The 107,598-nt window shown below is 46.1% G+C and overlaps 3 protein-coding genes across 3 annotated transcripts; 1 reads left to right on the forward strand and 2 right to left on the reverse strand.

The window, feature by feature from the left end:
* Nucleotides 1–10,395: 10,395 nt before the first annotated feature.
* Nucleotides 10,396–15,736, reverse strand: TEX101 (testis expressed 101). The gene is made up of 5 exons (XM_075536630.1): nt 15,673–15,736; nt 15,375–15,518; nt 12,686–12,868; nt 10,769–10,897; nt 10,396–10,634 (listed from the first exon to the last, which is right to left on the reverse strand). Exons 1-5 carry the CDS (start codon nt 15,734–15,736, stop codon nt 10,396–10,398), a joined length of 759 nt encoding a protein of 252 aa, XP_075392745.1.
* Nucleotides 15,737–42,203: 26,467 nt separating this feature from the next.
* Nucleotides 42,204–97,674, forward strand: EDDM13 (epididymal protein 13). The gene is made up of 6 exons (XM_075536631.1): nt 42,204–42,288; nt 66,919–66,945; nt 71,578–71,636; nt 77,095–77,199; nt 77,560–77,616; nt 97,666–97,674. The coding sequence occupies exons 1-6, from the start codon at nt 42,204–42,206 to the stop codon at nt 97,672–97,674; spliced, it is 342 nt and encodes a 113-aa protein (XP_075392746.1).
* A 361-nt stretch (nt 97,675–98,035) lies between these two features.
* Nucleotides 98,036–105,633, reverse strand: LOC142431614 (CD177 antigen-like). Its single transcript, XM_075536633.1, has 10 exons — nt 105,582–105,633; nt 105,346–105,492; nt 104,915–105,100; nt 103,808–103,942; nt 103,471–103,590; nt 101,349–101,489; nt 99,100–99,291; nt 98,834–98,965; nt 98,235–98,381; nt 98,036–98,094 (listed from the first exon to the last, which is right to left on the reverse strand). The coding sequence occupies exons 1-10, from the start codon at nt 105,631–105,633 to the stop codon at nt 98,036–98,038; spliced, it is 1,311 nt and encodes a 436-aa protein (XP_075392748.1).
* Between the last annotated feature and the right edge of the window lie 1,965 nt (nt 105,634–107,598).

The following is a 107,598-nucleotide window of genomic DNA, read 5'->3' on the forward strand; positions in this document are numbered from 1 at the left end:
ACCGCAGGAAAGTTTGTGTACAGTAGCTTTTCCCCTAGGTCCCTTTTGCACTTTTAAGCTTATCTCAGTGGACTCATGTTGTACTTGTCCTTTTTTGCTTGGCTTATTTCACTTAGCATAATTTCCTCCAGTTCTTCCTATGAGGCGATGTGCTTTATGCATTCATCACTGCTTTTTAGAGATGTGTAATACTCCATTGTATGCATGTATCACAGCTTTTTAATCCATTTGTTGATGGTAATTTGGGTTGTTTCCAACTCCTTGCAATTGTGGACTATGTCACGATGAACATTGGAGCACAGATGTCTGGTCTTGGTTTGTTTCTTGCCTCTTCTGTGTATAGGCCCAGTAGGGGAATCACTGGGTCATATGGTAGCTCAATTTACATCTGTCTTAGATATTGCCAAATCTATTTCCATAGTGTCTGTACATACTTACAGGCCCACCAGCAGTGGATGAGAGTTTCTTTCTCCCCACAGCCCCTTCAATACCTGTTGCTTTCTGATTTTTTGAATTGGGCTATCTTTGAGGGTGTTAGGTGGTATCTCATTGTTGTTTTAATTTGCATTTCTCTTATGGCTAATGATCGGGAACATTTTCTCATATGTTTATTGGCCATTTGTATTTCTGCCCTTGTGGAACTTCAGTTCAGATCCTTTTCCCACCTCCTCAGTGGATGATTAGTTTTTTTCTTTTCTTTTTGGAAGCTAACAGAGTATTGTAGATTTTAGTAATAAGGCCTTTGTCTGATGTGTCATTGCTAAAGGTGTTTTCCCAGTCCATGGGCTCTCTTATTACTCTCTTGGTGAATTATTTCGATGTACTTAGGTGTTTTATCTTCAGTATATCCCACTTGTCAATTTGTGACTCATCTGTATTTGTGTCCGTCCCTATTTCTGATAGCCTATGTATTCCCTGTGCCAAAGTTTTCAGGTTTGTCCCAATTCCCTCATTGATGTCCCTAATAGTTTGGGGTTTACCTGGAGGTCTGTGATATACCTTGAGCTTATTCTTGTGCATGAAGTGAGATAAGGGTCTTGTTTCATTTTTTCTGCAGGTAGATATGAATTTTTTCCAGCATCACTTATTGAAGAGGGCATCTGCTTCCCATTGAATATTGTTTGGGCCTTTATCAAAGATCAGTTGTCTATGCTGATGATTTTATTTCTGGGTTTTTAGTTCTTTTCCATTGCTCTGAGTCTCTGTCATCATACCAATGCCATGCGGTTTTGACAACTGTGGCTGTATAATAGGTGCTAAAGTCATGTAAAGCAAGCCCTCCAACTGTGTCCTTCTTCTTGAGGAGTTCTCTGAGAAGTCTGGGCTTCGTCCCTCTCCATATGAAGTTGGCAATCAGGCTTTCCATTTCTTTGAAGAAAGATGATGGTAATTGTATCGGGATTGCATTAAACTTATAAAGTGCCTTGGGCAGAACTTACATCTGTACTATATTGAGTCTTCCAAGCGGTTACTCTTGGTTTCTTGTAATAGTGTTCTGTAGTTTTCCTCATACAAATCTTTTTTTTTTTATTAAATCAGGTATATCCCTAGATATTTCAGTTTGTGCTTGGTTATTGTGAAGGACACGACCTTTTTGATCTCCTTTTTTGTGGTCTTGTCTGATGTGTAGAGCACTCCGACAGACTTCTGTTTGTTGATCTTGTATCCTGCCACTCTGCCATACTTTTCTATTGCTTCCAGTACTCCCCTTGCAGTGTTTTCAGGATTTTCCATATATTAAATCATATCATCTGTGAATAATGATAGTTTCAGCTCTGTCTTCACCAAGTGAATACCTTTGATGTCCTTTCTTTGCCTTATGCTGTTAGCTAAAACCTCCAGTACGATGTTAAAGAAGAGTGGGGACAAGGGAATCCTTGTCTGGTCCCCTTTTTCTGTGGTATTGTTTTCATATTTTCTCCATTGACTACCACGTTGGCTGCTGGTTTTTTATATATAGCTTGTATTATCTTGAGGAATTTTCCTTCCATTCCTATCTTCTTGAGTGTCTTAAACAGGAATTGGTGTTAGATATTGTCGAATGCTTTTTCCGCATCTATCAATATTATCATGTGGTTCTGATAGTTTTTCATATCAATGTGGCGAATGATACTAATGGTCTTTTGTATATTGAACCATCCCTGAATCCCTGGTATGAATCCCACTTGGTCATGGTGAATTATTTGTTTTATGTACTTTTGTATTCTATTGGCCAGTATTTTGTTAAGGATTTTTGCATTAATGTTCATTGGGGATTGGTCTGTAGTTCTCAATTCTTGTGGGATCCTTGCCTGGTTTTGGTATCAGAGTTATACTAGTTTCATAGAAGGAGTTTTAGAGTTTGCTATATTTTTCTATGTTCTGGAAGAGTTTGTGTAGGATTGGTGTCAGTTTTTCCCTGAATGCTTGGTAGAATTCTCGCGTGAAGCCATCTGGTCCAGAGAATATTTTGTTGGTAATCTCTTGATAACCATGTCTATTTCTTCTATTGCCATGTGTCTGTTGAGATTCTTGACGTCCAATGGGGATAGTCTAGGGAGGGAATATTTTCCAAGAATTTGTCCATGTGTTCCAACGTGTTGAATTCATTGGAGTACAATCCTTCGTAGTACAGTGTAATTATCCTTTTGATTTCATTATGATCTGTTGTAATGCCCCCTTTTTAATTGCCCATCCTTGCTATTGAAATTTGTTTCCTCCTTTCTTTGATTAGGCTTGCCAGCGGCCTGTTAATTCTGTTTATCTTTTCAGAGAGCCAACTTTTGGCAGCATTATTTTCCCCCATAGTTCTTATTTTCCCTCTCCTGAATCTCATCCCTGATTTTTATAATTTCTTTTCTTTTGCTATTAGTAGGATTGTCCTTTTGACTCTGCTCTAGTTGCTGTAAATTTTGTACCATAGGTCTCTCTTCCTTTCTCAGGTGTACATGTATTGCTATGAAACTTCCTCTGATGAGTGCCTTTGCTGTGTCCCATAAGTTTTGATACATTGTGTTCTCACTCTTGTTGGTTTATAGAAATTTCCTAATTTCATCTCTGATCTGGGCCAGTGCCCACTCTTTTTGCAATAGAATGTTATTCATCCTCCAATTGTTTGCCCTTGTTTTCTTCATCTTCCTTTTGTAGATTTCCAGCCTTAAGGCATAGTGGTCAGAGAGAGAGGTCTGTATATCAATGTATTTAAATTTATGCAGATTTGACTTAATGCCTGCCCGTGGTCTATCTTTGAATATGTGTCACGTGGACTTGAAAATAATGTGATTTTTTTGTATTGGGTGGAGAGTTCTGTAAATATCTATCAGGTCAAATTGTCTAATTGTAGTGTTTACATCTCTAGCCTCCTTGTTGAGTTTCTTTCCCTGTGATCTATCTTTCTCAGAGAGCGGTGTATTGAAGTTCCCTACTATAATTGTTGACCCTGTGATTTCTTTTTTCTTCTTTTGTAGCATTTGATTGACGTATTCATCAGGTCTCTCATTTGGGGAATATATGTTTAAAATGCTTAGTGGTTCTTAGTCTACTGTTACTTGAGCATTATACCATGTCTCTCCTTATCTATTTTTGTGGTTTGTACTTTGAGGTCAATTTTATCCGAGGTTAGGATTGCAACCCCTTCTTTTTTTGAATTGCTGTTTGCGTGGTATGTTTTTCTCCAGCCTTTGATTCTCAGCCCATTTTTGTCTGTAGCCTTGAGATGTGTCTCCTGTAGGCAGCAGCTTGATGGGTTGTGTTTTCTAAGCCAGTCTGCTAGCCTTAGTCTTTTAATGCCTGAGTTCAGTCCATTGATATTCAGGGTATTACATCCATCTGTGGACTCTGTGTCATCGTATATCTTTTGTGTTGGGTGTTTCCCTACCTTCCTTTCTTATCAGTGTATTGTGCATGTGTGTGTATATATCATTCTTGACTTCTTTCCACCCTTAAGCCAATGCTTATCTCTGGGCACTTACAAACCACATGGGCTGGAATTTGCTAGTTCCTCCATAGAAGAAAACCCGAGTGCTAACCTTCACATTTAGAAATTGAAGCTTTGTGTGGGAGTATATAGAGAATAGGTTCGTTCTCTGAGGACATCAGCTCACTTTAAATGTGTGTGATTTGTGGTTATGTGCCTGTCACTCTCATGGTGTAAATGACAATGAATGCCTTAGCTTAGAAATCCCACTGTAGCAAAAATACCACAAGCCTGAGGTTTAATAAAACAGCAATTTGTTTTCTCCCAGTTTAAAAAGGCAAAAACAAATCCACTACCCTCAAGTTGTTTCCTTGGCCCTCTAAGACAGAGTAGAACCTCTCCTTAAGGTTGTTGAGACTGTAACTCTTTACGGCACCAGACAACCTCATGTTTTTCAGAAAGGCTGATGAGTTTGAACCACCAACCTTGCATTTAGTAGCTAAAACAATGATCCAACAACACCACAAGAAATACAAAAATATTTCTTTAAAAAATAATTTTCTTGATACACCATCTTTTCCATATTGATAACTATATTATTAAGAAAAGGGAATGGAAGGTAAAATCATTCCAGTCTTAGAGTCTTGTATTTTGTTCTTACAGCCTGATTGAGGTATACCTCATGTACACTACCCTGCACGTGGTTAAAGTGTACAATTTGAAGAGTATTGACATACATATGTATATTCTCAAGAAACTTCATTATTACCACACTCAAGAAAATGAACAGCTCCATCACTTCAAATATTTTCTCATGCTTGCTATCAACCCTTCCTCCTCTCTCTATTTTTAAGGCAATCATAGTTATGCTTTCTGTAACTCTACATTTATATTTTATATTTCACATAAATGGAGCCATAGTCTTTTTTAACCTCTTTTACACTGAGTAATTATTTTGAAATTCATCCATGTTCAATAGTTCATTCTGACTTTTGATAAAAGGCTAAAATACATTAAATGGAGAAGAGATAGTCTCTCTACCAGTGGGGGTGATAAAGTGGATCTCCACTTGCAGAAGAATGAAACAGGTCCCCCACCATATACAAAAATGAACTCAAGATGAATTAAAGAACAAAGTATAAACCCTAGATTACGTACAAAAACAAACTCTAGTGGATCAGTGATCTTCATATAAATCACACAATTATTAAGACCATCAATGAAAATATAGGGATAAACTTAAGGACCCGACTACAAGGCATAAACACACTACCAAACATGTTGAAAAACCATCCACACTACATGGGAAAACTGGGATGATCTTATGCTGAGTGAAGTGAGTCAATCCCATAAAGACAAATACTGTAGGAGATCACAATTATACAAGGGGAAAAAATCAAGAGAAAATGGTTTTCACACCCAAGAAGCAGATTTTTATGGTTGAGAGGGGAGGGAAAAATTAATTTTATAAAAGATTCTTAGATAATAATATACACAGATACATAAATAACACCATAGAGAGATATACAGGTAAACAAAGAGATAATAACCTTCATTCACAAAGGCAGAACCAAGCCTATCAGATTAATATATGAGGGAGTATCCCCCACCCCCAAATGGAAAAAGTTCTGCTGGGTGGAGATTTCATAGGACCCATTCGGGTATCCCCACTCCCGCCCCCGCCAAGAGGGCCCCTCTTCCCCCACTCGGTGAGCATCAAGCAACTTGCTTATAGTTAGTGCACCTGGTGGGGTCTCCAGGGAAGGTTCTCTGTGGTCATGGTGATGTGAGGGAGATAGCGCATTTGGGGTTCATTCCATCAGGTCAGACTGTTAATCAAACTTACTATTTAGAGATTCTGAAAAGATTGGGTAACAGTGTGTGACAAAAAAAGCCCTGATTTGTGGCAGGTGGAGGACTGGTTTTGCAACCATGCCAAGGCTCACACAGCCATTTCAGGGCACCGGTTTTTGGCCAAAACTGCATGCCTGTCTTGCACCACACACCTTACTCACCTGACCTCACTCTGTGTGACTTCTTTTTGTTTCTGAAAATGCAGAGGGACATGAAAGGACAGCGATTTGAGGATGTAGAAGAGGTGAAGAAAAAAATGAGGGAGGTGCTGTTAGCTATCCAAAGAGATGAGTTTGAAAAATGTTTCCAAGAATGGAATTGTGGATTTGACAAATGTACTAAGTGTAATGGAGAGTACTTTGAAAATGATAAGGCTGTTTTCTAAAAAAATTTTTTGAATACATAGATTTGAGAAAAAAAATCCCTTTTTTTGGAGTACTCCCTCATATGAGTCAGTCATAGTAAAGCAAGGAGGGCATTAAAATAGTAAATCTATGGTGGTTCTGGGCCACCCTTCATTGGGCACCCAAAAAGCAAGGGACCCAAACACATCCCACAGCCTTGGGGGAGCAGTCATCTGTTTCTTCTCACACCAGGGAGTTTCAGTCTTAAGCCCCAGGGCTAGAGTAATACCCAGTTTACAGTAAAACCCAGTTCATTCAGTGGGGTTTCCACATCGAGTCCTTCTGGCGTGGCCTATGAAGGGTGCTGTGGTACTCTAAAGGACAGTGTCTAAGGCCATTGTAGTTCATAGCACAAGGCTGGAGTCACCAAGGGCTGGATACAAATCTGATCAGAAATGTATAACCAGGAACATAATACCGCTTATTCTCCCCCTCGATTCTGTACATGTATTTTTGAGCATCTCTTTCTGATGTGTAGCTGCCCCTGCCAATTTGCCCACCAACAGAAGTGTAAATGCCTCCTTCGATAATGGAATCACAGACTTGACAAATGTATTACGTGTAATGGAGAGTACTTTGAAGGTGATAGATACTCCTCTCTCCCCAACTTGACTTTCCATTACGTTTGCCTTATCATTCCCATGGGAGTGTCTGTGGATTTGGCACGACCTCACGCTTATGATTTGGTTGCGATCTACATGGTGGGTAGATCAGAAACCACCAGCAGCAACGTGGCAGAAAGATTGGGCTTTCTACTCCTGTAAACGGTTGCAGTCTGGGACTCCCCCAGGGCGGTCCCTATGAGTCAGCCTTGGCACAAAGGCAGGGAGTGTGGTTTGGTTTTGGTATCCCAGTGTGACATGGCATCAAATGGATGGCCTTTCTCCCCTTCTTGAAGGAGTGACATCAGCTGAGGTGATGTGCTCTCTATCGAGGTGGTTCTTAAGCTGTGCACATAAGTGGGGTGATGAATGGGTTCATGGATGATAGGCAGGCTCTCTACTCCTCTCAGAAGTTTACACGGCCCGAGAGCAGAAGCCTGCCTACATCTTGATTTTTCTTATCGTAGTGGGCTCATACAGTATGTGTCCTTCTGTGATTAATAACTCTACTCAGCTTAGTGGTGCCTAGGTTCTTCCATGTCATGGGGTGTTTGCCATTGGGTTTTCTTAGCTGTAATCTTTATGGAAAGAAGCCCTACTGAAGCCGGGAGTTAGGCGTTGGCTCCTCAGAAACTGTGTATGGCCAATACAAGTTGGAATCTACTGGACAGCAATGGGTTTGATTTGGTTTGTTAATTTTTATGGAAACAGATCACCTGGCCTTTTTTTCTGTGGCAATGCTGGATGAGTTTGAACCACTAGCCCCTAGGTTAGTAGAGAAGTACAAACCAAATGTGTCCCTCAGCGATGTCTAAGCACTTTCAAACTGCTGAAGCATCCCAAAGGACTTGCGGTAGTTAGTTTATTGTGCCAACCTGGCCAACAAACACATGTGGGGTTCATTGAAGGGTAGAGAAATAAATGACTAAGTGAGTCTTGCCTTTCTAATTCTTGGGTCTCTTGCTTTCTGAAGGTCAGACCAGGGTGCAGCTGCCTTAGCCAGTTCCCCGCTTCAGCTGGAAAGGCTCGTTTCCTGCAAGACATCCCCAAGGAGAAGCTACATGGACCTACCCTGAGGCAGCCCTGGGTGCTGGAGCAGCCGTGTGGATATCCCTACTAGTGCTGAGATGCTCACACGTTCACTGACTCGGCTTTCCTCCTGCAGTCGGCACCATAGTGTGTGTTTTGTGAGATGGAGGAGGACTTTGTGGATTGGTGTCGGACATATGGGTTAATAGGTTAATGTTGGACTTGTGGGCTTGGGAAGCACTGGGCTGGGATGTTTTCTTGGTGCTCACTTAACTTTTATATAAAACTCTCTCTTACACACGAGTTTCTGTGGATTTGTTTCTCTAAAGTACCCAGACAAACACAGGACTCAAGAGCAGTTGGACGATAAGGGAGATTATGAGAGTAGAGGGGCAAAGTCCTGAATGGATTGATTTTAAACCTTAAAACGTGAATAAGAAAACCTCATGGCCACTAAGCTCCTTCAAATTGGTCAACTTTCTACCTACCACTAGGTAGACTAGGGGAGAGCAATTGACATTTTTTTAATAAAAAGTGAGCTTCCTGTCTGCACACTTGAGTTGTGGTCTGAGAAATTTGTGTGCTGCATATGATGGCTATAGCTGAAAAATAATACAAGATACAGACCAATAGTTTTAAAATTAGGTGCTTCTTCCATTCACTGAAGAAGCCTTGGTGGTGTAAGGTTACTTATTAGCTTACTAACCATGAGGTTAGCAGTTTGGAACCACCAACTGCTCCACATGGGGTAAGAGGAGGCTTTCTGCTTCTATAAAGATCTACAGTCTTGGAAACCCATATGGGCAGTTCCACTCTGTCCTATAGGTCATTATGGGCTGGAATTGACTTGAGAGCAGTAATTTTGTTTGTTTTCCATTCACTTGAAAACTATCCCCAGGAACTATCTTGAGAGCCATTGTAAAGCCCGTGTCCTTTGAGAAAAACCTCCTTTCAAAACAAAACAAAACAAAACAAAACAAAACTCCATATCATATGTTTTATAGCCGTGGCTCTGAATGCTTGTTATTTCCAAAGCTATTATACAAAAATGTAATTTTCTTTGCACTTCCTCTCCCTCTTCAGGGAGATTCAGCAAATGGATACGATGGGAGGCCTAATGACAAAGATAAAGAATGGGCTAGAATAGAACATTACAGACTACAGAGTTCGATAGAGCCAAACCTTTTTAGAAAAAAGGTTGATTCTAACTCACGGAGACCTCACGTGTGCCCAGTGGAAGTGTGTGCTATAAGGTTCCCAAACCATACTGTGCCTGAATCCCCACAGTCCTTAAGTGCCCCGCCCCCATTACACTTCTATATGTCAATTAAGCCTATAAAGCTGTTAAAAAACAAAACAACTCTTGTCCTCCTCTTACCCCTCCTTTACTCTGTTTTACATACCTTCTCTATCATTCGAGTCTCCTACAAGGTAACCAACCCCCCAAACCACACCTGTTGTCCCTGAGTGGATTTTGGCCATGTAAGAGTTGTCGTGGTGAGTTTGAGACTGTGAATGTTTATGGGAGCAGACATTCTCATCTTCAGATTTTAAATGTGCCTGAGCAATAGCAGATGATCTTGAGACTTGTCCTTGTCCCCTGAACCTCCAAATCAAATCAAACTCGCCGACTCATAACGACCTACGGGGCAGGGTAGAACTGTCCCTTAGGGGTTTCTGACACTGTCAAGCTCCACCAGAGCAGCAAGCCTCATCTTTACCCTTCAGGGTGTCTGGTGGGCTCACCTTGTCGTTAGCACTCAACTCATACCCTACTATATTACAAGGACTCCTTAGCCTCCAGGAAATCTAGGCACCGATTCATCATACATGGCTTAGGTCTGGCTCCCCCTCAAGGTCTTAAGAAGGGAAGGACATAATGTAAAGTGGGCCAGGGAGATGGGGCTCATTATAATCAGAGTTTGGACTCTGATTTTTCTCATTCTGCCACACGTCAAAGGAAATATCAGAAGCTCCAAACAGCTGGCTTCAACCTTAAGATCAGGCCAGGAGCACTCCAGAGAGGCTACCACCAGTCTTTGTTCTGGCAGGAAGAGAAGTCAGCACTTTGAATAACGTGAAAGGAAGACCAGGTTTTTAGGACAGTGTTCTCAACCTTCCTCATGCTGCCACCCCTTCATACAACTCCTCATGCTGTGGTGCCCCCCCCACCATAAGATTATTTTTGTTGCTACTTCATCACTGTAATTTTGCTAGTTATGAATTGGGCAACCATTCCCCCAAAGGGGTCGTGACCCACAGGTTGAGAACCACTGCTTTAGGGCAAAAGTATTGGCACTGGCCATAGCCACATGATTGTGAGAAGCTCACTAATGTTTTCTAGAGTTCAGTTTATCTTTCTTGAAAATGTGTGAATTGGAGAAATTATTCAAGGATCCTCTCCGGATTAAAACTCAATTTAGAGTCTCGGGGCATTCCATGTAGATTACACACACAAATCACAGTAGAAATTTTATTACAAATGTCAAATATGCCCCCACAGGTTCTCTCTTTGTCATCACAGGTCTGCCTGCTCAACTCACTGGCAGACAGCAGTCAGGAGACGCTCAGTCAAAAAGGTGCCCTAAGACCCAGGACCAGAAGCGCCTTCTCAGGAGCCGTGGATCAGAGGTTGCAGCAGCAGGAGCAGCGGTGGCAGCAGGCACTCTAAGCCCCAAGCTGAAACAAGCAGCCAGGTGGCCCCGTTTTCAGCCTTTCGGAGTTGAACGACAGTCTGCTGTGGACACACTTCCTTCACCTCCAAGACTCCAACGCCAAATAGCCTAGACATCAGCCTGCAACCATTCACTCCTATACAGCCCTGGACCTCCACAACGGAATCCATGCCTCCTGTGGACCAAGGAAGGAGGGGGAGACAGATGGATGTTTCATGAAATCACAGTGGAATCAGTCTTCCCTCCTCTCAGGTACCCCGAGTCTGAGAGCCTCCTAGGGCTCACACAGGTGGCTGGTGTTCACTTTACCTCCAGTGATCTTCAGTTGTCCTTGATAACATCGGCTTGAGCCATTGGGACAGGGAAGAGAAGGTGCCTTTGAACAGTTTCCCAAAGCCACACAGGTCGGGCAATACAGGTTTGTTGGTTTAGTGGAAACTGGTGGGAGAAAAAGAGAGTTCGTGACATGTGTTTCCTGCCTCTTGAGATCTTTCTCCCGGCTGCCTTCTATTTCCTGCAGATGCTACTCCAATCAAGGTCCACGACAGCAACACCTCTGCTCTTTTTCAATCTTCTTTGCTGAAAGAACCCCACCGCTGAAGGTGAAGAGGACTTGAAGCGCTTGCTGGTGAAGCTCAAGGATTGTAGCCTTCAGCATGCATGACAACTCAATGTCAAGAAGACCAAAATCCTCCTAACTAGACCAATAGGTAACATCATGATAAATGGAAAAAAGGTAGAAGTAGTCAAGGATTTTTGTCTTACATGGGTCCATAATCAATGCTCATGGAAGCAGCAGTCAAGAGCTCAAAAGATGTATTGCATTAGGTAAATCTGCTGCACAAGACTTCTCTAGAGTAGTGAAGAGCAAGGATGTTACTTTGAGGGCTTAGGTGCACCTGACCTAAGCCATGGTATTCTGCATTGCCTCATATGCGTGTGAAAGCTGGACAGTGACTAAAAAAGACCATAGAAGAAGTGATGCATTTGAATGGTGGTGTTGGAGAAGAATGTTGAAAGTACCATGGACTGGTCCAAGGACAAACTGATCTTTATCAGAAGTCAGGTCAGAGTGCTCTTTGAGGCAAGGATGGCAAGACTTTGTCTTACATACTTTGGAAATATTGTCAGAAGAGACCAGTCCCTGGAGAAGGACATCATGTTGGGTAGAGTGGAAGGGCAACGAAAAAAGAGGAAGGCCCTCAATCAGATGGATTGACACAGTGGTTGCAGCAATGGGCTCAGGCAGAGTAACAATTGTGAGAATGGCGCAAGGCTGTGCAGTATTTTATTCTGCTGTGCATAGTCGCTATGGGCCAGGGCTGACTTAATGGTATCTAATAACAAAAACAACAAAAGAACCCCACACAACATGGCTTCCAAACTCTGTGCTTAGGTGAGCAGAGAGATGGAAAGACACACTTTGTACCATCTAGGATCCCTGTCAAGATGTAGAGAGACATGTAAACAGTTACAATACAATTCTGTAAGTACTGTGCTTGAAGTGCAAAGGCAGAGTAAGGGAGGCATCACTAAGTGTACCTGGAATAATCTGATAAGTATTTCCAAAGAGCTGATATTTGAATTGAGAAGGATGGAAAGTAGGAGGTAGCTAGGTGAAAATGGGAGGGACAAATGTAACAAGGCAAAGACCAGGCAATGTGAACAAGCTTGGTAGAGTTTGGGACTGATGAGGCGCTGCAGGGTTGATATAGAGTTGGCAGGTACGGGTATGGATGACCTGGGTTTTGTGGCCAGCCTCTATTATGACTGACCAATACCATCTCCACCATATTTTCAATACCAACCTCAAGTAGAACACAATGAATTTAAGAGCAGGAAGAATGGTAAATTAAGCAAAATGGTAGCAAGGCCTAGCTGGAGAGTTGGGTTAGTGTCACCCAGAAATGGGGAACGAGCAAGTGTTTAGATTAACATTGGCACCACCCTGCCCAGAAACCTACACTGGCATCTCATTGTCTACTAAATATAAAACTCGTCTTATACTCTGTCACTGACATCTCTTTGCTCTGACCAGTGTTTTAGACTCTAATTGTTTTGGTAACAGTACAGCAAAAACAAGCAACTGGACTGTGAGGTTTTTTTGTATATCACCCACTGGGGCTTAAGCAAAAAAAAAAAAAAAAAAGAAAAGTAAACACATATATAATCTTTTTAACGGTGTACGGAAGTTCTCCTCACATCCACCTCTGTCTTCCCGTATACCTGCTAGCTCTCTTAGCATCCAAGATGGGTATATGCCCCTTTTGTCGTTGCAATAGGACTCCTCACAATAGTTAGCGAAGGAGACTGCCAGCAAGCCAGGGGTTGGGTTGTGTTGGATAAAGGTGGTCTGTGACATTGTTCCAGAGACGCAGCCCTTGGTAGCGATAACGGCAGACTTAGGCCCTGTTATGAGACAGAAGGAAAGGAAAGTGGATGGGGAGTTTAAGGTCCGAACAGGGCTGGAGTAAGTCATGCGAGAGCCCTAGACATTGATCAGCTGTAGTGCTCCCTTTTCCGTTTACTTTCACATTTTAATGGGATATATATTTGAATTAAATATATATGAATTGAATATATATGTATATCTTATATACACGGGGCACCCTACTCACTTATTGACTATTTTATTATCTAACATATTAGTATTTCAAACAAAAGAAAAAATAACAGATTATTTTGTGTATTAAAGAGGGTCTGGGGTAGAACGGGGAGGAGGGGGAGGAGAAAGAGAGTGAGGTTCGTGAGAGGGAGTAAGGCCACGGTGGTTGGTGTTATCTGGGTCAGGTAGAGAAGATGTGCCAGGCCTGTGGCCAGTGCGGGAGGGTCAGACCACAAGAGTAGGATTGAGGGGCACAAAGAGGCATTTCTGTCACCTCCACACCCTTTGATGGGCCCAAGAAGAGGCCAGGGATCATCTGCCTGCAACTTGTCAGTTTGGGTGAGGCTGGGAGCATGGCCAGGGGATGGTGGGTCTCCATGTTGAGAGATATGCATTGTATTTCTGCTATGGAATCATACCTGCCTACATGAGTACAATTTGTCTTTTCTGAAACTCTTAATTCTCAGTAAGAATAAAATTCTTGCACTTCTCCATAAAGGTCTTTATCTTAGTTATTGAAATCAGCCTGCACTTATTTCTTAGAAAGAAGCCCTGGTGGTGTAAGGAGCTATGCACTGAGGGGGCTAACCACAAGGTCAGTGGTTCAAATCTACCAGCTGTTCTGAGGGAGAGCGACGAGGCTGTCTGTTCCTGGAAAGATTTAAAGTCTTGGAAACCCAAAGGAGTAGTTCTGCTTTGTTCTATAGGATCACAAAGAGTCGAACTGATGGCAGTGAGTTTTGAGTTAATTTCTTGGATGCTCTCATGCATTCTGTATCAGGTATATCCACATTGCTTAAGAAGGTAAAACCATGTGAAATAACTTCACACAATTTCACCTTTCTTTTCATGCCAAATTCGTGTGTGTTAGCAATGGTCTAATATGAGATTCTACAAATTGACCAGACTCTGTGGTAGTTACACAATCTGGTGTTAATTTGGGACTTGAGAGGATTAAGAGTGAAGGGCTGGAGTCTAGTCTGTCAAGAGGGTCATAGTCAATGAGGCCTCTGTGTGGGCCTGGCTTTCTCCTAAGGCTTCTGGGAATTCCTGGATTTCCTCTTTGGAGGTGGGAGACACTGTCTCTCTTTGCTCACTCCCTTGGAGACTCTCTACTGAGAAGACACATGGCACTATGCTGAGAGACTCCATGCCCTGGGAACTGGAGGAGCCACATGGAGACCCTGCCTTTGCTGAGATGCTTCTACTGCCACTGGATCCACAAGACTTTGTACCCACTGGCCTGTGATCTTCCTGCATTCATCTCATTGCATGTGTTTTGTGAGTCTGAAACACATTGCATGTGTTTTGCATGTGTTTTGTGAGACTTTATAGATTGGTAAGGGACATATGGGCTAATACTGGATTTATGGACTTGATCTGGACTGGGCTGGGATGTTTTCTCAATTTTCAATTGCTCTTGTATATTTATAGACATTTGAGTGTCTATGAATTTATTTATCTAGTCTACCCTGACTAACACAGACTCCCAATAATGACTTCCAGAACACTTCTATAATTTACTCGTGTCTTTCTGAAGCTTCTGCAAAGGTGAACTGAAGCTGGAATCAGTTCCATTTATTTATTTTAACCCGTTTGGTTTTCTTGTCTTTAAAAAAATTATTGGGCTACAATCAACACAAATTTCTTATCTTTATTACACATCCTTTATAGTAAAATTCTGAGTGACAAAACAAGGAACATACTTATTTTACCCACTGCCATCAAGTCAATTTTGACTCATAGCATCACGATCTATACAACGTTTCTGAGCTGTAAATCTCCTCCCTTCTCATCAATTTCATTTAGTGTTTTGTTAGTGTTCTTCCGCTGTGGTGGTCCCTGTTCCTGTGTCTTGCCTGCTTGACATCTTGGGGTGGGGGGGTGGTGGACGGGGCGGGGGGCATGTGTCTCTTGCTTTGGACAACTGGTGCCTATTTTGTTGAGGCCATAGCACATCTTGACCTTATTGAGTAATCTGTCCCTGAGTGTGGGCTGGTAAAGAGGGAAAGGCACTCCATATGTGTTTAATCAAGGAGCCTTGGTGGCAAAGTAGTTACGTGTTGAGCTGCTAACTTCAAGGTCAGCAGTTCAAAACCATCGGCTTCTCCATGAGAGAAGACAAGGTATTCTACTCCTATAAAGAGTTGCAGTCTCATAAATCCAAGGGGGCAGCTCTACCCTGTCCTATGGTGGTTGTTATGGGTCAAAATTGTCTCGATGGCAGTGAGTTTGGCATGCATGTTTTTTTTTAATGTCCATAACACCACCCTCCAGAGTTCCCAACTCAATGGCCCATTCTCACTTTACCTGCTGTAATAACCAGAAGGGTTTCTTGACAATATTCTCCATCATCACAAGTCTCAACTTGCTCGGTAGTCCAGTTAAATGTACTAACTGGGTCCTCTTCTATATCCGTGTGAACGCCCTTGTAACAATCCAAACGAACGGCCACTTGAGAGAGAACAAGGTCAAGATGAGAGCCTGCTCTGCTCTGTGGGACTAAAGTCACCTCCTTTTCACCATATGCCACTCGCACCCCCACAGTCCCTGGCCCCTGGTCTGTGACCCTGCTGCTTCCTCATGGCCCCATGTTTCCCATACATACAGGTCAGGGAGGAGCTTCCTAGAAGGAAGAGGAACAGCAAAGTGTGGATTTGACAGGCTCCCATGGCTTCTCTTAGAGGCGTTGGGAGAAGTTGATTAGGATCTGTGGTTTAATGGAGAAGAGAAAAATGTTTAAACTAAAAGAACCATACTAAATCTTTGTCTGGCAAGCCTAACTCCCCCCACCCCCCCCAAAAAAAACCAAGCTTTTTTTACTGGAAGCTAATACAGGTATATCATTCCATAGTTCAATCACAGCAAGCAGTATTGTACAATTGTTACCACAATCAGTTTCAAAACATTCTCTTTCTTCTTGAACTCCTTGATATTATCTCCCGTTTATCCCCCCACCCACTTTACTCCCAACCCCACCCCTACTTGCTTTCCCTATAGGTTCATCAATCCTGGGTTTCATATACCGAAAACCAGAAAAACATGCAACAAAAGTTTCAGAGGGTACCCTCAATGACAAAATACTTCCGAGCTAAACTGCAATAGGCAGAGAAAAAGAAAAGAAACCCCCCCCCCTCCACAGAAAATGTTGAAAAGCAGATCAAGGCCCGTTTTTGGGGGTGAGTTTATTGTGTTTGAAGTCTGTGAATGGAAATAGTTAATGTGCTGGTTGTGAATGGAAATAGTTAAGGTGGCTGGTTGAGTCCACCCAGAGATGCTTTAAAAAAGACCCAGTGATTTTAAAACAAGCAAACAACCATCAGTCATTGGAAACCCCAGGGCACACAGTTCTACTCTGACCTATATACACCTGGACACCAGGAGTCAGTACAACGCCATATAACTCGTTTGGTTTTGATTTTATTAGGAGACAGTAGTAGCCTTTCATAGAGAACTACATTAGGGGGCACCACGGAATACTATGCATCGCTGAAGAATAAGAACGGAACACTGGATGGATTTGGAAGATACACTGAGCGAAGTTAGTCAGTCCCATAAGAGAAATAGTGTATATGACCATTGTAATAAAAGACAATAATTAAGGGGGGAGGGTTTTCGTATCAAAAGAAATGGATTTTGATGGCGACGGGTGGGCTGGGGTGGGTAGAAAGAAAGGGAGGGTGGTGGAAACAAAATGGAAAGCAAATCCAAAGCAAGGAAGGCAGGCAGGAAGGCATTGACTGAGACCTTTCATGTTGGCCTGCCCCTCACTTGGGACTTGGGGCACGTTAACGAAGTTCACTGTATCTCAGTTTCCATCGTTGGAGTTCTTACACCCAGAAGCCTGGGCGCCCAGTCCCTTAATTTCTTCAGGACCAAAGAGTTCTGGCCTGAAGAACCCTTCGCCCATAGACACGGGAGTCAGGTTCCAACTGTTTGTCCACAAGGCTCTGGCCGATGGCCCCCAGTTCCCACCTTCCATCAGAACCCAGGATTCTGAGTGCCCCTCCCCCCCCCTCACCCCCCCCCCCCAGGCCTGTGCCTCCCTGTCCTTTTCCCCAAGGGTGAGCGATCCTGGGGGGCTCCCCACTCCCTCCCTCCCGCCCACCTCCGAGGTCAGACCGAGCCCCCCAGTCCGAGGTTGGGTTTCTACACCCCTCTTTCCCTTTAAGACACAGAAGTTTCCCCCTAGCTTCTAGAAGACCTGACTAGAAGAATCTCGCGGTCCAGAACACACGGTCAGGAACGTCCTTCTATGGGAACCCAACCTTCTGTAACGGTTTTGGAGCCTCACGGAAGGCGGGGCCAGCCTTCGCGTGCGTGGCAGGCTTCTCGAGGCCCCATTGGTCAACGCGCAAGCATCCAGGGCTCTCATTGGATAAGCCGCGAACGACCCCATTGGTGCGGTGAAGCTGTCACGTGACAGGCCGAACGGCGCGCCTGCGTAATGGCAAGTGGGGAAAAACGCTCTGCGTCACTCTGCAGCCCCGCATGCGCAGTTCTGATCCAGCTGGGTCCTCCCCCAAAAGGCCTCACGTCACCCCTTTCTTTATCACTGTGGGGTTTCCGCTTTTCAAGCTACATTAGCCAAACAACTGGTTCTCACACGTTAAACGTATCTCCCAACCCAAAGGGCTTTTTGTGTTTCCAGCCTGGCACCTGTCCCAGGACCCACCCAGTGGTTCCATAGGAAGTCCGTGGGCTTCACCCCTGGCTGTCACCCTTGGTGGCCTCAGACACACTGCCATCGAATCCCTTTCAACGCCCTAGCAACTCTATAGGACAGGGTAGACCTGCCCCCGTGGGTTTCCCAGATGGCTACTCTTTACAGGAGTCGAAAATCTCATCTTTCTCCCTCGGGGTGGCATTCAACAGCTGACCTCGTGGTTGGCAGTGCAATGCTTAACCACTCCACCATTAGGGATTCTTATGGCCGCCTGGAAGGCTGAATATATGAAGGTCCCCTTCAGCTCATCCCAGCTCCCTGCACTGTATGGATGAGCAGTAATACATCGAAACAGTGTGTCTGTGTTAGTACTGTGAACAAGACACGCCATTCAGATTCTGTGGTCCATGGCTAAAAATTCACATACACGGAAACTTCCGATGTAACAAAGTAAGAATCACCTTTGTGTGCTGTCAGACTCAGTATTGTTTCTTGGAGTTAAGGGTCCAAATGAATATTTATTATCCAGAAGTGAAAATTCAAAAAATTAAGTTCTTATTATTTTCACTTGACAATTGTAATAGAAGCAAAACGATCACACAACCCAAACTGAATATTACTTATTGCATTATTTAAAAAACCCCACCTTTTTAGTTGTGAACCCGGTGAACGGAGCAAATCCGTTTTCCATATCTTAATGTGGGATGCACATATATAAAATGTCATTGAGTTGTGCGCTTCAGATTTGTGCTGTTACACGGAACAGACTAAACCCCAAACCAAATTCACTGCCATGTTGATTTTGACTCATAGCGACCCCTTTTTAGGACAGGGTAGAACAGTCCTGGTGAGTTTCCCAGACTGTCACTCTTTTTTTTTTTTTCCTAAACATTTTATTAGGGGCTCATACAACTCTTATCACAATCCATACATACATCAGTGTATAAAGCATATCTGTACATTCTTTGTCCTCATCATTTTCAAAGCATTTGCTCTCCACTTAAGCCCTTTGCATCAGGTTCTCTTTTTTCCCCCCTCCCTCCCTGTTCCCCCTTCCCTCATGAGCCCTTGATAATTTATAAATTATTATTTTGTCATATCTTGCCCTGTCCGACGTCTCCCATTCACTTCCTTTTCTGTTGTCCCTCCCCTAGGTAGGAAGTCACATGTAGATCCTTGTAATCGGTTCCCTCCCAGACTGTCACTCTTTACTGGAGTAGTAAGCCCTGTCTTTCTCCCTCTGAGTAACTGGTGATTCTGAATCACGACCCCTCCAGGGACTCCCTCTATACCGCACAAGGAAAGTTAAATTGGAAAATCCAAATAAAGACACTAGGATTAAGGACTAGTACATCCGTACTTTCAAGATGCACAGAATATCAGGATGTAGGACTGGCCGGGCCATCACGCAGACCGGGAGAGCTGGGCCCAGTTATTCTGATTCCCTTTCTTGCCACCAGGGGGCTATCTCCCCATCACAGGTGTCCTGGGCTCAGTTCTTGAGGGGATGGAAGTTGTGTCTGTTGCCCTTTCTTGGAAAGGGACAGACCATGATGGCCCACCAGGGTGAGTGACATTACTGCCACTGACTTGTGTCTGTAAACATGGCTGAAGATGGCTCATGCTCTGTTATACAGGCAGTCTCCTGATCTAGGATGCATCCGGGATGGTGATGACTTGCATTGATGACCTGTCAGGTTCCTTTCTGTTTATTCCATAGCTGTTTGTAATAAGGAGCCTTGGTGGTATCGTGGGGTGCCATTGGACTGCTAACCCAACACGGTCAGCAGTTTGAAACCACCAGCCGCTCCTTGGGAGAAAGACGGGGTTTTCCACTCCCCTAAAGAGTTACACACAGGGACAGTTCTACCTGCCCTATAGGGTTGCTGTGAGTTGAAATAGACTCCACAGCAATGAGTTTGACTCAGTTTTGGTTTATGTAATACTATGTGCTACATCCATACAATGTTACAGAGCATAATTTGCTGATATTATCATCTTCTAGTGTGGTTGGAGGGGGTGCCAGCCCCCGCCACTAATCACGGGTTCGATAGGTGAAATTGTACGGTTGAGATATATAAATATTATATTAAAATCAACGAGAGCGAAGAAAAGAGAAAAAAATGATTAGGGCAAAGACTGTACAGAGGTGCTTTATACAATTGATGTATGTATATGTATGAACTGTGAAAAGAATTGTATCAGCCCCAATAAATTGTTAAAATAAAAAAAAAAATTTCCAAAAAAATAAATAAATAAAATAAAATCAACGAGAGCATGAGAGATAAAAGAGAGACTGAAAGAATGGAGTCATAGACACGTTTCATGGTAGCAATGCTCACCTTAGCCTCACTTGGTGGTCCACGTGGAGAGAGAGGGAAGGGAAGGAGGACAAGGGGAAAGGGAACAGGGGAGTGAGGCCCCTAGATTCATGATGGTGGCCTAACCCTGGTCACCCTTGGGTGGGCTTGACCTCTCGGGGCTCTCCTACAAGGAAACAGACAACTACTATCCTTATCAGAAGGGCGTGAGTCCTATTTGTTGTGGGATAAACAGTGGTGACGGCTTGCTCTAGATGGCTGATAACCCTTAGGGAGAATAGCCCCTGATCTATTTCTGATCACCAAAAAGGGTGTAGTCATTCACACCAGCTAAGTTTGGCATATATTTGGGGGAGACAGCTTGGGAAAAATCCTTCGTTTCCCACATTCTATGTACTGTTTCAGCCCTCAGAGATATAAGTGTTCAGATTTATCAAGCTATTGATACTAGCAGGCAATCATAATAACAAAATATTTAAAGGAGATAGTTGACTGAAGTCAGAACTGACTCACAAATCAGTCATTATCAGGATGGAGTCCTGTTGAAAATTGGGGATCCATATATAATACATGAACTCCAAACAAAACCAAACTCACAGCCATCGAGGCGATGCTGACTCAGAGCGATGCCCAGGGGGTTTCTGAGACTAACTGTTGACGGGAGTAGAAAGTCCAGTCTTTCTCCTGCGGAGCTGCTGGTGGTTTCAAGCTGCTGACCATGGGAATCGCAGCCCAACACGTAACCACTCCACCACCAGGGTTCCATATAAGACACACAGCACACATATTACCACAATGAAATACCAGTATTTTTAAAATCCCTGGAGAAAGGGGTGTGCTCAGAAAACAAAGAGCCTGGGCCTGGGTGGGGCTGCCGTGTAATGAAGCCAGATTCACTTCAGAACAGTGGAGCCTGCCAAGGGGAGGGCTCCGTTCCCAGCACCTCCACTTCCTACCTGTGTGATCTCGGGAACGTTCCTTAAGCTCTCTGTGCCTCAACTTCAGTGACCTTATTTATGTAGCAGAGACACCAGCACCTGCCTTGTAAGATTGCTGTTCCTGCCCTAGGAAGCTCTTAGAACCTCACCTAGCCCAGAATAAGAACTCCAAATCATTATTTTCACCCCCTACTTGTCACTGAAGGTTCATTTTCTGAATTAATATTCAGAGATGAACTCTTGGTAACTTGCAGGGGGTGATGACCTGTCCTCCCACTCTCTTGGGGCCCAAATGAGTACAGGGAGCCTGGTTGAGCTGGAGGCACAAGTTCCAGTTCTGACTTCTGCATTCTTGTTCAGAACACGAAGACCCACTCACACCCACCACAGCCCGTGCTTGGTCGTGCTCTGTAGCCCAGAGGGTTTCATGAAGCAGGTTTCTGCAGGTGCCAAAGGTGTGGGCTTCAGTGAGATGTGCTGAATGGCGCCCCACCTGGGCTGTCCACATTCTGACCCTTGGAACCTGCGGTTGTATTATCTTCTGCTGGCAAAGGGGATGTTAGAGAAGCGATCCAGTTAAGGACTTTGAGGTGGGGAGATCATCCTGGATGATCTGGGTGGGCTAATGCAGTCATGAGGGTCCTTTAAAAAGGGAAGCAGGGGAACCACCCATAGGGTTTCTGAGGCTGTAAATCTCCCCTCCCCCCCAAACAGTCTTATTGGCATACAATTCACATATCATATAATTCAGTAGTTCAACCACAATCAGATTTAGAACATTTTCTTCATTCTTAGCTCTCCATTTATCCCCAACCATCCCTGCCATCCTCCCAAGGAGCTATTAATCCAGCTACTTACTGTCTCTATAGATTTACCTGCCCTGGATTTCATAGACAGGAAAAAAAAACAACAACATCAAAAGTCAAACAAACAAAAGAAAACACTAACAAGAATAACAGAGCAAAACAGATAAAACACCCAATGGAACAGAAATCAGGCAATATGAAAAAGTAGAACAAATTTAGGTGGACCATCAGGGAGAGCAAATGGTAGGATGCTAAATGTGAACCTAACTGCATCTACAACAATGCACTTTCCAATGTGTCCCACACTTAGCCAGGCTATTCATATCTCTGGTCCAGGGTCAGAGGGGGACTCACCAGGACTTCATCCTCATGAATTTAGCCTTCACTTAAAAAAAAATTGAACTAGCTTGGCAATGGGTCAGAAAGGCAGGTTGTTAATCTATGCACACAGACAGCTCCATCATTTCCCCCCTAAGAAGTGGCTAATGGGTTTGAACTGCTGACTTTGCGATTAGCAACGAATGCTTAACCCACTAGGCACCTGTGCCCCTATACGTAGGCTTTCGTAGCTGGAAAGAACAAAGAAGAGATGGGTGCTCCTCTAGCATCACCAGAAGAGAGCTGAGCCTATGCAGACACTGTGGCCCTTCATGCCCACCCCTGGTTACAGATCCAACAGGGACGCCTGCACATGCCCACCAAAGCACAGGCATGGCCGCAGCAACACTCTCTGTTAAGTGCCCCAAATTGGAAACATCCAAATGCCTATCAACTGTAGGATTGAGAAATCAGTGGTCATAGATGCACACTGCAGGAGACTGCACAGCCCCAAGGAGGAGGAAAACTTGAATGACCTGCAGCACCCTGTGGATAAAGCTCAGGGCTTCCAGAATGTTGAATGAAAAAGACACTCTCAATTCCTTGTCTCTGGAAACAGGTGGAATGAACCTGTGCTGTTGGTGGGCTCCCCCGGGGGAGAGGGAGGCAGATGGGTGGAGTGCACACCGGGAGAGCAAGTCATGGCCCAGAGATCCAGGAGGCATGCTTCCTTTGTGACCCATCATCCAGAGGTCCCCTTGGGCTATGTGCACTTTTCCAGACAAACGTTATGCTTCAAGAAGCAGTGTTCTTTTCCCCGGGAAATGAAAAAAACCTCCTTAAAGTTCTCCACCTTCCTAATGCCAGACTCTTTCATATAGTTCCTCATGTTATAGGGACCCCCCCAGCCATAACATTACTTTCGTTGTTACTCTGTAACTGCAATTTTGCTACTGTTAGGAGTCGTCATGTAAATATCTGATCTGTAGGATGTATTTTCTTTCTTTAAAAAAATAATTTTATTAGGGGTTCATACAACTCTTATCATAATCCATGCATACATCAATTGTGTCACACATATTTGTGCATTCATTGCCTTCATCATTCTCAAAACATTTGCTCTCCACTTAAGCCCCTGGCATCAGCTCCTCATTTCCCCCTTCCCCCTCCCTCATGAACCCTTGATAATTTAAAAATTATTATTTTGTCATATCTTACACTGTCTGATGTCTCCCATCACTCACTTTTCTGTGGCCTGTCCCCCAGGGAGAAGGTTATAGATCCTTGTAATCGGTTTCCCCTTTCCACCCCATTCTCCCTCCACTCTCACCACTGGTCCTGAAAGGGTCATCATACACCCTGGACTCCCTGCATTTCCAGTTCTTATCTGTACCCGTGCACATCCTCTGGTTTAGCCAGATTTGTAAGGTGGAATTGGGGTCATGATAGTGGTGGGGGAGGAAACATTTAGGAACTAGAGGAAAGTTGTATGTTTCATCGTTGCTACACAGTTGTGAATTGAACATCATGAAAGCAGAGTTATGAATCACAAAAACAATATGTCATTACATATTGTGGAATATTTATTTCTAATGACTAATCAATGAAATTTGGTCTTGAAGCATGGTGCCACATGGGTAGCAGTCTTCACACCAGGCACGCGTAGGTAGGCGTATCAGCATGTGGGCGGACACGCCTGGAGACAGCTAGAGGAGCGGTGTCTGGGTTCCTAAGACCATCAGAAATATGGGTTTTACAATGGTCTTAGGTGACCCCTGTGAAAGGGTCATTCGACCCCCAAAGGGGTCATGACCCACAAGTTGAGAACCGCTGTCTTATAGGCGTCATCTCCTTTCTACGAGGCAATCAAAACTGCCAGTGGCTTGTGGAATGGCTAAGAAATCAGTTGTCTGGAAATAACTCCAAACTCCTTTTGCGAAGGAATGACTAAATAAACGGTGGTGCCCGTGCACAGTGGAATAGTATGTATTCCGAAAGCCAAGGACAAGACTGTCTCACGCTTCATGACAAAATGGGAGGAGGGGTGGGGGTGGGGTGGGGAGGACCAGGGAGGGGGGAGGGCCAGGGAGGGACTGAGTGATGGTGGAGAGTGGGGGCGGGGGAAAAAGAAGAGGCACCTCCATGGGGGTTTCTCAAATACCACCAGAGTTCTGATGAGATAGGCTACACAACGGCATGTGGTAGGCAGGAAATTCAAATGGAAGGGGAAACTAATAAAAGATATAGCATTTTTTTTAAATGAGAGTTTACAGCCTTGAAAATCCTCCAAATTCCTTACCCAACAGATCTAAACATTGGTCTAAGATAGAGATTCTCAACCTGTGGGTCGCGACCCCTTGGGGGTTGTCAAAGGACCCTTTTCCCAGGGGGTCGCCTGATTCCTAATAGTAGCAAAATGACAGTGATGAAGTAGCAACGAAAATAATTTTATAGCGGGGGGGGGGTCACCACCACATGAGGAACTGTATAAAAGGGTCGAAGCATTAGGAAGGTTGAGAACCACCGCTCTAAGAGGTCAGAAAAGGAGGAAAGTAACATGGAAACATTCAATGCATTGGTGGCACGTGAGTAGTTTCAAAAACTTAAACAGAAAGAACGAATTCCATTGTGCCCACACACTCACTGCCAGAGCTCATATCAACTCTCACTGCCATCGCTCATATGAGCTCAAGCTCACAGCGAGCCTGTAGGAGAGGGTAGAACTGCCCCTGTGAGTTTCTGAGACTGTCCTGCCCACACGAGGACAGGCACGCCCATAGTTGCAATGGGTCTCTATTCCAATCACTTTGCAAGTTGGTACTGATTGAAGTCAAACACCCCTTTCTGATTCCCCTTGTTTTCATAGGCTGCTATCTGGCAGTACTTTGAATTATAAATGGTAACAGTGAACATCTTCCAGTGAACACTGGAGACAACTTCAGCAAAGGATGCACAGCAGACTCGTTTGTTGTAAATATCACTAAAGGTAAAATGTAGCACACCCCTCCCCTCCACCAAGGAGAGAGACAGTTGTAAATGTGAGTGTCATGACTTGAATATATCCTAAAGTAGAGGACTGAAATCAAAGACAAATCCATGGCCATCAAGTCGATTCCTACCCATATCAACCCCATAGGACAGAGTAGAGCGGCTCCTTAGGGTTTCTGAGACTGGAAATCTTTATGAGAGCAGACAGCCTCCTATTTCTTCCACAAGTGACTGGTGGGTTTGAACTGCTGACCTTCAGGTTAGTAGGCTAATGACTAACCCACTGTGCCATCAGAGATCCACATCCTTTGTACACCTATACAAAGTATACATATAGATCCACACAAACACCTACCCATCCTGGAAAGTCACACACATACAATCTACATACACATATACATGTATAAATAAACACACATAGACCAACTACGCTGTTGGCCACCGTTATGTATGCAAGGATCATTCACGTGGGTCTCATCACTGTGTCTAAGTAAGATGAGGGAAACGTTATGAAAGAAGAAAATGACACTGGCCAAAGTCCCCATTTCAGTCTGGTAAAGAAAGACGGTGTATAGAACAATTCTTCCAGGGGCTCTTAGACCATTGTTCTGAAAAACAGGAAGTTGGGTCAAGAGGGAAAGCCAGGCTTATTCAGTGAGGGCATCAGTGTCCTGACCCCGAGGAAGGATTCTTAGCCTTGCACTATCCTGAAGAGTGAGACACAGTCCTAAGTCCCTCCATTGAGGAGCTCCATTGGGGGTACCTAACCTCGGACATCAGGTTCAAAGTTCACACTACTTTGTGTTTGTATGGTTAGCAGCTCAAAAGGTGCTAGAGGAACAACGAGTGAGTCATTGACTACGTGAGCGTCAAAGACAGGATGCCCTGTGCCACCATTAGAGTTCATGGTCAGGCTGCCCGTCACAATACATTACTCTTTTACAATGAAATAGAAAGAAGCAAACATTGTTCCAGTTTGATGGTTATGCGCCTAATTGTAATACAATCAAAACACAATCAAGGCTCATGTTTGGAGAACTCAGGTCGTTATTGAGCAAAGTGACTCTGTAGAACATTGTTGTTGTTAGGTGCCATTGGGTCGTTTCCGACCCTGTGCACAACCGAGGGACACACTGCCCCGTCCTGCATCAGCCTCACCTGTTCCTGTGCCTGAGCCCCCTGTGGCAACCACCATGTCAGTCCATCTCTTCGAGGGCCCTCCTCTTTTTCGCTTCCTTCCACTTTACCAAGCAGGGTGTCCTTCTCCAGGGACAGGGCATGTTATCAGGTGAGACTAGTCCTGAATAACTTACCTTCTCAAAAAAAAATTTAGTTCTGACTTCCGGCAAAATGGCGGGCCAGGCAGACACGCTACATGCTCTCAGCAATGAAGGAAGAAGAGACCAGATCAACAAGTGTGATAGTCACCTAATCTGGTGTCAATTTGAGGATTAAGAGTGTAGGGGTGGAGTCTGGGCTGTCAATCTGGAGATAGCCAATGAGACTTGTGGGGCCATGGCCTTCTGAGAATTCTGGGAAATCTGGTATTTCTTCCTTGGATGTGGGAGACACCTCCCTCTCTCTGCTACTCACTGGGAGACATTGCAGAAGACAAGCTACATGGACACAAGCAGACCTCGGAAGCCGGAGAAGTCACAGAGAGACCCCTGGCAACGCTGAGATGTTTCCAATGACACTGGACCCAAAGACTTTCCACCCACTGGCCTGTGATCTTCTGCATTCGGCATCATTGCATGTTTTTTGTGAGTCTGAAGATGACTTTATAGATTGGTATCAGACATATGGGATAATATCGGACTTTTGGACTTGATCTGGACTAGGTTGGGATGTTTTCTCAATGTTCAATTCCTCTTGTATATAAATCTCTTTCTTATACACATATGTGTGTCCATGGATTTGTTTCTCTAGTCTACCTAGAATAACACAACCAGGGACTATGTTAATCCTGGAATCTGCCTTTCAGAAGAAAGGCTCAAGGAATGGATTGAATATCAGCTAGGAGAAGAAGCTGAACAGAAGCAGTTGGAGAGGAAGCAGACAGATAGCTGATGTCACACAGCCATCTTGAACATTTCTAACACACCCCCTGGAAAAAAAATCCCTAACCCACTGCTATTAGGTCTATTCTGACTCCTCCTGTAGGATAGAGTAGAACTGCATGTTTGGGTTCTATAGGTATTAAATATAGGTTCTATAGGGCTTCTGGGATTTTTAAATCTACGTGGGGACAGACAACCTCATCTTTCTGTGGCAGAGTGGGCTGGTGACTGATGAGCATCAGCTCAATCTAGACCCACTACCTTCCCCCCTTGCCCCACCGATATCCTTCACTAGCCAGGAAGCCCTTGGGGCTTCTATGCGCAGAATTAAAAAAATATCTGATTTTTCATTTTATTTTACTTTCCAACAGTTTTATTGACACATAATTTACATATCATAGAACTGAATTGCTCAATAGTTCAAACATATCAAGGGGGAATTGTACAATCAACACCACAGTCATCCTAGAGCACCCCCCCATTCTTCCTCCCCCCCCTTAGTTGATCTGCCCCCAAAGTGAACTGTTCCTTCATGATCAGCTCCCCCTCCCACCTTTATTAATTACTCCCAAACTCCCCTTCCCCTCCCTATCAACCACCCCCCTCCCTTATATTCCCTGTCATACCTTGCATCGCTTATTATCATTATACATCCACTCCTCCTGTGCGTCTCAGCTGGGAAACTTCACAGAGAATGAAAAACAAATCACCCTAAGGTGCTAAAGATAAGATCATATTAGTATAAAAGCAAAAATACGAATAATCCATGAGAGGGAGAAGACCCCATCAACATTCAAGAAGATTTTGTCATGGATCTAAGAGATATTTGCCCCCAGAACAAATTCAGGACATGTCAATGGGGAGGTCAACTGGCCAAGTATCAAGTTCTAGCCAGCATCATCGAGCTTCCAGTGGTCTCTGTTAGGAGAGCTAGGGGGCTGCTCGGGACTCTTGCCTTTGGTTATAAGTGGATCTGCCAGTGGCTCGGTCTGTATGTCCAGTTTTGATTGTGTTTTTAAATGTAGTCTTGATTGACTGAGTCAAGGCCTCTTCCCCGACCTGTAGCTATCGCAAAGTTGTCTTTCTTCTTCTTTTTTACAAAAAAAAAATCATTTTATTGGTACTTCACATATCATACCATTCAATAGTTCACCCATATCAAGAAGAGTTGTACAATCTTTACCACAATCAATTTTAGAGTATCTTCATTTCCCTTGTGCTCCTTGCTATACATGTATATATATATTCAATTTTTGCCCAAAATAGAAACAACAAAAAGTTCTCCAATTCAACAAAAGTTGTCTTTCTGCCCTGGCTAGCTCCTATCTCATTCTTATAAATCCTTGTATTTGCTATAGACATTTTCTGTTTATGTATCGCCCCCTCCCCCCCCCCCCCCCGCCACCGCCTCGGGCCCCAACCCAATGCCTTTTTTAATTTCCAAACTTTAAATTGTGATTTGGGTGAAAGTTGACAGAGCAAATTCGTTCTCTAGTCAACCATTCATTATAATTTGTGACTTTGATGGCAACCCTCCCCCTGTCCCCGACCCTCCCTCCTGAGCTTTATCCCTGGTGAGTGTGGCCCTGTGTTTCCAGGCACTTGGTTGTTCTATGGAGTGTGTTACTGGTCACTGCAGAGGCCTGCCTATTGTCTGGTGAAAGTTGAACCCCAGGGGCGAGGTCAGGTCAGTGAGTTCAGTTTCAGGTCTGAAGGGCCACAGTCTCGTGGGTTCCACCAATCTCTACCCGACCAGTCAGCCTGATACTTTATTATCATCATGTTGAGTCTTCTCTGGAGGCCTCTTAGATAACGAAAACATGCTAATCCCTGGGGAAAATAACATGGCTTTAGAAGTTATCACTCAGGAACCAAGGACAAAAGTCAAATTTGTTTGGTAGAGTGAATGAAACCCTGCAAAGGAGCACCGAGCTTCCTCAGTAATCCCGCAGATTTTATTTAAGTCCATGTTAGTTCCCCTAATGCAAGACCAGTATTGACGTGGTCTCCTATGATCACTATGGACTTTTATGCTAAAGCAATGGAAACTCAGCGAATGCATGCTGACCAGAGTGCTGGTATGTATTATAAGAACTGCCTCTTTTCCAGTGTCCTGATGAACAGCGATTCTTACCCGGAGGGCAGAAGCCAGGAGTTTGAGGATGTGTGAGGATCAGCATGGAGGGGCACAGAGGGGCACAAAGACCAAATACAAGAGGTGCGTATCAAACACAGATGAGAATGTGAAACAGCAATGAGATGCAAGGCGAGAAGGGAATTCGGCAACTACAATTGGACAGAGGCATCAGGATGGTGTTTGTGGCCTGGGTCTCTGGTGGTGGGGGGTGCGTTTGTGGTAAAACGTGGGGTAGTCATATGCTGCTTTCTCTGATGGTGTCTCTTTAGAAGAAGCATCACAGAGCTACTGGTCCAGAGCATGACAATGAACACAGCAGGGCTGACTGTCCCCAGGATGACGATGCTTGTACTGCGATGTGGGAAGGAGCGGAACACACAGCTCTGGTTGTATGTCTGTCGGACCAGTGATTTTCAAGGGAATCTAGCTGCCCATTCTGTGCCACCCTAACAACTGGTATGCTGGTGCCCAATCAGCAGTGGCACAGCCCCTGTGTCAGTCCATCTCATGGAGGATCTTCCTCTTTTTTTTCACTGCCCCTCCACTTTGCCAAGCAGGATGTCCTTCGGCAGGGACTGGTCTCTCCTGAGAACATACCCAAAGTACGTGAGACGAAGTCTCGCATCCTTGTTCTAAGGAGCATTCTAGCTGTATTTCCTCCAAAGAGGAAACGCGGGACTTTCAGTTCTCCTGTGATCTCAGGAGGAGGCATTTTTGCAAGTGTTGAATAAGGGATTCAACTCTTTTCTGTTTTCCCAGCATGGCTGAATTGGCTTTGCATTGCATCAGCTTGCATTCAGCCTTCCTACTGCTTGGCAGAGCTCTTGAGGTCTCTTGTGTTCCAGGGGGTCCTGGTGATGTAGGGGGAATGCTTTGGGCTGCTAAATGCAAGATCAGCAGTTTGAAACCAGCAGCCTAGATGAGGCTTTCTGCTCCCGTGAAGAGTCACAGTCTGGGGAAACCCACGGGGGCAGCCCCCCGCCCCTGCTGTCCTACAGGGTCACTATGAGCTGGTCTCAGCTGCATGGCAGTGAGTTTGTTTTGTTCTTGGTCCTCCACCGAACAGCCGAGAGAGCAGAGAGACAGAGGGGCAAAGGGATGGCCAAGGGTAAGGAGAATGGACCAGGGTGTGATGTCAGGAAGAGGTGAAGTCAGACCTCTGCTCTGTCACTTCCTGCCTCTGTGGATTTGCACTAATGCTTTCTTCTCTCTTGACTTCAGTTTCCTGTGGAGCAAAGAGGGGATATGACACTGAAGCCCATGAAAGCCAGAATGTGGAGGCCTACCTTATTTTTCAGGATCTGGTACATTTTCTGCCTTTGCCAGGGTGCTGTCTTGAGCACGTGTCTATCACCCTCTGATATAAAGTTTATTGAGTCAACCTGGCCGATAAACACATGTGGGGTTAATTGAAGGGAGGAATGATAAATGGCTCAGTGAGCCTCGCCTTTCCAGTTCTCGGGTCTCTTGTTTTCTGATGGTCAGACCAGGGTGCAGCTGCCTTAGCCAATTCCCTGCTTCAGCTAGCAAGGCTGACTTCCTGCAAGACATCCCCAAGAAGAAGCCGCATGGACCTACCCTGATGCAGCTCTGGATGCTGGAGCAGCCTTGTGAAGACTTCTGTTAGTGCTGAGATACTTACACGTTCACTGACTCGGCTTTCCTCCTGCAGCCGGCATAACTGTGTGTGTTTTGTGAGATGGAGAAGGACTTTTTGGATTGGTGTTGGACATATGGGTTAATGTTGGACTTGTGGGCTTGGGCAGCACTGGGTTGGGATGTTTTCTTGATATGCACTTAACCTTTATATAAAACTCTTACACATGAGTTTCTGTGGATTTGTTTCTCTAAAGTACCCAGACTAACACATTATGGTACCAGGGGTGGGGTACTGGAGAAACAAATCATAAGATGGAGAGTAGATGTTTGCTTGACCTCTCTCTCATAGATATTTTTCTTTGTCTAGCCAGAGGGGAAAATATGGGAACTATGAAAATAGAAAGCTTGTAAGCCCACTTGCTTTCAGCCATTAAAATTTGGTCTTTAGATGGGTTTAGGCCAGGTCTGTAAAGAAAGCTTTGGAAATATATGCCCCCCGCAAAATATTTAAAAAAGAAAAAGAAAAAAAATATATGCCCCACCCAGTGCTTTGGAGTACTCAGGAATCAATGGTCTTTGTCAGAAGCTGGGAAAAAATCTGGAGCCATGAAGAAAACTCCTCTCTGAGACTGAACGTTAAAGAGGGCCTGTGGGCAGGCTGAGATGCTTGCTAGGTGACCACCTGGGTCTACTTGTTGAGTGGAAGTGGGGAAATGCAGCAATAAAGAGATGGGTTGAGTTTGGCCACTGACACCTGTGGACTTGGTTTACAGGAAAAAGAGAAGATGAGAGCGGGTTGACTGGTCTAAAGTTCATGACCTAGCACAAGGGGGCTAGGCTTGTTGAGTATTTGTGAGTGCATATGGTCTAAAGGCAACCATTGGGCACCCTGTGGAGGCTGAGTAAGGCAGTCCACACTGAGTTGACCAGAACCCAACCAGATGGAGATTTTTGAGCCTGTGAACTGGTGCATATTGTTGCTGACTTTATAGATGATCTGTCCGGATTTGACTTTGCTTATGGATGCAGACTTCACAAAGTTAGAACTGGAATGAAGATTCTTCATGTTGGAAAATATGATTGTCTCCTCAGAGCACTGGGTTGATATAAGTGGGCAGTATATAAATTGGGGGGATAAAGGCATGAAGTGGTTGGCTTACAAACTTTCGTAGGTGGGGGATCATATTCATAGGATTAAGGTGTAGGTGTTACTTAATTGCAGTTGTTAGGTTCACGAATTATGTACAGGTGTCAAGTTGGCAAGGGGTGGATTGATATAGTTAAAGTTTATTGTGCCAACCTGGCCGATAAACACATGTGGGGTTAATTGAAGGGAGGAGAGATAAATGGCTTGGTGAGCCTCACCTTTCTAGTTCTTGGGTCTCTTGCTTTTTGATGGTCAGACCAGGGTGAAGCTTAGTTCCCTGCTTCAGCTGGCAAAGATCACTTCCTGCAAGACATCCTCAAGGAGAAGCTTCATGAACCTACCCTGATGCAGCCCTGGGCACTGGAGAAGCCAAGTGGAGACCCCTGCCACTGCTGAGATGCTTATATGTTCATTGATTCAGCTTTCCTCCCACAGTGGCATCATTGCGTGTGTTTTGTGAGATGGAGGAGGACTCTTTGGATTGGTGTCGGACATATGGGCTAATGTTGGACTTGTGGGCTTGGGCAGCACTGGGTTGGGATGTATTCTTGATAAGCACTTACCCTTTATATAAAAGTCTCTTACACATATGAGTTTCTGTGGATTTCTTTATCTAAAGTACCCAGACTAACATACCCTCTATTTAGTGGGCGGAAGTAGGTGGTGGTGAGGTTATGTATACGGCTGCGGTCTATATGGTCAGCAGTTCGAAAGCCCAGCAGCTCCGAGGGAGAAAGATTGGGCTTTTTATTCCCCTAACTAGTTAGAGTTTCAGAAACCCACAGGGGGTCTCTATGAGCCAGCATTGACTCCATGGCAGCAAGTTGGATTTTGGTTTTCTGTTTAGTGGGAAATTATTTGTTTTCCTTCTCTGACAGGTTTCCACCCCACTTAGATTCCAGCTCTTGCAGGTTTACTGCAATAGCTAATCGGTCCCATGGCAGGACTCTTTCCTGAGGTGGGGACGTTGTGTATGTGGGGGGCTTACTCTTTCTCACTTTCCTTATCTGTATCATGTGGCTAGTACTGGTTCCAAGGAGGCCGGGTGACATGACGGGTAGGCACCCAACTGCAGGCAGAAAGGTCACTGGTTGGAATCCAGACTGCTGCTCCTTGGAAGAAAGGCCTGGAGACTTGCTCTGTCCAGAGTGCAGGCTAGGAAACCTCACGGAGCAGCTCTGCTTTGCCATGCGGCGTTGCTCTGTGTCAGAGTCAACCCACTGGCACCCAACAACAAACACAACACACAACAGTAAGGGCTTCTCTCTCAGAGGGTGGTATGAGTCTGCATATGCCAAGGCTCCTAGAGCAGTGGTTCTTAGCCTTCCTAATGCTATGGCCCTTTAATACAGTTCCTCATGTGGTGGTGACACCCCAATCATACAACTATTTTCGTCACTACTTCATCACTGTCATTTTGCTACTGTTATGAATCGGGAGACCCCTGTGAAAGGTAATTCAAGCCCCAAAGGGGTCAGAACCCACAGGTTGAGAACTGCTGTCCTAGAGGAATATGTTGTTGAATCGGTTCTGACCCATAGCAACCTAGGCACAGCAGAATGCAACACTGCTCTGTCCTACGCCCTCCTCACCATTGTTCCTATGCTTGAGCCCATTGTTGCAGCCACCATGTCTATCCATCTTGTCAAGGTCTTCCTCTCTCTTCCTCACCCTCTGCTTTACCAAGCAGGATGTCCTTCTCCGGGGACTGGTCTATCCTGACAACGTGTCCAGAGTTTGTGAGATGAAGAATATACCATGTAGTAAATACCCCCAGGGTTTTCATTGGCTGATTTGGGGAAGTTGATTGACAGGCCCCTCTTCCTAGTCTTGTTTTAACCTGCGAGCTTTGCTGAAACCCATCCCACCTCGCACAGGCACAGCAGAGCCAAATGCTGGCCAGCTCTGCCATTCCCATGATTGGTTCAGCATGAGACCACTCTGATGCACTGAGTTGATTACAAGTTTCTTTTCGATTTATTTAATTGTTTGTGCTGAGACTAGACAACAAAAGCCCATTGCTGCAAGTCAGTTCTGACTCACGTCAACCTTGTAGGACAGAGTAGAACTTCCATGGAGGGTTTCCAAGGTGGGGATCTTTCTGGATATGGGATGCTACCTCTTCACCCAGAGCGGATGGTAGGTTTGAACTGCCAACCTTTTGGTAGTGGCTGAGCCTTCACCACTGAGCCACGAGGGCTCAATCATTTGTACAGATACAATCCAGGGACATTGATGATGTGTTTCCAATTGTACAAACACTCTCGCCCTCCTTTTTAAAAAAAATATGTCCCTTCCCATTTCCATACACTCCCTTGCCGCTCTGTGTCCTACCTTTTTGACGTCTGGGCTGCCCCTGTCTTGTCTGTTGGATCACATAGAAACAGATCTTGAATGAGCAGAATGCTCGAAGCAGGCCTTCTGTCCTGCCCACCGCCATTGAGGGGTGGCAATGAGCCAGACTCTTGGCTCAAACCCCCAGCCCCTCACTGCCATCAAGTCGGTGTCGACTCATAGTGACTCCAGAGCACAGGGTAGACAGGTCCCTAGGGGTTTCCAAGACCCATCTTTCTCTAGAGGAGCAGATGGTGGTTTCGAACTGCTGGCCTTGCAGATCGCAGCCCAAAGCATCACCATGATGTCACTGGGGCTCCTCTATTAGTTAAGCTAAACTGGTTTTAAGAAGACTTGGTGGGGGTCAGGGTGGGGGATTGATTTGGTTTAAAAGTCATCTCAGGGGAATAGTTTGGAGAGGGCATAGAGTTTTTTTTAAACCATTTTATTGGGGGCTCATGCAACTCTTATCACAATCCACCCATCCATCCCCTGTGTCAAGCACATTTGTACATTTTTTGCTCTCATCTCCAAACATTTGCTTTCTACTTGAGCCCTTGGTATCAGTTCCCCATTTTCCCTTCTCTCTCCCCACCATCTCCTCCCTCATGAACCCTTGATAATTTATAAATTATTATTTTGTCATGTCTTATACTGTCCAATGTCTCCCTTCACCTACTTTTCTGTTGTCTGTCCCCCAGGGAGGAGGTTATATGTGGATTCTTGTCATCGGTTCCCCCTTTCTACCCCACCTTCCCTCCACCCTCCCGGGATCACCACTTTCAGCACTGGTCCTGAGGGGTTCATCTGTCTTGGATTCCCAGTGTTTCCAATTCCTACCTGTACCAGTGTACATCCTCTGGTCTAGCCGTATTTGTAAGGTAGAATTGGGATCATGATAGCGGCAGTGGTGGTGGTGGTGAAGTGTTAAAGAACTAGAGGAAAGTTGTATGTTTCATCATTGCTACACTGCACCCTGTCTCCTCCCCATGACCCTTCTGTAAGGGGATGTCACGTATAGAGTTTTTACTGGCTGATTTGTGTGTGTGTAGGAGTCATACTGGTGGAGTGAGTTCCATGTTGGGCAGCTAAAGGTAAGTTCAGCAGCTTGAAACCACCAGCGGCTCCTCGGGAGGAAGATGAGGCTGTCTACTCCTATGAGGGTGGTACAGGACCAGACAGAGGACCCTTCTGTTGGACAGAGAGCTGCTATGCCTTGGGGCTGACTGGAGGGCACCTGCTTAATGACCATGAAGATTTACAGCATCAGAAACCCATGTGGGCAATCTGGCTCTGTCCTATATGGTCGCTATGCTTTGGAATGGACTCAATGGTTGTGAGGTTTGTTTGTTTGTTTTTTTAAAAAAATTTATCTTTGGTAGCATTTCACCAGGCCTTTCTTGCTAGTCTGTCTTGGTCTGGAAGCTCCACTGAAACCTGTTGGGCATCACAAGAAGACCTCCACTGACAGACAGGGGTCAGCTGCACATGAAGTGAATTGTTTGGGAATTGAATCTGGTCTCCCACATACTCAAATTCACTGCCATTGAGTCAATGCCGACTCCTGGTGATGCTATAGGACAGGGTGGAACTTCCCCATGTGGGTTTCCTAGGCTGTAACTCTTTATGGGAGCAGAAAACCTCACCTGTCTCCTGAGGAGCAGCTGGTGGTTTCGAACTGCTGGCCTTGCAGTTAGTAGCCCAGTGGGTAATCACTATCCCACCAGGGCTCTGGTCTCCTGCACACCCCCACTGTTCCCACAGCACACAGGGGGTGCTCCGTACTGACAGAAGGTGACATAGGCTGTCCAAAAGAGACCACAGAGAAAGGGATGACTACCGTGAAATTTCCCACCCCCCTATAGCTCCTGGAGGATGTCACCAAGGGGCAGGCTGCGGCACGTTCAGGAAGGCTGCCTAAGGTTTCAGAGTCTTCCTGGGCTTGTGTCTGACAAGGTCACAGCTCAGTACTGGGGGCATCAGGGAGCAGCGGGGTGGACGGGACCTGCTCATCAGCCCGGGGAGAAGCGTGGGTGTCTAGTTTCTGTATACCAATGAGCCGTTCCTTAAGGAGGCAGCTGGCCGCCCTTGAGTCACGGGATAAGTGATCCTTGTCCTCCCCAACACATCTTCTCTTGAGAACACGGAGCTTTCCCCTGCAGCTTCTCTCCTTTGTTCTTTTCTAGCCCTGATCACTCACCCGGTTCCAGGGATTCTGGCCACCCATGCCTGCTGTCTCAGCCTTCCTTGTGGCTTCTCCAACACAGGCTTCCCCTGGCGCGTCTCCGCTCAGTGCTCCCTCTCCATCCCCTAGCTGTAGTGTGCAATGGAATTGATTGCAACCCCAAGGGATGGAGTAGAACTAGTTTCCCCGCTGGGTCTTCATAGGAACAGATCACTGTGGGGCTTTTCTTCTGTCGAGCTGCTGAGTGGGTTCGAACATCTGACCTTGCGGTTGGCACTTCACCACAAGTTAGCACGTAACCACTGCACCACAGCTCCTAACCCCCTGGCACCTCGCACCAACCCAGGGCTCCATAGACACCCCGCAGAGCTAATTCTACTCTAGGAAGCAAGGTTGACAGTGAAAATCGGCTTGATGGCATCCAGACGCTTCCATGGGCAAGGACTGAAGAAGCCCACGGGGACAGTTCTGCCCCCTCCTATAGGGTGGCTATGTGTTGGCATCGACTCAGTGGCAGTGAGTGAGGGTGAGCGTTGTCAATTTGGTCCCCTATCGGTAGTTCTTAGGAGCCCTGATGGTGCAGTGGTTACACCTTGGGCTGTAAGCCACAAGATCTGCAGTTCGAGACCCCCCTGGACACTTTTGACTCCCATAAAGAGTTACCATCTCCGGAACCCAGAGAGACGGTTCTGTCCTGCCCTACAGGGTCACCCTCAGTCAGAATGGACTCGATACCAGTATGGTTGGTTTGGAGGCAGCTCCTGAAAAAGCACAATGCCCATAGCAGAAATGTTCTTTACTAGTTAAGCCCCAGGCCCTCACACTTACTTGGCCTACCACCTCCTTTGCAGAAACAAAATTACCCAGCGTTCCCCGCTCCTTGTGCCCACCCTTGTTCCTGGCCTCCTCGTCATCTTCCACATCTTGTTCTTTGCTGTGCAGACTGCCTATCTTTTTGTTTTTCCTTGTCAGGTGGTGTCATGACATATTTATCTTCAGAACACGGACAGACTCTGCTAACCGAGTAGTCTCTAGCTTTGCCCATGTCTTGTGGCATCGCAGAGAGCCATCAGTGTTTTTGTGTGGTCACATAAGCCCCCGTGGGTTTTTGAGACTCTGACTCTTCATGGGAACAGAAAGCTTCATCTTGCTTGCTCAGAAGGACACACCAAGCATAAGCAAAGCTTCTCTTGGAGGACGCCCAACGGTGCAGCCACTGTGGAGAACAACTCGGTGGTTTCTAGAAAGTGGACAGATGGAAATGCTACAAACACAAGTGCTGTCGAGGTGACCGTGACCTGTGGTGACCCCGTGGGTGTCCTCGTAGAGCTGAGCTCCACTGGGTTTCCGATGGCTGTGACCTCTTGGAAGTAGATCCCTCAGGGGCACTTGAACGGATTTGAACTGCCAACCCCCAGGGCAGGGTAGTAGTCGAGCGCCCACTATTTGTGACACCCAAGAGCCTGTGGAAAGTCAACCAGCACACAAGAAAATGGACTGCCAGTTGGTGTGCCAGTTCTAGGCCCTAGCCTGTGGGCGGAGACTGCCTGGACCTGGGGAGAAGGAAGTGAGGGTGCTCAGGTGAGAGGGTGCTCAGGTGAGAGGTGGCTGAGCCAGACTGGCCAGGGGCGAGGACCGCGTGTGTGAGTGCTGCTTGGTGGGAGCCAATGGCGCCTGTGTCGGGGAAAGAATGCTCATCCCTCACCTCTGACGCACATTCTGGGACAGCCCCAGGCCCAGCACCGAAGGAGTCAACGGTTAACAATGAATTTCCCTGTGGAAAGCTGGGGTTGTGGCCGCGCAGGTTATCACTCTTTAATGCACTTTCCTCGTTGCTGGGGAGAACTTGCTCAGCGGAACATACACCCCCTTACCCACCTCTGTAGGTACCATTTGGTTACATAGATCACGTGCTTCCAGTGAGGCAACTATTCTCACTCTCCTTATCCAAACGGTGCCCCGCCCCCAGGACCATCAACCCACCACCGTCCCGAGGCTCCTATCGCATCTCGGGCATTCCTGTGGTCACTTTGATCCCAGACAGACCAAAGCCACTGCAGAACAGCCCTCCAGGACATTGCTAAATGGCGCCTTAGGGTTTCCGATGTCATCTTTCCAGGGGCTGAAAAGCTCATCACTCGCCCATGGAGCAGCTGATGGGTTTGTGCCCCTGACTTTTGGGGTTCGCAACTCCGTGGTCATCCATGTCACCACCAGAGCGCCTACAGGCTGTCAGTTCTGACTCAGAGCAACCTTAGGATGCACAGCCGAAACACTGCCGGTCCTGCGCCATCCTCACAAATATTCTTATGCCTCAGCTCGTGGTTGCAGCCACGGTGTCAGTCCATCTCCCGAGGGACTTCCTCACTTTCGATGCCCTTCCACTCTACCCAACGTGATGTCCTTCTCCAGGGACTGGTCTCTCCTGACAGTGTGTCTAAAGTACTTAAGACATACTTGCTTCTACAGAGCACGCTGGCTGTACTTCTTCCAAGACAGGCTTGTTTGTCCTTTTAGCCGTCCATGGTGCTTTCAATATTCTAGGCCAGGACCGCAATCCAAAGGCATTGATTCTTCTTTGGTCTTGCTTTGTTGATTTCCAACTTTCAAATACATTTGAGGTCACTGAAAATACCATGACGTGGCTCAGGCGCACCTTAGTCCTCAAAGTAGCATCCTTGCTTTTCAAGATTCTAAAGAATTGTGTAGCAGATAGGATATTGGGACTTCCTGAAGTCGTATTTCTCTCTTAACTTTCCCACAACCGTTTAGAAAGGTAAATGCCACTTGGACTTAGCCTATGGGTCCTACAGAAGTGGGAGGTGGGCTGGGTTTGGCCACGGGTGATGGTTTACTGGAAATATCATGCTTGTCTGTATTAGAATGTGGCGACAGAGTGGTGACACATTGGATTGGTTGTTAATCTCAAGGTCAGCAGTTCAAAATGACCAGGCGCTATTTTTTAGTGTAAATAATATTAAGCTTTTTACATGAGTATATTAGAGCTTATGCCTATAATTCATTATTTGTACATTAATCATTTTATTGGGGGGGGCTCTTACAAATCAAATGACAAACCATCATTCAATTGAATTAAGCACATTTGTACATCTGTTGCCATCAACATTTCCAAAACATTTTCTTTCTACTTGAGCCCTTGGTATCAGCTCCTCTTTTTCCTCCTCCCTCCTCCACCCTCTGAATCCTTGATCATTTATATATTATTGTTGTTATGTCATGTCATGCGCTGTCTGTTGTCTACCTTCACCCACATTTATATTATTCGTCCCTCTAAAGGGTGGGCTATATATCCAATCTTGTGATGGGTTCCTCCTTTGTCCCCCTTCCACCCTGCCACCTCCATCATCCTCCTACCCTCATGATATTGCTACTCCCACTACTGTTCATGAGGGTTTTATCTGTCCTGAATTTCATGTGTCAAGAGCTCTTTCATGTGTCAATGTGTATTCTCCAGTCTAGCTGGATTTGTAAGGTAGAACTGGGTCATGGTAGTGTGCCGGGGAAAATGCCCAGCCGATAGGTGCAATTGTACATTTAAGATGCATTAAGATGATAATAAAGTGATAGCATGAGAGAGAGAGGAGAGAGTCAAATAAATAAGTCAGACACAATTCATGGTAGCATACTCACCTCCTGGATGGCCATGATCTTACCAGCCAGGTCTGCACACAGCGTGGGCTGAGGTGAGGAGGGGCGGAGACCCGACAGTTGGCTGGCAACCCTGCAGGAGGCTGGAGACCCTGTTTATTGCTAACCAAGTGTTATATCTACTTAGGGGGCATGATTACAGGGAACCACACATGTCACAAGAAGGGGCTGTACAATAGGCAATACAAGCAATAGGAGGTGGATATACCATTGGCATAGTATAACAGGAAGGTGGATGAGCTGGGGGTGCACACATGACAGGAAGGGGTGGAACCAGAGGTATACATGTGACAAGAGGGGCAGACCCTAGATTCATGATGGCGGACTAACCTTGGTCACCCTTGGGTGGGCTTGACCTCTCTGGGGTCTCCTACAAGGAAATAGTCAACTACTATCCTTATTAGAAGGGAGTGGGTCCTACCTGTGGGATAAACAGTGGTGTCTGCTTGCTCTGGATGGCTGACAACCCTTAGGGAGAATAACTCCTGACCTACTTCTGTTGACCTCCACGTGTATAATCATTCGCCATGTGTAGCAAGCAGCTAAGTTCGGGGGAGACAACTTGGGAGAAATCTTTCTGTTTCCCACAGTAATGGGAAGGGGTGGTGGAAAGGAAGCATTCAGGAGCTAGAAGAATGATGTGTGTTTTGTCGGTGCTGTACTGTACCCAGGTTGAATTGTCCCTTCCTTGTAACCCTTCTGTGGGAGGATGTCCAATTGTCTCCAGATGGGCATTGGATCACCACTCCAATTCCCCTCATTCACATTGATATAATCGTTTGTTTGGATCTTTTGATACCTGATACCGGATCCCATTGATACCTCATGATCACACAGGCTGGTGTGCTTCTTCAATGTGGGCTTATTTGCTTCCCTGCTGGATGGCCGCCTGTTTAACTTCCAGCCTTTAAGACCCCAGGCAGTGTGTCTTTTGATCATCAGGCACCATATCCTCTCTTCACCACATTTGCTTATGTACCCATTTTGTCTTCAGTGATCATGCTGGGAAGGCGAGTATCAAAGAGTGCTAGGTTATTAGAACAAAGTGTTCTTGTGTTTTGGGAGCCTTGAGTAGTGGCCCAAAGTCCGTCTGCTATCTTAATACTTAACATATAAATAGATGTACATTGGCCTTTATCCCTTTCATTATAAATTAATACATTTACATATATACATGCCTCTAAGTATACTCTAGAAATAGCTTTTGATTCCTACTTCTTTCCTCTATTTCCTTTCACCTTCCTCCTCTCCCACCACCATGTTCATTCTACCCTCGGCTCTCAGGAATTCCTCTTGGATACATTGCACATGACCAAACCCCACTAGGCCTCCTTGCCACCAGTTTCAGATCTCTTGTTCCCTCATCCCTGAGTTTGTTGGTTCCCCCAACCTCCTCCCAACTCCATCCTCTACCATGTCCCCCTGGGACCGCTGGTCCCATTGTTTTCTCCTCTGGCTATTTGTCCTGCCTATCTTATATAGATAGACATAGGGCAAAGGAAAACAAAACAAAACAATAGATAGTTCCAGGTCTGTCTGCTGACCCTTCTCAGTGTTTTCCAATAGGGTCTGAGGAGGTGCCCATCCCTGTCCCCCCAAGCCAGAAGTCTATTTTCAGGATTCCTTGAGAACTTGGTTGCTTTGGATCAGCTGTCCTTCAAGAGAATGATGAGACTGTCTACTCCCATCAAAGGGCAGTTCTACCTTGTCCTTATGAGCCAGAATTGACTTGATGGCAGTGAGTTTTTGCCCTCCGATGTGGCTTTTAGAGAAAGAGTTATCAGTGGGGAGGAGGCAATCCCTTTGTTGTTGACTGGTGTGGGGGCAGGTCTGGATAACTGCTAGCCTCCGGGCAAGCTGGAGAGTCTGTGTGGGCAGCCAGCCTTACCTTCAGAGCCTGGGAGGACAGTGGGTGACCATATTCTTGCTTAGGGTTGAAGGAAGGTGACTGCCCAGAATCCTGGTCCCACGATGCTCCGATCAGAGCCCTTTCTGAAGATATCCCTGCTGATCCTGCTTTTTCCGGGACTGGCAGAGACCTGTATTCCACGAGAAGGTAAAACCTTCACTCACTCACTTGACTTCTCCTTATTTCTTCCTACAATGGAGCAGTGGAGAGGATCCTTTGGGCTGGCTCCAGACAGTGCCTCCTAAAGTCTAACCAGACTCCTTGCTTCAGGTGTAGGTGCTCTCCTTTCTCTTCCTCTTTTGGTGGTGGGCTGAATGAGTCCTGGGGACTGCACCCACCCTGTCTTTGGAGATATACTGACTCGTTGTGACTTTGGGAAGGGGGCGTTGCCTCTTGAGCCTCGCTGTCCTCCTCTGTAACATGGGCATCCTAAAGATCGTGGGCCCTGGTGGTGTAGTGGTCACGAATTGGGCTGCTAACCAGAGGGTCAGCAGTTTGAAGCCCCCAGCCACTACGAAGGAGAAAGATGGGGCTTTCTAACTCCTGTGAAACCTTACAGTCTCAGAAACCCACAAGGGCAGTTCTACCCTGCCTCATAGGGTCGCTGTAAGTTGGCATCGACTCGATGGCAGTGAGTTTGGTTTAGGAAAAGGACCTCTAGCTCATAGGGCTCCTGCTGCCATAGGGTTGAAGGATTTGGGGGCCAATCCAGGCAAAGGGAGGTGTTGGTGTGTCCCCTGGAGTGGAGTGAGCCTCACAGTGCTCCCATGGAACAGAGTACAATTACTCCATCTGGTTTCCTAGGCACATGGACAGATCTCTCTCCTGCAGAACTGCTGGCGGGTTTCCAAACGCAAGTGGCATGAGGAAGACTAGGAGGAAGTCAAGGGAACTCCTGGGGGAGAGACAAAGTGGAGGGGCTGGAGGGTGGGGCTTACCTGTCTTGGTTAAGACCTTAAGCAGCAAGGTGGGGAGTGGCTGGTTCCAAGAGCTCTGAAAGGCAGCAGATTTTGTGTGCGTCTTATAGCTAGAGGAAGCAGCTCTGGGGTGGCTGTGGCTTAAACACTCAATTGCTCACCAAATGGTCCCTGGTTTGAACCCCCCCAGCCATCTCACTGGATTACAGTCCACTCACCCTCCAGGGGGACGAATAACAGGCATGTGGGTGAAGGGAGACAATGGACCGTGTAAGACACGAACTAACAACAATAATATAGAATTGATCAAGGATTCACGAGAGTGGGAGGGAGAGGAAGAGAAGGGAAAAATGGAGGAGCTGATACCAAGGGCTCAAGTGGAAAAAAAATGCTTTGGAAACGTTGATAGCAACACATGCACAACTGTGTTTAATGATGGATTGTCATAAGATTTGTAAGGACTGCCCCCCTTGATAAAATGATTTAAAAAAAAAGATTACAGCCTAGCAAACTCAATGGGGGCAGCTTAGCTCTGTCCTCTAGGGTCCCTGTGAGTGGACTCTTGCCCTGATGGGATACAGCAACAGCAGCAGATTAGGTCTGGGAAAGGTTTTTCTCTGGATGAGGTACACTTGAGGCAAAAACTGATGGACAAGTAGGAGTTGGCCAAGTCCATAGCTGGAGGGAGACAGTTCTGGGCAGAGGGCACCGTGTGTGCAAAGGTCCTGGGGCTGGGAGGATCCATGAGAAGCCAGTGTGTCTGGAGCATGGTGTACAGGGTAAAGGGCAAGGTGTGTGTGGGGGGTGTTGTTTTAAGTTAGGACACATAAGAGCCAGCAGGCAGGCCATACAGGTCTTTGGGGGAGTCACATAAGGATGTGGGGTGTTATTCTTAGTGTATCAAGGGCTTGAAGGGAAGGCAGTGGCACAAGGGTTAAGCATTTGGCTGCTAATTGAAAGGCTGGCAGTTGTGAGGAACTAATGTGGGACAAGATCTGATGCTGGGTCTTAACGACTTTAAGATAACCAAGCGGCCATATAGCTGAGAAGCAACAAAGCCCACATGGAAGAAGTACACCAGCCTGTGGGATCATGAGGTGTCAATGGGATCAGATATCAGGCATCAAAGACCCAAAACAAAAAATTCATATCAATGTGAATGAGGAGAAGTGTGGAGTGGAACCCCAAAGCCCATCTGTAGACCATTGGACATCCCCTTGCAGAAGGGTCACAAGAAAGAGATGAGCCAGTCAGGGTGAAGTATAATTCCTCTATTTCTTTACTGCTTCCTCTCCCCCATTATCATGACCCCAATTCTACCTTACAAATCAGGCTAGACCAGAGCATGCACATGGGTACAGATAAGCTCTGGAAGCACAGGGAATCCAGGACAGATAAACTCCTCAGAACCAATCATGAGAGTAGCCACACCAGGAGGGTAAGAAGAAGGTAGGGGGAGAAAGGGGAAACCCATCACAATGATCTACATATAACCCCATCCCAGGGGTACGGACAACCAAAAAGTGGGTGAAGGGAGACATAGGTCAATGTAAGACATGAATGTTTAAAATTTTTAATAAATTATCAAGGGTTAGTTCATGAGGGAGGGAGAGGAGGAAAATGAGCTCATACCAAGGATTCAAGGAGAAAGAAAATGTTTTGAAAATGATGATGGAAACATGTACAGATGTGCTTGACATAATGGATGGATGTGTGAATTGTGATAAGAGCTGTATGAGCCCCCAATAAAATGATTAAAAAAAAAACAAGAAAAGAAAAAGACCTGCTCTTGTAAAGATCGAGGATAGCCCAGGAAATGCTTTGTGAGACCCATGAAAACCCCTGGTTTATTTTCCCATAGCAGGCTCCGCTCTACCCTGCCATGCAGGGCATTGGCTCGATAGCACAGAACAAGGATGGAAGGGTTTCAAAGCAAGGGAACATCATCTTTACGTGTGCGTGTGTGCGCGCACGCCTGCCAACTAGGTCACGAACAGATTGTTGGGTAGTTGCCATTGGGTCAAGCAGGGGCTTATGGTGTCCCTTTGCGTGTCAGGGTAGAACAACTCCAAGGGGTTTTCAACACTGGAGTCTTTGGGGGAAGATCACCAGTCTCCTATAGCCGAGTTGCTTATGGGAGGTCTAGAACTGCTAACCTTTTGGTTAGCAGACAAGCACGTAACATCAAGCATTGATCAGAGACTCCAAGCCCAGACCAGTTCCCAGAATATGGTTGGGTGGCTGGAAGGGTGGGTGGATAGATGAATGGATAGATGGGTGGGCGGATGAATAGATGGATACATGGGAGGATGAATAGGAGGATGAATGGATATATGGATGTGTGGATGGAAGATGGATAGATGAAAGGATGAATTGATGGATGGATGAAAGGATGAATGGATGGATGGATGGATGAATAGATTGGCAGGTGATGGGAGAATGGAAGGAAGAAAGGTTGCATGGGTGGGTAGATCGGATGGCTGGGTGGATAGCTGGACCTAAGTAAACAGTGGGTGGATTAATTGACCTACAGTGACCTAGGCAGCTCTGACCTTGACTATCGTGGCCTTCTGAGTCTAATGTGGAATTTTTTCCCTGTTGCCTGCTCCTGTGGGGCCCTGGATGGATGATGTTTCTGCCTCCAGTTGCCATCGAAGAAAAAAGTAAGAACAATGAAATCCCCAAGCTCGCCTTCCCATAGCTAGCTCCTTTCAAATCCCCTTGGCTCTGGGGGTTCTGGAGGGAGGAAGGTCAGCAGTTTGAAACCACCAGTGACTCTACGAGGGGAAAAAGACTAGGCTTTCTACTCCCGTAAAGATTTATGAATCTTGGAAATGCACAAGGGCAATTCTACTCTGTCTTATGCGGCTGTTTCGATTTGCAATTGACTCAAGGGCAGTGAGTTTCTTTAGTTTGTAAGCAGTCTCAGCAGTCACTCTTTTTTTTGTTCATTATTGTAAGTCTATCCCAAACTCTTTGCCAGCTCACCTCTCCACAGGTGTGCAACTTTTTGACAGCACTTGATAGGCAACCCTTGCTGGATTTTTTTTTATTATTTACTTGCTGGATTTTTTTTTAATTACTGAGTCACTCTTACTCTCCATCCACCTGGCCGCATGCCACCCCCGCCCCAATCACACTGATTTCTATACATTTGCCTTTTCATGTCTCTTTGCATAACTGAAGGCATACAATTCCGGCCCTTCGGTGACTTATTGACTTCACTTGGTGTAATAGCTTCAAGCTGCACCCAAACTACAGCTCTGTTTGGCCCGCTGGCTCCGGCAGTATGCATGCAAGCTTTTACAATCCCCAAGGACTACAAATATTTTGCTCTTCTTAGCAGTGCTTCCAATAAAAAAATCATCTATGCATGATCACAGGGAAGCCCTGGTCCCTCTGAGGGGAGCAGATGAGGCATCTGTAAAGATGTACAGCCTCTGAAGCCCTGTGGAAGAGTTCTACTTTCTACTCTGTCCCACAGGGTCGGCTGCTGTGAGTTGGAATTGACCCAAGAGCAGTGGGTTTTTGTTGTTGTTTCATATCATACATGTAGGAGAAATCTGTCTGTGGTAGGACTCACTACTACAGATGTCATGTTAAAGCCCTCCCCCTGGCCCCCCCCCCCAACATCCCTGACAATACAGGGTGATTCAATTTTGGTTTTTGTGGAATGTGTGACAAAACTGTATAAAAGCAGTCCCAGTAAACACCTCCCTGTAGAAGACTAGGCTACTGCCCCATAAAAGAATTTGGTGTTGGAGTTGAGTCAGATGACAATGCTAATATGATTCCCCTCTTCGGTCTTACTTTTATTTTCCATGTGGATCCGTTGGCTTCTCCTTTTGTGGGCCCTCCCAGTCAAACGTAAGTCCCGGGGCTTTCTCCCCATGTAATCAGGAAGCTCTGTCACCCGGGGAAGGAAGGGGGCTGACAGGAGAAGCAAAGCTGACGGTCATTATGTTCCACCCTGGGCAGAGTCAGGGAGATGCTCTGAGTTGAAACAAGAGCTCTTTAGCTTGCCTCTGGGGAGCCTTGGGCATCACTGAGGCCACCAAACAATACAGAGCATGTGTGTGCGTCTGGGTGGGTGGTGGGTGCTGGAGGGGAAGAAGAGGAAAGAAAATGAGAAAGAGGAAGAGGACAAGGAAGGGAAGGGAGAAAGAGACAGACAGACAGAGCAAAAAGGGGGCTAAGAGTCTAGGTTCTAGTGGCAGCATTACCAAGGACAGCAGCAGACATTTTTTGGTTTCCAAAGCTTACTCTGCCCATCTTCCTGCCGGATTAAGTGAGATCCGCTCTCTGAAGCTGGCGCTCAGCCCAGTGGCGTTATTCACGCCACCCAGAAAGATGCTGGGGAACCCTCCTGTCTAAAAGAGTTACAGACATCCCAAAGACTGAAATACCAAACGTCAACCTTTGTTCTCTCTCTCTCTCTCTCTCTCACTGATCTTGCCTCTCCTGCAGTTCTTTGTTTTTGCCCTGCAGGTCCTCTGAAATACCCCTCACCCCCAACCCCAACCCCGCCATAAAGTTGCTCTCTGCACTAACAAGGGCAGGCAGTGACTGCAGCCAGGGGAGACCCCGTGAACTCCTTCTTCACCCAACTCTACTGAAGCTTGTTAGTGGGTCTGTATTCAACCCAAGTTTCTCTCCCCTTATGTCACACGGACTCTTGTGGACTTTGTACCTTTTAGGTTGGCTAATTCTCTGGCTTTGGACAAAGGGCCAGCTCTAACCTTTCTTTATCTGGCTCTCCCTAAACTCCTTTCACGTCATCTCCTGTTCACCTCCCTCAATAAATCCATGAGTGAAAGGTCTCGTTCTGTCTCTTGTCTCTGAAAGACCTAACCAGTAGTAGTAACAGCATCATCCTCACCTACTTACTTCAAGGAAGATCATGGCCAGAATCCGACCAAAGAGTGGAAGTGACTCCTATCTCCACCATCTAATCTTTTCATCAATTCTGGCTCCTTTCCTCCCTCCTCCCCTCCCTCCCACAGCACCCCTTCCCTCTGTTCTGGATGCCATGGTCCATTGCCATGACCATCCAGAACTTGATGACCGTGCCAGTCCAGGTAGACTAGAGAAACAAATCCAGGGAGACTCGTGTGCATAAGAGGTTTATCGAAGAAAAAAAAAAAGAAAAGAAAGATTTATGTACAAGAGCAATCGAACATTGAGAAGACATCCCAGCCCAGTCCAGATCAAGTCCACAAGTCCAATATTAGCCCATATGTCCAATACCAATCTATGAAGTCCTCTTCAGACTCACAAAACACATGCAAAGATGCTGAATGCAGGAAGATCACAGGCCAGTGGGTGGGGACTCTTGTGGATCCAGTGGCATTGTAAGCATCTCAGCACTGGCAGGGGTCTCCATGTGGCTTCTTCAGTTTCCATGGCTGTGGCTGCATCAGGGTAGGTCCATATGGCTTCTTCTCGGATGTCTCACAGGGAGTGAGCCTAGGAATAGGGTGTCTCCTGGCTCCAAGGAGGAAATACAAGAGTTCCCAAAATCCTCAGGAGAAGGCTGTGCCCCCACAGAGACCTCATTGGCTATCACCTGATTGACAGGCCAGACTCCACCCCTTCACTCTTAACCCTCTCAAATTGACAAATGATTATATAACTACCACAAGGACCATACATACAGTTTATTAACAAACAGGTTGCACCTGAGGACCAGGACGCATGCTGGCAAATTCCCCCTGCTTCGGTATAGGACACCTCTCAGCTCCCACCAGGAGGACAGGTCTCCTCTCAGCCTCCTAGGAATGGTGCCCTCTTGTCCCTGTGGCTGCTGATTCTGTCACTGAGCCCTTTCTGGGCCTCTCACTATCTTCAGTTCTTGTTATGGCCCTTTTAGGTAGTCCCTTGCCTTCCCTCTCTGCTGCTGCTTTGTTCTTTCTTCTGGATGTTTCTCTTCCAGCTGCTTCGCATCTCAACCACCTCAATGGGGCAGGTTCTTCAAACACCCAAGCTCCTTGTCAGTTTTCAAAGCAAAACACTTCACCATTCTTCCCCACTTCCCACCCCCCAGGGCCCGAAACTGTTGATAGGCCACATACACTTCATTGGCATAGTAAGTATAGTAGGACTACAGCTTACATTATTTGGGGAGTCTATTGACCAATCAAATTGTATGCAATCAAGTTGTTGATAGCCCACCCCAGAAACGCTGCCAAGAAATGGGTATAAAAGGAACAAACTCTCTGGGGTAGAAAACTAGGGCAAAAGTTAAACCTCGGGGTTTAAAGAGGGAGGGGGATGTTCCTCTAGTTGTTTCTCCAAAGAACAAAGGCAAAAGGTCACAGAAAGGCGCTCACTGGGAGAGAGAAAGAGAGAGAGAGAGATCTTCAGGGGAGATACAAGAAGTGGGGTGGGGGGTGACGGAGAGGAAGAAGAGCGAGGGAAAGGGAGAAAGACATGGGAGGGAGGAAGAGAATGAAGAGCAAAAGAGGGAAGGTGAGTGAGAGAGAATGAGCCATGGAGGGAGAGGGGAGGGACACACACACACACACACACACACACACACACACACACACACACACACACACACACACACATGCTCCGTGTGTTTCCTGGGTATATGGAGCCCAAGCTTTTTAGCAGATTTTCTGTGGGATCAGCTACCTAACACAGATTAGATATCTCTCTATCTAGTATAGATTGAAACCCTTCAACTGGATTGACAGATGGGTACTCGTGAGCGGGGCTTAGGTGCTGAAAGCATGGTGCTACGCGGACAAGATTCCCTCTTTGCCCCAAATGAAAGGATTTTCTGATTTCCAGTTGAGAGGAAGCTGTAGATGTGGCAACTGATGGTTGGGGAGACCCTGCTTCCATTCCCCAGCTAACTGGTGTCCCTGGAGTATCTGATTGCTGGGGTACATGTCTCCAAAGGGGCCCAGGGAGTTCAGCAGGGCCAGGACTTCCCAGTCTGGTTCTCTAATCAATTGTGGGACTTAGGGAGGTGCAATGGAGTACAAGGATGATTTCATTAATTCTGTGTTTTCTCTGGATCTTTTTGGGAAACATGATCCCCGCTGGTCATCATGGGTCATCTCTTTCCACTGCTTGGATGCCGACAGTGCTGAAAGGTAAGGTCCTTCATTTTCTTCCGCTCAGTTCTGGTGGTCTTTGTCTGATGGGCAGAATTCATGAGGACTTCCAACCAGGCTTGCTACTCCTGACTGATCACCGCTCAGCTTCGAATCCAGGAACTAGAAGAAAACTTGAGTCTGGGACCATCTCTCAGTGAAAAACAAAATGCCTTCTCAGAAAGACCAAAACCAAGTTCGGTTACTCAGACATGAAGCACTTCTTGATTGTTCTAAGGAAGCCCAGTGACACCACAGTCAAGTGAATGGTTGCTCGTGGAAACACTGGCTGTTCAAAGCCACCCCATGGCTCCATGAGAAAAAGATGAGGCAATCTGCTTCTGTGAATATTATAGCTTAGAAAAATGAAAATTATAGCTTAGAAAAGTATAGAATTTGTGTCAGTCTGGGTACTTTAGAGAAACAAATCCATAGAAACTCATGTATAAGAGAGTTTTTTTTTTTTGTAGTTAGTTCAAGGATCGTTTGTTGGCCTTTAAGAGTGTTTTCCAGTCCAGTCTATTGGGGCACCATGCCCTGGCCCCAAAGTCCACCTTCAGCATTCCCTGGGGACCTTGTTGCTCAATTCCCTTACTGTTCCCCTGAACTCCCCCAGTTCTTTGCCTCGGTGTGGTGGGATCAGGTCGGGCACAATTCCCACACTGTGTCTCCAGTGCTGTCCCCCGCAGGGCCATGGGTCAGTGAAGAGAGTTTTATATAAAGGTTAAGTGTGCTTCAAGAAATATCCCAACCCAGTGCTGCCCAAGCCCACAAGTCCAACATTAACCCATATGTCCAACATCAGTCCACAAGATCCTCCTCCATCTCACAAAACAGATGCAATGACACCGACTGCAGGAGGAAAGCCGAGTTAGTGAATGTGTTAACATCTCAGCGCTGGCAGGCGTCTCCACACGGCTGCTCCAGCACCCAGGGCTGCATTGGGGTAGGTTCATGTGGCTTCTCCTCAGAGATGTCTTGCAGGAAGTCAGCCTTGCAAGCTGAAGCAGGGAACTGCTAAGGCAGCTGCACCCTGGTCCAACCATCACAAAGCAAGAGACCCGAGAACTAGAAAGGCGAGGCTCACAGAGCCATTTATCCCCCCGCCCTTCAATTAACCCCACATGTGTTTATTGGCCAGATTGGCACAATAAATTAACTCAGAATTGTAGCCTGGATAGTGTGACTGTGTTCTACAGGTCACAATGAGTTGGAATCAACTCAATAGCAAGGGAGCTTCTGGTAGTAAAAACTTCATGATGGTCCAAAGCCATGAGGTTAGGGAACACAACCCAGGTCTACCTGAGCCTTAAACGCTGCTTTCCATCCCTGCTTCTCATCATTTCATCATTAGCTATTCCCTATGTCCTGCTGCTGGTGCCTGGAACAAGTTGTGTGGAACGGGTGTTGTTTTAGAACTGAGTTTGCAAGTCTGGGAGGCAGAAGGCTAAGTTAGAGGAGGTCAGGTGATTGGGAAGTTGTGTGCCTGGGCTGTCACCCACGAGGGAACTAGAAAGTTCCAAACCTGAGTGGTTTGTTCGTGTCCAGAGGTAAGACACACACACACACACACACACACACACACACACACACACACACACTAGCAGCATTTTATTAAAGCAACGATCACTTCTAAAGAAATGAAGGGGGCCCTCTTGAGAATTGAGGACACCTTAAGCAGAGGTAGGATATACTTCATTCAGGGAGCAAACCGAGGTGAATAGGAACATTGTCTAGGGGAGTGCGTCTGGTTTTTAATGGGCACTTTAAAAGGGAAGGGGTGGACGCTCTGCAGATGGTCAAGCAACTTTGAAATCAGTTGTTTGTTATTCTTTGGGTCTCAGACATCGTTTCTTTCCGTCTTGTCTGGGCTGCTGCTCTGGGTCAGCAGGTCCCAGAAGGTGTCAGGATTCTCTCTGAGTACAGTCCCAGGTCAGGATGTTCACTAGGGCCTGACTACAAGGTTGAGGTGTTTACTAAGCCAGTTTTCACAGAGTTCTACATTCATTGCAAACCTCCAGCTACTCCAAGAGAGAAAGTTAAGGCTTTCTAAAAAAAATAAAAAGAAAAGAGTCACAGTCTAGGGAACCCACAGGTGGTTTTACACAGTCTTTTAAGTCAGAATTGACTGAATGGCAGTGAGTTTAGGTGTGTGTGTGTGTGTGTGTGTGTGTGTGTGTGTGTAGGTGTAGGTGTAGGTGTAGCCTGGGCTGCCAACAGAAAGGATAGCAATGTGAGTCCACTCCGGAGGCACCTCAGAAGAAAGGCCTGGTTCTCTACTTCTAAAAACCCAATGGAGCACAGATCTGCTCAGAAACCCAGGGGGTCCCTAAGGCCATGACTTATACTCGTTGATTCGAGATAAATGGAAACAAAAAACATGGAGCATCTTTCTGGTACCAATCAAGATAGTCCCTTCTTCGCTTCCGGGTGGCACCGTGGGTTCCACCTTGGGCTGCTAACTACAAGGTCAGAAGTTTGAAACCATCGGCTCCACAGGAAAAAGACGAGCCTTCTACTCGGGTTCAGAAGCCCACAGGGGCAGTTCTCTGTCCTATAGGGTCACAATATTTTGGAATGGACTCAATGGTTGTGAGCAATCCCACCCTGCCCCCCTTCTTCCTTCATTGAAGGATGGCCTTGATTGTTTTCTCAACCCCTTTCCCAGCGCTTTTCCATGATTCCCTCCAGCGATCCCAGGAGACCCTCGGTGATGTCACAGAGTTCTGAGGCGTGGTCCCTGTCCCGACTTCCTGGTGCTGGCGGAACAGAAACACCACAGTGGCGGCACCGGAAGGCAGACACCTATTTGCTCCCAGTCCAAATTTAGACCGTCAGTCTGCTCTAGAGGAAGGTGCCTCTCCGTCCCTGGGAGAGGGTCTCTACCTCCGGTCCCAGCATTGGAGATCTTCGCCGGGGCGTCTTTACTTCAAGTGTGCTTGCTTTTCTGCCGGATCTACCCTTTCTATAAGCTAGCTTGGGTGCACAACACACTTGACATGAGCATGGCTTCCTAACACTACAAAGAAAAGCCCATTTGCAGAGATGATTAAATCCACAGATGTAGCCAACCAGTTGCTGTCAAGGCGATACCCACTCACGGCAAACCCTGGAGTTGTAAGAGTAGAACTTTCCCCCCTAGGATTTTCTCCAAGAAGCTCCCAGAACCCTACTCCGTAAGGTTTTCTTGCCACATTTTCAAAAGCAAATTGTCTTGTCTTTACATTATAGGGGTTCGGATTGCACATATCCATATGGATCCCAACATCGATTTTTTTGGGGGGTGGGGTGGGGTAGGGTAGGGGTAGGGTGGAAGAAGATACAATTCAATTCATAACAGTCCCAACCTGCTCACCTCTCCACAGCAACCTGTTCTAAGCCCCGAGCCTCAGAATCTGATCTTGTTTCTGGATTTCTAACTATGGTTTTCTCTCCATGCTCCCTTGACCCATCCACCATTCTGCACCACACCTGTGATGTTGGCCATGACACTTACCCTCTTTCTGGATGAACTGCCATCAGGGATCTTAGGTAAGTAGATCACTCCGTCCTTAGACTGTGAACGTGGTTGTGCAAGAATTTCTGAGCATCCAATCGGTGCCCAGGAGCCTTGATGGCGCTGTGAGCTAGGTATTGGCCTGCTGACCACAAGGTTGCCAGTCTGAACCCACCAGCCAATCTCTGGGAGGACGATGAGGTCGTCAGCTCTCAAGAGATTTATAGGCTCTGAAACCCAATACAGGGTAACTATGAGTCAAAATCAACTCCATAGCACTGTTGTCGTTTGTTTGTTTGTTGCTTGGGTTTGCTTTTTTGTTTTGTTTGTATTGTAATATGTGCCTGGGAGCCCAGAGGATGAAATGTTGAAGCGCTTGACTGCCACCCGAAAGGCTGGCGGTTTGGATCCGCCCAGTGACTTTTCAGTTAAAAGGCCGGGTGATCCACTCTCAGAAAGATAGATGGCAGCCAAGGCAATCCCATGAGGCAGTTCTACTCTGTCACATGCAGCTGCTGTGAGTCAGCATCATCTCAAGGCTTCACAACAATAGCATGTGATTGGCCTGCATGCTGGAGACCCAAAGATGGTCCAGATAAGCTCACCCTAGGGACTCTAAGTCTAATGGGGAATGGAGATGATATGTAAACAGAAATCAAATTAACATGGGAACCGGTGAGGCCTGCGGTGATACAGGGGTGGTGGGAATAGGGGGACACGAGGGCTGTACGTCCGGAAGAAGCAAGTTTTCTAGAACAACAATGGAATGAAGGAAACTCATTGACACAGGTGTTGTGTTTGCACCTCTCCCCTAGGTATGATGAGCAGGCTGTCAACAGATGGTAAGTGTGGGGACCGGTATCTTCCCGTGTTGGGCTTTCTTTTCCCTTCACCACCAGGGGATGCAGAATTATAGAGTCATTTATGCCGTCCTTCCCCCACTCTCTCTCTGTCTCTCTCTCTCTCAAAAGGAGCCCTGATGGCTCTGTTGGTTGTTAGACTGTGAGTTCCTAAACCAAAGGCCAGTGGTTCAAACTCTCCAGCTGCCCCACGAGAACAACGAGGCTGTCTGCTCCTATAAAGATTTCCAGTCTCAGAAACCCTACATCTGGGTGCTAGGCATCCAAAAGGACTCGATGGCAATGGGTTTGGTTTTGATTTGGTGGGGCAGCGGTTGAGCACTCAGCAGCTATCCGGAAGGTTGGCAGTTCAAACCCACCAGCCACTCCATGGTCTAATGACCTGGTTATCTGCTTCCATAAGGATTGCAGCCCAGGGCACTTTACAGGCAGTTCTACTCTCACACAAGGTTGCTAGGAGGCACAAGGACAAGATAAGTTCCTAAAAGTGATTTGCTGTGTCAAAGGGTGGAGGCATTTAACACTGTGATGGGCATTGAACTGCAGACCTTTCGGTCAAGGCCCAAGGAGAAAGTCTATGTTTCTACATGCTCACCAACACAGTCATCAAAGGTTTGTTTTAGGTCACTCACCTAAAGGTGCACTGAGTCCACCCAGAGAGGCCGTGAGAAAAAACTTGCCTCTCTACTGCCAGAAAGATCAAAACAAAACAAAACAACAAAACTCACTGCCCTGGAGTCAGGGCTGACTCAGAGTGACCCCCTGTGGGTTTCTGAGATGCTAAGGAGCAGGAAGCCCAGTGTTTCTCCTGCGGAGCTGCTGGTGGTTTCAAACTGCTGGCCTTGTGAATCGCAGCCCAACTCATAACCATGACACCACCAGGACTCCTACCCAGAAAACCCTCTGGAGAAGTTCCATCCTGGAATACATGGGGTCAACACAAGTCAGACCTGGCTAGACACCAGTGAGTTTGGTATTGTGGTTTCTACCAGCACTATAAAATTTTGCTAAGATAATGGCTGAAAACATACAACCCCCAACTTTTTTAACAGCCAGAAGCCAAACCCCTAAAGAAAGGTTCATGTCGCAATTATCTATTACCAGTAGTATCATTCTATTTTTTAAAAATTAAAAAATATTTTTCTTTTAATTTAGTCATCTTTTTTTCTGTGTATGCAGTGTCCATGTATTTATTTTTTAATATTTTAAAAGTTACTTAATTGGGAGCTCTTACAGATATTATAACAATCCATTATTCAATTCAATTAGATCAAGCATAATTGTATAATTGCTACCACCAACCATCATTTTAAAAACATTTTCTTTCTTTCTTTTTCTTTTTTTTTTTAAACATTTTCCTTATTCTTGAACTCTTTAATATCAGCTCCCATTTATCCCCTCCCTTCCTCACTCACCCTACTCCCCAGGAACCCTTATTATTATATTATATATTGTTATTAATATTATTTTTGCTGCATGTTACACCATCCAATGTATCCATTCACTTATAGTTCTGTTATCCGTCCCCCTCTAGTCGTCATTGCTATCAGTTCCCCCTTTCCCTCCTTGTTGCCCCCCCTTCCCGTACCCTTAGGGAATCAGGACTCCCATTACTATTTCTGAAGTTTTTATCTATCTTGGATTTCATGTATCGAAATATCTGAATTCTAAAAATGAACATATGCAGGTCTAACGAGATTAATGAGGCAAAACTAGGACTATAAAAGTACGGAGGAAATATTAAAGAACTAGAGGACAGTTATGTGTTTCCTCAGTGCTATACTGCACACAGGATACATCATCCCTTCTTTGTGGCCCTTCTGTGAGGAACTCTCCATTATCTTACAGGCGAGTTTTGGGTCTCCACCTTGTCTGTGCTTCTTCACATCAGTTTGACGACTTGTTTTTGAACTTCCAATACCTATTCCTGTTGACACCACGTGAGCACACAGGCTGGTGTGCTTCTTCCATGTGGGCTTTGTTGTTTCCCAGCTAGACGGCCTCTTGTTTAACTACAAGCCTGTAAGATCCCAGATGCTATTTCTTTTAATAACTGGGCCCCATCAGCTTTCTTCACTACAGTTGCTTATGCACCTGTTTTGTCTTTAACAATGGTATCAGCAAGGTGAATACCATACATTGTCACATCATTAGAACAAACTGTTCTTGTACTGAGGTAAGATTTAAGTAGAGGGCCAAAGTCCATCTGCTTCCTTTTTGCATATATATATATATATAAATAGAAATATACTTATCTTTATATATTTGCATAGATCTATATTTAAACCTATATATCTATACATGTATAATTTTAACTTTCTTGTTTCCTCTTTTTCTTTCCTCCTACCCCACTATCATGTTTACCCATCATTCACCTCTCAGTAATTCCTCTCGGATACATTTTGATTGATCAAACACAATCAGGAATGCTATACCCTTCTCACCGTCAATTTTAGGTCCCACGCTCTTTCCCGCTCCCTGTCATTATTTGTCCCTCACTTCCCTTCCACCACCTCCTCCTCTCCCATGCCCCCACTGGAACTGCTGCTCCATTGTTGTCTCCTTGGGATTGCTTATCCTGCCTATCTTATATAGATAGACACAAAAAGGGGAAGAAAAAAAAAAGATCACACAAGTATTTCCCTAATTGTTGTCCTGACCCAGAGCAGATGGGTATCCTTCTGTTAAATAGCGAGCAGACCCCGTTAAAATCCATTAGTCAAATCCCCTTTTCTTTCAGGGACCCATCTCCAAGGACCCACTTACCTAGCGGCACTTACACCCTTTTAGTCCTCAGCATTTGTGACCAAGGGGCACACTTCCTACAAGACCCCATTGCTGTTCCTGCAATCAGGGATGGAGTGCCTAGTGCCCCACCCCCCACCCTGCTATACCTTTAACCTTTCCGTGTGGCTCCCTTGTGAATATTCCCCAACCAGTTCAGATGAGGTGCCAAGCACTGCCCCCTGACTGAAAAGTCTACAATTGAGGTTCCTCAGGGACTCCATGACTCTGTTCCCATTACTGGTCTATCGCACGCACCTCTTGGTTTGACGCCATGTAGGTGGGTCAGTGTGGCCACACTCCCTGAACTGTATCTTCAGTGCTATCCTCTGTAGCGCTGTCATCTAGGGAGGGGACACCATGTCCTGACCTGGGCCTGGCCCTGCCCTCTCTGGGAAAGAGCTGCTCTGAGAAAGAATGTCACCATTAAGACTTGGCACATCAGAATGAGGTCTACTCTCTCTCTCTCTCCTTTTCTGTAGAGACATAAGCACTCTGCTTTCCCCACCAATTGCCATCATTTTTCTTCCCTCACTCCTCTGTGGGCCACAAAGGCGTAAGATGGGGGTGGGATTCTAAAAAAACAAAAACCCCAGCAACCCCAAACTAACTTTATATCCTTTGAATACATGACAAACCAGTATCACATATCATAAAGAGGAAACCCCAAACCTATGCCCATCAGGTGAGTACTGACTCAGGGGGACCCCATACATTCCAGTTATGTAAGGTTTCTAAGACTTTGCTAAAATCTTCACATGGACAGACAGCTTCCTTTCTCCCTTTAAGTGGCTGGTGGGTTTGGACTGCTGACCTTAAGGCAAAAGGAAAATTATGAAATATAAATGCCATGAAAGTAACATTATTAAATTATAATTTAGAGCACTAAGGTGCACCTGACCCAAGCCATGGCATTTTTAAAAATCATCTCATATGCATGTGGAAGTCAGACAATAAATAAGGAAGACCAAAGAACAGATCACGTTGAATTATGGTGTTGGTCAAGAAGATTGAAAGTGTCATGGACTTTCAAAAGAACAAACAAGTCTGTGTTGGAAGAAGTACAGCCAGAATGCTCCTTAGAGGCAAGGATGGCAAGGCTTCGTCCCATGTACTTTGGACATGCTGCCTCCGTATGTGTTGACTGGGCAGTTCTGCTCTGATCCCTAATGTAACCTACATGACTCTGCACCATGATAGACTCTGTTCCTGATAGTCTCCTTCTGTATCAGAGCCAGGGAATCCCTGAGTGTTGCAAATGGTTGTCCTGGTACCCACCCAGAGACACTGCAGAAGAAAGGCCTGCCGATCTCCTTCGGGAAAACCAGTCATGAGAGCTCAGCGGAGCACAGCTCTACTCAGGCGCCCTTGGAGGCACCAGAACTCAATGGCACCGGAAAACCAGCAACATCTCCACATCCTTCCCTACTGTTATGCTCCTACAACATCACTCTTTCAATCCTTCAGACTCTTCCCTAGCTCAGAACTGTGCCCAAGTTGTTCCCAACTGCCAGAGGTGGGGTAGGGGGAGTGCGGGTTTACACATTTCTTCCACTGCCTAACTCTTACTCATCTTTCAGGTCCCCAAAAAGATGCCTCCTCATCTGGATCCTCTTCCCTGGTGCCTTTTGGAGGTCAGTCGCCACCACTACCCTGTCTTCGTGCTAAGTGGCTTTAAAGGAACAGGCTTCTGTCTCCTCACAGCTGTAGAAGCTAGATGCTCACATTCAGGGCACCAGCTCTATGGGGAAGCTCTGCTTTCTGGTTCCGGGGTCACATCTCAACGTCTCTAGCCTTCTTCTCAGTGTTCCTCGGTCCCTTGGCAGTCTGTCTCCACATGGCCTGGCTGTGCTTGCTGGTCTCTGTGCCACAGGAGCCCCGTCTGTGCAATGGTTAAGTGTTTGGCTGCTAACAGAAAGGTTGACAGTTTGATTTCAGCAGCTGCTCCATGGGAGAAAAGACCTGAAGACTTGCCTCTGGGATGATTCTGCCTTGGAAACCCCATGGGGCCGTTCATCTCGGCCCTGAAGGGTCTCTAGCAGTTGCAATCCACTGGCCTACAATGGGTTCATTTTAAAAATTTATCTCGATGTCTACACTGCTCTTAAAAAAAATTATTCCCTCATTTAGACTTTATTTCTTCTTCTTTTTTTGTACCGTATATACTCATGTATAAGCTGAGGTGGTTTTTTTTTTGTTTCATGATCTTTATTTAAAAAAAAATCATTTTATTGGGGGGTTGTATCACAACCCATACATAAATCCATTGTGTCAAGCACATTTGTACATTTGTTGCCCTCATCATTCTCAAAACATTTGATAAGCCGAGTTTTCCAGCACATTTTTAATGCAATTTCTGTGGTAAAATTAGGTGCCTTGACTGATATTCGGGTCAGCGTATACTCGAGTATATACGGTAAGTAGTTTTCTTGATATAGTATTCACATGTACATTTCCATGGTTAAATCGTCTTTCAAATGAGTTGTAGATACATAATCACAATCTCTTCTAGTGCTCCCTCCCCTCTTCCACATTCATTGTTTGTTCCCCAAATCCCTTCACCCTCTCTACACCCTCCCCCCCATTCCTAGATAAACTACTCCATCCATTATTATCTCTATGCATCTACTCTTTCTTTGCTTCTCAAACTGGGAAACCCAACAGAAACCATAACAAACAAATCCAAAATAAAATGGCAAGGAGACAAGAATAATAATATGAAGATTAAAAATACAAATAAAGAGTAAGAAAGAAAAGACCACCATCAATATTTTTAAAAGCCAGGCAAGAAAATTTCCGTTGTGGAACAAGTGAGAAATTTTTAAGCTTAGAACAAATTCAGGTTGGATCCAGTGGGAGGTCAACGGACCCAGGATCATATTACACCGTGGTTCGATCCACCATAATTGAGTTTGCAATAATCTCTGTCTGATTGTAAAGCTGTTCGGGTCCCTTGCCTGTGGCTAGAAAGAACCTGCCAGAGGCTTTATCTGAGTAGAGACTGCAGATCGATTCTGGGCTCCCCCTGTCCTGCATAGCCGTCTACAGATTGGGTGGTCACAATTTAGTCTCTAATCCTTTTCTCTACATCATATTTGGATTTTGTTATTGTCATCTTTGGGTCACACCACCTGGTGTGCTTCCATGGGGACTTAGTTGGCCCCTCACTTAGATGGCTGCTTGTTTGCATACAAGCCACTGCTCATTTAGTCTCTCATAGCCATAGGTTTAGGACCGGCCCCACACTGATCTGGCTTCATTAACGTAACACAAGAAAACCCCATTCCCCAGTGCAATTACGTCCACAGCCATTAGGGTAGGATTTCAACACGTATTTCTGGGAGACACAAGTCTAGCCATAACGACGCATTTATAGGTTCCGACTGTACCCTGCAAGCAACTCGGGTGGCACAATGATTAAGTGCTCTGTTGCTTAGGTGTTTGGAATCAAGCCAGGGACTTCTCAAGAGAAAAGGCCCAGGAATGCGCTCCTGTAAAGACTACACTCTGGGAATCCACGCGGGGCAGTCCTACTCTGCCCTCTAGGGGTGCTGTGTGCTACAATCAACTTGAAAGCACGTAGCAACAACATTCTGTTCTGTACTCAATTTCTGACATCCGCTGTTGCTCACGCCCATGTAAAGACGGGTCAACTTTCCTGAGCACAAGAACCCAGAACACGGTGTGTTCTAGAGCAACCCCTTCATAGCAATACCATATCTGCAGGCAGCGGGGCTGAAGGCGTCATGTAACTGCGTGTCTTAGCAGTAAATGGAGGAAATTGGATTGTCTCACCTCCACTAGCGCGTCCATCGCTGCTCTCCTCTGATTGGTCAGGGCAACTTCTTTGCTGGGATGCAGGAATTATGTCTTAACGCCCATTTCTCTCTCTCCTCCGCCCTTGCATTGGAACCCGCCGGTCTGCCTTCTCACCTCCAGATAAAACACAAGAAGAAAGTAAGTGCCGGGACACTCACCACGATGTATCCTAGATCTAGATTCTCTGAACATGTTGGGGGCTTGAAAGTCCCTTAGAGATCCCGTGGGTGGGGGACAAGCATCACGCTCCACATACCGGGAGCCTAAAGAACTAGGTAGTGCCTCCTTACCACCGCCAGCTGCTCTGGAATGCATCACGTCAAAAGGTCCTGGATTGAACGGGAGAACAATGTGAACCAGAACTCAAAATCACAAGAGATCAGGCTGACTGGTCAGATAGTGAGAGGGGACCCTTTACACGATGGCCCCCGAGTCACCTTGCCCGTCGGAAACTCGCCCTTCTGTCAGGAGCATCAACCCGGTCAGATCAAAGGGGCAGCATTTACCCAAGGACAGCATTCTGAGGGTTAGGAGAGAGAGAGGAAGGAAACCGGAAACATCAGTGAAGACCCATCAAAGGGAATGCGACCGATGAGTTGAAACAAAATGTGCACAAATTGTTGAATGTAAAACCGATGGCCTGCTCTGAAAACCACCACCTGATTAGCATTAGGTTTTAAACTTTGAAGGGGGGCGGGGGGGGGGGTTTCGTCCAGCCCCTGGCATCTAGCTGTTGGGGCCGGAGAAAAGTCAGCCCCAAATGTTAAACAACTGTGACTTGTAGTAACTGCCCATTTCCGCCTGGTGGCGTCGTGGTTATACATTGGGCAGCAATCTGCAAGGTTGGCAATTTGAAAACACCAGCAGCTCCTAGGGAGAGGGGCGGGACTTTCTACTCCCATGAACAGTTACGGTCTCAGAAACCTCCAGGGGAAGTTTACTCTGTCCTATAAGGTTTCTATGAGTCAATATTGATTTTTTTTGTATAAGTATGTAACAATTTCTTTTTTTTTCTTTTTTTACATTTTATTAGGGACTCATACAACTCTTATCACCATCCATATATATACATACATCAATTGTATAAAGCACATCCATACATTCCCTGCCCCAATCATTCTCAAGGCATTTGCTCTCCACTTAAGCCCCTTGCATCAGGTCCTCTTTTTTTTCCCTCCCTCCCCTTTCCCCCCTCCCTCATGTGCCCTTGGTAATTTATACATCGTTATTTTGTCATATCTTGCCCTATCAGGAGTCTCCCTTCCCCCCTTCTCTGCTGTCCCTCTCCCAAGGAAGAGGTCACATGTGGATCCCTGTAATCAGTTCCCCCTTTCCAACCCACTCACCCTCCACTCTCCCAGCATCGTCCCTCACACCCTTGGTCCTGAAGGTATCATCCACCCTGGATTCCCTGTACCTCCAGCCCTCATATGTACCAGTGTACAGCCTCTGTCCTATCCAGCCCTGCAAGGTAGAATTCGGATCATGGTAGTTGGGGGGAGGAAGCATCCAGGATCTGGGGGAAAGCTGTGTTCTTCATCGGTACTACCTCACATCCTAATTAACCCATCTCCTCTCCTAAAACCCTCTATGAGGGGATCTCCATTGGCTGACACTTTCTATGGTAACAATTTCTATGGTATAAACACTCTCAGGCTGATTTAACAGGAAGCGCAGTGGCTTAATCATGGAATGATTGCCTCTCATGCTGGAGAGCTAGGTTCTATTCCTGGCTGTTGCTGCGCAGGCATGCCCATCATTGGCTAGTGTGTTGCTGGAATACTGTACAGGTTTCAGCGGAGCTTCTTGACTCAAATGGACTAGAAAGAAAGGCTTGACAAGCAACTTCTATAAAACCTGCCAATGAAAACGCTTTCAAACAAAATATTCTGATTCCATCATGCATGGGACCATGACATGTTGGGGATCAACTTGACAGATGTTAAAACAAGTTTAAAATTAAGAATATATATCTTGTAAAGGAATAATGGATTGTATTAGGGTGTGTGCTAATATTGACCCTATTTTTTTTAATGTTTGCTTACTTTTCCATATTGACCCATCAATTTCTGGCTCTGCTGCATGCTCCAGTGAAAAGTAAGTTATCTTTCTGCTTTTGTGAGCAGCTCATTTGTTTTCAGATCCTGAGAAAAAGAGAAAACAGAAAGGAGAAGAGAGTTGTTCTTTTCAACCTGGTCCTAGGTTGAAAGGAACTCTTTGCTAGGAGGAGTGGTCTCAATCTATCACTGCCACCTCTGAGGGCGACTCAAGATGGACAGCAGGGGTCCATACGTCTGTGGGAGAGTTATGGGCGTGGGTCTGCAGTTGCATGGGCGATTCCATACAGGAGCATATGCATCTACAAGGTGCTTAAGTTTTCTTCTATTCTCAAAGATTAAAACCACTTCCCCAGAATCCACAAACATGTTCAGTTGTGTGTTTGTTGGAGGCCAAAATAAGAATCAAAGAGGACAAACGTACAGTTTCCTCAAGCTTTCTTTGGACCCAGGAGAGATGAAAAATGGCAGGTCATGCTGATCGCTTGATATTCTTCTCATTCTCTGGAGGCTGAATCCCCATAGAAACCGAGGACCTGGGAGGTTCTGACCACCTGAATAATTGGGTCTCCAAAGGATCAAGTGTTACAGAATCATCTAGAGCAGTGGTTCTCAACCTTCTTAATGCCATGACCCATTAATACAGTTCCTCATGTTGTGGTGACCCCTCAACCATAAACTTATTTTTGTTGCTGCTTCATCACTGTCATTTTGCTACTGTTATGAATCAGGCGACCCCTGCGAAAGGGTGGTTTGACTCCCAAAGGGGTGGCGACCCACAGGTTGAGAACCGCTGATCTAAAGCCACCATCTTAAGCCCACACGGTCCCATGAGATATGGGAGATCATTTCATTTCCCTCCATTGGTAAGATTTCTTTTGAGGATCAGTAGGGTGGGATGGAAAGGAGCCCTGGTGGTGCAGTGGTTAATGACTTGGCCATTACCCCCAAAGTTAGTGGTTCAAACCCACCAGCAGTGATCCCTGGGAAGAATGATATGCTGATATGCTCCTGTAAAGATGAGAGCCAATAAATCCCGGGGGGTAGTGCTACTCTGTCCTGTGGGACTGCTAGGGGCTGGGCTCTACTCAACAGTGAGGAAAGACGGCATTAATACCTTTCTTTTCATGTCCTCTCTGTGCTCAAATGACTCCTGCCGGGTTTCCTCCTCCACGCCGCTCCCGTCCCAACAGTATTGAAACGTAAGCTATTTCTTTCACATCACCCCCTCTGTTTTCACCTTTTTAAAATCTTTGCTCCTAGCCACAGATAAGTTCTCAGAGCTCTCAGATTCCAACCATCCTCTTTAAAACACACACACACACACACACACACACACACACACACACGCTAAAATAATCAGCGGTCACCTTCAAATTCAGTGGGAAGCCCAATGGGAACCAATCCCTCCTCAAATCAGGGCTACATGTAAGGTTGTTATGGTGATGATGATGACGACGACGACGAATATTCCATGAGGATGTTCCAGACACCAAACGCCGGCGAGAGCACTTTTCGTGTTTTACATTATTTATGTCTTACAACTTCCTCGCAAGCTAGGCTTTCTTCAACTTTGATTTCCTGAGGTACAAAGAGATGAAGTAACTGCAAACAAGATCAGCTTTAGAGTGTGTAAGGGTCCACTGAATCCATGGAGAGTGGCTGCCTCCCCATCGATGCCCTGTATGTCCTTGAAGCCATGCTCAGTGTCCCACTCAATGAAGTTGTCAATGGACTCTCCCTGCTCACTGTCATGAGTCCTATCTGCATACCATAATCCCCCCCCTTATACTTTGTTACTATTTGCACCCAATCTCCATGTCTTCTTTTGTGATTCCCTGTGATGACCTCTTCTCTCACGGCTCCTTGAACTGAACATTCTGGATCCTGTCTGCAACTCTGGTCTTGGACCACACTTTCTTCGGACGGGTGGCCTCAGAGATCCTAGGTAAATATCTAATCCCATTCAGACTTTTGGGGATCTTTGTGGGAAATGAATTTAGCAAGAATATTTAATATATACATTATAATTAAATAAGAATATTTAATATATTATATATATATTGGGCCAGATGAGCCCAGGTGGTGTAGCGGTTATATGCTGGCCTGTGATCTGCGGAGTCAGTAGTTCAAAACCACCAGCCACTTCTCGGGAGAAAGACCAGGTTTTCTATTCCCATAAAGAGTTACAGTCTCTGAAACTCACGGTGGCAATTGTACCCTGTTGGCAATTGTACCCTGTCCTGTAGGGTTACTATGAGTCAGAATCGACTTGATGGCAATGCGTTGTTGTGGTTTTTAATGCAGTCTAGTGGCACAGGTAAGTGCTCAACCGCCAACCAAAAGTCGGTGGTTCGAATCCATCAACCACTGTGACAAAGCAAGATGTGACAGTTTGCTTCCATAAAGATGACAGCTGTCCACACCCTGTGGGATAGTTCTCCTCTTTCCTATAGGGTTGCTGTGAGTCAAAGTTGACTCAATGGCCATAGGTATGTGCCAGGTCAGAACCGGGGCTGAGCAAATGGTTTCTGCTTGACTCCAGGCTGAAAAGTCAGTGGCTCAAACCCACTCAGTGGTGCTCTCGAAGAAAGGTCTGGCAATACTAAGCTGTACAGATAACTGCCAAGAAAACCCTTTGGTTCTACTCAGTAACACATGGGGCCACCATGAGTCAGAATCAACTCAACATCAACAGGTTTGGGCTTTGTTTGTTTCATGTGCCAGGATAGCCTGCCTGGGTAGTGCAAAGAACGTACTTGGCTGCTGACTGAATGTGTTTACCCAGGGGTGCTTCAGAGGAAAGGCATGGGTCCCCCCGCCCAAAAAAAAAAATCAGCTGTTGAAAACTCATGGAGCCCAGTTGTACTTTGACACACATAGGGGTGCCGTGAGTCTGATCTAGCTCAGGCCATGTGAGAGTACCGAAATGATGACTCAGCTGTGGTCATGGCTCTACGGGAACTCATAGTCTGATGACAGACACAGTGACTCTCAAAATCACTGCCATTGAGCCAAATCCGGCTCATAGCGATCCTGTAGGACAGGGTAGAGCTGCCCTATGAGTTTCTGAGACCGTAAATCTTTACTGGAGACAGAAGTCTGTCTTACTCCTGAGGAGCCACTGATGGTTTCGAACTGTAGATCTTTCAAAAGGTAGCAGCCCAATGCGTAACCACTTGGCCCCAGGGACGGCAAATTGATTCTGATCGACAGCAACTCTATGTGTCAGAGTAGAGCTGCCCCGTGGGATTTCCAGTGGGACTGCTAACTAACCTCAAGGGCAGCAGTTTGAAACCACCGGCTACTCTTCAGGAGAAACAGGAGACTAGCTGTTCCATAAAGATGTACAGCCTTGGAACCCCAACGAGGGAAGCTCTCCTCTGTCCTCTAGGGTCACTGTGAGTGAAAATTTACTTGATGGTATTGATTTTTTTTTTTTGAGACTGGACAAGTCTTTTCTTCGGCAGAGCTGCTTGGATGGGCTTAGGTCTCTGACCTTTGGTTAGTAGTTGAATGCTTAACCATTGTGCTACCCAAACAGATACTTCATTTCAATATAAAATGAAGCGTGTCCCCAGAAATGGGTCAAAGAGGACAGTTGGAAGAGCAAAGGTGGCTGGGAATGTGTCAGCACTTCCCAGATGAGGCAAGGCTTGGGATGAGCTTGCTGAACCTGTTGACCCACAGGCATTGATGATGCTACTTTTTGAAAATTAATTAGTATGTTTTCTTCCTTAGGTCTGCTGAGTCTTCAAGTGTTGAATGGTGAGTCCATCAACTGGACTGCTTGACTCTGTTGCATATTGTTTTCCCACTGTACTGTCATAGTGGATTATACATATACATACACACATATAGATGCATGGACATACGCACACATGCACATGCATGTACACACATGTACACACAACACACATAAGGACAAATGCATATACATGCATACACACATATACATACTGGCACGTGAGTTCATTTGTTTGAGTGCCCAGAAACACAGAGTTATTTATTTTTATGTGAGAAGAATCTTTAGATATGATCTCAAATGTTTAGCATTTTTTCATTTATCCAACAGATATCAATTTTTCCTTCTTTTATATCATTACAAAATACAGACAACAATTGTCAATTCAATAATGTTCAGGTGTACAAGTCAATGATATAAATTACATTAATCATGGTGTATAATCATTAACTTTGATCATTGCCAGATTTCCCATCACCATAAATAGAAGCTCCCTGTTTCCTAAACAGTGAATCTCCTTTCTCTCCTTCCTATCCCTGTAACCCCTGGCAAACTTTGGCCTTCATATATTGGCCTTATCTTGTTATTTCATGTGAGGCAAGATCATACACTACATGTCCTTTTATCACTGCCTGCTTGGTGATGTCCTAATGTTCTCTGTTTTACCCCTCTCCTTTCGGATATCCATCGCGATAGCTACACAGAACTTACAGACAAAATTCAGCCTGAAAGGGTTTATTAAGGAAGTTAAGTTGTAAGGCCGATGAGAAATGTTCAGAGTTGAGTTGTTTATCAGGACGTGTTACAAAGTACTGTCAAGTCTGCTAATAAATGCCCCAAGGGCCGACCACTCTGCTATAAGCCTCAACCTGAAGGCACTGAGCCTAAACTTGCTCAGTAAGTCTGGTTTCCCCAATTAAGTGCCCAGAGGCACCCTACTCTGCAAGCCAGCCAGCCTCTTGAACAAAAGCACTCATCTGTACTTGCTCCAAGGGTTGGGAACCCCATCCCTCTGTTCCGTGCTCTGGCTCGTCGTTCTGCTGCTGTTCCTCTTGAGGCATAACTCTCTTCTGGAACCAGGAGGTTCTCTGTATAGGGATCTTGGATCCAGAAAACACAGTCCACTCCTGACTCTTGCTGGTAATGAGATTCCCTCTTCCTGCCTTGCAAAGAGCTCATTTTATACACAGCAGGAGGTCACTCTAAGGAGTCTTGTTCCAAACTCCTCACAGATGAATCTTATCAGTTTCTTCCTCACCTTCTCACCTTCTCACCAGATCCAGGCAGGGAAAGGTTGTTTGGTGGGAGTTAGAGACTTTGGCTAGAAGAGCCATATTAAATAATTCACTGCCCCTGCGGATTTCACTCAGCAAGATGTTTTCAAGGCTCATTCAGGCTATACCATGCATCAGGTCTTCATTTCTCTTTACGATGCCGTAATAGTCCACGGTGCATGCGCACTACCTTTTGTTTGTCCATTCATCTGCTGATGGGCACTTAGGCTGCTTCCAACATTTTGCTATCGTGAACAGAGCTGCAGCGAGCATTGACACACCTGTGTTTGTGTTGCTGCTTTCAGGTCTGTTGGACATGGACCTAAGAGAGGGATTGCTGGGTCGTATGATACCACTGTGCTTAGGAACAGCCAAACTGTTTCCTACAGCAGCTGCACCATTTTGGAATTTCCGTCAACAGCACCAATTTTAATTTCCACCAAGAATGAATGAAGGTTCCACTTTCTCCACATCCTCATCAACACAAGACACTTAAAACACCCAACCAAACAAAACCAAAACCTTTTGATGGTGAACTGGGTGGAAGTTTATGGGGCAGGTCATCAGTTGCACATCCAACAGTTGATTTAAATTCTGCCTCGTTTCACGATTTGCATTCCTTCCATTGCAACATCCACTTAGCCCACGTTCCCCCTAAGTTTCCCGTTCCTAGTCCTCCTCGTTCCTGCCTTCTGAACTTTGTCCTTGGGCAAGTAGTGTCCTTGTGATCTCAGGCGGTTGACTATTCTAAGGTGCACAGACCTCTCCAGTGTTACTGTTGCCCTCACAGACCTGTTGCTTGGCTGAAAATTGAGTCAAGGAGTGAGAACAGTTCCAGACCTGAAGGGTTAACAAGGACCATAGTCTTGGGGTCCTCCCATCTTTATCAGATCAGTAAGCCTGGTTTTACTCAGGATTTTGTTCTGCATTGTTCTCTCCTACTCTATTGTGGACCTGATAATGTGACCCCTTTAGAGCAGTTGGAACTGGTAGCCAGGCACCACCTCGTTCTTCTGGTCTCAGGTTTTTGAAGACTGACGTTCATTTAGCCCTTCTTAGATCACTGGACTAATTATGCCCACCAGTCATCATGCTTCTTTCCTCTGGATAGAAGAGATGGCTTTACATAGTTGCATTTTAGATAGACACTCAAGCTTTTAAGATCCCCAATCTCTTCTTACCAATGTAGGATGTAGAGCATTGTCTTTATGATCTTTATTCTGCCAAGTGTCCTCGATGTCCCCAAGACTATGGTCCTGAGCCCACAGGCCCAGAGTCTCATTCCCTGCAGTATTTGATTATGGCTAAGAAACTTTTATAACTTTGTCCCTTGTATGCTCCAATTGGTGGACATATTTGCAGCAAAGGAAAGTCATTGTGTACAAATATCCTCTGTCAAACCTGTATATATTTGTGGGCATGCTACCTCTCTCCTTCCCACACCTGTTCAGCCTGTGTGTCTATGCAAGCATCTCCTCATAGATTAACAGTGTTGCAAGGTCGTAGCTATAATACTGTTTGCCTCTGTTGCATTTAGCTCTTGCATTCCTCCCAATGGCTTCCCCTGCCACCATCATATTTTTGATAACTTCTCTATTTCTATATTGTCTTCTCTTTCATCCAAGTTAACTAGCCAGTGTCTTAACCTCTCTTCCCCTCCCATCCCTGGCAACCATGAAAGAATGCCTTTTAGTGTGGAACAATTGTGTTAGACTTTTTATAATAGTGGTCTCATACGATATTTGTCCTTTTGTGATGGACTGGTTTCACTCAACATAAGACCCTCCAGGCTCATCCGTGTTATGAGATGTTTTGCAGGTTCACCATTGTTTGTTAATGTTTTGTAGGTTTCCATTGTGCAGCACAACACATTTAAATCAATATTTGCTATGCTGTGCCAAAAGATGCTGGTGGTGTAGTGGGTTAAGCCCTGGACTGCTAACCACAAGGTCAGTGGTTCAAACCTACCAGCTACCTCTTCCCGCCCACCCACCTACCCACCCACCCCCCACCAAAAAACCCAAAGCTTTCTGCTTCAGTAATGCTTAACAGCAGTTCTACTATGTTCAGTAGGGTCTCAACGGGTAGGAATGAGCTGAATGGCAGTGGTTTTTTGGCTTCGCTCTTTTCCTAGCCTTGTTCTAGGTGCTGGATGTCGAGCAGAGAGTAAAAAACACAAACACATGTGCCCTTAGAGGAAAATATTGTATGATCTCACTTAGATGAAATGGCTATAAGAGGCAAATGCACAGAGTACCAGGGGAAGGAGGGTAGTGGAAAAGAGTCCTTGTTTAGGAAGTAGTGGGCTTCTGTTCACAGTGATGGAGAATTTGACATTTAGTCTGGGGGGTGGTTGCACAACATGATGAAATTACGTTAGGGATGAATGTCCCTAAATGGTGCGTGTGAAAAATGTTGAATTGACAAATGGTGTGTCATGCATATTTTATGATGATGAAAAAATGGTATTCAAATGGGAAGAGAAAGAAGGCAAACGAATCAAGTCCGTTGGATGCTGGTAAGTGCTAGGTGAGAAGAAGAATACGGGAAAGGGCAATGCAGTGTGGGAGAGGCTGGCAATTTGGTAACAGGTGGTGACAGAAGTGACTTTTGAGCAAACCAGAGAGAACATAGTGCTATCTTGGTCTCTAGGAGAGCAACACCAGGGATAGACCTATAAAAGTGTAGCAATGTATAGATAGCTATGCGGAGAGCCAAAGACATAGATAAGGAGTCTGGTTGAGTAGTGGTTGTGTGTTGGGCTTTGAAACCATCAGCCACTCAGGAGACAGACAGGGCTTTCAACTCCTGTAAAGAATGACAATCTTGGAGACTCACCAGGGCAGTTCTACCCTGTCCTGTTGAGTTCCCAGGAGTCATCATTGACCTAGTGGCAGTGAGTGATAGACAGAGATAGTTATCGCTTGAGACATAGACATAGATGAGCGAGAACCCGAGCTTTGTCAGGACACCCATTTATATTCAGCAGGCGGGCCTTACCCCTCAAGAAAGCATTCCGTCCAACTGCTTGTCACATCCAGGAAAGTGATTACATTCTATTACATTGCATTTGTGGTATAGCAGCCAGTCCATTGTCTGTCAAACTACTGAGAATTATAGCTAGCCAGGTTGGCACATGAAGCGTGCCATCACAGGGAGCGATTCATGAGGCTCTGTGTTTCAGACAGAGGTCCCGAGGCAAGAGAGTGTCTGGGCTCAAGGAACAGCAAATGCCAGTTCGAGTCCTTCTTTCCTCATCTGAGACATCCAGTGGGACATCCAATTTACACGTTGGTCTCCTCCAGTATTTCAACATTCCCTAATGGTTTCTTTCTTTCTTCTCCCCCCCCCCTTCTCCTTTCTTCATCTTTTTGTTTGTAGAAGAAACCAGTGACTGCAAGGAAGGTAAGTCTGTGGAGCCCTGCCTCTCGGGCTCCTGTGTCTCCATTCTAGAACATGGTGAGTTCCTTGGTTTGGATTATCATAATGCCTTTGGAATCTCTGGGTGGTACAAGTAGTTGAGCACTTGGCTTCTAGGCAGAAGGTAGGCAGTTGGAATACACCCAGATGTGCCTCGGAAGGAAAGCCTGGTGATCGCTTCTGAAGGGTCGCGCAGCCCGGGACCCTCTGAAGCCTCGTCCCACTTGACACACATGACGTTACCAGGAATCCGACTCTCCTTGAAAGCCACAACCTATTGCAAGAGTCTCTGGGTGGTGCCAAGGTTAGGTGCTGGGCACCTAGTCAGAAGGTGGGAGATTCAGGCCCACCCAGAAGTGCCTTAGAAGACAGCGTTGGTGGTCTGCTTCTGAGAGATTGCATCCTTGAAGACGCCATGTAGAATGATTTGATATATCTGTTCCTCCCAATGAATAAAAGAAGAAAACTAAAAAAAGTGAGCAAAATAAACCACCCAAAAAAGTTAAAAAACAAAAAAAGCCCCACGGGGCACTGTTCTACTGGCATACACAGGGCCACCAGGAGTTGGAACCAACTATGGGGCAACTGGGGACGGCAACATAATAATGACTAGAAGGGAAGATGTTAGGTGATAAAAATCAGGATTTCCAGGGCCCAAGAGTCTGTCTTCTTCAAGGGCACCTTGATGACGTTCAACAGCCTTTGAGCCACCTTGTCCCTTTCTTACCGCTTGTTTGTATAAAACAAAACAAAAATCACCCAAACTCATGGCCCTGTTTTAGGTTTCTAAGACTTTCTCTATGGGAACAGACAGCTTTATCTTTTATTCTTGAGGAGTGGCTAGTGGGTTTGAACCTGTGACCTGGCAGTTACCAGTTCAATGCTTAGCAGAACGATGTGCCACCCACCACACCACTAGGACTCTCTGCTCTTGTTCCAAGTACTGAGATCTGAATTGTGGACATTTTGATTTTTCTTAGTTATTGCTACCAGGGGCCATTGAACCCTCTCTCCGAGATTGCATCAATGTCAAAGAACCTCAGTCACATTCTTATACATTCTCAGCTCCTTCTGTTTCACAAACATTACCCAATGTCACGCAAACTCACAAACATCAAGTCGATGTTGATTCATAGTGACGCTATAGGAAAGGGTACAACTGTCCCTGTGGGTTCCGAAACAGAAACTCTTGATGAGCATGCAAAGCCCTGCCTTTCTCCTATGGAGTAGTTGGTGGTTTCAAACTGCTGACCTTCCACTTAGCAGCCCAACTTGTAACCACTGCACCACGAGGGCTATATACTGTCAGAACCAAACCAAGGTCACTGCCATCAAGTCTACTCTAAGTCCCGGTGACCCTAAAGGACAGAGTGAAACTCTTCTACACGGAGTCGAACTGCCCCTGTGGGTTCAAGGTTGTACTCATCACAGGAACAGATCCAAGGGTCTTTTCTTTTGAAGTTCCCAGTGGAGCTCCTCCTGGGGAGCAGCCCAGCAACTGCACTGCTCTACCCGGAGGGCACCTGCAGGGTGATTTCCAAATAGATGTCACAGCAGTGGAGTCTTGTGGTCTCAGAAGGCTTCAAAAAGTCCATGGAGAACATCTGTTACCTATTCATTCTATTTTTCATCAAATTTTTGAAGGCCTCCTCATACCAAGAGATTCCATTTATTGACATTTTCAAAAGGACAAAACTATGGTGACAGAAAAAAGTCTGTGGATCCCAGGGGTGAGGAACAGGGTGAGCATGAGGGGATTTTCCACCATCAAGGTAGCACAAAGGCATTTTCTGTTGGTTTTGTTTTCCTTTTTGGCATGGTGGAACTAGTCTGTGTCTCTATCATGCTATTTATTACATGAATCTAAACATGCTAAAATCCATAAAACTGTGTACCAGGAAGAAAAAAACCCGTCAATTTTATTGTATGGCAATTAAAAAATAATATATATATATATGTTCTTTATTTTGGGGGGCCCTGGTGGTGTAGTGGTTACCTGTTGACTACGATGCGCATGGTTGTCAGTTCAAAACCATCAGCAGCTCCGAGTATAAAAGACCGGGATTTCTACTCCTGTAAACCGGGATTTCTATTCCTGTAAACAGTTACAGTCTTAAAAACCCAAGGTGGGGATGGGGTTGATATGAGTCAGCGTTCACCTAATGGCAGGGAGAATGGATACACAGAAGGAGCCTTGGTACCATAGAGGGCTGAGAACGCAAAGTCAGCAGGTGACATCAAGGCTATGGGTTATGCTGCTAACTAAAAGGTCAGCAGTTCGAAACCACCAACTGCTCTTCAGGAGAAAGACGAGGCTTTCTACTCCTGTAGGGAGTTACTGTCTCAGAAACCCATGGGCAGGTCTGCTCTGTTCTATAGGGCAGCTAGGAGTCAGAATCGACTCCATAGCAGTGAGTTTGGTTTAAGTTTTATATACACAACCAAGCATGCATCCATTTAAAATTTCCACACGGACAGTCCAATACCGTTGTTTCCATACTTCACATTGTGTCACCATTTTCACTGCCTCCACCTGTATGGTTTCGTCATCACTAGTTTAGATTCTTTATAAACAGTTGTCGGATTAAACTCACATTGATAATTTTTATGAGACTGCTGTCCTTGAGACCACCACCACCACCACCACCACCACCATCAACAACAAAAACTTGCCTACTTCTACTCCCTATAGGACAGGGTAGAACTGCCTCTGTGAGTTTCTGAGACGATAACTTAAAAAAATCATTTTATTGGTGGATCATACAACTCTTATCACAATCCATCCATCCATTGTGTCAAGCACATTTGTATATTTGTTGCCATCTTCATTCTCAAAACTTTTTTTTCTACTTGAACCCTTGGTATCACCTCATTTCCCCCTCCCTCCCCCACCCTCCCTCCCCCTTCATAATTTATAAATTATTATTATTTCTTCATATCTTACACTGTCCAATGTTTCCCTTTACTCACTTTTCTGTTGTCCGTCCCCCAAGGAGATTTTTTTCTTTGTAGATCCTTGTAATCGGTTCCCCCTTTTTACCCCACCTTCCCTCCACCCTCCTGGTATTGCCACTCTCACCACTGGTCCTGAAGGGTTCATCTGTCCTGGATTCCCTGTGTTTCCAGTTCCTATCTGTACCAGTGTACACCCTCTGGTCTAGCCAGATTTTTAAGGTAGAATTGGGATCACGATAATGGGGGCTGGGGGCAGGGGAGAGGAAGCATTTAAGAACTAGAGGAAAATTGTATGTTTCATCATTGCTACACTACACCTTGACTGGCTCATCTCCCCATGACCCTTCTGTAAGGGGTTGTCCAGTTGCCTATAGATGGGCTTTGGGTCTCCACTTCGCACTCCCCCTCATTCACAATGATATAAATTTTTGTTCTTTGATGTCCTGATACCTGATCCCTTCAACACCTCTTGATCACTCAGGCTGGTGTGCTTCTTCCATGTGGGCTCTGTTGCTTCTGAGCTAGATGGCTGCTTGTTTATCTTCAAGCCTTTAAGACCCCTAGATGCTATATCTTTTGATAGCCGGGCACCACCAGCTTTCTTCACCACATTAGCTTATGTACTCACTTTGTCTTCAGTGACCATGTTGGGAAGGTGAGCATCATGGAATGCCAGTTTAATAGAACGAAGTGTTCTTGCATTGAGGGAGTGCTCTCTATGGGTAGAAAGCCCTGTCTTTCTCTTGTGGAGAAACTTTTGAACAGCTGATCTTGCAGTGAGCAGCCTAAGGCATAACCACTACGCAGCTAAGACTGAAGGCCAACGTTCTTGGTTGATTAGGCTAGACTGTTGCTGAGTTTAGGGAGGCTTGCTGGTGTAGTGCTTAGGCATTGAGCTATAATCTACATGGTCGGCTGTTTGAAATCACCAGCAGCTCCGCTAGAGAAAGACTGGGGTTTCTACTTTGGTAAACAGTTACAGTCCCGGCAACCCACAGGGGTCACTATGAGTCAGCATTCACTCGATGGCAATGAGTTTGGCTTTGGTTTGGCTGTTAAGTTTAATGACAGGGAAAAGTGGAAAATGCTTCTACTGATGCTGTACTGATCGATCTGTATGTGACCACTTTCCCTTGACAGCCCATTGGTTCTCAGTTCTGTTTTGAGTCATCCGGGTGCACTAGAAGTTGGAATTGACTCAATAGCAACTAGTTTTTATGTTGGTGTTGCTTTTTTTGTGTGTTTGTTTATCTGAACACATTTAATTGTAAAGTTTACATTTGGGAATTGTGTGTGTGTGCGTGTGCAAATCTTAAATAAAGAGCACAGTGGTAGTTTAGGGGTAGCATTCTCACCTTCCATGCCAGAGACCCGGGCTCCACTCCTGGCTGATGCACCTTATGGTCAGCCACAACTCATCTCTCAGGGAGGCTTGAGTACTGACACGATGCTGAAGAGGATTTGGTAAAGGGTCCAGAGTAAGAAAGAGTGATTAGAAAGGTCTAGCTATCTACCCCCTAAAATAAGCCCGTAAAAGCTCCGGGGGGCCCATCCCATCCCATCCCATCCCGTCCCGTCCCAACGTGCAGGGAAGGGCCACTCACATGGTGGCTAACAAGAACCACTTTAATGAAGGAGAGGGAAAGAATGCTGGGTAGCCTGAGCCAGCATGTGTGTAGCACATTAGGTTTGAAAGAAGGAAGCAACACAGCGACTGGATAACACATACCCTCTACATTTGTTTGCCAACCATTCCCTCCCATCCCCCCTGCATTTTCCATAAGCACTGCTATGTCAATTTTCTTTCTTGGAAAAAAAATTGAGCATAGGTTAGTTACACAACCCCTTCTTTGGGGGTAAACATAGCAGGTCCATGTTTTTGGTGTAAGGATAGGGCACATGTGGGTGGTGTCAATACCATCTCTTATTCGTGCTCAAGTAGAACAGGGAGTGGGGAGACCGAGTAGGCAGTAGATCTCTGGGTGATGGACATGTTGGCTCTTGGCGATTAGCCCAATAGCTGGGAGTTCAAATCTTCCCAGAGGTGCCTGAGAAGAAAGCCCTGCTCACTTATAGCCCCCAAATTAGCTCTTTCAGCTGTAGTTCCACTCTGGCTTCCAAGGGCTGCCTGTGAGTGAGCTTCGTGGCCATGGGCTCAGTTTGGTTTGGGAGTAGGGAGTTGGGAGGCTTGAGAGACACTGTAGTTCAGTGATTGATGTGGGAACTATAAGGGTCAGCCTGGGTGACATTTTGGATGTGAAGAGGGAAAAAGCATACTGGTTATTCATCTGGGATCGTGATTCCAGGGTGATTCCATCTCCAAAGGGGAAAAGCCAGCATGCGGATTCAATGTTGACCACAATCTCCACTGGGGAGGGAGGTGGAGATGTGGGTTGGGAGATTGAGGGGAAGATCTGTCCTGTAGCTGGAGATTCACACATGGCAGCCAGTCAGAGAACAAGAAAGCCATCATTGTAATCTTTTTCTACCCAATTCTTCTCAGGGAAGCCCCAAGTGACCGAGCATCCCATTAAAGTTCTTCCAAAGAAGAAGAACAGTTGGAACGTGCTGAAATGCATCTATATGATGGTCACCTTCTTGTTTGTGTCTTACAACAAAGGAGACTGGGTAAGGCGCTGGCGTCCCAGGGCAGGTAGAGGGAGGGAGGGTGTGGGAGGAAAGAGAAGTTAGCCATAGAGGAAGGGAAGAAGGAAGAATAAGCATTGACAAGCAGGTCAAGGTAGGAGAGGATATCTGTTAACATTCTGTTAATAAATTCTCCCGCTCTCTACCTCTTCCTTCCCCCTCCCTCTTTCTTTCCTTTCTGCCTTCTTTCCAGTAAGCATGAAAGAGGGGTTCTGGTTGTTGCTGTGTTTTTTTTCTCATTAGTATGGGAACAAGTATAGGAAGGAAGGGAGGAATAGGACCTCTCTCACCTTAACCATTTATTTCTCTGTTCCTGGTTCAACTCTTCATTGGCCTCCTAAGTGTTACTGCCACTACTGCAACCCAGATGCTGACTTCAGGTACGTCCAGGTGGGTCAGGTATGTCCAGGTGGGTCAGGTACATCCAGGTGGGTCAGGTACGTTCAGGTGGGTCAGGTACATCCAGGTGGGTCAGGTACGTTCAGGTGGGCTTTTCCGCTGCTAGGGAGGGACTTGGAGGGAAAGTGCCTAATACTTGAGGTAGGGGCCCCAGGTGCATTTGAAAACTCCCCTCACAGGATTGTGCAACAACATGCCAAGTTCATGACCTCTAGCTTTCAAGCCACTGCCTGGTACAGCCAGCGAAGGGAAGGCATGACAAATGCCGGATGCCTAGAGAGCTGGATGGATTCAAGGATGAATTCGTGCAACTTTTTTTTCTCAACTGTGGCAGAATTCCACACACCCAAACTCACTGCCATCAAGTCACTTCCACCATCTCCTAGTACGTGACCTTAACGGGACAGAGCAGAATTGCCCCTGTGGGATTCTGAGACTAAATCTTCATGGAAGTAGAAAACTTTGTTTTTCTCATTTAACTCACCTGGAGATTTTGAACTGCTGACCTTGCAGTTAGTAGCACAATTCATTACTCAGTATGCCACCAGGGCTCTGTGGTAGATTGCACACAACATTAAATTAATCATTGGTGGCATTTAGTATAATGCTGGGCCACTATATCCACTGTCTCATTTCAGAATTTTTTGTTTGATTGACATAGATTTTGCTGTTGCTGTGAGAGGGCCATGGAGTCCATTTAGACCAGTGGTTCTCAACCTGTGGGTCGTGACTCCCCCTTAGGGGTCAAACGACCCTTTCACAGGGATCACCCGATTCAGAACAGTAGCAAAATTACAGTTATGAAGTAACAATGAAAATAATTTTGTGATTGGGGGTCACCACCCCCTGAGGAGCTGTACTAATGGGTCGAGGCATTAGGAAGGTTGAGAACCACTGAGTTAGACTCTAACTGCCCCGTGTAACAGAATAGAACTGCCCTATAGGGTTTCACAGTCAATAATCTTTCTGGGAGCTGATCGCCAAGTCTTTCTGCCCGAAAGCCACTGGGTGGATTTGAACTGCTGAACCATTGCATCATCGTGACTCCTTAAGTGAATTTTATCTCAATTTTTATTTTATTATTGTTGTTATTATTGTTTTTTAGAAAAAGCAAAACAAAACCAATTTGTATAATGGAACAATAGTTGCATTGGCCATGAGTTGCCAAGCTTGGGACTAGACTATGAATCCTCATGGGGGCAAGAACTTTCTCGCCCTCTGGGACTCCAGGAACCAGAACTTGTCCACCATTCTCGGGTGGAGCACCTCCTCTGGGGTGGCAGAGAGCGACCAACCATCCATAGCCATGCTGTTGTGAAGGATGGGGCAGGGTGCTGTGTCTGTGAGGACCGGGAAGGGGCAGCTCCTTCCACAGGGTTGCCAGAGGAACTGCTCTGAGGGGAAACCAGGGGTGATGACCCCTTTGAGATGGTGTTTCTTTTCAGATAGTGACTCCAGCTAGTGGGGGGGAATAACAAAGCGGGGGGAGTAGTCCTTGAGGAGAGCGGTTTGCCGCCGTGGTGGGAGGAGATGGGCTTGAAGGGGGTGAGACATGGATTTGGCAAGTGAACGATGATGTGCACACATGCACAAATTCATGTCTCACTTCTTTTCTTCTCTTCCTTAGAAAAGATCCCTGCTGTTCTTTTTAGTGATGCTGCTTCAACCCGGGTCAACCTTCCAAAGGCCTCCATCTCTTCGACAGTCTCACATCCCCCTCCCCTAACGAAGCCTTTTCTCTGTCCCCAAACTGCTCATTTGGAGGGTACCGAATTGGACCCTTCAGGGAATAACATCTGTTGGTCTCGGGGTAAAGCAAATGGTTTCTACTTGCCTGCTACTCTGTAACAGGGGGGTGGTCAGGGTCAATGGCAATGGGTTTGCTTTTTGGCTTTGACCCCAAGGACTCTGGGGGTCTCCAGAATTTCTTGTGGGCCAGGAGATGAACCCATATTGTAGCTGAGAGACCAGCTATAGAAATCCCCCCACCAACTTTTCTTCCAGACCCTTCTCAACCGTAATCTCTCATTTCTATAATAAAATGCATGCTTGTTGAAATGGCTCTGTGAAGTAAGTTCTTCCATTTACTCAGGTTAACAACTTGGGATGCCAGGGGAGTTGAGAATTTCGTATACACAATATTATTACTTTTGCTCTTATCTGTACCAGTGTGCAGATCTAGCCACATTTGTAGGGTAGAACTAGGGTCATGATAGTTGGGGTGGGGGTGAGCATTAAACAACTAGAGAATAGTTGTATGTTTCGTTGGTGCTATACTGCACCCTGATTGGCTCTTCTCTTCCTTGTGACCCTTCTGTGAGGGGATGTCCAATTGTCTGGAGATGGGCTTTGAGTCTCCACTCCTCATTCCCCCTCATTCCCATTGATACGATTTTTTGTTCTGGGTCTTTGATGCCTGATACCTGATCCCATCGATACCTCATGATCACACAGGCTGGTGTGCTTCCTCCATGTGGACTTTGTTGCTTCTCAGCTAGATGGCTGCTTGTTTATCTTCAAATCTTTAAGACCCCAGATGCTATATCTTTTGATAGCGGGACACCTCAGCTTTCTTCACCACATTTGCTTATGCACCCATTTTGTCTTCAGCCATCGTGTCAGGAAGGTGAACATCATGAATGCCGGGTTATTAGAACAAAGTATTCTTGCAATTAAAACAACTCTGTGGAGGAGCTTCTGATATGCTGCTGCCCACTCCACCGGTCACAAGAGTTGGTGGAGAAATGCTAAAGCATTGAACTCACTGCCATTGAGTCAACTCTGACTCATAGTGATCCTATAGCAATGGTTCTCAACCTGTGGGTTGCAATCCCTTTAGGGGTCGAATGATCCATTCCCAGGGGTTGCCCGATTCATAACAATAGCAAAATTACAGTTATGAAGTAGCAACAAAATTAATTTTATGGTTGGGGGTCACCACCACATGAGGAACTGTATTAAAGGGTTGCGGCATTAGGAAGGTTGCGAACCACTGCCCTGTAGGGCAGACTAGAACTGGCCCTGTGGGTTTCTGAGACTACAACTAGTAGAAAGCCACAACTCTATCTCATAGCTGGTGGTTTCCACCTGGTGACCTAGAGTTTAGCAGCACAAGGTAGAACCTATCACCCCACGAGGTGTCCATAAACCAAACCAAACTGCCCAACCCAACTCATGCCATCGAGTGGATGCTTACTAATCATGACCCTCTGGGACAAGATGGAACTGCCTCTGTGAGTTTCCCAGACTGTTTACAGGAATACAAAGCCCCACCTTTCTCCCTTTGAGGAGCTTGTGGTTTCAAACTGTGGACCTTGTGGATCATAGCTGCGGTCAAATTGATTGAAACTCATGGCCATCCATGTGTATCAGAGTACTGTGCCACATAGGCCTTCCCTCCCTCCCTTCCTTCCTCCCTCTCTCCCTTCCTTCCTTCCTTCATTTCTTCCTTCCTTCTTTCATTCCCTGGTGGAAATATATAACGACCCCTGTATTGATGCACCAATTTCAGCATGTACAATCCAGTGATGGGGATTACCTTCCTCCAATGGTGCACATATTCTCGACATCCTTTTCCAAATCATTCTGCCACCATTCACTTTAGCTCAATGCCCCCTAAACATAAAAGGGTTCCCTCCCCTCTTGCCCCTGGTAACCAATAATAATCTTTGTCTGTCAGGCATTTGCTTATTTAATATAATTGAGATCATACAATATGTGTCCTTATGTGACTGGCTTATTCTGCTCAGTGTGATTTTTAAAATTTTTCTTTTAAATCATGCATGAATCATGTCAAGGCTTACAGAACAGATTGTCAGTCTCACATTCAATGAGTCATCCACATTGTGTTTCCCCGTGTCCACGGCCATCTCCTTGTCTGCATGATGCTTTCAGGGGTCATCTACCTTGTGACAGTGACATGCATCAGTCCTTTCTCTTCGTGGTTGAGCAGTATTGCAGCCCTTTTTGAACTTGGTATTTCCTGGCATTCTATTTGTGTTTGCCTTATTACCTATCTCTCCTTAAGTTAAACTCTACCATGGTGCATTGCTGTATTCTCTGATGAACAGTCATGGAGAGTGTTTCTAGTTTTTTTTTTTGTGTGTGACAATTTCAAGCAAATCTGCTATGAATCAACTGGCACAATTCCCTTGTATGTGTTGTCGAGTCGGTTCTGACTCAAGGCGACCCTATGTACGACAGAATGGAACACTTCCTGCTCCTGTGCCATCCTCACAATTGTTCTTATGGTTGAGCTCGCTGCTGTACCCACTGTGTCAGTCCAGCTTGCCAAAGGTCTTCCTCTTTTTCACTGCCCCTCTATTTTGCCAAGCATGATGTCTTTCTCCAGAGACTGTTCTCTCCTGATCACATGTCCAAAGTAGGAGATGAAGTCTTGCCACCCTTGTTTCTAAGGAGCTTTATGTGTGTACTTCTTCTAAGAGAGATTTGTTTGTTGTTTTGGTAACCCATGTGGGGGAAGCCAGTCCCTCATACTAATCATGGGTTCAGTGAATGCAATTGTACAGTTGAGATATATAAAGATGATATTAGAGTCATAGAGAAATGGGAGAGATGGGAGAGAGAGAGTAAAATAAAGTCAGACACATTTCATGGTAGCAAGCTCACCTCCTGGTAGCATGCTCACACAGTGTGTGCAGAGAGGGCAGGAAAGAGAGCTAGTTATTGCTAACCAAGGCTTATGTCTCTTTGGGGGCATGGTTATAGGTAACTACACATGTCATAAGAAGGGGGGACTGTACAATAGGCACATACATCATAGTAAGGGGATGAGGTAGGGGTATACATGCTTTCGGAAGGGGAGGGACTAGGGATATACATGGGATAAGAAGGGAGGACCCTAGATTCAATGTGGACGCTTAACCTTGGTCATCCTTGGGCGGGTTTGACCTCTCTGGGGTCTCCTATAAGGAAACAGACAACTACTCTCCTTATCAGAAGGGAGTGGGCCCTACTTGTTGTGGGATAAACAGTGGTGACTGCTTGCTCTAGATGGCTGATAGCTCTTAGGGAGAATGCCCCCTGATCTACTTCTGATGACCTCCAAGTGTGTAGTCATTCGCAAGCAGCTAAGTCTGGCATATATTTGGGGGAGACAGCTTGGGAGAAATCCTTCTGTTTCCCACATTTCAGTTGGCCAAGTAGCTGTCTTCCAGATTTCTTGGTTTTGACAAATGAGCGCTTCCAGGGCTTCATCAGCTTGTTGCAACATTTCCCTTGGCATTCCATCAGTTCCTGGAGCCGCATTTTTTGGCTAGTGCCTTTGGTGCAGTTTGAATTTTTTCCTTCAGTATCATGGGTTTTTATAATAGTTCTCTATGCTTGAAATTACTTTAAAGACTTGCTCTAAAAATGAATATTTTTTCCTTGGCATTGAATTTCTTTGATTTTGAAATTGAGATTAGAAATACTTAAAAGCATTTTTTGACTTGCTTTCTCTAAACTAATTGAAATCATCTGTTGATAATCATCTCCTTATTGTCAATTGGGGTTCTGGATGGTTTTTAAAAATCATTTTTATTAGCATCTAAGAAATAATGTTCTACTGTCTGGTGGGGAAAAATGTAAAATAAGGTGAAGTTCTTGTGAAAGCTGGGAAGACGTCCACATTCAGGGTAAGTGATACACAAGGTCAACCATTTCCCAAGCAACTATGGTGAGCACTAGAAAGGGCCAGCCTGTGAATACATGTACAACCCACGTGTTCCTGTGAACACATGTATAACCCACGTGTTCCTTTCCTTTCTTACTTTCTGCAAGTCATTTCTGATTCATGGACACACAACCAATAGCATTTAGTATCAGCTGTAAGCGCACATCAATTTAACATCTATAAAAACAATAGCATAGATCATGGGAGGAAGCATATGGCATTATCCCATTTAAGATCTTTATATATGCTGTGAAGTGTAAAATGGCCATTCTAAGAACTTAATAGGTTAGGATGCATAGTATGATGAGTACAACCACTACCAACACACACACACACACACACACACACACACACACACACACACACACAGTAAAAGCTACCTACCTAGCCTTTCTGCAGTGGCTTTCAAAAATTTATGCACAGAACCGGACACAGAGTGTTCCTGTGGATCAGCAATACGGGGCTGAGAGTGGGAAAACTTGAAGTCAAAATAAAGGTGGGAGGCATCAACCAGACACAAAAGTCTGAAAATGAAAGGATATAAAAAATAAAAACAACTCAGCATGTCAAAGTGGACAAAGGTGACAACCAGCATTGAGATTGTGTGGGCAGCTTTGGTCTCAGGGAGGTGGTTGTAGGAATGTTTGCGGTGTGAATATACTGCTCTTTCTGGTGGTGCCTCTAGTAAGAGAAGTAACATGGAGCCACTGACCCAGACTTTGAGGCCAATAAAGGTGATGTCAGTAGCTGACCACAAGAGGACAGTCCCTTTACTGAAACCTGAAGTTGAGCAGAACCAGTCGCCTGGGGGTATGAGTATCATACCCAAGCTCCAGTGGACCAGAGCTTCTCAGAGGAAAGTAGATATTTATCAAGGCACTTGAAATCCAGGAAGAGGCAGCAGGAAGGACCAATGATCTTGTGTGTTAGTCCAGGTACTTTAGAGAAACAAATACACAGAAACTCATATGTAAGAGTTTTATATAAAGATTAAGTGAACAACAAGAAAACATTCCAACCCAGTGCTGCCCAAGCCCACAAGTCCAACATTAACCCGTATGTCCGACACTAATCTACAAAGTCCTCCTCCATCTCACAAAACACATGCAGTGATGCTGACTGCAGGAGGAAAGCCAAATCAGTGAATGTATAAGCATCTCAGCGCTGGTAGGGATATCTACATGGCCACTCCAGCACCCAGGGCTGCCTCAGTGTAGGGCCATGTGGCTTCTCCTTGGGTATGTCTCGCAGGAAGTGAGCCTTTCCAGCTGAAGCACGCAACTGGCTAAGGCAGTTGCACCCTGGTCTGACCATTAGAGAGCAAGAGACCCGAGAACTAGAAAGGCAAGGCTCACCGAGCCATTTATCCCTCTGCCTTTCAATTAACCCTGTATGTGTTTATCGGCCAGGTTGGCACAATAAACTAACTACCACACCTTGGAAACTCTTTTTGCGGCCATTGGCCACAATGTTTCACGGGGATGAGAGGTAGAGCCTGATAGATGCTTAAGACAGAAGTGGAGCACAAGGAGGTCCTATGAGCCTTTTGGTGACTGAAACAGACCAAATTACACACAAGAGTGGAGAAAGATTCCATAAGATTAAAAACTGCCAAGGGTGGGGAATCCCTGTGGAAAAACTAACCAAGGGGTTGGCCACAGTCATGTAGGTGAGAATCATCTGCGTGGGACTCAGTCTTTGGTTAAACAAGACTGGATAGATATTATGAAAGAAGACAATGACATTGGCCAGATTCCCAACCCATATCTGGCAAAGAAAGATGGTTTTCAGGGCCACTTGCCTAGTGATTCTTAGGGCGTTGCTCTGAAAAGGCCTAAGGAGGATGCCAGAGTCCCTGGGTGGTGGGAAAAACAGGACTATCACAGTACAGACACCAGCAATCTTGGAAACGAGGCTATGCATCCTTCCTTCACTTGAACATGGAGATCTGGTGAAATTCTATAGCATGAACTTAACCTGGAAAATATAAGTCAAAGAGATTCCAGGCTCACAAATTATTATCTTGTCATTATTTTCATTTACTTTTATATTCCAACTCCCCACCAGATAAAGTTGTTGCCAAGGATCATCAAGTTAGTGGTTCCACTCACAGTGACCCCGTGTATAACAAGAAAACACTGCCCAAACCTGTGCCAGTCTCCCAGTTGTTGTTATGTCTGAGTCCACTGCTGCCATCCATGTCCATTCACCTTGTAGAGGGTCTTCCCCTTCTTTCACTAATCCTTAACTGTGCCAAGGATGATGTCCTTTTCTAGACCAGCCTCTCCGGACAACATGTCCAAAGTAAGTGAGATGAAGGCATGCCATCCTCGACTCAAAGGCACATGCTGGCTGTACTTCCTCCAAACCTGTTCTTCTGGCAGTCCAGGTTGCTGGGGTTGTGCAGTGTCATGGAGTCAGTTGGGACCCATAGCCATCCTATGTACAACAGAACAAAATGCAACCTGGTCCTGTGTCATCCTCCCAACGATGGTTTCCAGCTGAAAAAATGATTGTGAAGATGGTGCAGGACTGGACAGAGTTTCAGCTTTAAAAGTGGATGAAGCCCAGGATAGGTGAATTTAGAGAGCCAATAACTAGATCAAGGGTTTAGGGGGAATACAGCAGAGAAGGGGCAGGGTGGGGAGCTAATAACAACAAGGACAAGAAGGAGAAAAACTACTTGAAACTGATCGTGGTAGCTATTGTACAACACTTCTTGGTGTGACTGATTGACTGAATTGTATGATCGCTGGATTATGTCCTACTAAAACTAAAATTTTAATGGAGACCAATTAGATGGCATTCAACCCCAGAAAGCACTGGTTTTATAGAGACCATTTATTTCCTTTTTGATCATCAGTCAAGGCTGTGAGGGAAGAATAATAACATGCAAAACAATGGAATGTAAGTGCAATTATACTTGAGCAGTGAGACTATTTTCTAGATGTGGGATTAAAGTCCCCCCCCACTATGCATATTTTTTCATTTCCCCTCTTTCCTTGGGTTAAAGAAGGAGAGATGGATCCTCCTCTGTTCACACAAGGAGACAGAAATATAAGCCATGCTTATACACAGAATCCAGAAAACATACAGAAACAATGAAGGAAAATTTTGTAGAAATAATGGGTGAAGACTGCATCTCTCTGCAGTGGGATTCAAGAAAGGAAAAATGGGAGCATAAGCGTAACATAGACTATGTCTTCATCTATGTGTGCTTGTACATGTGTGTGTGTGTGTTCTGTTTGGGTATGTGTGTGTTAGTCATATTACCCCATATGTCGATACTAGTCCATACATTCCTCTTTAGACTCACACAGCTATGCAATGACAGCAAATGCGGGAAGCTCACAGGTCAGTGGGTGGGAAGTCTTGTGGATCCAGTGGCGGTGGAAGCATCTCAGCACTGGCGTGGGGCTCCACGTGGCTCCTCCAGCTCCACGGCTCTCATTACCATCATGAGGCTCTATCTGGCTTGTCAATAGGAATGTAAAGCAGAGAGAGAGAGAGAGAGAGAGAGAGAGAGAGAGAGAGAGAGAGAGAGAGAGAGAGAGAGAGAGAGAGAGAGAGAGAGAGAGAGTCTCCACCTCCAGGGAGGAGTACAGGAGTTCCCAGAATCCTCAGGAGAAGATCATGCATACACATAGGCTTCCTTGGCTATGACCGGTTGACAGACTAGACTCCACCCCTTCGTTCAAGTTGACAGGAGATTGTCACTGCCACAGGATACTTGAATCCTACCTCAAATCTTACTCTATCAGCGTATCCCCATTTTCATACACAATGCTTCATCTGTTGGATTCGAGATGCCATGATGAACTCTCTACGAGGTCAGTGAGGCGCTCAGTGGAACTGGTGTCTAAGGCTTCATGGAGTTTCCGGAGACCACCTCCCCAGGGACCTTCACATCTGACTCCATCCAGAGGGAGAACCCAGGCACACCTCCTCTCCCCTGGAGGGCATGGACAGACTGCTCATGGTGAGGAAGATCAGCACTTGTCTTGTCTTGTTCCTATACAACCCCCACTCCACCACCCTCTCCTGTTTAACCCCTCTGACCTGCTCTGACCCTGGGCTTAGACCTGAGGAAGCACTCCTCACTCGACTGCTCTCTGCTCCAGAGATTTCTGCAAGGCAGTGCCCTTCAGGATGCCCTTGACATCTCAGGCCATGGTTATAGGAACAGGATTCCTGGACCTGGCCTCTCCCCAGAGATGCCATTATCATGTCACCCATAGCACAAGTGACAGTGTCTGCCTGGGGGGTCTGGGCATCTCCAGTGAGAGTGATTTCTCACCTCGAGTCAAGTCAGCAGGAGGCCTCATTGGTGATTAGGGACCACTCTCAGCCATCAATGAGAAGCTTCTAACGAGGAACCAACAGCTGGGGGAGAACGTTGTCAGTGTTCCTATGGCAGGACTCAAGTTCAAAATCAAAGTTCCACCAGGGGGAAGGGCTTGATTGAAAGGAGGTCAAGGTTACTTTTTATTTGATGTCCATGGGATCTTGTCTCCAATGCTCTTGCATGTTTCCACACTCAGGCTGACCCCATGGGTAGTCCACAGGGAGCATCCGCATTTGCTCCAGACTCTGACCTCTCACTGGACTTGGAATCGTTCCCTTTTCACTTATCCCACAATGCTTGCCACTCCTGGCAAAGGGGTTTTCACGTCTCTATGTTCACCATTCATTTTCCTGTATTGTTTAGAAAAATCACATCATCTGTTGGGTAAATCCAAAGGCTTACTTTATGTATAAGCTCCATAACTGATCAAGTTCATCAGACAGAAATAAGAAGGGAACCATTTGGAAACGGAACTGAAAGGTGAGGATGTACAAGTAAAAACATAAGCATAGGGCCCCAGGGAGAGAAGCCAGAACTCTTTTAACAACTGTAATTTCTCCCAATCAACTTGGTTTATGTACAGGTGGGTTTCACACTTTTCTGCTACAGCTGTGTGTCATGTGGGTCCCAACAGAAAAGTGGGTGAAGGGAGTGGGTAAGAGATGACAAAATAATAATTTATAAATTATCAAGGGTTCATGAGGGAGGGGGAGTGGGGAAGGAGGGGATAAAAATGAGGAGCTGATACCAAGGGCTCAAGCAGAAAGCAAATATTTTGAGAATGAGGATGGCAACAAATGTACAAATGTGCTTGACACAATAGATGGATGGATTGTGATAAGAGTTGTATGAGCCCCCAATAAAATGATTTAAAAAAAAGAAAGAAAGAAAGAAACGCTGTTATTCACAGGTAGGGATTTTCTGAAAATGGTTTTATGGTTCATTTGCCTGGCTCGGAATGATGTGCCTCACAGGAGAGATGCTTGGGATGCCGTGAGCATCCCTGCTTGGGTTTGCAGGCCAAGACTTGGGGGCGATGGAATCACAGTGGACATCCTGGTGAATAGAAACATTAGCAGAGGGGTTGCCCCAATGGGCTCACACAGCACAGGCTGTGAAGACAGTACAGGACTGGGCAACATTTAGTTCTGTTGTCCATGAAGTTGCTATGGGATGAAACCTACTCAAAGACACCTGACACCAACAAGCATGTGGACGTCATCATTAACGTCATAGAAGGAAAAGCATCCATATCCAAATCCAGATAATCCCCCCTCAGGGTAACCGGGGTTCACCCAGGTGCACTGTGGTGATGGGAACAAAATCCTTGGTACAACTTTCCTAGCCTCTTTCCTTCTTTCGACAGTTACAGTGGCACTTTTCCATATACCATACATTCAGTAGTTCAATCATATCACGAAGAGATGTACAATCATTACCACGATCAATTTTAGAATATTTTTCTTCCTTGTATTCATCGTTGTTAGTGTAATTATTTTTTAATTGTGACAAAAATATACACAACAAACCATTCTCCTATTTAGCGACTTCTACACGTATAGTTCAGTACCATTGTGTGTGCAACCGTGATTTATTTATTTTAACAATTAAAAAAAGTATATGTTGTATAATAAAATAAAACAAAGCAGCTATTCAATAACCCATCATCTTCAGCTTATTCTGTAGTTTCTATTTTGGATACCTATAAAGTAATAGGTGTATTTATTAGACTGATTTATGTATCAGTTGTATTTGTACATAATACAAAACATTGATTATATGAAGCATGTGCACACACATAATTGTTACTGTCAATTGATTCCTATTGGACAAAGTAGAGTTATCCTATAAAAATACCAAAGTTTACTCTTTTTAAAAAATATAAATTATTTTATTGGGGGCTCTTACAGCTCTTATAACAATCCATATATTAATTGTATCAAACACATTTGTACATATGTTGCCATCATCATTTTCAAAACATTTCCTTTCTGCTTGAGTTTTTGGTATCAGGTCGTCTTTTTCCCCTCCCTCCTACACCTTCTCACCCTCATGCACCTCTGATAAATGATAAATTATTATTATTTTCATATCTTACATGGTCTGCTGTCTCCCTTCAGCCACGTTTCTGTTGTTCATTCCCCTGGGGTGTGGGGTGGGTGAGGGCTAAACCTTTGATCACTGTAGTCAGTTCCACGTTACCCCCCTCTTACCCCCCACCTCTGCCTTCCCCCTACACTCATGGCATCGTTACTCCCATTACTGTTGCTGAGGGGTATATCTGTCCTGGATTCTGTATTGAGAGCTCTTACCTATATAAGTGTATATCTCTGGTCTAGCCAGATGTGTAAGGTAGAACTGGGGTCCTGATAGTTGGGCAGGGGAGGAAGCATTAAAGAACCGGGGGAGTGTTGTGAGTTCCATCGGTGTTATGCTGCACCTTGGCTGGCTCATTCCCTCCTTGTGACCCTTCTGTGAGGGAATGGACAATTGTCTACAGATGGGTTTTGGGTCTCCACCCTGACCCCCCTCATTTGCATTGATAGATTTGTTTGTTTGGGGTCTTTTGATGCCTGATACCTGCCCCCATCAACACTTCGTGACCACACCGGCTGGAGATTGTGCGACCATGATTGATACCCTTTTCCATATTATTCCACCACCTAGCCCTTTCCTTAGCAATGCAGTTTTCATTTTTTCTGAAAACTTCTTCCAAGGTGCCTCTGGATGGGTTTAAAGCAGCAATCTTTTGGTTGGTCATCCAGTACTTGAACTCTGAGCACCAGCCTGGGATTAATCCTTTTCTTCGAAGGTGTGCCTTTTGTTTTGTTTTCTCCTGTCTTGCCGTTTTATTTTCGAAAAGTGGACATTCTGAGTATTATCTTTTCTGAACTCTAGAAATCAGGTTTCCCTCCCTCCCTGGGATTTGTTTTTGCGACTTGTGGGTTGTTATCATCATTTAGTTCATTGTTGTTTGTTTATCTCCTAAACTGTTTTTAGAAGTCTGTGCTTCTAATCAGCAGCCGTGATCATCCTGTTTCCTTTGAGAAAATCTATCAAGATTACCCTTTTGGCATCCCCAAACAGTTGCTGTAACTGACGGAGCTAATGTCTCTCTGCCTTGAGTTTCAATGGCCCAGTAGAGCACTTCAGAAACTCCTGTCTTGATTCTACCTTCTTCTCTGGTCTGTATTAGGGAATCCAAGAACTCACTCACTCCTCTTTATAAATTGTTCCATCAAATCATATTCATTAGCTTCTATCTTGCTTAAAAGACAAATGGGAAGATGCGCCCTTTGAGCGAGGGAATATTCTCACAATGCTTTTTTTTGGAATTTTTATTTTCTTTTTAGGACACCCAAACAAGACTAGGATAAATGCATTACTGAGAGAAACTGCTTGCAGCCATCCACGAAATGCAGAGACCTAATGGAACACACTTGGTATAGAACAAACCCATGTGCATCTGAACATGGAAGCCTGATAGTCAGACAGCTTTACTCACTCTTGCATGAGTTTAAGCAAGGCAAAGACATTATTTTGAGAGGCTAATGAATACATATGTTACATGCTATTTCTTTTGTAAAATTATTTCCTGTAGATTTTATAATTTCGAGGTGATGGCTATTCTGGTAGGTTTTAAATGAGTTGCATTTTGGCATTTTAAATGATATGTAATTTAAGTCAAATTACTCACAGTCAATTTCTTTTTAAACACGTGACATGCTCCCGTTAAGGGCCAGGGAGTTGGCTTTGACTCCTGAGTACAATAGAACAAACACTGACTGGTCCTGCACTGTCCTTACAATCCTTGTGATGCTTGAGCTCATCGATGTAGGCACCGTGTCGATTCGTCTTGCCTAGGGCCTTCCTCTTTTCCATTCAGCCTCTGCTTTTCCAAGCATTATGTACTTTTTTAGAGCTAGGTCTCTCCTAATCATGTCTCAAGTACATGAGTTCATCCTTGCCTCTGAGGAGCATTCTGGCTGTACTTTTTCCAAGGCAGATTTATGAGTTCCTTTAGAAGTCCATGGCGCTTTCAATATTCTTCACCAGAACCTTAATTCAGATGCATCAATTCTTCTTCTGTCTTCCTTATTTAATGTCCAATTTTTGCATGTATTGGAGGTGATGGAAAATACCAAGGTTTGGGTCAGGCACACCTTAGTCCTTAGGGCGACATCCTTGCTCTTCAATATTTTTTAAAAAAATCTTTCATAGCAGATTTACGCAATGCATCATTTGATTCCCTGACTACTGCTTCCATGAACATGGATTGTCTTTGCAAACAAGAGGAAATCCTTGACAACTTAAATCTTTTCTCCACTTGTCATGATGTTATCTACTGGCCCAGTTGTGAGGATTTTTGCTTTCTTTATATTGAATTGTAATCCATATCGAAGGCTGCAATCCCTGGTCTTCATCAACAAGGCTGCTTCAAGACCTCATCACTTTCAGCAAGCAAGGTGGTTAGTTGTTGTTCCAGATTGTTCATGAGCCTTCCTCTGATCCTGATGCCAAGTTCTTCTTCAAAGTTAAGCTTCTTAGATTATTTGGGCAGCGTGCTTAGACTGAACAAATGCAGGGAAAGAGTATACCACTCATACACACTTTTCCTTACTTTAAACCATGCAGTATCCTTCTGTTTAGTTCAAAAACTGTTTCTTGTTCCACACGAACACAATGAAGCATTCTGGAATTCCAATTCTTCTCATGTTAAACATAATTTGGTTAAGATCCATACAAATACCTTTGCATAGTCAATAAAATAAGAATAAACATCTTTCTGGTATTCTCTGTTTCGCTTTCAGCCAAGATCTATGTGACATCAGTAATGGTAGTCTTCTAAACCCAGCTTGAATTTTTTGCAGCTCCCTAATGATGTACTGATACACATTTTTTCGCTTATCTGTGGCACACTCTTACTTGCACGTGATATTAATAAGTGTTTGATAATTTCCACATTCTGTTGGATCACCTTTCTTTGGAATGGGCACAGATGGATAGCTGTCTTCAAATATCTTGGCACAGACTAGTCCGTGCCTCCTGCACTTTATCGGCTTGTTGAAGCATTTCTCTTGGTAGTTAGTTCATCAGTTCCTGGGACCCTGTTTTTTGCCAAAGACTTCAGAGAAGCATAGATTTTTTTTTCCTTCAATGCCATTGGCTTTTGATCATGGGCTACCTCTTGAAATGGCTGAATGGTAACCAATTGTTTTTGGTATAGTGACTCTATTACTTTCATATTCTCGTGATGCTTCATGAATCCTTTTATATTTTGTCCATAAAACCCTTCTGTATTACAACTCAAAGATTGATTTCTTTTCTTCAGTTGTTATAGCTTCAGCTAGGTTAAGGGTGTTCTTTCATTTTTGATTTTCCAATTCCGAGTCTTTGAACATTTTTTTTCCACTTAGAATATTTGGAAATATTCTTTTTTCTTTTAAACATTTTATTAGGGACTCATACAATTCTTATCACAATCCATACAGACATCAATTGTATAAAGCACATCTGTACATTCTTTGCCCTCATCATTTTCAAAGCATTTGCTCTCCACTTAAGCCCTTTGCATCAAGTCCACTTTTCCCCCCTCCCTCCCCGCTCACCCCTCCCTCATGAGCCCTTGATAATTTATAAACTATTATTAAGTCATATCTTGCCCTATCGGGCATCTCCCTTGACCCCCTTTTCTGTTGTCCATCCCCCAGGGAGGAGGTCACATGTATATCCTTGTAATCGGTTCCCTCTTTCCAACCTATTCTCCCTCTACCCTCCCAGTATCACCCCTCGCACCCCTGGTCCTGAAGGCAGATCTCTTACCACAACATCATAGCTTCATTTTCTGTTAGGACACTCCCTGGTTGTTGTAACTCTTTGATTAGTGTAAAGCAGTCATACCAGTACCAGCATCAGAACCTGTCTAGTTTCAGGTTAGACAGAAGATCATGACCAAGATCAGCCCAAATCTGATTCCCTTGAGGTGAAGATCAGACATTTCCCTGCCCCCCAACTCTTTTTTCCCCAGCCATCTGCCTCGTGGCACTCTCTACTTATCTCCTGGGTTGGATCCTAATCCATCTCAATAGCCACGCAACATTCATTAGTGGTTTATTAAGGAAGGGACAGTATGTCAGGTTGGGTTCTCTAGAGAAACCAAACCAGTGACACTTGCATGTGCTGTATATAGAATGAGATTTAAATCAAGAAATGGCTGGTCCAGTGGTAGAACTCGGTAAGCCCAGTCTGGTTCAAGTCAGGCTTCTCCTGACATGTGGAAGCTGATGAACAGGGAGCAGGATAGTTGTGAGTACAGGGTGGTGGGTGTAGAAATCTGAAAACAGCTGATCTGAGTCCACTAGTCCACTGACAGATCCTGGGATCAGTAGGGGATGAAACAGGAGATCAAAAAACCAGGTATATGATCCAGCTACAGGTGAAGGGCCAAAGAGAGGGTTCGACTCTTCTAGGTCTCACTCTCATACAAAAAGGTTTGTGACACCAAGGAGGTGTCACCAGGCTGTGACGCAATTGATAGATTGAGTTCAGCCCTTCGGTAAGGACCCAGGTGTCATGGAAAACCAACCTCCAACAACCGAAGGGCCAGAAGGTACAAATCTATGGCAATAATATATAAAGATTATAGTAAAGACATAGAGGATGTGGTAGTTACATAATCTGTTGTCAATTAGAGAGAACTAAGAGTGAAGGGGTGGAGTCTAGCCTGTCAATCAGGTCATAGCTTTATGACCTCATTTGGAGGTGCTAAGGAGAGAAATAGCTCACTGGAGGCGGGGCACACACTCACTCCCTGGGGGACAAAGAAGCTGAAGAGACACATGGAGCTACGTGGCTAGTGCCCTGAACTGGAGGAGTCATATGGAGACCCCTGCCAGCACTGAGATGCTTCTACTGCCACTGGATCCACAAGACTTCCCACCCACTGGCCTGTGATCTTCCTGCATTCACATCATTGCATGTGTTACATGAGTCTGAAGAGGACTTTAGAGATTGGTATGGGACAGATGGGCTAATACCGGACTTATGGACTTGATCTGGACTGGGCGGGGATGTTTTCTGAAGGTACAATTACTCTTTATATAAAGCTCTTTCTTGTACACATATGAGTGTCTATGAATTTATTTCTCTAGTCTACTCAGACTAACACAGAGGCTAAGAAAGATAGGAGAGAGAATAAAATTCAGGAGTCAGACACGTTTTATAGTAGCATGGTCACCTCAGCTCCTCTTGATGGACCACACAGAACAGAGCAAGTTGGAGAACTGAGAGAAATGAGAGAGAGCCTTTACTCTTTTGGGATCTTTATAGGTAAGCTTAAGACATGCATATTCAGTAGTTACATACATCACAAGGTGGGCAGTATCTGCATGAAGGTCCCTGAGTTCACAGTTGAGGAACCTAATACCTGCATTGGAGGAAGTTATGAAGGGGTTGGGTGTCATGGCGTGAAGAGAGAGCAAAAGGACAATGTTTGCTTCTATAGTATGATATAAACAACCATGTGCTCACTTTAAGGCAGCATAGCTGTTAATGAGAGAATCTGGGGGAATGATTTTTAAAACAGGATCATGTACCTGGACTTTCTCACCAAAGTGGAGACTTTCCTACCGTGGAATACCAGCATTCCAGATTCTCTCTGTCATAAGTTAGGGAAATAAGAGTCCTCGTCCTATTTCCCTCAGTGTTCGTTTCCCACACCTAGGGGTGTCTAGCTGACATGATGTCTGACCATCACAAACAGGGTACAATTGGGGACCAGGAAGCATACAAGCAAGGTCTCCCTTGTGCAGTATAGGACAGCTCCTCCAGTTCCTCCAGCCATGTACACGACTCTCATTCCAAGGATGTGAGCAGGGCCTCTCTGCTCCAAGGACAGGCTCCTCTCAGACTCCTCAGGATAGGCTCCTGTTGGCTCTGCCGTGTGTCACTACTGCTGCTGCTGATGGGCCCCTTTAGGGCCTCTTGCAGTCTTTCGTGTGACAATGCTTGACCCAAGTCACAGTTTTTTAATGAGTTTCCTTGCCTCCTCTCTCTCTCTCTCTCTCTCTCTCTCTCTCTCTCTACTTCTATCTTCCCCTGCTTATCTATCTATCTATCTATCTATCTATCTATCTATCTATCTATCTATCTATCTATCTATCTATCTATCTATCTATCTATCATCTATCTATCTATCTATCTATCATCTATCTATCATCTATCTATCATCTATCTATCTATCTATCTATCTATCTATCTATCTATCTATCTATCTATCTTCTTCTCCTGCTTCTTCACGACGCTCCTCTTTCTGCTTTTGCTGCTTGTGTCCTATCCCATTTTCCTCTGAACCTCCACCCCTCTCTGTGGAACTACCACCGATATACACCCCCATTCTCCCTCAATTTCAAGGAATGGCCCTCCCACCAAGACCAGGAACTAACCAATCTCCCTTTGTACCCCCAAGAAGATTTGGTAGATTTCTTGGGTCAATTGTAAACAACTCGGTTTTGCAACTGGCAAGCAGAACAGAAGTCAATAAAGTAGAGTAATTAACTCACACCCATGTAATTGACCACTTTTCCAGATGTTTTATATTGTGTTTTATTCAGGGACAATGATCAGATGGGTGGAGGAATGGCTTATTATGGCACCAAGGATCCATCCATCCTCACACTTCCCCATAGAATTTCCAGGTCCAAGAAATAAGGAGAAAGAAAAAAAAACTAACTAACTAACTCACTGCCATTGAGTCAATGCCAACTCATAGTGACCCCCTGTGGGTTTCCAATACTATAACTGTTTATGGAAGTAGAAAGTCCAGTGTTTCTCTTGCAGAGACAGAATTATGTTCTCCAACTATTATATTGAAAAGATCACTTAAAGAATATTTGCTTCTTGTCCTGTGATGTTGGGCTTCATGTGGATGAAGAATCTAATGATCTAATCAGTCAGAAGCCGTGACTTCCCCCTACCCAATTTTTAATTCCCTGCACTGCTGAAACCACAGGCAGAGAAGAGGTTCACTCTGTTGGCAAGTGTGACTGAACTGGATTCCCAGAGAGAGGTTGTGTTGCTGGATCCAGGAGGACTGTATTTGGAACCCAAGGGAATTATATTTCCTTGGCAGGTGAGTCTGCTCAGTGGAAAATTACAGAAACTCAATCAAGATCCGACCAGTACAAAGTCACTTCCCCACAGAATGAAGATTTAGATCACACCCAGATAGCACTGTCCAGTGTGATGGTGACAGGTGGTCAAAGAATATGGAATGCGTGATGAAAGAAGGCACCTCTGACCGTCCTCAGCTATACATCCATCCGTCATATTACCAACTTTGTTTAGTTGTACTTTCCCCTCCACCTCCACAACCCAGTTCCCTCACTCTAAGATATATGCGGAACGGGTGGTCTAACCTTAAGGGGGCAGGACCGCATGAATACCACCAGGCAATGTTACAATGACATGGTAACTGATGGGAATGGCTTCTTTTGTGTCGAGGACACACATTTGTCATCCTGACAAAGGAAAATGGTGTATATGGAAGGACAGTGTCTCCAGATTCCCTCTCTTCCCCTTCACCACCTTGCTCTGCCCTGGGAGTGGTCGATCTAGAAGGAGACTGTCAATGAGATCTCCTGTCTCCTGGCTTCCAGCTGGGCTTAGACAATAGGAAGTCCCTAGTGGAGATCAGAGGGGAGGTATTGAGTGAGATAGTGGCATTCCTTCCCCAATTTCATCTCTAGAGTGTTACTACAGTTATAGTACACTGGCTTGTTTAGATTTTTCAGCTCCAAGACAGAGGTCTTGCCAGGAAGTCATCTTGTGGTAGCTTTATCTGTGTCTCTTTCTCTCTGCAGATTCCAGAAATGGATCCTTCTTCTCACACTTTCGGGTTTAGGAATGTTAACCGAGACCCCATGTTATCAACTCCAGGAAACTATGCTAGCTCGCGCGCACACACACGCACGCATGCACACACGCACGCACACATTCACTCACACTTTTGACAATGATCCCAACCTCTCAGGTGGAGTGAGCTCCTTGTTTGTGTCAGAGACTTTCCTATTAAGGTAGACGTTTCATGGATCCAGTGCCCCTGCTTAATCAGCGGGCCAGATATTGTCCAAATACCTTTGGGTGTAGCTCGCCAAAGGTCTTTTACCACCCACGCTGAAATGGGGATGTGGACCAGGCCTGTGGGTTGGGATGGTTGAATGCCTTGTGGAGCGCCCCTCCTTCTTCCTTCCAGATCTCTGGGTGTTCTACCCTCCCCTTCACATAGAGAAACCATCACTGGGTGAAAGGGCAATGTCTTTATTATCAGACACAAGTGGCTGCTGCTTGTATGTTCCCGCTTCCACAGAGCAAGTTCAGCTCTTCCCAGTGCCTCATAAATGTTACCAGGTGATAAAGTGGTGGTGGGCATCCTTCCCGGATATGATGGCGAAATAATGACCTGTTCACAGTTACTAGGTCATGAGGTCAGAGGGCATGCTTTGGGGTATCAACAGAGTTTAAGAACCCCGGGGAATGGGATCAATAGGGAGGATAGGAAGAACCCCCATACCAAAGGACTAAGGAGAACCTTAGACCCACTACTCTGGACTCTTGGGGGGTTAGTGTGCTCTTCATCTTGAGAATGCTCAACCACCGAGAAGACCCCAATATTCCGGGCATTGTTCAGTAAGGTGCTGGAATTTTGAGCCACGCAACCCTGAATATCCACTGTGGTGTAGACCCCACCTAGAGGGTGAAGAAAGAGTTACAGAGGACACCCAAGGCAGTGCAGTTGAAGCTCTTAGATACAGGGTCCCTACAACGGCCCTCTTCTTCCTTAGACACAGGAACATCAACCTCTGGCTCCCTCCCAGCGTTCACGCAAAACTCACTCCCTGCAGTGGAGCTGACGCTGACTCAGAGTGATGCCTTGTCAGTTTTGGAAGCTGTCACCATTGATGGGAGTAGAAAGCCCAGTCTTTCTCCAGAGGAGCTACTGGTGGTTTCCAACTGCTGACCAAGGGGATCGCAGCCCGACACGTCACCACTACACTGTTATGGCTCCTCCCCTCCCACTTTAGAACCGGTGAAACCCTCTCAAGACCCAGGATTCTTTGCCCCAGCTCCCTGCAAGAGTCAGGGCTTCCAGCCTTCTCCTTCCAACCCCCTCTCCTCATGATGAAGGGTTTAACGCTTACCTCCAGTGAGACGCATATTACCATGATAACAACGATTGGCACCCTGTGGGCACTGAATGAGTGTCGAGTCTGTACAGGAGCCAAAAAAATTTACGCAGGCAAGGCAACTGATGCCAGAATCGTCCGGAACATCTGGGGAACAGAGTGGGTTTGGGGTACACAACGATGCTCCCAGCTCCAACCACCCAACATGAGCTCCAGAGTCTTTGGGTCTATGGGGCCCCCATCTTCCCAATGCCCCTTCACCAACCTGCTGGATCTCATACCTTGGCGAGGAAGGGCATTTAGGAGGACACTGCTAGTCGAAGCTCCATTGCACCCATTGGAGGAGCAGACATGGTTGTAAGAGGCCACGAGCACCCCAGGAGGCCTAGAGTGTATGGAGATGGTCGAAGAATTCTGTGGCCCAGGCCCCGGCAAGGTGCAGCCTTTGCTCCCCAGGAGGATTGCTGTATTTCCTGAGGGTTGGTTGAGAGAACAAAAGATGAACTGCAAGAGGGAGATGCTCGGAGGGAGCCAGGGGTGAGCGAGCCAGTTTGGGAGATTCCAGGAGAGCCAGTAGGCACAGGTGAAGGCAGGTCTCCTAATGGGACAGGGGATGCGTAAGGTGGAGTGCAGGCCAGAGCAAGAGCTTGGGCACCATCTTGGTCCATGGCGGGCATTGTGTGAGCATCCGTCTGCTCCCCCAGAAAGCTCTTTCAAAGTCGCTTTCAACGGTCACTTTCTCAGGAGTGAGTCCCCCTGAGAACCTATTGAAAAAGGCAACCCCGCCCCTCCTTTGGATGATTCTTCCTTTCTCCGGGATTTCCACACAGCGGGTGGGAGTGGAAACATGGATGTGGGAGGAAATCTCACCCTCTTTTAACCCCCTTTTCCCATGAGCTTTTTTTGGGAAGCCTGCTTGTACATCTCTCTGTCTCTCTCTTTTTTTCTTTTCCTAACTGTATTTCCCGATGTAAGAGGTCAAACATGATTGGATCCGTGGTGCCAAGAATAGTGCTTGGCTGGCGAAGAATGCGGATGGTGCCCGGCTATCAAAAGATATAGCGTATGGTGTCTTTAAAGCTTGAAAGATAAACAAGTGGCCATCTAGCTTAGAAGCAACAAAACCCACATGGAAGAAACACACCAGCCTGTGCGATCACGAGGTATCGAAGGGATCAGGAATCAGGTATCATCAGAACAAAAAATTCTTATCATAGTGAATGAGAGGGGGAGTGTGGAGTGGAGACCCAAAGCCCATTTGTAGGCCATTGGACATCCCCTTACAGAAGGGTCTCGGGGAGGAGATGAGCCAGTCAGGTTGTGATGTAGCAATGATGAAAAATATAACTCTCCTCTAGTCCCTAAATGCTTCCCCCGCCCCCCCTCCACTATCATGATCCCAATTCTACTTTGCAAGTCTGGCTAGACCAGAGGATGTACACTGGTACAGATAGGAACTGGAAACACAGGGAATCCAGGGCGGATGATCCCTTCAGGACCAGTGGTGTGAGTAGCAATACTGGAAGGGTAGAGGGAGGGTGGGTTGGAAAGGGGGAACTGATTACAAGGATCTACATGTGACCTCCTCCCTGGAGGATGGACAACAGAAAAGTGGGTGAAGGGAGACGTTGTACAGGACAAGATATGACAAAATAATAATAATTTATAAATTTATCAAGGGTTCATGAGTGAGGAGGGAGTGGGGGAGGGAGGGAAAAAAATGAGGACCTGATGCCAGGGGCTTAAGTGGAGAGCAAATGTTTTGAGAATGATGAGGGCAATGAATGCACAAATGTGCTTTACACAATTGATGTGTGTATGGATTGTGATAAGAGTTGTATGAGCCCCTAATAAAATAATTTTAAAAAAGAATAGTGCTTGGCACCCAGCTCTCAGTAACTACCTACCAAGTCATGAAGATTATGCGATGTCAGCACTGGGCTCTGCTTTGTAGGTCGTTTATCACCTATGGCTCATGACTACCCAGAAAGGTAGGTCCTATTGTTGGCATCCCTTTAACCCTATCCACTCTCACGCCCACCCTGACTCCCCAAAGATGAATCAAGATATAGGGAAATGAAGCAGTCACTATTCTAGCCTCCGGGGACCTGGTTCAATGGCAAAAGCCTCCTCTTCTATTGGAGACACCTGGGTAGGTTTTCTGACCCATGCACCCAATGCCCAGTCACCACCTATCTGTCACTGGAGACTTGTGTGTTGCGTTCAAATAAGACAGACGAGGGAGAAAAGGCTGGAGACCCACCTCCAGAAGTCAGTCCATGAGAATCCCCTGGGTTACAGCAGTCCCAGCACCAGGCCCTCATGATCATGGCTAAGGACCAGGTCACCTTCGGTTGCACTGTGCTTAGGGACTGAGTCCACTCTAGCTAACAAACCACCAAACTAGGGTCTGTGGAACTCCAGGGCAGGGAGGGGACCTGGTCAGGAAACTCAGGGGACAGAATGCAGGGCACAGAGGAGGTACCGGATGCAATGTGGATGCCTTGTTTCTCTTGTCCAGTCCACGCACCTGCATCAATGAGCATCAGCGTCTCCTGACACACCTCGCCAGCAGCACAGAACTTGGTTGAAAATGAAGTCCATTCTTGAGGCTCCTTAGACAACATTTTACCACTTCTTATCATGCTCCCTGAATGACAGCGCACCAAATCTGGGGAGAAGGAATCACCAAGGTCTGATGAATCCAGGGGCCCTCTCATGACTGCCTCTCTAAGTCCCATGTTCAGGAAGGTGGATTCATTCTTGAAGTGCAGTCCAGGGGGCCCTTCTGCAGAGTCCCTCCATCGCAGACTGAGAAGGGATTTGGAAGTCTCAGTCCATGCCCTCCCCCACCATGCTTCACCTGCTTTCTGCTTGAACACCTGCTAGAACCAACTCTCATCGCCTTTTTGGGAAAATTGCTCCTCCTGGTGGGTATGAAGCAGGTAGACTTCCCTTAGCCTATGCCAACCACTCTAGGAGCCCTCGTGGTGTAGTAGTGATGCATTGGGCTGCTAACCACAAGGTCAGCAGTTTGGAACCACCAGCCACTCCATGGGAGGAAGATGAGGCTCTCTAGTTACTCTCTTGCAGTTCTACCCTATTTTGTAGGGTCACCAGGAGTGAGAATCAACTCAGTGGCCATGGGTTTGATTTTGGGTGTGCATGCACGTGCACACCAGCACGAACCAACCTCTACTTCCCTACCTGACCAGGGTGCTTACAAAAAAAAAATGAGGTGGTAGCCTGAGCAGTCATGGGTAGGTGATTTATGTTTCCAACCAAGAAACCCTATGTCCCAAGCAGAATTACCCCCACTGACTTATATGGTTGAGTCTTTACCAAAAGCTAGGCTACGGGATTCCTTCGAGGCAGAATTGACTTGATGGCGGTGAGTTGGAGGCCATTGTAAGCACTGTCATGGGTGATCCCATTTCAGTCTCTCAAGCAGCTCATCTTAGCTGGACGACCTTATTTGAATCTCACGGAACCCCCCCCCCCCCCCCCCCCCAATGCATGGGTGGTGCTACGATCACCATCCCCATGATAATGGAGAAAGCGAAGGCAGGGAAGTTGCTAAGTAGCTTGCCAGGCATCTTATGACTAGCTAGTGGCACAAGTAGGCTTGGAACTCAGATATTCTGACTCCTATGGGCTAGAGGGCTAATCTTTCTCATCTACTTGGGTTCCTGCAGCCTTCAGAAATCTAGTTAGACAACCGTGGGTCTACACCTTCTCTTGGGACAGCAGTGGATCCGGGATGGAAGACTCCACGAAAGAAACCCAGGTTTGATTCCCGGCCCGCCTCATGCAGCGCCATCCCTCCTTGGTTAGCGGAGGCTTGCGTGTTACTAAGGATGTGGAGCAGGTTTCAGGAAGCAGAGCTTCCAAGTACGATGGACTACGGGGAAAGGGCTAGCTCTCTTCTTCAGCAAATCAGCCAATGAAAACTCGATGGAGCTCCGTGGGGTCCAGTCTCCAAGTGATCATGGGCAAGAGTGCAGGACCATGCAGCATTCCCTTCCACCATGCCTGTCTCATGGGGCAGCAGCCTGCTCCGTGACAGCAGTTACCACCACCAGGCCTTCCCTTCAGCCCATCCCATGATCAGCCCAAGGCGTCCTACGAAGTGAAGCAGCCTGAGCCGGAGACTCAACCACCACGACACAGGCAGCCTTCACGACATCCCCAGGAAGGGGCCTGCTTGTTTCTCCATCTCACAGGACACCCAGCTGCAGCTCCTGCTTCCCTCCCCCCGCCCCCCCCCCCGCCCCGCAGGCCCACTTTCCTTGGCCTACCCTCCCCCATCTTGGTCCATGGAAACTCCTTTCTTGACCCCTCCCCGGTCTCTCACCAAGCTACCTCTGCTGCTTCTTCTGAGCCTTTTACTGATTTGTTCAAGGTCAACCTTCTCCAATTAGACTCTAAGCCCCATGAAGACAGGGATTTTGGTTTTGTCTGGTGCCTGGTGTATTCCCAGGACGACATCAGTGCCTGACAGCACAGGGGTTGCATTAAACACTGATGTGTGTTGTGAATCCCCCCACCCCCATGTGACAGGGGACAAAACCAAACAAGGCCTACAGCATCACCCCCCCCCCCGGGCTGAGGAGCCGGGCCAGTCCTCCCCGCCCCCTGGATGTGAGACTCACCCATACTATTGCAGTTCTCACTCACATCAATGGGACCGATCTTTCGGGTCCCATTAAGCAGGTTGCAACCTCCTTGGGCCAAACAGCCTTGGATTTCAATGTTGGTGGGTTGGAAGTGCCCTGTGGAAAGGAGAAGAGAGAAAAACGTGGACACTGAGAACATTTCATTCTCAGAACCTCCAAGAGGACAGGTTTTCTCACTCCTGGGGGTGGGGGGTCATGTCTCAGTTTACCTTCCCTCCTCCAGAGACTCAGATCTCAACTCTCAGATCATCCCATGGGATCTGCTCCCAGAAGGACGCCCCCTGCCCCAAACACCACATGCCTAGCCACATACCTCCGCTGAAAGTGAGGATGCCTGAGTAGCAATGTGTGATCCCCGCCGGGCAGGGGCGGTTGATCTCAGTCTCCGCCAGGCACCCATTTTCGGACAAGCAGGAGGGGCACTGCATACCCCCTGGCATTGGGGTAACTGGGGAGATACGAGGGAAAGGAGATTGAGGGAGGCTGGGTTTGGATCAGGTGACTCTTGCTACCTTGCTGTAGCTAGCTGCAAGAACCAACAGCTGGCATCTCCCGGAGCACCTCCCTGATACGTTCACACAGACCCAGAGTGGGAGGACTCAGTGGGCCCAGGTCATGCGAGGTAAAGGAAGACGTGGAACAGGAGGCTTGGGAAGAAGTCCCCGGGGGCCTGGATATTGAGGGGGTCAAGCCAGGTGCTAGGGCCACACAGGGAGGGATGTGAAGGGGTGCACAGGGCACAGAAGGGGCCTTCTGAGGTTTGGACACCAGAAGATGAGATGTTCACAAAAGAGTCCAAAGAGAAAATCTCCAAATGTGATTCTTCAAGGTCCCACTGTGTCCGAAACCGACACCGGACCAGGGTAGTGGGGGAAAGGAAAGATATAGGCCAGGATTACGTAGGAAGAAACCCCAACTGACACCTCCATCACCCACCCACCCCTCACCCCTCGGCCCCCCCCACCCCCACTGCGATCAAGTCAAGTCTGACTCAATGGCAGCCCCACACAGGATTTCCTTGACTGTCCAGCCTCCTTTCCCTGGAGCGGCTGGTGGGTTTGAAGTGTCATCTTGTGGTTGGGGTTAGCAGCCTGATGCCTCACCCACACTGCCACGAAAAGCCAGGACCCAAAGCCCACAGTCCTCTTTTCCAGCTGCTGCTCGGCTGGCCATTCAGTGGTCACTAACCAGGCTTCAGCATGAATTCTTTCTCTTGGGAAGCCAAGGCCCAAGGTATTTCTAACCCAAGAAACCTAACAATTCTGCTGGAGGAAGGGGGCAAAGGAAGAAGGGAGAGGGTCGGAAGAGGGATTGTAGAGGAGCAAGCAAGAGGGGCAGAGGAGAGTGATTTTACATAAGCTGTCCCTCCACACTCCCCTTCCCTCCCCCAAACCCCACAGTGCCCCCCCCCCTTCACTACCTTCGGAGCTGAACGGTGCCCAGACCGGGACGGTGTTGGCAAGGTCATTGCACAAGTCCTTGTCCCGGCACACGTGGTGGTAGGAGATGATGGAGAGGCCGGGGCCGGAACGGTGCTCCGTGACTTGGGACTCCTGGTCCGCAGCCTGAGTGCAGTCCTTGTTGAGCACCACATATACCTGGGGTCCTACATAGGGTAGGAAGGCGCAAGGTGGGCGTGCGGGGAGGATGCTAGGCTCCTGGCAGAGGCGAGAGAGGCTGGAGAGGAGGCAACTGGCAACCACCACCCCTCGCTCATTTAACGTCAGCCCCACCCCTGAGTCCCAGAGGCTCCTGGTGCTCGGAAGGGAGGTCTCCCAAGTTTCTACCCAAAACACAGGTGGGCCTCAGCCGGGGTGTGGGCCAAGGGCTGGCGCCTGCGGGCTTCCTCACCATTCTGAATGAACAGCAGCGTGTCTTGGCAACCCCAGCCGTCTGGGCAGACATCTTTTCTGTTGACTGTCCACTGGATATGCTCTTCAGGATTAAGGATATATTCGGAGTTCAGGATCCCTTGTTGGCAGGTCAGGGCCTCAGTTCCTGGGACAGGAACATCAAAGGCATCTTAGCAAGGCCTTCTGAGGGAGCATTCCCAGGTGACTAATCTCTGAATTGGGAGCCTCACTCACGGGGCAGGGTGATGAGAACCCCCAGAAAGGCCAGCAGCAGGGCAGGGTTCATGATCAAGCTTCCCTTACACCGTTGGTACTTCTTCTTTCTCGGCGGAAACCACTGTCCTTTTATAGCTTCTCGTACCCAGAGGAATCCAGGAAAAGGGTGGGGGAAGAGAGAGAGGTTCGAGAAACAGTGTCCTGGGCCCCTGCCTCTGGGTCTGCAATTGCTTGAGGGCCCTGGAAGCTGGGACCCCTCTTCTTCTCCTCCCACTGTACTCCCTCCTCCAATCCCCTAAAGTCAAACCCACTGCCAAAGAGCTAATTCTGCCTCAGCGTGACCCGCACAAGGCTTCTGAGACCAGAATATTCACTGCAGTTGACAGGCTCATCTTTCTCACTCGGAGTGGTTGGTGGGTTTGAACTGCTGACTTTGTGGCAGTCCAATGCCTCCCCCAGAGCATCCCCAACACCCCTAGCACCTAATCCCTTCCTCCCTCGGACCTAGGAATTTGGGATCCTGGCCCCCTCCTCCCTCAGACTCAGAAGTTCAGACCTTCAGCAGCCCCATCATCATTAGAATCTGAAGTACCCTAGTCCCCAGACCACAGGAGTCCACATCCCCAGGTTCCTTTTCCTCCTCGGCTCAGATAGGTAGGTCCCCACCTCCTCCCTGTTTCAAGAGTAGCTTGGGAAGGTGGTTTCCTCATCTCTGATGCCATCCTAGACCCATTCTGAGCCCAGGTGAGGAAACAATGCAATTGCCTGTGAGGACATTGTGTGGTAAGCCTTAGCCGATCCCTATATTCTCTGCTGCCGTCTCTGTCCTCACTGACTTCCTGCTTCTCTTTCCTGGCTCTTTCTTTCACGTGTTGTGTGGTAGTTACCGAGTTTTATGTCCACTTGAAGATCTCTAAACGTGTAGGAATGGTATTCAACCTGTCAATCAGGCCGCAGCCTAATGGCGACTCCTTGTGGGCGTGGCCTTCTCTTAAGGAGGGTCCTGGGATCCTCCCTCCACCCACCCCCCCTCCCCCGCCCGCCCACCTCTCTGTCTTCACCTTCCTGCTGGTGAGCCGCTCTGAGATCTGCCGGAGCCCCGGAGATGTGTCCACCGCCATTGGACGCAGAAGACTTCGCACCCGTCGCCCGGTGGTCTTGCTTTCTGCGTCATTGATTGTGACTGTGTGAGTCCAAAGAGGGCCTGCTACACTCGTATCAGACTTATGGACTCGAGTTGGAGTGGGCTGCGATGCTTTCTTAGTATATGTAATTCCTTCTGGATAAAAGGCTCTTTCTTATACATATATTAGTGTCACTGAGTGTGTTTCTCTACTTGACCCAGCCTAACGCATGCTTATTTCCTTTGCCTTCTTCTATTTATGTCCTTCTCTCGTGCTTTCTCTGTTTCTGCCCTCGTAGCACAACATAGAGAGTTCATTTTCCTGCTGCTCCAGGAAACAGACGGGGTAAACTTTGGGGAGCGGACTAAGGTGGGCCTGACCCAAGCCAGCGTATTTCCAGTCGCCTCATGTGCAAGTGAAAGTTGGTCATCCATAGCCTTCTGCAAGCTTTTGGCATAAGCAACAAAGGGTCTTGCTTTGTAGCGTTGGCTTATTTCTACCATGTCTGAATTTAAGTTACCAACAGGCCAGCAGCTAGCTCACAAAATCCCTAAATATTTAACCATTGAATTTCACAATCCTGTTGAACCCGTGCCAGTACATCACTGGGTGGGAGATACGAAAGAATGAGGGGATGCCGCTAGTGACTACAGCTTGATTAGTAACCTACAGGTTGGCGGTGTGAACCCACCCAGCCCTGCTGCAGATGGAGGTCTGGCAGTGTGTTCCCATTAAGATTACAGCCAAGAGAACCCGATGGAGCATTTCTCCTCTGCCCCACAGAGTTGCCATGAGTTGTAATTGGATCAATGGCAGTGGGTGTTTTGTTTTTGCTTTTGATAAATATGGGTGAATAAGAAAGAAGGGAAAGAGAGAAGGGAGAGGATGAAAAACATGTCCAGGGAAGAAAG

This window comes from Tenrec ecaudatus, chromosome 18 (genome assembly GCF_050624435.1).
Source record: "Tenrec ecaudatus isolate mTenEca1 chromosome 18, mTenEca1.hap1, whole genome shotgun sequence".
Lineage (NCBI taxonomy): Eukaryota > Metazoa > Chordata > Mammalia > Afrosoricida > Tenrecidae > Tenrec > Tenrec ecaudatus.

What these genes read in the sequence shown, in the direction of transcription:
- TEX101 (XM_075536630.1), bottom strand. Translation starts at nt 15,736, where the DNA reads ATGGGAGCCTGTCAAATCCACACTTTGCTGTTCCTCTTCCTTCTAGGA. An exon ending in AGGAAGCTCCTCCCTGACCT is followed by an intron (nt 15,519 to 15,672) that starts GTATGTATGGGA and finishes TTCTCTCTCAAG; the next exon opens with TGGCCGTTCGTTTGGATTGT. An exon ending in GATGCTAAGAGAGCTAGCAG is followed by an intron (nt 10,898 to 12,685) that starts GTATACGGGAAG and finishes TTCTCCCACCAG; the next exon opens with TTTCCACTAAACCAACAAAC.
- EDDM13 (XM_075536631.1), top strand. Translation starts at nt 42,204, where the DNA reads ATGCTCCGATCAGAGCCCTTTCTGAAGATATCCCTGCTGATCCTGCTT. An exon ending in CCTGCCTCTCGGGCTCCTGT is followed by an intron (nt 71,637 to 77,094) that starts GTCTCCATTCTA and finishes CAAGTGACCGAG; the next exon opens with CATCCCATTAAAGTTCTTCC. An exon ending in CTTACAACAAAGGAGACTGG is followed by an intron (nt 77,200 to 77,559) that starts GTAAGGCGCTGG and finishes TGGCCTCCTAAG; the next exon opens with TGTTACTGCCACTACTGCAA.
- LOC142431614 (XM_075536633.1), bottom strand. Translation starts at nt 105,633, where the DNA reads ATGAACCCTGCCCTGCTGCTGGCCTTTCTGGGGGTTCTCATCACCCTG. An exon ending in AAATGCCCTTCCTCGCCAAG is followed by an intron (nt 98,966 to 99,099) that starts GTATGAGATCCA and finishes TCTGTTCCCCAG; the next exon opens with ATGTTCCGGACGATTCTGGC. An exon ending in TAATATGCGTCTCACTGGAG is followed by an intron (nt 98,382 to 98,833) that starts GTAAGCGTTAAA and finishes TTCACCCTCTAG; the next exon opens with GTGGGGTCTACACCACAGTG.